The sequence below is a fragment of the Balaenoptera acutorostrata genome, chromosome 2 (genome assembly GCF_949987535.1).
Source record: "Balaenoptera acutorostrata chromosome 2, mBalAcu1.1, whole genome shotgun sequence".
Taxonomy (NCBI): Eukaryota; Metazoa; Chordata; class Mammalia; order Artiodactyla; family Balaenopteridae; genus Balaenoptera; species Balaenoptera acutorostrata.
In genome coordinates this window covers 103883287-104027465 of record NC_080065.1, presented here as the reverse complement: position 1 = coordinate 104027465, position 144179 = coordinate 103883287, and the positions used below count along the sequence as shown (strand labels likewise).

Here is a 144179-nt window from a genome sequence, read left to right as displayed (position 1 = left end):
GGTGTACACCTAAGAAGGAAGGAAGAAAATAGAGAACAAAATTATATAGTTCTAAAATTAAATGACTTTAAAATATAAATAATAGACGATAGACTCACACATGACCATCTAAGCAAATAATCTGAAATATTTTCCATTAGATATCACACATGGCTCTACTGATGTTCAAAGAGAGAAAATTTAACCAAATAGACTTAAATGAAATTAAACACATCTTTGTCTGTCTTTGATGATTCAAATGTACCCTGGAAGGACCTTACATATATAAATAAAAGTTGTTAACTTTGGACTGTCACAGTGGTGAAAGACTGTTTAGAATAGATCAGCTTAAGCAGATTGCATTATATAAACTGAAAAAATCCAACTCTGGGGAAATTTTTTAGAGTATTTAAAGTTTTGCCTTTTCATCTTTATTTTCATTTGAGAAAACTTTTTTTTCTGAAAACAATTGGCTCTGAAAAGTATCTTTTAATAAAGATTTTTAAAAACTTTTTTCTAAACCTCTAACCCATAAAAAAACTCACTGAATTACAATATGCTGCATTAATTTCCATCTATTGTTCATTTAAAACACAGTGGATTTTCTTAAACTAAACATACTGTGTAACCAGCACTGAGATCCAGAAATAGGTCATTACTATACTACAGTAGTATACGATCTGCAGTTGCTGAATCCATGGATGCAGAACTGTGTATAAGGAGGAACCACATAGAAGGAGGGCCAATTATAAGTTATACTCAGATCTTCAACTGTGTGGAGGGTTGTTCAACAACTCTCTCATTGTTCGAGGGTCAACTGTACATTGTGATTCAGCTTCTCCTTCTGCCAGATTCTGCCTTTCTCACATTCTTCCAGGTGAACTTCCTAAGAGCATTGTCCATTAACTTTCCCATTAAAAATCCCCATTTTCAGGAAACCCGATCTAAGATAGTACCAGCACAAATCCCAGAACATCCATATGGAGAACTATTAGGCTTGCTAAGGAATGAGGAAAACTATGTGCTGCCATTGCTGCAGGATTTGGCTAATATGTACCAATATACCATGAGGAGACAAGAGTAGATGCACAGGATTGTATATGTTGAGGATGCTGAATGAAGGGGAACAGAACAAAAAAGAAAGTTGGGGATGGGGGAGTTTATCAATATGGGTGATAGTCCTGTGAAATAGAATTTAACACTCTGGCATCTACAGTGGGAGATCATGCTATTCTCTCCTAGGATAGCTATTAGAAACATGTAAAAAAAAATAGTGACACAAAATAAATTAGGTAGGAATGTCGGAGTTATCAGGGCTGATGATGGAAAAAGGATTCCAAGATTCAGAAAGAGACGTAGGTAGGATATATTACATAAAGCTGGATAAACAGCTGACAGTATTTCATGTGAAGGCCTAGAGGACATGCCAGGTGACAGTACTAAGCAAGTAACTGGTGAAAGGGGAACAAAAATTGTTTAGGAGCTCAGGGATGGCTGTTCTCTCTAGGCTATGAATGACAGTAAAAGATGCTGTTTTAGGACTGGGAATCCTGATAGCAATTAATTTGATTGCATCTCAAAATAACAAAGAGGAGATGGTAGTGCTTAGCAATCAAAAGCAAGGTAAGTGCAATGATCACAACGAGCAACAAGATCTGTGTGGCAGATGAGGAAGCTTGACTCACAGTGAGATATAGAAATGGTTAACAGGATATGTTAGTCCTTACAGAAATCTGAATATGCAGCAAGCAAGCATTTTGCATAATATGTACAATCAAAATAAATAAAAATAAATGATAAGGAGGCAGAGGGAAGCTGCCCATTAAAAAGCTGCCCACAAGTTTTTCCCCCTAGATTCCAGATGTGATCTGATTCTCAGACCATGAACCCATTGACTGGAAGAGAGGCCTATGATGAAAGATCATTTTTCACTGTGACAAATGTATAACAGTAATTCCCCTGTACTTTACCTAGGTGACCCCTGAACTTTAATTCAGGTGCCTCAGCACTGGGAAAAGGGAAATGTCCAGATCATTCAAGGGTTGATGTAAACATGAACATAGTGAGGAAGAAATTCCGTATATTAAAAGGAACAAAATAGAATGTCTAGAACCCAAAATACGTTATGTGCAGATTAAACACCACAGAAAACATATCAGTGAGCTTAAAGACATAACAATAGAAATTATCCATACAGATATATTTACCTTTGGTGAAATATGGGATGGTACTAAGAACTCTAACAATAGTGTTACTAGAGTTCCAGGAAGGAGGTTTACAGGAATTGAATAAATAATGGCTAATATTTTCCAAATTTGTTCAAAATTATAAGGCTGCATGTCCTAGAAGCTCAAAAAATTCTAATCAAGAAAAAGAAAAGCAAAGGCACATAATTCAAATTTTATAAAATCATTGTTAAAGAGAAAATTTTAAAAGCAGTCAGAGAAAAGAGAGATTAAATGCAGGGGAATAACCATAAGAAAGTTGTTGACTTTTTATCGGAAACAATGCAAACCAGAATATTTTGGAACAACATCTTTAAAATGTTGAAAAAAGGTCTGTCAACCTAAAATTCTATATCCAGAAAAAATATTCTTCAGAAATGAAGCTAAAATAAAAATATGTTCAGGAAAAGAAAACCTTGGAGAACTCATCACCCAAAGATCTGCACAAGAAGAAAATTTATAGTAAATTTCTTCAGGCTGAAGAAAGAGTAAACCAGAGTTTTACTAAGAAATAAAAAATACTGTGAATAGTCACTATGTAGGTAAATTTTTTAAAAATTCCTTCATTTTTAAATTTCTTTAAAGTGTATTTTATTGTTTAAATTATAAAATAATATATTTGTGGGGTTTATGACATATGAAGATGTAGATTATTTGACAATAAAAGTATAAATAAGAGGAGGGCATAATAGAAATATACTGTTATACATTTCTTACATTAAAACTCAAGAGGCATAATATTACTTGAAGAAAGACTGTGATAAGATGCATATTGCAAACCCTAGAGCTCCTACTGCATAAACGTAAAAGTTATAGCTAGTAAGACCATGGTAAAGAAAAATTGAATATTGAAAATATTTAAATAGTCATAAAAAATGCAGGGACGGAGAGCAAAAAATATATGGGACACGTCCTCCTCAGCATCATGGCCACCCTCAGACCTCTCATGAAGCCAAAGATCAAAAAGAGAACCAACAAATCCATCCAGCACCAGTCAGACCGATATGTCATAATTAAGAACTGGCAGAAGCCCAGGGTCATGACAATAGGGTGTGCAGGAGATTCAGGGGCCAGATTTTGATGTCCAACTTTGGTTACTGGAACAACAAGAAAACAAAGCACTTGCTGACCAGTGACTTCTGAAAGTCTCTGTCCACAATGTCAAGGAGCTTGAAATGCTGCTGATCTGGAACATATATTACTGGGCTGTGATTTCTCACATCGTCTCCTCTAAGAACCACAGAGCCATTGTGGAAAGAGCAGCCTAGCCGGCTGTTCAGTCACCAATCCCAATGCCAGGCTGCACAGCGAAGAAAATGAAGAGGCAGCTTGTGTGCACATTGTATTCGTGTTAATAAAACCATAAAACTCAAAAAAGTATACGTATGGGACAAATTGAAAACAAATAGCTGGATGGTACACTTAGAAACAACCATGTAAATCATTAGATTAATTATAAATGCTCTAAACTTTCTTAAAAAAAGCCAAAGAATATTACACTGGATTTAAGAGCTAAATCCAATTTTATATCATCTGGAGGAAGTGCATTTTAAATATGGAGTTACAGATAGTCCAACAGTAAGAGAATGGGAAAATATACAGAGAAGTCCTCACAACCAGGAATATTGACAAAGATGAGAAGGGGAATTTCATAAAAATAAAAGTGTCAATTCTGAATCCCTGTGAACCTAGTACCAGAGATTCATAAATCTATGAAGCAAAAACTGCAAAAAATCTGCAAACAAAATGAGACAAATCCACATTATAGTTGAAATTTCTGCAGAAAATTACTAAGGATATAAAAGATGTGAATAAAATATCAACCAGCAGGACATACCTGAAATTTATAGAATAATTCACTGAACAATGGAACATACAAAGTCTTTTTAAAGAGCACATTCAACAGGGGGAACAAAAAATAAAATTAATTAATGAATAACTGAAAAAAAAGAAAGTGAACAGTTGTTTGGGACACCTTCCATCTGATTTCACATTAAATGGAGGCATATTGTGGAAATGAATCCTTAATGGTTATCCAGACTTTAAAAGTGCTCACATCAGTTATTAAAGCTAATAGGAACAATTTCAGTTTAAAAGCAGGACTTCCTGTCCACTTAATAGTACAGTAGTATTGACTACATTACTGGGAAATGCCCTATGTCTAATTTTCCATTCCTTAACTGGAGGAGAATATTGTCTCGAATGCAGATGCCTCAGATACCTTGTAATTTTATGTAACCAATTTCAATGGACTTTATGCCATTTTTAGCTTGTCACCTATGTGTGATTATCCCAGAAAACAATCTCTTTTCCCCCAAACTCACTATTTATGTACTTCTTATGTTTAAACTAATTACTGAACCTTAGTACTTCCCCATTGAAGAATGGGCTTATAAGTATACTGCCTCATGATTATATGATTTTTAGACTAGATGGTTTATTTGGTAGATTTCCTAGCATCATCTCCCTGGGCTCTAAGTTATTTAATACATTAATTTTGGGCAGTTCATCATGATGAACTGATGGTGTTAATTTTTTATTATAGCCTATTTAGTAGTTTTATCCTCTAAGATCACAAAGATTTTCTTTGATATTTTCTTAAACAAATTGTGGTATAGCCAAACCATAAAAAGAAACAAACTACTAGACACACAGCATTGACGAATCTCAAAAAATGTGCTGAGCTACCTAGGACACAAAAGAACACATACCATATGAACCCATGTATATACTATTACAGAAGAGGTAAACCTAATCTATAGTAATCTCTGGCCTAGGCAACAACTGATAACATATCAGTTGTTGCCTAGGCCAGAGGTGAGGGTGGGTAAAATGCAAATGGATACAAGGAAAATTTGGGGGGTGATGGAAATATTCTGTATCCTGATGGGGTTGATGATCATATGGGTGTATACATTTGACAAGCTCATCAAACTGCAAACTTAAAATAGGTGCTTTTTTATTGCATGTAAGTCACACTTCAATAAAGTTAATAAGGAAAACCAAACAGAAAACTATTGTGTAGGGAGAAGAATGGAAGCAGGGAGACTAGCTAAAGTGCTGTGAATAATCTGAGCAATGATGGTTGAAACAGTAGAAATGGAAAACAAGAAGATAAATTTAGGATATGTTTTGAAGGCAAATTTTACGTGATACGTGGATAATTTATATGTGTACATTTGGGAGTGGGGATTCTGATGGACAGTGAGAAATAAGGAAAAATCCCTGAAAGTTTGGCTTAAAAAATTGGATAGTGTTATTTATTCAGAACAGTTAATCTGAGAAAAGAGTTTGGTAATTGAGTTCTATGGAGAATCAAGAGTACTATTTTGGCTGTGTTAATTTTAAGATGCTTTTTAAAAAACCTGTGGACAAATATCCAGCAGGGTGTTGGGTATATGATTCTGGAGTTCTAGGGCATGTTTGAATCTTAAGGTACAGATGTGGAAGTGATAGCGGACAAGTTCTATTTAAAGCCATAGGCTTGAAAAAATGTCACCTAGAGAGCCCAGGACATTTAGTGGTGGAGGAGGAGAAAAGGACCAGCGAAGGAGACTGTGATGAAGCAGCTAACAATGCAGGCACTCAGTTACAAGCACATGGGATCCTAGACATTAAGAGATGAGAGAGTTTTGTGAAGAAAAGTGAGCAGTTATGTTGAAAGCAATGGAAAGGTCTGGTTAAGGAAAGAACGGTGACCACTGGATAAATTTGTGTGTGTGTGACCCTGACAAGATCTTTTTCTGGAATAGAAGGGGTGGAAACTTGATTGGACTGGATGTAGAAGATCATATTGACATGACTCTATATTTGTCAAGAAAACGTACAATGAATTGGGAAGGAATGGAAGAGTGGTGGGAAGATGATTCAGGTCAAAGTCATGGGAGGTTTTATTTGATTTGATTTGAAAAAAACCAGTATTAGTGCTTGTTTGTATGCTGATGGTAATATTCCATCAAGAACTGAGAATTGGTTGAAGCAGGAGAGGGGGTGTTTGAGGAAAGTCTTTGTGAAAACATGGGATGCAAACCCCAAGTGGAGGAATTCGTATTTAATACCATGCTTCATTTTGGGATACATAGCATTATGCTAAGAGAATGTATTGATGTCATTGTGCTCTATGCTTTAATACTCAATTTAGAACTAAAAAAGAAGACTTAGCAAAATAAGATTTGGTTCAAGTTAAGATTTGGTTAACATTCTGTGATTTCTTTTTTGGTTTGGAACACACAATTTTCCCAGTTTTGCCTATCCTTCAGGAATATCTTGCCTTCATTAGATAACTACTCTAAAGTTAAAATGAAAAGAGAGCATTTTCTAAAGGTTATACTATTTAAGGTTGTATTTATTGAAGGAAAAAAACTTCTAAACAGTTTTATCCTGTTGGAAAAAATAGTTTCACCTGAGCCACAAATGAGACTGGAAACAAAAGACAGAATCTGAGAATTTGTTTGCAGGGTCTTCTGTTCAAAAGAATACCGTCCTTGAAAAACCTGCAGCCATAGTAACAGCCATTCCCAGTCCTGTGATCTACAGAGCATAGAACCCTGTTAGGTGTCACAAAATTATACACCATTGCACGCCAGTCACTAGTGAAAGGTTGAATTTTTTTTTTCTTTTTTGGTTGCTTTGGGTCTTGGTTGCTGTGTGCAGGCTTTTTCTAGTTGTGGCAAGCGGGGGCTACTCTTTGTTGCAGTGCGCGGGCTTCTCATTGTGGTGGCTTCTCTTGTTGCGGAGCACAGGTTCTAAGTGCACAGCCCTCAGTAGTTGCAGCACATGGGCTCAGGAGTTGTGGCTTGTGGGCTCTAGAGAGCAGGCTCAGTAGTTATGGCACATGGGCTTAGTTGCTCCGAGACATGGGGCATCTTCCCGGACCAGGGATTGAACCTGTGTCCCTTGCATCGGCAGGCGGACTCAACCACTGGGCCACCAGGGAAGTCCGAAATGTTGACTTTTTATTGTCAGTTCTTGAACAGCCACTAATAATCATTCGGAGCTAAAGACACTCTTCATCTAATGTGGTGAATGGAGCTAATGAAATACTTAAGGGCCAGAGCAAGAAGTGAGGAAAAAAGCTGTGACTTTAAAATCCCCAGAAACAAAGGATGTCTTACAAATGAGAAGAAAACTTGAGACTGTGAAAGCCTGAGGTCGGGTCTCAGGAAAAAAGAAAGTGAAAAAAGCAGATTATTTTCCCAAATACTGGCATTTAAGCTGCTAGTACTTCCACGGGGGTGACCACCAAGATCGTGAGAGGATCTCCTACTCTTGCTGGTAGATCTGCGGAGCTTGGGCTATCCCCTCACTCCTTCTCCTACCTCCTTCAAACATAGATAATAACACTAAAACAGGTGTATCAGCGAGGATCCTTTAGGTGCAAGTCACTGAATAAATGAAAAGTGGCTTCAACAGCGAGAATAATTCGCTACCTCCCATAACAGGAAGTCCCAAGGTCGGCGCTATCAGAGTTGGTTACCTCCTCAGCTCCATGATGTGAGGGCTCCTGGTCACTCTCTCTGGGAGTCTCTTGACTTTCCCCTTTTGGGCACAAAAAGAATACAAGTAGGTCCTAACATAGAGGCCTCACGTGGCAGTGTCAAAGGCAGGAACAAGCGAGTCCCTATTTTATTTCTCCTTTTTTAATTATGAGGAAAACAATCCCAGAGGCCTCTCACTAGACTTTCCTCTTTGTCTTGTTTTTCTAATACTTGACCATGTGTAACAAATCACTGATAAGGGAAATGAAATTATAATGGCTGGCATAGACTGATGAGCATCTACCCCTGGGGGTAGGGAAGCCCCTTAAAGATACACAAAAAACTAGTTCCTAAATAGAGCTGGCTTTCTGCCAGCAGAGCAGAAAGGATAACTGTGACCGCTGAGAAGAGAGGGCAATGCATGCGCAGTGATGAGCAGAGTGGCTGGTGCCCAAATGCATTTAGTAAATATTAGCTGCTATTGTTGTCCTATCAAGCCGCTCTTCTGGGAAACACAATAGAAGACCCCAGCCTCAGACCCCAGCCTCACACCCCAGACTACGTATTCTGACCTCCATCCAATCTTTCATCAAATAGTACAGTTAACCCCTTAGCTGTAGCTTTACTTTCTTTCCTTGACTGTAAATCCTTTTCCCTTGTCGTCCTGTTTGTCTCAAAAAGTGGTAGCTAATGAGTTGTCTGCCTCCAGCCTCATCGATTTTCAAAAATTTTGCATATTGTAGCCAAACTGATCTTTCTTTTTTAAACTTTTTTTTTAAAATTTATTTATTTATTTTTATTTTTGACTGTGTTGGGTCTTCGTTTCTGTGCGAGGGCTTTCTCTAGTTGCGGCAAGCGGGGGCCACTCTTCATCGCGGTGCGCGGGCCTCTCACTATCGCAGCCTCACTTGTTGCGGAGCACAGGCTCCAGACGCGCAGGCTCAGTAACTGTGGCTCACGGGCCCAGTTGCTCCGCGGCATGTGAGATCTTCCCAGACCAGGGCTCGAACCCGTGTCCCCTGCAGTGGCAGGCAGACTCTCAACCACTGCGCCACCAGGGAAGCCCCAAACTGATCTTTCTAAAGGCAGAACTAATCATGTCACCATCTTCCTTAAGAGCTTATCACAGTTCCTCATTGCATTACATCTGAAGGTTGACCTCTTCAGGATCATGTCCATGTAGTTGTTCTTCAGTGCAGGTGGAGGGAGGCTCTCTGTCCTTCAGCTCTGCCGTATGGAACATGCAGTCCCCTTGGTGCAGGAGGAGAGAAACAGAAGACTCCCAAGTAGGGTCTCCATTGTCCACAAAGAGTGGGGTGCCCAGCCCATCTGTAAGGGGCTGAGAAGCACCATCTGGCATTCACCCGGAAGGGGAGGAGGACATACTTTTAGGGAACACTATTGTAATAGATCCAGAGATGTGCCTCCCGGATCCCCCTTCAAGGAAGGGCTTGCTGCCCAATTTCAGAGAACTTGTCTGTCTCAGTGGCTGAGAGCTGCCTTGTCTGAGGTCACGACTTTCCTGGGGTAGCCCACTTGTAACTGAGTGAGGCAGAGGGATAAAGACATGGCCGTTTTGGCCCATGCATATAACTCCGAGAGGCACTGCTCACTTGAGGACTCCCTGCTGGGGTGGCCAGGGCTTCCTTGTGCTTGCTTCACAGTTGACTTCTTCCTCTTCTCTATCCTGTTTCACCATTTCTTTCATAGGTTTTGATCCTTTATGAACATCTTGTACCGCATACTCTACATGGTATCTGCTTCTGGAAATTACAACCTGCAACAACTAGTAATTTCTAGCAGAAAGTCCTTTAACCCTCAACTCTCTTTTCTGCCTCAATGATCATTATCTAAGTTGATAATTTTTCACTCCAGATTTATAGAAATACAGTTACCTGAATGCATCACCAAAATTTTGCAGATAAAATACAATTTATTAAGTAATTACATGCTGCCAAGTGCTTTTTAAAAAATAAGTTTATTTATTTTATTTATTTACTTTTGGTTGTGTTGGGTCTTCGTTGCTGCGCGCGGGCTTTCTCTAGTTGCGGAGAGCGGGGGCTAATGTTCATTGTGGTGTGCGGGCTTTTCATTGTGGTGGCTTCTCTTGTTGCAGAGCACGGGTTGTAGGTGCGTAGGCTTCTGTAGTTGTGGTGCATGGGCTCAGCAGTTGTGGCACATGGGCTCTAGAGTGCAGGCTCAGTAGTTGTGGCACACAGGCTTAGTTGCTCCGTGGCATGTGGTATCTTCCCAGACCAGGTATCGAACCCATGTCCCCTGCACTGGCAGGCGGATTCTTAACCATTGTGCCACAAGGGCGGTCCCCAAGTACTCTTTTTTGTTTTGTTTTTCTATTTTACTCTCTCATTCTCTCTAAGGCTCCCTATGAGTAGATAGATGCGTAGAAGAAAAGTCATCTGCCCAGACCCAATAGTTATTAAACCAGGGAGTTCAGACTCTGATCCTCCTTTGCCCTTTATAACTTTACAGCCTGTTTCCTTTATAACTAGTTTAAACCACCACTGCCTGGAGCACCCTTTCCCTCTTCCCTTTGAGGGGCTCACTGCTACTCACTCAGCTCAGCATCAGTAAATCCAAAAAACTTCCAAAGTTGTCCCCTATCCCGGCATGCACTGTCATGCTGTGTTGCGCCGATAGCTAGTACCCAAACATTTATCCCCATCTTGGTACTTATCAATACTGTATGATAGTCGTCGTTGCCTGTCTAGCATCTCTAATGGCTGACTAGTGCCTGGTGCATCCTTCTTTACCTACTTCTCAAAAGGATTTTTAGTGATTTAGTGTCAGCACATCGTAGGTATTGAAAAGTGTTTACTGAGTGAATTTAATAATGCTCTTTTTTTTCTCTAGCTTTGCACGAACTCTATCATCCTAGGAGATTCAGTTAAAAGAGGAAAAAATACTGCCATTCTAGAATGTATGCAACAAACATCTGTGAGTCTAAAGGAATTTGGCTCATTAATGTTTCTTTTCCAGTTCTGATAGTTGACTATGCTCGTGGCTGACTACACAGTGTGACGTAGCGCCGATAACTTGGGAAGGGCAGAGGTGTCTAGTGAATGGAGAACTCTTCCTAGACAGAACTATTTTCTGTTCATTTTTTTTCCCCACAAATCCACGTTCAACATCTATGACATGCAAGACCCCTTCAGGGATGACTATCTCAGTCAGTTTAGATAATCACATTCAAGATGTATGTGTGTAACAGGAATTATGATATGAGTATTCACATTCTGGTTCTCTTCCCTGCCCCCCAATACTATCCCCATTAATTTTATTTGCAATTAAGCAAGATGAGGGGAGAAATATTCTGAGCAAAATGTTTTATTGTCTGATAACAAATGAAAATTATGCAAGTGGAAAAAAACTGAACCACTCTACAAAAGAACCATGTTGGGAGACTATAATATCCTTCATGGAACAGTACTTTATTAAAAGCCAGAAAAAATCTTTTATCAATGGTTGCATCCAAAAATCTGCCATTAATCTATGACAGTGATGCCAAGGAGAGTATCATCTTCCAGGTACAAAGTTCATTTACTTAACTGAATAAAAAGAGAGTATTTTATAGCATTTTTATTTCACTCCTCATTGCTATGTGCTTTTTTTTTTTTTTTTTTTTTTTAATTTTTTTTTATTTATTTTTATTTTATGGCTGTGTTGGGTCTTCGTTTCTGTGTGAGGGCTTTCTCTAGTTGCGGCAAGTGGGGGCCACTCTTCATCGCGGTGCGCGGGCCTCTCACTATCGCGGCCTCTCTTGTTGAGGAGCACAGGCTCCAGACGCACAGGCTCAGTAATTGTGGCTCACGGGCCTAGTTGCTCCGCGGCATGTGGGATCTTCCCAGACCAGGGCTCGAACCCGTGTCCCCTGCATTGGCAGGCAGATTCTCAACCACTGCGCCACCAGGGAAGCCCACTATGTGCTTTAAATAAGACAATTGCCCTTATTTTTCATAGAAAAATAAAAAAACACATGTACATTGTCTATGCAATTTAAAATAAAAATATGTACATATTTTATTGACTTCATTTTAATTATTATTAAATAGACAAATATAAAGACATAACATGAGAACCCACTTTGTCTTGCACAATATTTAATAACTATGTCCTATAAATGGGTGTGACCAAGAGAGTTCCACGTTGTGACAAGGTGGGCAAGGTGAAGATTACAAATAACATTTAGTCAATTGTGGGCCTGCAGAAACCAGTGCTCAGGTGAATGTCAAAGTCAGGCCACGTTTCCCAGCTGTGACGACAGCCTTTCTACTCCAGTTTTGGACACTCTTCACATTTTTAAAAGTACACCCACCAGGTCCCCCTCGCTCCCTCCTGAATTTTCTCCTTCCCTTTTTTCTTTGTGTCTTTCTACCTTTCCTTCCATCTGGCTTTCCCTCCAATTCTCTCTCCTTTCTTCAAACGAGTAGCCAGCACCTGCTCTGAGTTCAGCCACATTCTGACCCGGAGGGATACAAAGATGAATAAGTCAGCCGATTATTGTTTCCAGGGGCTTTTATTTTTGCCTCTCTTCTCATTTTAGACTTAACATTTGCTTTCCCATCTATCACAACAGGGCTTCAAACTACTGAAGTTTCTGTAACTGTCTCCTTCCAAATCAAAAAGTTACTCCTTTCTTCTTCCATTGGATCACGTCAGAATATGTCCCACTTATGTGCAAGGGATGCTCATGGAATAAGGATGTCCCTCACAGACAAATTTTCATATTTTTAGCATCCTGGGTTGTGTTTATCCTTAAAGGATATATCTACCTGTAAGAATTGTGGGCTCTAGGTAAGACATATTTTTGAGGATGTAGGTCTTGAGAAAAGGATTTGTGAATGTTGTTCAGAGTTGAGCTCATGGAGAGAGAGGGTTTGGGAAGCAGTTAGTCCTCTGGTCCATTCCCAGCTTGGCCATTTACTAGTTATGTGAAGCTGAGACCCTCGGTTTTCTCATCAGAATTCAGTAATGGGAATTAAATCAGCTGCAATTTGTAAGGCGTTATAAATTAATGTCTGTGTTATAATTCTTAAGCTATTCCTACCCTAAACGTCTTCTCTTTATGTACGTGTGTAAAACCTCATTAATGAGGAGTTGGATCCTTAGAATATATTATTATTATTTCCAGTTGCTTCTCGTTTTTTGCCAGTGTGTATGGCTAAAAAGCAGTGTGATGTGGTTGAGTTGGCTGATTCTACCTCTGAAGACCTGATTGTGAGCCTTTCTTCCCAAATTCACATTGCAGTGTCATTAAATTGATAGCTTGAAATAGGTCATCTTGGGAAAATTTATAGCGTGGAAATTAACAAACACTACAAAAAAAGGCTCTGTTTTCTTCTGGAGGGAGAAAAAAAATTGTTAACCCTTTACTAGCACACCACTGCCAAGAGTCCAGGCAGAGACAGAGAAAATCCTCTTTTTTCTTTTCCCAAATAACAGAATAGGACACTACAAGTCCCGAGTTCCCATTTCCCTATGACTGTGCTTCTGCTAGGAGGGGAACATATTTCCGAATTCTCTCCAAACTCAACTCTACCTTCTGATCAAGGTGGCCTTAATGTTCTCTCCTGCCTTTTGTTTCCGGAGTTGAGTTCAATTTCTCTCCGTGATTGCAGTAGTCTTGACCCCTAAGCAATAGTCTTTTTTTTTTTTTTAATTAATTTTTAGTTTTGGCTGCATTGGGTCTTCATTGCTGCACACGGGCTTTCTCTAGTTGTGGCGAGCGGGGGCTACTCTTCACTGTGGTGCGTGGGCTTCTCACTGTGGTGGCTTCTCTTGTTGCGGAGCACGGGCTCTAGGTGCTTGGGCTTCAGTAGTTGTGGCACGTGGGCTCACTAGTTGTGGCTCATGCGCTCTAGAGCATAGGCTCAGTAATTGTGGCGCACAGGCTTAGTTGCTCCGCGGCATGTGGGATCTTCCCGGACCAGGGCTCGAACCTGTGTCCCCTGCATTGGCAGGTGGATTCTTAACCACTGCACCACCAGGCAAGTCCCTAAGCAATAGTCTTGAATGAAGTCTTCCTTGCCTATTTAACCCCATCAATGCAGTTTTTCTTTGACACTGTCCCAGTTTTTTGACACTGACAATTCCATTTTTTTTTTTGCAATATCAATCTCTATTCACACCCCTCTTAAAGCATGTACAATATTTCATGCTCCTAACATGAAGTGCCTCTGAGCTGTCAAATTCTTTGACCATTTATTAGATAGTCTGGCTTATTTTGTCTCTATGATAAAAAAAAAAAAGGACAGGTTGTCTGATATTTACAGAGAATCCCAGGTAAATTTTATTGGCATCATTTGAAAAGTACTTAGTGGATTCTTTTTTAAATATAAAAACTATTTTCAAAGACCAGATTGAAAAATAGAAAGTTGTTCCCTTTTAGTTCCCCAAACTTCTATCTGGTTCTGCAGGGTATTTCACACAGCTGTGCTTTATGAGAGGCAATGAATTGTATTTATTCAGCAGCTTCTCTGGGGCAGTGAACTCTGAGCTCTTGCTCATAATTAGCATAAGTAAGCAACACATTCCTGGTTGTCAGGCTCTTTTGAGCCTCCAAGTCACCCTCAAGGGAGGCATAACACACACCAGCCTAGAGTGCTTCCACCTATTTCAGCTCTGTGCTTGCTGCCCTACCGATCACTTTCAAATGCAAATATCTCCTTTACTATTTGAGGATTCATGCCTGCTTCTCCCTTTCTCATTAAATTATCCCTCCACCCACCCCACACCAAGGTGGGTCTCTGTGGATTGCAGACCAGTTGCCAAGAACCTTAAGAAGAACTGAAAACCTTTCACTTTCTACCCTGTGTCCTCTCCTTTTTTATTTGCTGTGGTCTCTGTAGCTGAGAACTATTTGTGGAGCAGCGCAGGCTAACAGCCAAGCCTTAGTGTGCTTCTTTCTTCAGGTTTCACCTAAGTAGATCTCAATATCATGCTGGCCTCGGGAATAGAGGCTCCTTAGAATACTTTGCTGCCTTCCCACCTGCCTTTAATGGTAACTAGAAATAGATTTAATGATCTCCAGGTGCATCTATCACCATCCTCAAACAATCTGGTTTTCAATTATTCAGCTTACTGTGGCCAGGGAACAGGACTCACCTTTCTTAGGGAACTGTAAGTTCTACTTCCTATTTCCTCTCCATTTGGGCTCTTTACTGCCCTTCCTGTCCCCTGCCTGCCACCATCAAATCAGGAGAATCTTTGGCTGTCATGGTGTCATGGTAGGAAGTCTATCTCTAACTCTCTGTCTTCAAATCTATTCAGACTCAGGATTTTGCCTTTAGAATCCCAAATGGCTTCTTTTTGCTATAAAATTATTTTCTTTATGAATGTCTCACAGTTTAGGTGCGTGAATGGTGAAAAGGCCACGGTCTTACCAAAAAAAAAAAAAAAAAAGACTAAAAGAGGAGAACTTCTGCTGATATTTCAAAATATTGTGCCACCACATAAATACCATGCTGACTGCAGAAGGCATTTTAGTGTAGATGCTGTCTTTTAGTATCTTTAAGCAGAAACCCACTTAAAAGATATAAAAGCCCAAGCTCTACTTTTTATGTTCCTTAACCTCAAATAAAAGGGAAGTTGATTTGGGCAGAGATTATACATAACAAATACAAAACTCACTTTCCTACCCATAGATGAGTTCCATTTAAAATAAATATTTTTTATCAAATCATCCCATTGTACACTTGAAATATCTTAGTTTTATTTCTCAATTATACCTCAGTAATGCTAAAAACTAGAATAATTTTTTTTCAGGAGCACTTTTGTATTGGTGACTGTAAATTATGATTTAAATCTGGTACAGTCACTGGTAAGTGTTGCTTGAAATGCAGGCAGGGGATAAGCAAGCACTTCACAGAGTTTACAAAATGCAAGTAGGATACTACCACAAAGTCACAGTTGTCTTTCACAATGTGTATTAATATTTGCCTGCTGAAAATTCCATGCATTTTGCCTGTTAATGAAGACCTTTTAAGTTAAAATTCCCTTTCTGAACAGGAATACTGTCCCTATATACTATATATATACACACACACACACTAATATTACACTACTATTATTATACTATTATATATAATTATATATACTATTATATTTATGTGGTTTTATAGACATAATAGATTTACTATTAAACTAGTTATTTACTATTAAGCTATTTAGCTATCACAATTAGGCAAGTTTTCAGAGATTCTTTCCAAATGTGTGCTTCTTTCCACAATACCCATTATAAATATTTCAACAAGGAAAAGAATATGAAATGTTTGCAGACTTCTTGTCCGCAACACATTTTTGTTCAGCAATAATGACTTCAAGGTGTTTCTATTCAAAACTAAAGCTTTGCAGGAAGTTGAAGAGGAAGCCCTTACTCCTTGCCCCTTCATTTCTTTGTATCCTGAAATTTGTGACTCAGTGCAATGAAAATAATCAGAATGAAACCTTGCCCAGAGGGAAGTCCTCTCAAATGCTGGCGGGGTTCCACTGCCCTCCTCCAGCATCATCCCTCATTTTCTTTGGAATATTGTAAATTTTAAGACCTGCTAGTAGAATCTATATCAAATATGTTTTATTGGGAAAGAGATTTTGAGGTGGAATAAAAGCATATTTTCTTAACCCTTTCATATTCTGATCGATTTACTTTAATCTGGATTAACTAAAATCCCTGAAGACCCTAAGAAATTACATGAGATTTCACCTCAGAGAACATTCTCCTATGTTAAACTACATTGCAATTAGGAAGCCAGGAATGGAGTTTGAGCTCAGTACTCTTGAAGCTGAGAAAAGAAGTTTATTTGCCTTTACACAATTTTCATTCTTTTTGTGGCTTTTCTTAAGTCTCACTCAGGGCAAGATTCTCTATTGCTAATAAGCATTCCCAGTAATTTAGGGCACTGACCTCCTGTTTTCCCAAATAATATTTGTTGGTGCAAATCAAATCTGTTTTTCTCTTATGTTTTTCCCCCCACATTTGCAGGGGCCTATATTGATGTATTTAATTTTGAAAAGTGTTATGGGATACCTTAAAAGAGAGTCAGTCCTTCTCATGCCGAGAAGTTAAACCTAAGATACATATTGTTGAGTTTTAAAGGTATGTTGGGTGTAGTTTGAATCAAAATATAGGCCATGTGGCACATTTGAAATGCACCTTATGCCCTTGGGAGTGCCCCAGAGAGAGGGGTAGTCATCTTCCAGAGCAGATGGAATGTTGTGATTAGAGACCCCAGTGACTGTTAATGGTAGGTGGCATGGCATATATATCATGACATTTGGATAGTAAAAACAGATGTTTCTAATAAAATTCTCAGATCAAAGCTCTAAAAGCAGACACTCTAATTTGAATAACTTTGTAGCATGTTTCTGGGTGACGAGTAGCAGAAAGTCATTTTGCAATAGTTAACAGTTTTCCTGAGCTACAATCATCAGGCTCCCTACTGATCAATAAAAACATGCCAGGTTCTTTGAGGTTAAGTTACTTGGGTAAGTTACTTAAGTTCCCTCAGCATGAATTTGTTTATTCGTTACATGTACACAGGACCTGGCTCTGTAAGCACATGGTAATCACCTGATTTTCAACAAATGAGTGCACACCTACCTTATTAATAGGTAGGTATTTAAAAGATTAAATGAGATAAAATAATATCAAGTAAGCAAAAGTTTCATCACGCACTTGGCATGCATTAAACACTAACCACTTGAGCGTCTTTATCCCTTTTTCACAAAGTGTCTTCACATCGAATACCTTATTTAGACCAGACAATTTCTAGTTTTTATTTAGGGTACATGTTACCTTCATTTTCAAACAAAAGACTGAGATTCAGACAAACTAATTGGCTTTCCAATGTCCATGTGGCCAGTGCATATCTGAGCCTGGAGTAAATATTCAGATAGTCAAGGTTCTGTTTCAGGGCCTAACTTCCAGCCCTGCCACTACTATCCATCTGCTTCCACTTTGGGGTCTGGTTTTCTCCTCTATAAATTGAAGGAGTTGACGTTGTTGGGTGTGGCATCAACTAATATATGGCACGATCCACCACATAATCTCAGTATCCCACAGCAACATGCATTTACCTAGATCACAAATCCATAGGTCACCTGAGGGTCTCCTGTTCTAGGCTGGGTACATCCCTGGCTGGCTCAGCCCTGTAGGTCTCTAATCCTCCTCCTCAGCTAGCCCAGGCTTACTCTCCTGCTCTGACAGATGTGAAAGAGAGCAGGCACAATAGCACAAACAGTTTTCTGTTAACAGTCCATTAACCCAGGCAGATCATGTGGCAAACCCGAAAGCAAGGGGTAGGGAAGTATCTTCTGTCTCTTTCCTGGGAGAAGGTACTGCCAGGTGGTATGTGAAGGATGTGGATAAGGGCAGGGTAAAGAATTGAGGACATTAATGCCATGTATTTCAACTGCTAAGATTGCTTTTAGCTCCAGCACGTTGTGATTTTCTTCCAATTTACATTTGGTTGGCAGAGTCTCTTTTCCTTATTTCTTTTCTTAATGTTTTTCTTTTTTAAAAAAGTGTTATTTTTTAAAATGAATTCTTATTGGAGTATATTTGCTTTACAATGTTGTGTTAGTTTCTGCTGTACAGCAAAGTGAATCAGTTATGCGTATACATATATCCCCTCTTTTTAAGATTTCCTTCCTGTTTAGGTCACCACAGAGCACTGAGTAGAGTTCCCTAGTGCTATAGTGCTATACAGTAGGCTCTCATTAGTTATCTATTTTGTACACAGCAGTGTATATATGTCAGTCCTAATCTCCAGTTCATCCCACCCCCCCCAAACCCCTTGGTATCCATAAGTTTGTTCTCCACATCTCTGTCTCTATTTCTGCTTTGCAAATAAGTTCATCTGTACCACTTTTCTAGATTCTTCATATAAGAGATATTATATGATATTTTTCTCTTTCTGACTTACCCCACTCTGTATGACGGACTCTAGGTCTATCCACGTCTCTGCAAATGGCACTATTTCATTCCTTTTTATGGCTGAGTAATATTCCAATGTATATATGTACCACATCTTCTTTAACCCATTCCTCTGTTGATGGACATTTAGGTGGCTTCCATGACCTGGCTATTGTAAATAGTGCTGCAGTGAACATTGGGGTGCATGTGTCTTTTTGAATTATGGTTTTCCTTGGGTATATGCCCAGTAGTGGGATTGCTGGGTCATATGGTAATTCTGTTTTTAGTTTTTTGAGGAAACTCCATACTGTTCTCCATAGTGGCTGTACCAATTTACATTCCCACCAACAGTGCAAGAAGGTTCCCTTTTCTCCACATCCTCTCCAGCATTCATTGTTTATAGATTTTTTGACGATGGCCATTCTGACCAGTGTGAGGTGATACCCCATAACTTCTTCACACTCTTTTCAGATCAAAATCCCTATATTCTGCATCTAGGAAGGACTAATTATTTCCTTCTTTTCTGTTGAAACAAAAAAACCTGCATCTGTGTGAACCCTGAAAGCATATTCACGATGAAGAAAATATAGTGCTCCAACCTCCTATGAGATTGTCCTTTAATATTGCCGTCTGGAACAATATGTTCAGGGAACAGCAAGATCAACATATAAAAAAAAACACAGAATGGCAAACTGACATGAGTTTTCTGCCCTTCAGTGAATTCCTGTTTGCCCTAGGCAACTTGAAAAACATTGACACTAATGATTAGAGAAATGCAAATTGTAATGTTTTTGTGTGTATGTCCATCATTGATATTGACCTATAATTTCCTTTTTTGGTGATATCTTTGTCTGGTTTTGGTATCAGGGTGATGGTGGCCTCGTAGAATGAGTTTGGGAGTGTTCCTCCCTCTGCAATTTTTTGGAAGAGTTTGCGAAAGATAGGAGTTAGCTCTTCTCTAAATGTTTGATAGAATTCACCTGTGAAGCCATCTGGTCCTGAACTTTGGTTTGTTGGAAGATTTTTAATTACAGTTTCAATGTCATTACTTGTGATTTGTCTGTTTATATTTTCTAATTCTTCCTGGTTCAGTCTTGGAAAGTTGTACCTTTCCAAGAATTTGTCCATTTCTTCCAGGTTGTCAATTTTATTGGCATATAGTTGCGTGTAGTAGTCTCTTTTGATCCTTTGTATTTCTGTGGTGTCAGTTGTAATTTTTCCTTTTTCATTTCTAATTTTATTGATTTGAGTCCTCTCTCTTTTTTTCTTGATGAGTCTGGCTAAAGGTTTATCAATTTTGTTTATTTTCTCAAAGAACCAGCTCTTAGTTTTACTGACCTTATTTATTTATTGCTATTGTTTTCTTAATTTCTATTTAGTTTATTTCTGCTCTGATCTGTATGATTTCTTTCCTCCTACTAATTTTGGGGCTTTTTTTTTTGGTTCTTCTTTCTCTAGTTGCTTTAGGTGTAAGGTTAGATTGTTTATTTGAGATTTTTCTAGTTTCTTGAGGTGAGATTGAATTGCTATAAACTTCCCTTTTAGAACTGCTTGTGCTGAGTCCCATAGGTTTTTGGTCATCGTGTTTTTGTTGTCATTTGTTTCTAGGTATTTTTTGATTTCCTCTTTGATTTCTTCAGGGATCTCTTGGTTATTTAGTAACATGCTGTTCAGCTATCATGTGTTTGTGTTTTTTACGGTTTTTTTCCTGTAATTGATTTCTAATCTCATAGCGTTTTGGTCAGAAAAGATGCTTGATACGATTTCAATTTTCTTAAATTTACTGAGCCTTGATTTGTGACCCAAGATGTGATCTGTCCTGGAGAATGTTCCCTGTGCACTTGAGAAGAAAGTGTATTCTGCCACTTCTGGGTGGAATGTCCTATAAATATCAATTAAATCTATCTGGTCTATTGTGTCATTTACAGCTTGTGTTTCCTTATTTATTTTCTGTCTGGATGATCTGTCCATTGGTGTAAGTGGCGTGTTAAAGTCCCCCACTATTATTATTATTATTTTTAAAATATTTATTTATTTATTTTCGGCTGCATTGGGTCTAGTTGTGGCATGCGGGATCTTTGTTGTGGTGCACGGGCTTCTCTCTAGTTGTGGTGCAGGGCTCCAGAGCATGTGGGCTCAGTAGTTGCGGCACGCAGTCTCTCTAGTTGTGGCACATGGGCTCCAGAGTGTATGGGCTCTGTAGTTGCGGCACATGGGCTTAGTTGCCCCACAACATGTGGGATCTTAGTTCCCTGACCAGGGATCGAACCTGCGTCCCCTGCATTGGAAGGCAGATTCTTAACTACTGGACCACCAGGGAAGTTCCCCCTCAAGTATTATTGTGTTACTGTTGATTTCTGCCTTTATGGCTGTTAGCATTTGCCTTATGTATTGAGGTACTTCTATGTTGGCTACATAAATATTTACAATTATTATTTCTTCCTCTTGGATTGATCCCTTGATCATTATGTAGTATCCTTCTTTGTCTCTTGTAACAGTCTTTATTTTAAAGTCTATTTTATCTGATATGAGCATTGCTACTCCAGCTTTCTTTTGATTTCCATTTGAATGGAATATCTTTTTCCATCCCCTCACTTTCAGTCTGTATGTGTCTCTGGGTCTGAAGTGGGTCTCTTGTAGACAGTGTATATACAGGTCTTGTTTTTGTATCCATTCAGCCAGTCTGTGTCTTTTGTTTGGAGCATTTAATCCATTTGCACTCAAGGTAATTATTGATATATGTGTTCCTATTACCATCTTCTTAATTGTTTTGGGTTTGTTTTTGTGGGTTTTTTTCTTCTCTTGTGCTTCCCACCTAGTTCCTTTAGCATTTGTTGTAAAGCTAGTTTGGTTGTGTTGAATTCTCTTAGCTTTTGCATGTCTGTAAAGCTTTGGATTTCTCCATCGAATCTGAAAGAGATCCTTGCTGGGTAGAGTAATCTTGGTTGTTGGCTTTTCCTTTTCATCACCTTAAATGTATCATGCCACTGCCTTCTGGCCTGCAGAGTTTCTGCTGAAAAATCAGCTGATAACCTTATGGGGATTCCCTTGTAGGTTATTTGTTGCTTTTCCCTTGCTGCATTTAATATTTTTTCTTTGAATTTAATTTTTGTTAGTTTGATTAATATGTTTCTTCATGTGTTTCTCCTTGGGTTTATCCTGTATGGGACTCTCTGTGCTTCCTGGACTTGGGTGGTTATTTCCTTTCCCATGTTAGGGAAGTTTTCAACTATAATCTCTTCAAATATTTTCTCAGACCCTTTCTCTTTCTCTTCTTCTTCTGGGACCCCTATAATTTAAATGTTGGTTCATTTAATGTTGTCCCAGAGGTCTCTGAGACTGTCCTCATTTCTTTTCATTCTTTTTTCTTTATTTTGCTCCTCAGCAGTTATTTCCACCATTCTATCTTCCAGCTCACTTATTTGTTCTTCTGTTTCAGTTATTCTGCTACTGATTCTTTCTAGTGTATTTTTCATTTCAGTTATTGTGTTGTTCATCACTGTTTGTTCTTTAGTTCTTCTAGGTCCTTGTTAAACATTTCTTGTATTTTCTCAATCCATGCCTCCATTCTATTTCTGAGATTTTGGATCATCTTTACTACTATTACTCTGAATTCTTTTTCAGGTAGGTTGCCTATTTCCTCTTCATTTATTTGGTCTTTTAGGTTTTTACCTTGCTCCTTCTTCTGTAACATATTTTTTTGTCATCTCACATTTTTGATGGGTGGGGCTGTGTTCCTGTCTTACTGGTTGTTTGGCCTGAGGCGTCCAACACTGGAGTTCGCAGTCCAACGCTGACAGTTGTGTAGAGCCAGGTCTTGGTGCCAGAATGAGGACCTCTGGGAGTCCTCACACCAATTAATATTCCCTGGGGTCTGAAGTTCTTTGTTAGTCCAGCTGTTTGGACTCCGCACTCCCACCACAGGATCTCAGGCCTAACCCTTGTCCTGGGAACCAAGATCCTGCAAGCTGCAGGGTGCAGCAAAAAAAAAAAAAAAAAAAAAAGAAGGCAACAAACTAAAAGGAGCAGAAGAGTAACAAAGAATAAAAAATAAAATAAAGTTAGAAAAATAAAAAATATATTAGAAAAAATAATAATATGAATGAAACAACAACAAGAAGGCAAAACAGAACCACAGCAGCAAAAAAAAAAAAAAAAAGCCAGAAAAGGCCTTTGGGGGTTAGATGGGGGGGCGGGGCTTAGGCAGGGGCAGCTGGGCCTAGGCTCAGTGTGGCTGGAGGGGGCCCTGGAGGATGGAGGCTCAGGCCCGGGACCCCAGCAGGCTTGCCGGGGCCCGAGCAGGTCGGGAAAATGCTGGCTGCATTCCCCTCTGATTCCCTGATCCCCGAAGTTCTCTCCCCGTCCCCACTGATCCCTTCACCATGAGTGGGCCCCTCCGAACATGGGAACCCCTCCCCTCCCCCAGCTGCCCCTTGGGGTTCTGGTTCTCTCTCGCCTCTACTTCTGCTCCCCCCTCCCTCCCATGCCCCCAGGACATGCGTGACTGGAGGGGGCCCCAGAGGGTGGAGGTTCAGGCCTGGGACCCCAGCAGGCTTGCTGGGGCCCGAGCAAGTGGGGGAAATGCTGGCCACATTCCCCTCTGATCCCCCAAAGGTATCTCCCTGTCCCCGCTGATCCCCTAGTGGTGAGTGGGCCCCTCTGGGCGTTGGAACCCCTCCCCTCCCCCAGCCGCCCCTCAGGAGCACCAGTCCCATCCTGCCTCCACTTTTGCTTCCCTCTTCCCAACCCCCTACGTCCTACCTGGTTGTGCAGGGGTTCCTCCCGTCCCCTTAGGTGTCCAAGGTCCCCCACCAGAGCCTGGTAGGTGCCCTAATTGTGAGGAGATGTGAACTCTGCATCCTCCTACTCTGCCAGCTTGACTTCACCTCCCCCCCATCCCTAGAATAAAGCTCCTTGGCATGGGTCTTGGTAGTAATTTTTTGAATATGATACTTAAAGCACAAGCAACAAAATCAAAAATAAACAAGTGGGACTACATCAAACTAAAAAGCTTCTGCACAGCAAAAGAAACAATCAACAAAGTGAAAAGAGAACCTATGGAATGGGAAAAATATATGAAACCCTATAACTGATTAGAGATTAATATCCAAAATATATAAAGAACTTACACAAATCAGCAGCAAAAAAACCAAACAGTGAAAAAATGGGCAAAGAACCTGCACAGACATTTCTTCAAAGAAGATATAAGAAAGACCAACAGGCACATGGAAAAAATGCTCAACATTACTAGTAACTAAGGAAATGCATTAAAACTGCAATGAGACATCACCTCGCACTTGTTAGAATGGCTATTATAAAAAAGACAAGAGATAACAAATGCTGGTATGGATGAGGAGAAAGGGTTTGGTGGGATTGTAAATTGGTACAGCCACTGCAAAACAATATGGAGGATCCTCAAAAAATTAAAAATAGATTACCATATTACCCAGCAATTCTAATACTTCTGGGAATATATACAAAGAAAATGAACACTCTAACTCAAAAGATATCTGCCCTCCCATATTCATAGCAACATTATTTACAATAGCCAAGAGATGGAAACAACCTAAGTGTACATTGATAGATAAAATGAGTAAAGAAGTTGTGGTATCTATACACAAAATGGAATATTATTCAGTCAGAAAAATGAGGAAATTCTACTATTTCTGACAATGTATGGACCTTAAAGGCATTATGCTAAGTGAAATAAATCAGACAGAGAATGACAAATACTGTGTCATCTCACTTATATGTGGAATCTAAAAAAAAAAATTCAAACTCATAGAAAAAGAGATCAGACTTGTGGTTACCAGAGGCTGAGGGTGGGGGGAAGGGCAACTGGAGGAAGGTGGTTAAAGGTACAAACTTCTAGTTATTAGATAAATAAATATTAGGGATGTAATGTACAACTTGATGACTACAGCTAGCACTGCTGTGTGTTGTATAGGTAAGTTGTTAAGAGAGTAAACCCTGAGAGTTCTCGTAACAAGGAGAAACATTTTTTTCCTTTTTGCTTATTTTTTCTTTTTATTGTATCTATATGTGAGCTGAGCCTATTGTGGTAATTGCTTCACAGTATATGCAAATCAAAAAATCAAACCATCCTGCTGTAGACCATAAAGTTATACTATGATGTATGTCAATTATTTCTCAATAATTGGAAAACTGGAAAAAATAGAGAAATAAAAAACCAAACATAAATTAAACTTTTGTTCATTTGAACATTTTCTTTCTGGCTACCTAGAAGATTTCATCTTTTCTTCAATATTCTGTAATTTTACCATTATGTAGTCAGGTTTAGTTTTGTTTGTATTTATCTTACCTGAATATTCTAAAGTTAGATGCTTTATATATTTTTCATCAGTTTTGGTTAATTGTCAGTCATTATTTACTCAAATATTGCTTTTTCTTCATGTTCTCTCTTCTCTACTTTGGAATTCTTACACATCTCTTTGACCTTTAAGTTTTTCCAGTATTTCATGTTTTTATTTTTTCCATGTGCTTATTTCACGTATTTTATCTGACCTATCTCAGGTCACTAATTCTATCATGTGTAATTTGATAGTAAATTCATTTTTGAAATTCTTAATCTAGTCATTATATTTTTATTATTATTTTAAAAAATCCATTAGATCATTTAAAATTTTCCATTCATGGCTTAAATTTTCAATCATTTTTTATTACCTTGAACGAAATAAGAATAATTATTTTGAAATCTATTATCTGGAAGCCCTTGGTGTCTGTTTTATAACCTTTGTTTTCTCCTGGATTTTGTTCACATTGTCTTGTTTCTTCAAATGCCTGGCCATTTAAAACTATATGCTGGAATATATATGTGTGTGTATATATATATATATATATATACACACACACACACATACACATGCACACATATGAATGTATATATATATATTCATATGTATATTATTTTATATATAATATATTCTAGAGTATATTTAAATATGTATATTCAGCATATGTTAAATATATATGTATATGTGAAAGATAATTTAAAGTTTTTAATATAGTATAATATGCATAATATTCATATTATCTAGCATAATATATAATACGCTAGACTTTATATAACACCAGCTGACATTTTTTAAACAATTTTTAAAAATTGAAGTATAGTTAATTTACAATGTTGTGTTAGTTTCAGATGTACAGCAAAGTGATTCAGTTATACATATGTATATATATCTATTCTTTTTCAGATTCTTTTCCATTATAGGTTGTTACAAGATATTGAATATAGTTCCATGTGCTATACAGTAGGTCCTCATTGTGTATCTATTTTATATATAGTATTGTGTATATGTTAATCCCAACCGCCTAATTTATCTTCCCCCCATGCCCCCTGCTATCCCGTTTGGTAACCATAAGTTTGCTTTCTATGTCTGTGAGTCTATTTCTGTTTTGTAAGTAAGTTCATTGTATCATTTTTTTAGATTCCACATATAAGTCATATCATATGATAATTGTCTTTCTCTGACTGACTTACTTCACTTAATATGATATTCTCTAGGTCCATCCATGTTGCTGCAAATGGCATTATTTCATTCCTTTTTTGGTTCAGTAATATTCCATTGTATATATATATATATATATATATATATATATATATATATATATATACACCATACCTTCTTTATCCAGTTATCCATTGATGGACATTTGGGTTGTTTCCATGTCTTAGCTATTGTAAATAGTCCTGCTGTGAACATTGGGGTACATGTATATTTTTGAATTAGAGTTTTCTTCAGATATATGCCCAGGAGTAGGATTGCAGGATCATATGGTAACTCAACTTTTATTTTTTTAAGGAATCTCTCTACTGTTTTCCACAGTGGCTGTACCAGTTTACATTCCCACCAACAGTGTAGGAGGGTTCCTTTTTCTCCACACCCACTCCAGTATTTATTATTTGTAGACTTTTTAATGATGGCCATTCTGACCGGTGTAAGGTGATACCTCATTGTAGTTTTGATTTGCATTTCCCTAATAATTATCAATATTGAGCATCTTTTCATGTGCCTGTTGGCCATCTGTATGTCATCTTTGGAGAAATATGTATTTGGGTCTTCTTCCCATTTTTTGTTTGGGTTGTTTGTTTTTTTGATATTCAGCTGTATGAGCTGCTTATATATTTTGGAAATGACTCCTGTGTCAGTAGCATCCTTTGCAAATGTTTTCTCCCAGTCTGTAGGCTGTCTTTTCGTTTTGTTTATGGTTTCCTTTGTGTGCAAAAACTTTTAAGTTTAATTTGTTTATTTCTGTTTTTGTTTCCATTACTCTAGGAGACAGATCCAAAAAAGTATTGCTGCGATTTATGTCAAAGAGTGTTCTGCCTATGTTTTCCTCTAGGAGTTTTATAGTATCCAGTCTTTCATTTAGGTCTTTGATCCATTTTGAGTTTATTTTTGTATATGGTGTCAGAGAATGTTCTAATTTCATTCTTTTACATGACCAGTTTTCCCAGTACCACTGACTGAAGAGACTGTCTTTTCTCCAATGTGTATTCTTGCCTCCTTTGTCATAGATTAATTGACCATAAATGCATGGGTTTATTTCTGGGCTTTCTAGCCTGTTCCATTGATCTCTATGTCTGCTTTTGTGCCTGTACCTTATTGTTTTGATTACTGTAGCTTTGTAGTGTGGTCTGAGGTCAGGGAGGATGATTCCTCCAGCTCCATTCTTTCTCAGGATTGTTTTGGCTCTTCGGGGTCTTTCGTGTCTCCGTACAAATTGTGAAATGTTTTGTTCTAGTTCTGTGAAAAAATGCCATTGGTAATTTGATAGGGATTGCATTGAACCTATAGATTGTCTTGGGTAGTATGGTCATTTAACAATATTGATTCGTCCAATCCAAGAACAGAGTATATCTTTCCATCTGTTTGTGGGGTCTTTAATTTCTTTCATCAGCATCTTATAGTTTTCAGAGTACAGGTCTTTTGTCTCCTTAGGTTTATTCCTCTGTATTTCTTTTGGATGTGATGGTAAATGGGATTGTTTCCTTAATTTCTCTTTCTGATATTTTGTTGTCAGTGTATAGAAATGCAACAGATTTCAGTGTATTTGTTCTGTGTCCAGCAACTTTACCAAATTCATTGATGAGCTCTAGTAGTTTTCTGGCAGTGTCTTTAGGATGTTCTACATATAGCATCATCCCATCTGCAAACAGTGACAGTTTTACTTCTTCTTTTCCAATTTGGATTCCTTTTATTTCTTTTTCTTCTCTGATTGCTGTGGCTAGGACTTCCAAAACTATGTTCAATAAAAGTGGTGAGAATGGTCATACTTGTCTTCTTCCTGATCTTAGAGGAAATGCTTTCAGCTTTTCACCATTGAGTATGATGTTAGCTGTGGGTTTGTCATATATGACCTTTATTATGTTGAGGTATGTTCCCTTTTTTCTCCCTTTCTGAAGTGTTTTTATCATGAATGGATGTTGAATTTTATCAAAAGATTTTTCTGCTTTTATGCTTTTCTGAGATGATCATATGGTTTTTATTCTCCAATTTGTTAATGTGTTGTATCACATTGATTGATTTGAGGATATTGAAAAATCCTTGCATCCCTGGAATAAATCCCACTTGATCATAGTTTATGATTGACAGTTTTATATCCAACTGAATTATCATTTGATACTGAGGGTGAAATGAAGATATTTTCAAGTAAAATAGGAAGAGTTTATCAACAGTAATCTCTGTTGGTGCTGCATTGTGTTCCCTCAAAATTCTTCTGTTGAAACCCTGACCCCTAGGACCAGAAAATGTGAGTGTATTTAGAGATAGGGCCTTTAAAATGAAGATTAAGTCAAAATGAGGCTGTTAGAGTGGGCCCTAATCCAATCTAACTGGTGTCATGTAAGAAGAGGAAATTTGGATGTACAAAGGGACACCAGGGTATCTGCTGCAAGAAAAGACCATGTGAAGACACAGTGAAAGGCAGCCATCTGCAGTCATTAGGAGAGGCCTCAAAAGAAACCAAACCAATCGACACCTTGATCTTAAACTTCCAACCTCTCCAACTGTGAGAAAATAAATTGCAGTTTTTAAGCCAGTAGTCTGTGGTATTTGTTATGGCAGCCCTAGCAAGCTAATGAAGATTCTTATAAGAAGTACTAATACTTTAACTCCTAAATATTTTCAAATCGCATCACACATATAAAATATTCCTGCAGTATTCTGACAGAAGTACACAGGGGTTGGGGCGCTGAACAACACGGGGGTTGAACAACCCCTTGAACAGCACAGGGGTTGGGGCGCTGACCCTCTGTGCAGTTGAAAGTCCTCATATAATTTATAGTTGGTCCTTCATATCCATGGTGCCACACCATGGATTCAACCAACCTCAGATCTTGTAGTACTGTAGCATTTACTATTGAAAAAAAATTCACCCATAAGTGGTCCTGCACAGTTCAAACTCATGTTGTTCAAGGGTCAACTCTAGATAAGAATGGTCACAGGCCAGAGATCAGCCAGGGGGTTCTAGCCATTCTGTTCTCCACAGCCACACTAAGGGTTAAGGTTATCAATATTGCATGCACATCTGTAACCCATTCATGACACCTCATCTGGGAAGCTCTTTTCTAAAGGATAAACTTCAGGAAGAAGTAAAATGATCTCATAAGGAATGTCTGACATTCATGGAGGAAGTTTCTTTCTGTATATCAACTGAACCCCAGGCAGAATTTCAGGATGGCTATTAAAACAATTTTTTTTTATAAACAGAAGGACACTAACTGATGACTTCTCAGAGAGCTGAGCCCCAATCTTCTTTATCACCTTTACCTTCCAGGTATGTTTTCCTGCTTCTGCACTTGGATTCCAGTAAGTTGTGAGGATAGGTCTGTGAGTATAGCCCCATTCTCTGCTTTGGGTTTCTCTCTGGAAATACACAGATTTTTGTTTGATCCTAGCTTTATAATTCTCTTTTTGTATTTATCATCACTATGTCTTTTTTTAATTTATTATTTTTAAAAATTTATTTTATTTTTGGCTGCGTTGGGTCTTCATTGCTGCACGTGGGCTTTCTCTAGTTGCGGTGAGCAGGGGCTACTCTTTGTTGCAATGCACGGGCTTCTCATTGTGGTGGCTTCTCTTGTTGTGGAACACGGGCTCTAGGTGCCAGGGCTTCAGTAGTTGCGGCACGTGGGCTCAGTAGTTGTGGCTTGTGGCTCGTGGGCTCTAGAGCACCGGATCAGTAGTTGTGGCGCACGGGCCTAGTTACTCCACATCCTGTGGGATCTTCCCGGACCAGGGCTTGAACCCGTGTCTCCTGCATTGGCATGCAGATTCTTAACCACTGCGCCACTAGGGAAGCCCATATCATCACTATGTCTTTTGGACAGAGATAGTATATTGAGAGTGTGAACAAATGGAGACTTAATCGGAAACCAAGCATAGCCATTATTCAAAAAGTTTCAGATTCCTCTTCGCCTACGATATTGACTTATGAGATACAACATGAGGATTCATATGTTCAATTCAGTTGTGTTAAAGTGCATGACAATACCCAAAATGAAATTTCACGCTTGAAAATTGGACACCACTGAAGCTATTTAGTAACTATTTAGAAAGCATTATTTTCACCTTGGAAAATAAACATTAAAGTTTATTTATTCTAGTAAAATTATGTTTCCAAAAATGTTACTTCTGAGGCTTAGTTTATCTTAGTATAAACTAGTTGTTCTCTTTCAGGGGTTATCCCCACCCCACCCCAACTGAGGACATTTGGCAATGTCTGGAGGCAATTTTGATTTTTGTGACTTGGGGGTGGGTGCTACTGGCATCTAGTGGGTAGAGGTCAGGGATGTTTCTAGACATCTTACAATGCACTGAACAACCCCACATAACAAAAAAATTATTGACCCCAAATTTCAATAGTGTCAAAATTGAGAAAACCTACATCATTTGACTGTACTCACCATACAAAAGCAAAAATCATTTAGGAGCACCTGTTGACACTTTTTTGTCCCCTGAGATTCTGTTACCAAGGCTGTTGCCCCAGAATCATACCCCTGCCCCTCCCTCGAATGGAAACCAGTTGTTCTTATCTAAGTTCAGGAGGAAGCTGCAAAGAGAAAAGCAAGGACTGGTTAGAACAACTAGACCCAAGATGACAGAAGATTTGACTTCCAGTAGACCTTGACCCTCATTATACGCTCATTGTAATACGTTAGCATGCTAAAGGGCCCATCCACCGGCACCATGACAGGTGACGATCGCCTTGACAACAACTGGAAAAGCCCATACAAGGACTGAAAAAGAGTGTTGCATCAGTTCTGTGTCCAAACCACAACCCTGTTCTCAGATAAGACGTGAGTATGCCTCCCACTCTTTCCAATTCCCTCCCTTTTACCTCGGCCCTCCTAAACATATGGTGTCTCTGTCCCAATTGGGTTGTGAAGTTGATTTGCGAACTAAATTTGCGCTTCTCCATTCTTTGGCCATTAATGAAAGCTTGTGCTGTTCCAGTCTCAGCATAGGTTTCATTATTGGCTGTGCGAATCTGCGCGGAAAAAGAACCTCCCTGGGTGTCGGCGCCTGGCTAGGACTTTAGTGAGGGTCCAGTTGACCAGTTTGGTAACAGTTCCATTTAGGAGGTCAGCCTGGGGTCCCAGGACTCTGCATTTTTCCAGGTGGTTTCCATCCAAGAGGTCCAAGGATTACATTCTAAGAAATCTTTTTTACCCCTTGCTATTTCTGAAAGCTACTTAAGGATAGGGGCTGCATCCTCACCTAAATCCAGAAAACGCTTGTTGAGTGAATGACAAAACGATGGATGAAAGTATGAATGAAGTTAGGGGAGTCAATCATTTTACTACACAGGTCCCAGCAGCTCCCGTTACTTACGGCCGCAGAACGGGCCCTTTCAAGCCAAGCCTCTTGGGCAGGCTCTCGCCGCGACTGGAGGCATGCTGGATTACATTTCCCAGAGTTCCAAGGGATCGCTGCGCAGGCGCACTTGGAAAACTCCGGCATCTCTCTCCTCCGCAGAAACTGGCAGGTCGTTGCCGTCCTGCCCCAGCCTGTCCTCCTGTCCTCCTTGTCCCGCAGTCTGAACTCCAGTAGTTCTGCTAGTGTATGTGTGTCGCTGCAGGCTGGACTTATGGCCTCGCCGTTGAGGTTCGACGGGCGGGTGGTACTGGTCACCGGCGCGGGGGGAGGTGAGTACGCGAAGGCTAGAGGGCCGGCGTCCTCCAGCGGTCCGGGATCCGCACGCAGCTGTAGCTGCGATCTCAGCATCTGGGCTGCGGGCAGCGGTGGCGGGGCGGCTTGGGGAGCGAGCGACTGGACTCGGTGGGGTTGAGGGTGGGAGGACGGACAACGATTGTTCTCCGGGCGCCTAATCGGCTGAGGATGGTGAGGAGGGGCTGGCCAGCCTTGAGTGGGGAGCCAGAAACTCCTGGTGCAGCCCACTTCTCCACCCGCCCCCAACCCTGTGGGAGCTTCTCAAGGCTTCAGGTCTTGAGAGGAGAGAGGCCCGGCTCGGCTGCGGGTTGCAAAACTAGGTAAAATTCATCCCGACGCCCGTCTGTGCGTATCGATTGCGACTCTTCCTGTTAATAGACTCCCTAGGCCTCTGTCAAGTGTTTTAAACGTGGCGGGAAAGCCGTCTGGTGGCTGGAATCACCCCCGCAGTAGTAGAGATGTCAGCCCCTTGCCTTTGAAAAGTCAATCATCTTTCCCTCTGTCAGGTGATTTTAAGTTCTTGAGAGGACCTTCTTTAAAAAAAGGCATCTGATAAGAGTCCTCCTTTTTGGACTTTGTGTGTTTATCAAGCGGATTGCAAACTCCAATGCCTGCAGGACTCAGGCAGGTGATAGAGGAATAAAATGAGAGTGGGGTGGGGGCAGTAGGAACTGGAGAGCAGAGGCCTTTCAGAAGTGGGCCAGATCTTCCTGTATTTCAGAAGCCAAGTGGAGATTGGTTATGTGAAATAACCCTATTTTTATTTCTATTTATTTATTTATGGCTGCATCAGGTCTTTGTTGCGGTGCGCAGGCCTCTCATTGCGGTGGCTTCTCTTGTCGCAGAGCCGGGCTCTAGGCGCGCAGGTTTACTTGCTCCACGGCATGTGGGATCTTCCCGGACCAGGGCTCGAACCCGTGTCCCCTGCATTGGCAGGCGGATTCTTAACCACTGCACCACCAGGGAAGTCTCCAAATAACCCTATTTTTAAAGGACAAAATTTAAGACAAACCACTCATACCCACACGGATGCTTTGCAGTGAGGTTTTACACTATTTCCCACCTGTCCATGATCTCTGTAATCTCCAAGTGCAGGGATGTTGACCTTACGGGCCTTTGATTACCCACTGGTAGTGCCTTATACCTAGAATGGACCTAATGCAGAATTAATATGAATTATATATTAGAAGTCACAAACAGTGGAATTCTGACAGTTAATTCATACGTATTTTCACGTCTCCATTTATAAAATGGATTCACATGCTTCCTTTCAGAAAATATCTTTAGTATTAATTGGTGGCCAAATGTTTTCTATCCGTAGCTATATTTATTCTAAAATGATTATGTTTTTGGGAAAACATTTTGTTTACACTTTGCTTTTGATGGAAATAATTAAGTAAAGCACTCATGTTTTAAACCTCTTTTGACAGTGAGTGATTCACAGTATGAAATACATTTTATACCAGGACCTGGTATACACACACACACACACACACACACACACACACACACACGCACCATATTTGAAACAAGCTCATGACACGGTACATAGTAAATGCAGTGCACTTTGAACGTTTCTATTCTGTTTCATTAAGTAAATGCAGGTTACAACCCACTAAATTGATTTTGTGAAGTATTAATGGGTTGTGACTAGACAGTTCTGAATTTAGCACCTCCTGTTCATGAACTGATTCATATTTTAAAGAGCCTGGATTATGATACAATTACTAGCCATTAGATTTGAATACTGATCTGGGGCAGATATAATTTTGTGGTAAAGTTGAGACTGTCATTAGGTCTACACTGGGCCATCATTATGAAAGAGAGATTGAGATCTAATTCCAGTCCTCTCATGAAGACTGTTGTCCTTGAGGTCTTGGGGTTCTCATTTAAGGATACATATCTGTAGAATTGAGGCACTGCTAAACATCCCAGGAGGGTGTCCGTGAATGCCTGCCAGGCCTGTGTCTGGGAATTAGTCTGACTCCAACCCACGCATGTTCTAGAGATGAATAGAAATATCTTTGCACTATTCAGGTGCTGTTGTTTAGCTTGGAATATTGAATAGTTTAATGGGAGACCTGGAAGGAGAGGTTTAGAATTGTCTAGGATTAAGGGAAACAATTTTGCCGTGATGGGTGGTATAACGGGAATTCGTATTTATTAGCTGATTGTAGTAGTTGCTGGGGATGTAGTTGTGAGAGTGGTGGAGGTGGGCCGTGGAAGAAGGGAGTCTGGCCATTGTGAATTTGAGATGGTTATAAAATAGCAAGCTGTAGCTCTGGAGATAGTGAGAAGTGTGTGAGTAGTTGGAGATTCTGGAGTCAGGAGAGGTTTCGAAGTCATTTGACTTCCTTTGATTGGTAAAGCTAGAAGGTGAAATAGTCCAGGAAGCTAATCTCAGAGGCTCTGTCAGCTTGAAGCAGAGAGAAGTCTAACCCACTGAAGAGAGCACTGAACAAGCACTGTGAGAAAAGAATGAACTGATATTTGACAGTGCTAAAGAAGTTAAGGTCAGAAGAGAAATGGGGGAGAGAGGACGGTTGACAATGAACTTCGGTGTGGGAGAAAGTTAAGACAGGATTTAAAAGAGGATTAAGAGAAAATAGAGGCTCTTGGCTTTACCTTTTTGTGCATTTTGACTGTAAAGATGTGCTGGGCATTGTGGGAAATGTAAAAGAACGACATAATCTCAACCTACAAGGACCTTCTAGTTTAGTTGGGGAGACAAAGACACATAAAGTATTTAAATAATGTTTATGTAAGCACAGATATAAAAACGTTGGAGGACACTTAACGAACCTGTTAATGGACGAGTGGTATTACAGGGAAACAGGGAGGAGAATGTCACTTTTAACTTTATATACAGATTTGTGTACAGTTTGCATGGGCCTTTATGGTAAAAGTAGATTACTGACATATCTTTTCAGAGAATTGTATAGCTTGGTTTTGAGATAATTCTCTGATTAACTTAGATCAATCTCTACGAGAGACATACCCCATTCCTTTCATCTGATGATTTTCTACTTTGTTACCTTTTTTTTTTTTTTTTGCGTTCTGGTTATGAGTATTTGATTTCTCTGAAAACCTCATGTTTCGAGCAAGTGCTTCAGCCTAGATCTGATAAAATATGAGGAGACTTGAGTTATTATATTGGGTGGGTTCTCTCTCATCCATTCAGAGTGGATTAAATTTTAAAATAAATTATTTGGTGATCTTTTAGTTTTGGAAAACTTTATAGTTTGGGTCCTTTTTAGAAGAGCCTGATAATTTAGCCATCTCAATATTTGTTTACTTGTTTATCAGTTAATTCAAATTAAATTTAAACTACCAATTAAATTTCTCAATTACATTTAAAAAAACGTGTGCACGGGGCGTCAGGGGCACGAGGCGGTGCCGGCCTGGCGCGGGGCTGCGGCGGCCGCGTGGACCGGCGCCCGGGGCGGCAGAGCGGGGGCGGGGCCGTGGTTCCGGAGCGCAGCCCCGCCGGCCGGGCCGAGGCGCTGGGGCGCCGGGGACGCGTGGTGGGCGCAGGGCAGGGGCGCCGTCCCGGGCAGAGGCTGCCGGAGCGCCGCAGGCCTGGAAGTCCGCGCGGGTCGCCTGGAGACGACGCCTCAGCCAGGCCCTGCTCGAGCCCGCCCCGCGCCCAGGCGCACTTGGCCGCCCGGTGCCCAGGGCGCGCTGGGCCTCAAACCATGCCGGTGTCTGACCAGGCGTTTGTCACGCTGGCTACCAATGACGTCTACTGCCAGGGGGCCTTGGTGCTGGGGCAATCATTGCGGGACCACAGGGCCACCAGGAGGCTGGTGGTGCTGGTCACCCCTCAGGTGTCCAACCTGCTCAGGGAAATTCAGATGATCCACATTGACACCAGAAGAAGTGAAACCCTTCTGCTGACCAGTAACAATGGGAGACATGGAGAATGTTATCAAAGGCTTATCTGGGGGGAAGGACCTGGGCCTGGGCAATTGTAAGGGATGTTCTGTAAAACTGGGCACAATAAATTTCCATGCAAAAAGGAAAAAAGCAAAAAAACAAAAAAACGTGTGCATGTTAAAATAATTTAAACAATGCAGAAGTAAGCTTTCCACCCCTTGTTGCTAGTTACATAATTCTGTTCCCCAGAGGTAACCACTAATTGCCAGTCTCTTATATAGTCTTCCTGAGATATTCTCTGCCTATACAATTTATATGGGCACGTATCCATTTTTGGATGTATAAATTTACACCTCATACCTTTGAGTCTGAATTAAATATTTCCTGTGTGTGGTGATTATGTAGTCAAGGTTCAGAGCAGGATATAGAAACCACTAGATATTTGAAACAAGAAAGGCCTTAATTTAAGCAGTTGGGTTTTAGGCAGTTCCTCTTGGAATTCCTTATGGAACAGTATAAAACTGGCCCATTAGGGGAGCCACTACCTCTGAGGCTACCATTGGAACTGCCACAGCCCAAATAGCCACTGGCCCCAGGGATCTAGAGAATGGAAGCTGCCATCCAGAAATTAGGGAGCTAGATCTAGAAGCTGCCACTATACCTGCTTAATACCTAGGAAGCCTCAAGAAATCAGCTTCTTAACCAACAGTAACATCCAAAAGTCACAGTAAGGTGGCTTCTGCCTCATTCCCTCCTTCCACATTTCATGCAAATGCGTTTAATGGTGGAACCCAATTCACATCTAGCGTCCATCCTAGAAGCTAGGTAGAATGATAGGAAATGGTAGGTAGAATAGGTGGAAAATACAGTTTTAAGCTTTCCAACCCCTGAAAGTAGAAGTAGGTGAAGTAGAGGCTGAGAGTACCAATGAAAGCTCTACCTTTGTAATGTAATTAATTGCTCACCAGTTACTTTGCAATAGGGATTGAGTTGAGTGGACCAGAAAAATTATGCTAACATTTGCTCAACCTTCTGATTTTTTTCTTTTGTTTTCAATAGGATTGGGCCGAGCCTATGCCCTGGCTTTTGCAGAAAGAGGTGCATCAGTTGTTGGTAAGTTGATACATTTTTCTTTTCATTCAGTAGCTAGGAACTAAAATACAGTCTTCACAAGCCAGAGGCCTTTGTATTCACATCAAATAATTTGTTAAGGTCAAATTTCATCACTAATTTTTTCTTGTGCCAGCAAAATTTTTTCCCCATTGAGGCTAACTTTGTAACTTACTTTTTAAAGTAAACTAGTTTCACAGAATTTGCAACTTAATAGAACTGAGAACGATGAGCGGACATTCATTATATAAAAGGAAATTCTTGAATTTGGTCTATTGTGGGCTGTAATTTTTCGATGTAGAAGACTGGTGCAAGATGAATCCTTGTAAGTGTAAATATATTGATAAGGTAAGAAATAAGTGCATTTTCATAACTAAATGTTTGGAATCAGGGAATCCAAAGTATTTTCTTTTTAATCTCTGTCATAAAAATTTTTCAAATGGAAGCTTTTATAACAGTTAAAAAGTTTTTAAATTAAAGGGGCACTTGCATGAGTTTTATTATGGGGGGATCAGTTGGAAGATGGTGTATTGAAGAATACACCAAAAGTGGGAGGTTTTAGTAATCTTAGTGGTTTGCCTGATGTACTTGGCAGTTGGTATGGACCTAGGAGTGGATTTGTCTACAGTCAAGTCTTTGTGGGGAATATCTAAATGAATGCCAGGTAGGTACATAGGGCAGATGTATGGCCCAATATTTATTAATATCTTTCCTGGGCTAAAATTGTTGGCCCACATTATTGTCCTCCCAATCCCAATTTTCCTACATCTTTTTTTTTTTGTTTTGTTTTTTGTTTTTCACACACACACAGTGTATTTTATTTTTACAAGAGATAAATAGACTGACACGAAGCATTGTACATGGATGACCACAACAAAAGCAACAATGATTGCAATTACCAAACCTGAAACACACTCATACTGTCATAATATTGACATTCAGTCCAGTAATCCTCCACTGTAACAGCTCCTTTACTTTGCAGTGAAAATTGATTTGTATATTCTTTGCCTCTGAGTCCTTGTGGGATTTTTTTTTAAATTCAGACAGAAAGTCACAAAAATTATACTCATCCTCATGAGTTCACTCAGTCCCATGTAATTAAATTTTTTTTTTCATCTTGATCTTTTGTTAGCACTTTTTTGAGTTCATCAGTTTTTCATTAGGGTGCTGAAAATGCTTATTCATTCAGTTCAGCAGTACAGTCAGTTACCAGAAACCTGTACTTGTCAGAGTCTTTTCCATGAATTTCTTGAAGATGAAACCCTTTAATAGGAACATATTTGCAAAAGCATCAGAGTACACCCAGAACTGTCTGTAAATGAGAAAAGACTTAAAAATGACCACAGTTAAAGATTTGATGAAAGTTCATAATAATGCAGTTGACAAGAAAATTAGTTATTTCTGAGATATACATTTTAAAGTAATAACTAGGATTATTACTTATAACATTATACCAGAACATATAAGATTTTTAGAAATTTCATGTAATGTCTGAAACATTTATATTAACATATTTCCATACATATTTCCATACAAATACAAATATAAGATTTTTAGAAATTTCATGTAATGTCTGAAACATTTATATTAACATATTTCCATACAAATAACCCAATGAAAGTTTAGTATTAGTTGTTTTGTTTGTTTGTTTTTTTATACTGCAGGTTCTTATTAGGCATCAATTTTATACACATCTGTGTATACATGTCAATCCCAATCGCCCAATTCAGCACACCACCATCCCCACCCCACCGCAGTTTTCCTCCCTTGGTGTCCATATGTCCATTCTCTACATCTGTGTCTCAACTTCTGCCCTGCAAACCGGCTCATCTGTACCATTTTTCTAGGTTCCACATACATGCATTAATATACGATATTTGTTTTTCTCTTTCTGACTTACTTCACTCTGTATGACAGTCTCTAGATCCATCCACGTCTCAACAAATGACTCAATTTCGTTCCTTTTTATGGCTGAGTAATATTCCATTGTATATATGTACCACAACTTCTTTATCCATTCGTCTCTTGATGGGCATTTAGGTTGCTTCCATGACCTGGCTATTGTAAATAGTGCTGCAATGAACATTCGGGTGCATGTGTCTTTTTGAATTATGGTTTTCTCTGGGTGTATGCTCAGTAGTGGGATTGCTGGGTCATATGGTAATTCTATTTTTAGATTTTTAAGGAACCTCCATATTGTTTTCCATAGTGACTGTATCAATTTACATTCCCACCAACATTGCAAGAGGGTTCCCTTTTCTCCACACCCTCTCCAGCATTTGTTGTTTGTAGATTTTCTGATGATGCCCATTCTAACAGGAGTGAGGTGATACCTCATTGTAGTTTTGATTTGCATTTCTCTAATAATTAGCGATGTTGAGCATCTTTTCATGTGCTTCGTGGCCGTCTGTATGTCTTCTTTGGAGAAATGTCTATTTAGGTCTTCTGCCCATTTTTGGATTGGGGTGTTTGTTTCTTTAATATTGAGCTGAATGAGCTGTTTATATATTTTGCAGATTAATCCTTTGTCCGTTGATTCGTTTGCAAATATTTTCTCCCATTCCGAGGGTTGTCTTTTCGTCTTGTTTACGGTTTCCTTTGCTGTGCAAAAGCTTTGAAGTTTCATTAGGTCCCATTTGTTTATTTTTGTTTTTATTTCCATTACTCTAGGAGGTGGATCGAAAAAGATCTTGCTGTGATTTATGTCAAAGAGTGTTCTTCCTATGTTTTCCTCTAAGAGTTTTATAGTGTGCGGTCTTACATTTAGGTCTCGAATCCATTTTGAGTTCATTTTTGTGTATGGTGTTAGGCAGTGTTGTAATTTCATTCTTTTACATGTAGCTGTCCAGTTTTCCCAGCACCACTTATTGAAGAGACTGTCTTTTCTCCATTGTATATCTTTGCCTCCTTTGTCATAGATTAGTTGGCCATAGGTGCGTGGGTTAATCTCTGGGCTTTTCTATCTTGTTCCATTGATCTATGTTTCTGTTTTTGTGCCAGTACCATATTGTCTTGATTACTGTAGCTTTGTAGTATAGTCTGAAGTCAGGGAGTCTGATTCCTCCAGCTCCATTTTTTTCCCTCAAGACTGCTTTGGCTATTCGGGGTCTTTTGTGACTCCATACAAATTTTAAGATGATTTGTTCTAGCTCCGTAAAAAATGCCATTGGTAATTTAATAGGGATTGCATTGAACCTGTATATTGCTTTGGGTAGTATACTCATTTTCACAATGTTGATTCTTCCAATCCAAGAACATGGTATATCTCTCCATCTGTTGGTATCATCTTTAATTTCTTTCATCAGTGTCTTATAGTTTTCTGCATACAGGTCTTTTGTCTCCCTAGGTAGGTTTATTCCTAGGTATTTTATTCTTTTTGTTGCAATGGTAAATGGGAGTGTTTCCATAATTTCTCTTGCAGATTTTTCATCATTACTGTATAGGAATGCAGGAGATTTCTGTGCATTCATTTTGTATCCTGCAACTTTACTATATTCATTAATTAGCTCTAGCAGTTTTCTGGTGGCAGTTTTAGGATTCTCTATGTATAGTATCATGTCATCCGCAAACAGTGACAGTTTTACTTCTTCTTTTCCAATTTGTATTCCTTTTATTTCTTTTTCTTCTCTGATTGCCGTGGCTAGGACTTCCAGAACTATGTTGAATAATAGTGGTGAGAGTGGACATCCTTGTCTCGTTCCTGATCTTAGAGGAAATGCTTTCAGTTTTTCACCATTGAGAATGATGTTTGCTGTGGGTTTGTCATATATGGCCTTTATTATGTTGAGGTAGGTTCCCTCTATGCCCACTTTCTGGAGAGTTTTTATCATAACTGGGTGTTGAATTTTGTCAAAAGCTTTTTCTGCATCTATTGAGATGATCATATGGTTTTTATTCTTCAATTTGTTAATATGGTGTATCACATTGATTGATTTGCATATATTGAAGAATCCTTGCATCCCTGGGATAAATCCCACTTGATCGTGGTGTATGATCCTTTTAATGTGTTGTTGGATTCTGTTTGCTAGTATTTTGTTGAGGATTTTTGCATCTATATTCATCAGTGATATTGGTCTGTAATTTTCTTTTTTTGTAGTATATTTGTCTGGTTTTGGTATCAGGGTGATGGTGGCCTCATAGAATGAGTTTGGGAGTGTTCCTTCCTCTGCAATTTTTTGGAAGAGTTTGAGAAGGATAGAGTTTTCCTACATCTTATCAGGGAATACAGAGAGCCAAATTTCTCCCAATTTGTTTACGGAGATGTGTAATAAAAGACTGAACAAGCAGCCAGGTTTTCTAAACAAAGAAGACCTAAGCAGGATATTGAATATACTTTTCTTCCTCAGCATATATCTTTTTTTTTTTTTTTCATTCATGAGATATTTATTAAAATAACACATTTAGGGAAAAATATCAATACAATTGTATACATCATTACTGAAAACTGTATACCATCATACAAAAAAGGATTTTATATTGGGAAATCAATTCCTAATTTATGGCAAGTTTTACTTTCAGAAATAAAACCACAAAACAACACAATCTAATTCAATCTTAACGGCTGGCATGCTGAGCAAGGAATGTTCTTATTCTTTGTAGGAGCTCCTTCTTTACACTGTCAGGTACCAGGGCTCTGCCTTTTGGTGTGATTTCAGCCACCAAGTCATCAACAGTAACGTGTTCTAGTCCTTTTTCTTTAATTACCTTTACAGTGTGCCTTCAACTGATCCTTCCAGCCACATTCAATTAATTTAGCTCTCAGCAACTCTTTGAGGCCTTCTCTTTCTCCAGTTTCTATCAACTTTTGGTTAATTGCTGCTCTCATCTGCGCATCTTTGTTCATCTTGCTAACCACACTCTTCGGCTGCTCGGACCTAGCATATATCTTTATGGAAGGGACACAGCGACTTTGGATGTTCCTTGTTTAAGGTCATAGCCACTGGCTGTTAATCCAGTCTACTTCTTGGGGCAAGGACAAATTTTGATATTGTGGTATTTGGTCAGGGCGTGTATAGTTCAGGCCTTTTTTGCCAGGTTTTCCCCAAAATATTTCATGTCAGGGCTTAAAGGCACATGTTGTTACTTTTTTTTTTTTCTTAAAAAAAAAATATTGTTATTTATTTATTAATACTTAAAACTTTTTATTTATTTACATCTTTTCCACTCAGTTCCGTAAGTGCAAGTATCTCATTTTATCTTTTGTATCTCCTAAAGTTCTGAGAATGTTGCCTTTTGTAAAGAAGGGACTTTGTTCATTCCTTCCTTTATTGTTTGCTGTAGCCCTTTTCTGGGGGTGGGGCTGGCTGGGGAGTGGTTGGTGTGTCTTTGAGATTGGTTGAATAAATTTCTGCTTTTTTTGTTGTGACTAAGTTATGATCTTAGTTTATAAACTTGTTTTGTAAAACCTTTTGCAGCAGTATGTGTTTATGTGGATCAGTTTTCCTGTATTTATTTATTACCTTTGAATTTGTTGAACTCAGATTGGAGTTTTTCAGTTCTAAGAAAAAGGTAAACAGGGACAGTGTATCTGTTTATTTTGTCATTGCCTCAGGGATGGTATCGCAGCAAGTGCTTGTGAGAGTCCAAAAAGGCAGAAAATTAGTGTTTTGGGAAAAATATTTACCAAACTAGGCTGGAGAGCCAGATTTAGTTTAGTTTAGTTTCTGTGAAAATGTAGAACTTTTCACTGATATTTTCTACCACTTTTTAGCCTGTGACCTAGCTGTGAACTTTCTGGGCTACCAATGGGTTTTGTTCTTCCCTAACCACCACTACCCTCTGCTTTAACTTTTTTAAAACACAGATGCCCTGAGTCCAGGTTGTATCATGTGCACTAACATTTCTCCTGTGTTAATTTTGTTCTGCTCAGCATATTTTTACCTGAGTAAGCAAAAAATAGTAAAGAGGAGTAAGCAAACCTAGGATTTATGACATCAGAGTATCTTGTTTGTGGAAAAATTACTAATCAGTTAATCCTATGACTAGCTCAGAGGCCAGTAAGAAGTAAGACCTTAAGAAATGGAGTACCTTGTTTCTCATATAAGTCAACTTTTGCTAGGTTATGCTGAGTTAACAGACAAATCTCAATGGTTTATAATAATAAAGGATAATTTCAGGACTTCCCTGGTGGTGCAGAGGTTAAGAATCCACCTGCCAATGCAGGGGTTACAGGTTCGAGCCCTGGTCCGGGAAGATCCCACATGCCACGGAGCAACTGAGCCCGTGTGCCACAACTACTGAGCCTACGCTCTAGAGCCCACGAGCCACAACTACTGAGCCCGTGTGCCACAACTACTGAAGCCCATGTGCCTAGAGTCCGTGCTCCGCAACAAGAGAAGCCACTGCAATGAGAAGCCCACACACCTCAACGAAGAGTAGCCCCCGCTCGCCGCAACTAGAGAAAGCCCACGCACAGGAAGGAAGACCCAACACAGCCAAAAATAAAAATAAATAAAATAAATAAATTCATAAAAAAAAAAAAAGGGTAATTTCATACCTACCTGACCTTTCAGCTTCTGGTCAGCTGTGTCTCTGCTTTTGTGTCGTACTAATTTCAGGATCCCAGCTGAAGGAGCAACTTTCATCATGGCTGTTCTTCCAGCAGAGGGAAAATAAAAATGGATCCCCTTGGTGTCTCATAAAGCTTCTGTTTAGAAGTGGCATGTCATTTCTACTCACCTTTCATTGGCCAAAGGAAATCACCTGGCCAAGCCCAAAGTTAAGGGTATCACTTAAGATATTCTCTTCATGTAAATATGATTGCTATGTTTTATATTCCGTAATATAAAGCATTATGGGAGATTTAAATCTGGGTATAAGAACTGCTAAGCCTGTGGCTGATAATTACAACAAGGGACATTTGGTTTCGTACACGTTACATCTTTCAAGAAATGTTCGCACATGTCTGAAGGAAATGTTGGGAATGGAATAGGTTTGAGATTTCCTCAGTAGGTGAGCTGTATCGAGTTCTCTGAATATTAAGTTTTGTCTTGAGGGTGTGAACACAAAGAAGATGGAAGTGTTCCAGCAAGGAGAACCTCTTTTTGGACAGTAAGAAAGGCAGAATGCTTTCTATTCTTGAACTGGAGGAGTAGCATTTTTTGGGTAATTGAAACTGCAATCTTTTGAAGTAAGATCGACATGATTTCTTTTCTGTACTGCAGTTGCATAATAACTGGTAAAGATGAGTTACAAGTTCCTGTGGTCTGATGCCAGAGCCTGTGTTTTTAACCGCTGTGTGATCCTGATAGCCAGAAGGTGAACTGCAGTGGGGAAAGTGAATTGTCTTTGAAGTTAGGTCAGGCTATAAATCCTGTTTCTGCTGTCTAATTACATGACCTCTGAATATTAGTAGCCACCTTACCTAATAACTTCCAGGATTATGGTGGGGATTAAATGACATCAAGAATTAAAACCTTTGGGGCTTCCCTGGTGGCGCAGTGGTTGAGAATCTGCCTGCTAATGCAGGGGACACGGGTTCGAGCCCTGGTCTGGGAAGATCCCACATGCCACGGAGCAGCTGGGCCCGTGAGCCACAATTGCTGAGCCTGCGCGTCTGGAGCCTGTGCCCCGCGACGGGAGGGGCCGCGATAGAGAAAGGCCCGCGCACCGCGATGAAGAGCGGTCCCCGCACCGCGATGAAGAGTGGCCCCCGCTTGCCGCAACTGGAGAAAGCCCTCGCACGAACCGAAGACCCAACACAGCCAAAAATAAATAAATAAATAAATAAGAAAATCCTTTAAAAAAAAAAAAAAAAAAAAAGCTATAAAAAAAAAGAATTAAAACCTTTTGTAGAGGGGGTAAAAAGCGAATAATAGTGACTGCCTACCGTGTGCTGGGCACTGTGCTCAAGATTATGTCAAAGTGAGCTTAGGGGGCATCCCAGGCTGGCGTGAAGTCGTCTAGGGGAACAAAGTGAGAGATGAGAGATCACAGGAGGTCAGGTCATGTAGGACCATTTAGTTCAGAGTAAGGACTGGCTTTTACCCTGATTGAGATGGGAAGCCATTGGAGAGCGTGGAGGAGCAACATGACCTCATTTAAGGTTTAAGTGGATCATTCTGAGTGCTGTGTGAGGAATAGGTTCTAGGGGAGCAGGCGTGGAAGTGGAGAAGTACGTTGGGCATATTGGGGTCTATTATCCTATTAACAATTCTTGTCCACACTTGTGATTTTTTGTTAAAAAAAAGAAGAGGAAGCAGAGAGATCTGTCAGGTTATTGCAGTAATCTACATAAGAGATGGGGGTGATTCAGACAGGTGGTAGGGATGGAGGTGGTGCAAAGAAGTTAAATTCTGGATATATTTTGAAGGTAGGTATGGCAGGATTTGCTTATTTGCTGATGTGGGTTGAAAGGGAGAGAGAAGGATAAAGTGGTGGTTTACCGAGATAGGAAAGACTGGAGGAGGGCCGGATTCGCAGAGAGGGGACATTCCCAGTAGACTTTCAGATGGGGATAGTAGGTAGGCAGTGGGATGTAGGACTCTGTAGTTGGGGGGACAGGTTGAAGCTGTGTAAATCTGTTTTCAGTTTCTAGGTGGTATTCAAAGCCAGGAGACTGGATTAGATTACCCAGGTGGTGAGTGCATATAAACAGGAGATAGGGTCCCAGGACTGAACTCTGGAGGGGACTCAGTCTCTCATTTTCAGTTTCTTCTCCCTTTAAGGAGACCTTTGATGCCTTCTTGTTGTTGAGACAGATTAAGTCCCTTAAATTAAAGAGCCCTAATTTAAGACGTTGCTTTCTAAACTGTCACAACATTTTGGAGGTCTTCAAATATTTAGATACATTTATGGCCATTCTGGAAAAGACTCTGATGAACTAGGGTGATTGTATCTTTCTACCAAACGTGAAAATAGTATGGCAGCTCTGTGTTTTCCGCCTTTTCTTTGGCTGTCAAGAAGCTTGAGGGTAAACCTGACACTGTCCCCAAATAGAGTAACTACCATTAGCATATGGTTTGAGTAGGCTTCTCTTTCTCTGATGTAACGTTTTCTTAATTTTTCCATTTTTTAATAGCCCTTGCACATTTAAGCAACCTTAAATACTTTTTGGTAGCAGTCAGGACATGAACAGAATACAGGAAGAAATCCCCATTGGGCCCACAGCTCTAAAATCAATGAAATGATTCTTAATGCTATTGTTTGCTATCGGAAACTTTATCAAAATAGGAGGAAAGGCATCAAGCATAGAAAACAGAAATGTCTGGAAGAACATCCAAGAGATGGTTAATAGCAGTTACCTCTGGGGTAAGACACGGATTAAAACGACTTTTTGAATCTGCAGGGTTTGAATTTCTTGAAAGCATTAAAAAAAAAAAAAAAAAGTAAATAACCTCTCCAAAAAATAAGTACACTTGTAGTATAATATTGCCCGTGTCATCTTTTTATATGCTTCTCAGATTACTCATTGTAAAGGATGTCACTCACAGAATCAATACATATGCAAGTTATTTTGATTTTGTAAATTTGGAAGCACCATTTTACTTTGGAAATAAAAGTCGTTTATAGATATGTCATTGGTAGTGGATATGACTCAGCTGGTGTCAAACCCTTGGATTGAATAAATATATGAACACGAATATGTGTAAGCACAGTGATAAAGCACTCTTCAAATACAAAGCATTATAACATTATTACTCTTGATAATTAAGTGGCAAGTTAGAAACTGCTATATAAGCAATTTCCCGCACTGAGCTACAGCAAAAAGGACGAACTACTTATAGTAAAGTGAAACAGTAAAGTGAGGGCAGACTTTAAGGGATCTTGAAAGTTAGGCAGTGAATAATTAGGGTTCCACTGCAGATTTTGAGCAAGGGGATGACGTAGTATAAAGGCTGCCTTTGGGCCATTACCCAGCAACAGTCTGCTGATTGCCTGGAAAGATTAAGATTGGAGGCAGAAGACCACCGGGAAGGCAACTGTAGTAATCTGGGCATGAAATTATAGAATAGGAAAGAAATGGCAGTAAACGATTCCTCGAAAGAACTGGAAACTCCTCAGTGCACAAACTGTCTACCTTGCGAGCTTAAAGCACCTAGCACAGTGCTGGATACAGAGTGGGAACAGAGTGAACATTTGAAGAATCATAATGAAATTGATGTCAAGCCTTGATGGCTCAGTGACATGTGCTGTTCAGAAATGGGAGAAAGGAAAGAGTACCTGGGAAATAACTCACCCAGCAAACTGATGTTGAGAAGATGGGACAGTTTGAGGAAGATGATAATCAATTTGCTTTGCTTTTTTTTTTTTTTTCCTATCAAACTATAAGTGACGTATATTCCCTCAGCTGGTTTAGCAGCCCTGATATCAGGAGACCCAAAGCATGTTTCTTGCTCTAGTCTTTGGAGCCAATAGTCAGGGCTGAAGGATAGCAAGAAAGAACAAGAAAACCAACTTCTGAGAGCAAAGTCCTGTACACAAATAGGATTGCTAAAGACAAATCCAGATTTCTCAATCTGGTTTATGTAACAAAACACTGGCAAACAATGTATGTAATGCTCATCAAATAATATTAATGCTCCAATGTTACCTCTGTTTCTCTTTCAACATTTCAATAAAGGAACTTATGATCTGCAACACATATAAAGAATTAAAATCTTTTATAAGTAAGGGACACGTACACATCTGTAAGAAAGAAAAACACCCCAAATGAAACGTGATTTAAGCAGGCAAAACAATAAGAAGTATAAATGACCAATAAGCCCATGAAAATAATGTTACCTTACTAGTGCTCAAAGAAATGTAAATTAAATAATGAGCTACAACTTGTAATCATTTAATTGTTATACTGAAAAGAATGATGATGTCCAGTGTTGGGAGGATATGGGGAAACAGGCCTTGTCACAAACATGGTTCTGTTTTCAGGCTTGGATAGCTGATAACTTGATACTTTGTATTTAGGTATCCATTTACCTATTAATAGAGTACTTTTACAGGCTCCAAGTGTGTTTTAGAATTCTCTGGATTCTTATATCCCTGCTCTAGTGGTTAGCATATTGCAGGTATTTAGTAAAATCTTGGGGTGGATTTTTAGTAAAAAACCTTATGTAGTCTTTAGTAGACTATCCAAGTCATTGATTTATTTAAAATGACAGAAATAGGAAAAAGATTTTACATCTTAAAAAAAAAAACAAAACTCTTCAGAGCTATAAACTGGATTTTATATGGAGGATTTACAAATATATCACTTTGGGGGATATTTTGATGGTTTTAGCTGAAAAGACTCTGTCCTTAACTATCATAATCTTAACCATTTTTACTCCCTAATTTAAAGCTATTTGTTTGACTGGGGTGGCTGATTTACTGTTCCTTCTATATTCTCCCCAAGCACATGTGATTTTTTTTTTTTTTTTTTTTTTAGTGGAAATAATTAGGATAAAAGAAACTTGTTTACAGCATTAGAGGAGCAGAGTGGTATTGTGGTAGGTCCAGGTTCTAGTCTGAATTTTGCCATTTCATACAGCCTTGGAGCCTGGACAAGCTTTGGAGCCTGGAACAAGTTACATAACCTTTCCTAAACTTTGCTCTTCTGCGAAAATAGGAACAACTGTTCCTGCCAAACTCCTAAAAAGCTGTATGGAGATCAAATGCAGCAATGTACATAGATGGGTCTTTGAAAATGTAAAGTATATACATACCAGTATAAGGCGGTAATGGTATTTTAAAATATTATTGTGATTAGAATTTTAGTCATATATTTAAGCTGAACAGTGTCACATAGTGTGGATACATTTCTCTTTGTATACAATCTGTGAACATTGTTGCTATCCAAGCCCTTCAGCGTGTAACCAGTGCTTTTCTAGTTAAGCCTGAAATCCCTGTGATTTAGCTCTGGTGATAGTGGGATAACTGAGTGGGGTCAGTGTTAAGTTTGTACTCTCTAAGGTAGAGACTTGTCTTGAATAAATCTATTCTGAAACTGTTTCACTGCACATCATTGATCTCAATAATTATTTATACAGTCTTCAGTTCTTACCTTTGCTTGCACTTGGTTGCACTTTGAACAGTTTCCACTTGGGGGTAGTGTTTCATTTCACAATTGAACAATTCTTTCTTTACTTAAGTATGGCCTTTGCCAGTTTGCTCTTGAACTTTCCCTTGCTTAGTTAAAAAGGGTCTTAATAGACTGTTAGCCGCATGTTTTAAAATCTTGATTTTTAAAAACTGTTTCCTGTCATTTGAGTAATTGTACAGAAATGAATAATTAATAGGAATTTAGTCTTGAGAAGCTTAACACTTTTTTTTTTAATCTCTGAGGGATAATGTAAGCCTTTTCCCCATTATTTTGTGTCTTTGCGGCATTTTTTATTTGCAGTAAGGCTGTTAAGACTATATTGTTAGAAAAAATATATCCCAGTCCACATTTTGAAAAACTCATTTCCTTTAAGAGTAAAAGCACATTAGGCTAGCTTTGCTTGGTACCATCCCTGTATCTCCCTTTACCACCCAACCCCACTTGCAGCCCTCACTCCAGCCCCCACCAAAAGAGAACCATTGTTGAAAAGAAAAAAAGATCTTGTGGGTTTTTCTTTTTTCCCCAGGTATGGTAATTATCCATTTGGTAATATTAAGAGACTTTAAATTTTAGTATATACCTCTATGCCATTTATTAATTAGTAATTTTTAAATTGTTATATTCTGCACAGTGTGCAATAACCCTACAAAAATGATCACTTTGCAATGCAAATTAATTCTTTATCCCAGGTATTTGTTTGAAATTCTGTTTTTTCCAAGTTATTTGGCATTGATCTATATATCTTTTCATTTGTTTTTGCATGTTATTTTGTAAATAATTAAATTATTGTATAAATTACCTTCGTTATCATATTATTTAGTTATGTTGGCTTTTATAAACTTTATGATGCAATTAGTGCATTAGTGTAGTTACCACATACTTAACTTTCAGTAGATTATAAACTCTGAGGATAGGCACCATTCTTATACATCTGTAGATTTCTGTAGATTTCCTTGCAAATAGTAAATGTGCAATTAATGTTTGTATCTATATAATTGGATATAGGGAGATGTTATGTGGTAAGTGTGGTCAGTTGTTAAACATATAAATTACATATATGCTATAAATTAATGACTGAACACATATTAGTTGTGTATGTAATTTTTGACCTCTTTCAATAAATAGTTTTTATTTCTTTTTTTGGTAGACCATGACACACTATGTTTTATAAAAATTCACGTGTGCTTCTCCAAGAGTTTAATATTGTGCTTGTTCTTTTTTTTTTTTTTTTTTATAAATTTATTTATTTATTTATTTTTGGCTGTGTTGGGTCTTCGTTTCTGTGCGAGGGCTTTCTCCAGTTGCGGCGAGCGGGGGCCACTCTTCATCGCGGTGCGCGGGCCTGTCACTGTCACGGCCTCTCATTGCGGAACACAGGCTCCAGACGCGCAGGCTCAGTAGCTGTGGCTCACGGGCCCAGTTGCTCCACGGCATGTGGGATCTTCCCGGACCAGGGTTCGAACCCGTGTCCCCTGCATTGGCAGGCAGATTCTCAACCACTGTGCCACCAGGGAAGCCCCGTGCTTGTTCTTTATCACCATTCCTGTAAACAAAGACCTTCTTGACGTGGAGAAGATATTTCACATTGTGTATTTAACCTTTCTTTCTTTCTTTCTTTCTTTTTAATTATGGTAAGAACATTTAATATGAACATTTAACAAATTTTTAAGTGTACAATACAGTATTATGCACTGCAGGCACTATGTTGTATGGCAGATAAGATCTATAGAACTTATTCATCTTGCATTATTGAAACTTTATGCCCACCGATTAGCAACTCCCCATTTTCTCCTCCCCCTAATCTTTGCAACCACCATTCTACTCTCTGATTCTATGAGTTTGACTATTTTAGGTACTTTGATGTAAGTGGAATCATGCAGCATTTGGCCTTCTGTGACTGGGTTACCATATTATCTTCAAAGCTCATCCATGTCATTACATATTGCAAAATTTCCTTCTTTTTTTAAAGGCTGAATAAATACATTGTATTTATGTACCACATTTTCTTTATCCATTTTTATCTGTCAGTTGATATTTAGATTATTTCTACATCTTGGCTATTGTGAATAGTGCTGCATTGAACATTTGGAGTGCTGTTGTCTCTTTGGTTCCTGATTTCAATTCTTTTGAATAAATACCTGGAATTGGGATTGCTGGATCTTGTGGCAGTTCTAGTTGTAATTTTTTGAAGAATGTCCATACTGTTTTCCTGTGTATTTAATCTTAAAAGTGATCTTTAGGTTTTTTTCTTTTCTTTCTTTTTGCTAAAAGTGGGTTGAATCATGGTCTTTTTCTTTCTAAAAAAGGAGAAGCATTGCACAGTTAAAAATTTCATGACATGAACCTGTGTTTAAATATTTTTCTGCTTCATATCTATATATATATATATATATTTTCATATCTATATTTAAAAACAAAGAGGCATGTTTTGAAAGTACGTATCTCATGGTGTGTTCAGTAAGATGGGAATATAGTAGTAGGGAATTAGGAAGTTGACTGAAGAAATACACTAATAATATAATTTCATTTCCAACTCATATTTTTAAGGTCTAGAACTGAATTCTTATTTGTTTATTTTTGCATTGCAGTGAATGATCTAGGAGGGGACTTCATGGGAGTTGGTAAAGGCTCCTTAGCTGCTGATAAGGTTGTTGAAGAAATAAGAAGGAAAGGCGGAAGAGCAGTGGCCAACTATGGTACAATATTTGAGAGAACTATACTGCTTGTTTTATATTTCCTCCACTGATGCTGTTTCTCATGTTAATAAGTATTGAGCAAATATCTTGGCATTCCAGTATAATTATGAAATTAGATTTTACCTAAGTCTGCCAAAGATGTTTAGTGACGTATTTTTTAAACTTTTGATGTAGATTATTTCATGAGTCTAACTTTTATTCAGTTGTCTATTTAATATTTTTAATAATGAGCGCATGATATAATCAGTACATTACTGTAGATGTGAATATGAATATGGTCTTTTCTTAAAAGACCTGCCTTAGCTAAAAGGTCTTATGTATTTCTACAGAGTAACATTAAATTCTTCGTTTTAAAATTGCTTTTAAAAAACCTTTCTTAAAGTAATATAGTGTAAGAAGTGAAGTGCCCCCTTTCTGCACCCAGCCTTCATATTACATTCTGCACAGGTGATCATTGCTGTATGCAACTTTCTTATCTCTATGAAAACGTAAGAGTCAAAGTTAGGCATTAGAAATAAAGACAGCAAATACAACCTTTATGTTTGATGTATTGATTCTAATAGTATTTGTAAGGAATCCTCTTGAGTAGATTTACTTTAAAAAGCTAGTGCTTACTGACTTTTCTGCAAATTAGATTGTTTTTATGGACCAGGGAGAAAATTAGATTGCCAGTGACTTTATTCTGAAATTTTAGAGGAAAGGAAATAGGATATGATTTGTTTTGAGAGTTCAAGGGAATAATGAGACAGACATTTTAGTATCTTATTTCCACATTGAGAGTCTAGAAAAATGTTTTCAACTTAAAAAAATTTCTGGGGTTTTAAAACCTATTTTGTAAAGATAAAGATTTCAGACTCTCTTCCCTGCCCCTCAGTTTTGATATTCAACCTGTATCAATCAGGATTCAGTCAAGAAAACAGAAGCCCCTCTCGGTTTTCCAAGTGTGAAGGGTTTTATACAAAGAATTAGAGACTTACCATTGGAAGGTCTGGGCAGGTGCATGTCAGGGAAACTGTCGATGACCATCGCAGCTTGTGGCAGGTGGTTTTCAAGAGCTCACCTGGATGTGCTGTCAGTCTCACATCTGCCGCCTGCTCACAAGATTGCCTGCGTTTACAGTCTCTTCCTACTTTTCCTCCCTTTAAGCGAGTATCTCCTTTTGGCAGATCTAACTCAGGAGCTTATGGGTCCCAGGGAAGGGACCTGGCTCCCGCTGTGATTGCAGAGGAAGTAGAAAGAGGCAATGGTGATGTTGAGTTGACAGCTGACCATTTGACACACAGCTCTGGGGATATGAGCCCTTCTCCTGGGCTGATTAGCAGAAAATCACAAATCCGTAATATTTCATTGAGCTTTTCTTTTTGTAGTTAGTATTACAAAAACAGTAGGTTTGTTTTCCAAATGTAGTGATACAGAATTGAACATGCTTTTTCAAATTAAACACGCTTCTCCTTCCCTCCCTCTGAAAGTCTCATTTGCATCCTTAAGGGGAAGTGCTTATGTGGCTATTTAAAATTCAACAGAAATGAAATAAAATAGATTATTCCATTTGTCGTACTAGCCACACTTCAGGAGCCACATGTGGTTTGTGGTTACCATGTTAGTGCAGAAATAGAGCATTTCCATCCTCACAGAAAGTTCTGTTGGACCATGGTGTCTTGGATATTATTTGTCAAATACTTCTCATTTACCCCCTCTCTCTTTTTTTTTTTTTTGGTAGGTTAAAGGATTGCCTTAGGGACTAAATTTCTTTTGTAACATGTATCATTTATATTTTAGTTTGTTACGTGCCTGCAATATAAATGCATTTTCCTTGGAAATGAGTTCTGTTGAATGAATAGTATCTGTCATGTGCTCTGAGCCACAGAATTTAGAAGTCCTTTGTAAGGGATATTACTGAAGTTTTGTCCTAATTTCCCTTTCCCTCAGATTCAGTGGACGCAGGAGAGAAGGTTGTGAAGACAGCACTGGATGCTTTTGGAAGAATAGGTAATGTTTCTTTGCATTTATGGTACTAACAGAGCAGCTTCTACCTTTCTAATGAAATATTTTTTATTTCACTTTTGTTTATTAAAAACTCTTTTTTGGTAATCAAATTTTTAGATTTGTTTTAAATTTTAATTTTTTTACATACCCTAATCTTATTCCACAAAGGGCTTGAGGTGACAGTTTTTATGCATGTATGTGTTGAGTTTGTTTTATATTTTTTTGTACTTTAAGAGCCTTTAAAAAAACTTGTAAGTATTCTCTAAGTTTCCTTTTTATAATAATTTAATCATACCCCAAATATATTTAGAAAATAAAAAATAAATCAGTATTTTGGCAATAGAGGAGCCAGTGGAATATTTTAGATAATTATAATGATTCAGATGAAAATGATTCAGTATCTTGCAAATTAATTAAGATGAATTATATAAAATAAAAATCTTCACTTTTAAGAAGCATTTCAAGCATTTCAAATATATTGTTTAATTTTCCTGACTTAGTCCCATACATTGTTAGTAAAAGGTTATTGAATTACTAGAGGGAAACTACTGCAGATAAGCCCAACGTGTTTATAATCTGAAAAATGTTAATTTTTGTAGTTTGAATGTGTTTCCCCCCCCCCCTTTTTTTGGTCTAGCATATATATTTTTCTAGCTATATTTGGTTGAGCTTGTGAGAGACATGTTCACATAGTGTCTGACACAGGGATAGAGACCACAAAGTTCTGAAGTCATAAGGTGAAAATAGCCACAAGATGGTGGTTGAACCTTAAGAAACAATCCCTTCTATTTTATAGTGAGAATGCAATTATGTATGAAGACAGGCCATCAGTTTCTCACTCTAATGGTTTCCTTTCTGGGCTTTTGACTTTTGAGTGGCAAGGAAAAATCTTTTAAACTTTTAACTTTCCCTATGAATTTTGAAGTTAATTGAGGGATGGTTTACGATTACCACTGAATTCTAAGAACCTAAGAGTTGTGTGACTGCTAATTCTGTAAATAAGCTCACAGAAATTTGGCAGGAGGTAGAGGTGGAAACATTTAGGTATGCAGACTTGAGAGGAAAGAACTGCTATAATGGGGTACTTATTGTGCTTTTGTGAATCCGATTTTTTTTTACTATAGGTATAAAATTGTGTTCTGCTAGCACTTGTTACCTATTATATCTACTTTTCCATGGGCAGGGGGGAGGCAGGGAACGCTTTTGAAAGAAATGTGTTGTAAGCAAAGGCAAATTAATATGCTTGCTTTTATATTTGTGACTTGAATATTTTTATATTGTAGATGTTGTGATCAAAAATGCTGGGTGAGTATTTCTTTTTAAATTTCCAATAAAGTAATGTACATGCAAACTTTTTTTAAGTGTTGACTTTCTCTTCTCAACATATATAATATCAGTTTTTTAGAATTTTGAGGGACCGTTCCTTTGGTAGAATAAGTGATGAAGACTGGGGTAAGTTATTTTAAATATACGTTCTCTGGAACATACTTATCCATTTAGCCTTCTAATATTTGATACATTTCCACACTTAAGGAAAAACTTGCTTCTACCTATTTTTGCTTCTGCTAATATAACTGATGATGAGTAAGCTTTACAACTGAAAATGAACAGTTGGAAGAAAAGGCTTTTGTGACTTCGTTCGTTTCCCTTTTTCTCTTTGAGAGATTGTCAGCGTTTTCTTGCAGTATTAGTTGTTTCTAACAGCCTTTTGCATGCTTGTCTGGCTGTGTGATTCTTATTTCAAGAGCAAGAGTAGGCTGTGGAAGAGAGTCTGAGGCACTAAAAACGATGGAGATCTGAGAACTGGGTGGGAAAAACCTAGATATAATTTTGAAACTTCTAATAAGTAGGAAAATTTTCCATTAGGAATGTCATGTTGGAAAGATTGAGTTTAGATGATGAACAGTCACAGTTATAAAATTTTTTTATCCTGTTTGCTCTTTTTTGCCCTTACTTTCATTGGCTATCAGAACTAAAACAAGCATTGGTGGCTGCGACGGTGGCAGGCATGGTAACTGAGATGAATTACATCATTGTTTATAGAGTGTGTTTCTGGGAAATATTGCCAGAAGTTCTTTTGGAAGAAGGAAGATATCTTTCTGACTTAGAATTAAGCAAAGACGGCTTTTAGCTTCCAATTCCCTTGTAATAACTGGAGAAAAAAAGGAGCTGAGAAAGATAGAATTTGTTGGCAGAGGGGACTTAAGTGGGTGCTTTGCTTTGAGCTCTGATGGGGCTGGAGTGTGTCCTCTTCTGGTTTCATCAGAGTAAGATTAAATCTGGAATTGTTTGTTTATCTGCATCATCCTCCAAGTTGTCTGTTCATTAGATTGACATTTCAGAAAGCAGGCTTCTCTGTCTCTCTTTTTCCCTCTTTCCCTCCCCCTCTTTCCTACACCTCCACGCCCCGACCCCCAGCTCTCTCTAACTCATTTGCAAATCCTGTTAAAAATAGGGATTTAGGGATATACTGAACATTTTATAAACATTTCTTGATGAAGAACTGAGTGGTTTTTGATTATGCTTTAACTAACGTTTGTTTTGAGTCCCAATTATGTATGTAAAATTCTTGGTTATTTGTATTATGAATTTTTATATAAAATAGGCAAAAATTAAAGATGGCATTGCACTTAGATATGCATAGGCATCGTATTTAGGTGGCATTATATTTGTGATAAAGTTAGATATATTAGATAATAATCTAATCATAAATTATAGGCAAAATAGGTATGAATTATTGATTGGTTATGTAACTGGAACTAAAGCAAAAATGATTACTCAGAGTGCAATGTGACAATAGCTGATTTTGAATGCTAGGTATAAAATGAACATCTTTGTATAAGTAAGTCTTTGCTTATGTTGATTCTGAGATAGGTCTGTCTAAATTTGACAATATTCATGATAAAAATGTCTTGTTTTAGATATCATCCAGAGAGTTCATTTGCGGGGCTCATTCCTGGTGACCCGGGCAGCGTGGGATCACATGAAGAAACAGAAATTTGGAAGGTAGAGTTGTATGTGGCTGTCAAGGGGGTTTGGAGATGCCGTGTGTGGGTTCTTATGTCCAGAGGAAAAGAATTGCTTTGACGTTGAAAAATACACCTTCAGATATGCACAGGCTTTTTAAACGTAGTTTTGGAAGATGCCTCCCCGTTACATTGGTGTCAGTCATAGATTAGCGAGGTGGACAACTTAGTATTTCTTTTCACCTCCTACTTTTCATTATTAATGATTCTCCTGCTATTCTCTGATATTTTAGCAGTACAAACATTGAGGATTCAGCAGTACTTTATTCTCTAACCAAAATATCATTTTTTGTGCCCAGTGACCAACTGGGGAGAGATGAGTGGCTGTTTTCTACTGGCTGACACTGGTCAGACATGAGTTAGTCTTTGTAAACTAGGAACGGTAAGACTCTTATAGTTGCGTCTGTGTGACTCAGACGTGGCAGACCTAGTAAGTGGCCCCATGCTCTCTAACATAAAAGTTATTCCTGTTAACTCAGGGTTCACACACATCTACTAGAAGTAAATTGCGTGTGATATCTGTTCTTATTGGAGAGTTCTAGTATATCTTGATACTAGCAGTTTCTGAAAGTCAATGATAGGATTTACTTGTTCTACTAAGTAGAGTAAGTGAGATTAGGTCAGATTATGAGATGGTATTATTTAATATGAGGCATTTAATATTATCCAGAAAGGGAAAGGAGCAAAGTTCTGAGGACTAAAGAATTAGAACTTCATGATCTAATATTTCTTACTAAAATTTTAACTTGTAAATTGGCAGTTTATTTTATGTTTATAAATACTTATTGTTTTCAGTACATAATGAATATACATTCTTACACTTGAATTCATTTGATCCTGACCAGGGATTCTTTCTAAAACAATAAAATCTCACAGTTGAATTTTGAGAGATTACTTTTATTATTTATATTAATTTAGATATATGAATCATGACTTTAAGAACCTAATGGCAGTATACAGAGTTGCTTTTGACAGGTATAATAGTAATGAAAAAAAAAATGCTTAGAGTTGCAACATTATCAAAATATAGAAAAGTTGATGTTGAGAGATTGATTTTCCTTTTAGGATCATCATGACTTCATCGGCTTCAGGAATATATGGCAACTTTGGCCAGGCAAATTATTGTGCTTCAAAGCTGGGTCTTCTGGGCCTTTCAAATTGTCTTGCAGTTGAAGGCGAGAAAAGCAACATTCATTGTAACACTATTGCCCCTACTGCTGGATCACGGTTGACCCAGAACATTTTGCCTGATGGTAAGTAGTTTAGTTTTTTTTTAATGCTGTTCCACACATACCTGTGTGGCGTGAGCTTTGTAAAAGTATTTAATTTTTTGAGTAGCTAAAAAAATTTCCTTACAATTTAAAAAAGCATAATGTGTAGTTTATGTTCATTATAGAAAATTTAGGAAAGCACAAACAAACAAAATGTGACCCATAATTCTACCACACTCAGCTAAACTTTTTCTCTTTGTGTAGGTAGACATACATACATTTTTTCTTTACAGAATGAGGTAATACCATTCTTACTGGTTTATAATAATAATTATTTAAAACAATTAATAGATTGTTTTTTAGGGCAGTTTTAGGTTTATAGAAGAATTGAGCAGGTAGTAAAGAGAGTGCCCATATACTCCTCCTCCCACACAGTTTTACATCAGTGTGCTACATTTATTACAGTTGATGAACCAGTATTGATCAATGTTTATTTATTTATTTATTTATTTATTTGGCTGCACCGGGTCGTTGAGGCATGTGGGATCTTTCGTTGTGGTGCGTGGGCTTTTCTCAAGTTGTGGCACGTGGGTGTTCTCTCTCTAGTTGCGGCGCATGGGCTTCAGGGTGCGTGGGCTCTATATTTTGTGGCACGCTGGCTCTCTTGTTGAGGCACGTGAGCTCGGTAGTTGTGGCACCCGGGCTTAGTTGACCCTCGGCATGTGGGATCGTAGTTCCCTGACCAGGGATCGAACCCGCATCCCTGCATTGGAAGGCAGATTCTTTATCACTGGACCACCAGAGAAGTCCCTGATTGATTATCATTAACTATAGTTAATAGTTTACTTTAGGGCTCACTCTTTAGGTTGTATGATTTTATGCGTTTTCACAAATGCATGATGTTACGTACCCACGATTCTAGATCATACAGAATGGTTTCACTCTAAAAATCCCCTGTGTTCCATCTCTTCATCCTCTCCTCTTTTTCCCAAATGACTGGGAGGATTGAAGCTCATTTCTTTTTATCACTACATAATATTACATGGTATGTAGGTGCCACAATTTGTTTTTTCATTCACCTATCGTGGAACATTTTGATTGTTTCCAGTTTTTGACAGTTGTGAGTGAAGCTGCTATAAACATTCATGTGCAGGTTTCTGTGTGGACGTAAGTTTTCAACTCATTTGGGTAAATATTAAAGAGGATAATTGCTGGATTGTATGGTAAGAGTGTCTTTAGCTTTGTAAAAATTTCCAAACTGTCTTCAAAAATGGCTCTATCGTTTTTCATTCCTACTAGCAGTCAGTGAGAGTTCTTGTTGCTCCACATCTTTGCCAGCATTTATTATTGTTAGTCTTTTGCATTTTAGTTCTTTTAATAGGTGTATAGGGTATTTCATTGTTTTAATTTGCAGTTCCCTAATGACTTATGATGTTGTGCATTTTTTTCCTGTGCTTATTTGCCATTTATTTGTCTTCCTTGGTGATGTGTCTGTTCTTATTTTTTGCTTATTTTTAAATTGGGTTCTTTGTTTTCTTCTTCTTTTTTTTGGGGGGGGGTTCTTTGTTTTCTTGTTGTTGAGTTTTAAGAGTTCCATGAATATTTTGGAAACAAGTTCTTTATCAGATATGTGTTTTGCAAATATTTTTTCTCAGTCTTTAGCTTGTTTTTTAATTCTCTTTAGTCTCTTTCACTTTTGAAGGATAATTTCACTGGGTACAGAATTCTGGGTTGGTAATTTTTTTCTTTCAACACCTGAAATCTTTCACTCCACTCTTCTTTTGCTTACATGGTTTCTGAAGGAAAGTCTGACATAATTCTTTCCTTGTTTCTTTATGCATAAGGTATTTTTTCCCCCTCTGTGTTCCTCCAAGATTTTCTCCTTGTTTTTTCCGCAGTTTGAATATAGTATGCATAATAATAGGTGTAGATATTTGGCAATATTCTACTTGATGTCTTCTGAGCTTCCTGGATCTGCGGTTGGTATCTGTGATTAACTTTGGAAAATTCTCAGCCATCACTGCTTAAAATATTTCTTCTGTTGTTTTCTTTTTTTCTTCTACTTCTGGTATTCCCATTATGTGCCTGTTCTATCTTTTTATTTTAATTAATTAATCGATTAATTTATTTGATTGGGCCGGGTCTTAGTTGCAGCAGGTGGGCCCCTTTAGTTGCAGCTTGCAGGCTCCTTAGTTGTAGCTTGCAAGCTCCTTAGTTGCAGCACGTGGGCTCCTTAGTTGTGGCATGCAAACTCTTAGTTGCGGGATCTAGTTCCCAGGCCAGGGATTGAACCCGGGCCTCCTGCATTGGGAGCGTGGAGTCTTAACCGCTGCGCCACCAGGGAAGTCTCAATGTATCTTTTGTAATTATACCACAGTTCTTGGATATTCTATTCCCTTTTATCTTTTTGTCCTTTTTTCTCTTTGCATTTCATTTCAGTTTGGGAAGTTTCTATTGACATATATTCAAATCAAGCTTACTGATTTTTCTTTTTTCATTTCAAAATGTTATATTGTTTTTGTTTTTTAGCATTTCCTTTTGATTTTTTTAGCATTTCCTTCTGTCTGCTTACAGTAGTCATCTGTTCTTGTAAGTTGTCCACTTTTCTCCATTAGAGCCCTTAGCATGTTAATCACAGTTATTTTAAACTCCTAGTTTGAAAATTCCAAAATCTCTGCTATATTTCAAGCTGGTTCTGAGGCTTGCTTTGTCTCCTCAGCCTGTACTTTTCTTGTCTTTTAGCATGCCTTGAAATTTTTGTTGAAAACTGAACATGATGTATTGGGGTAGTAGAAAGTGTGGTATACAGAGCTTTATTGTGAGGTTTCATGTTTATCTGGCTAGGAGTTAGGTTGCGTTTATTGGTTGCTGTAGCTGTTGGTGTCAGAGGCTACAGTTTCCTCTTTGTCGTTGTTTTTGTGTCCCCTGTTGTCTTTGGGTTTCCCTAGGTACTCTTTGTGTTTGCAGCTCTCTCAGTTGTAATCCACTGTTGTTATACTGGAGGCCTGTTGAAGTGGCTGTAAATTATGGCGAGGGGAAGTGTTCTATAATCTTATGATTAAATCCGCAAGTTTTTTAGCAGGTCAAAGTCTCTGGACTCTGAGCTTCAGTAGAGTTTTTTAGCCTTTTTTTTTTTTCTCCCCTTATTTGAGACAGGAAGGCTAGAGGAGTTCCACTAGTCTAATTGCTCTTCCCTTAGGTCAAATAAGGCTCTGGTAGCTTCCCTTGAGGATAGGCCTTTGTTAAGGAGAACAGAATGCTCTGGGCATATTTCAAAATGATTTTGTCTTATTGATTTATTTATTTTGTTACCCTCTCCCTTTTTCTCTGTAACATTTCAAAGCAAATCTTAGATGTTGCATTTCACCTAATAAATACTTGGAAATGTGTCTCTAACAGATATGGACATTATAACCACAATGCCAATATCACACCAAATAAAATAATTCATTACCATTGTCTAATACCAAATTTATATGGAAACTTCCTCGTTATCTAAAAAATATCGTTTTAGAGTTAGTTTATTCCACAATGGTCTAAACAAGGTTCACAGTCGTTTTGTTACTGTATCTCTTAAGTTTTATTTAACATATAATAGTTCATTCTCCTTTTTGAAAAAGTGCCAATTATTTGTTGAAGAAACCGCGAGTTCATTTGTCCTGAAGACTATTCCTCATTCTTGATTTGGATTGCCTTTGCACTTTTGTGGAAAATCAGTTGACCATGTATGTATGTGTGGGTCTATTTCTGGATTGTTTGTTCTGTTGTATTGATCTCTGGGCCTGTCCTTTTACCAATACCATGATGTTTTGATTACTATATTTTTATAGTAAGTCTTGAAATCAGGTAATGTGAGTCTTCCAACTTTGTTCTTTGAAAACATGAAATATAAAGTTGTAAATTTAAAAATTTAAATGTATGATTGAGAGCCAATGCTTATTTATTTAGTTATATAAGAAATAGAATACTTGACTGGTGGAAAACTGTATGGTTTTTGATACTCCTGGTTTTAACATATATCTAAAAAGAAAATATCTGTAATACTTTAAAAGTAGTTTCTGTGAAACAGTACAAAACAATTGATGAGTGAAATTACTTTAGAATTAGCTGCTTCATGGCATACAAATGCTTATTCACAGTACCATTTTACTTTCCACGTTTGAGCTAACATTCATTTTAGAACTTGGGATTTGTAATACCAAGTATGTACTTGCTAGCTTTTCCTAAGAGCTGTGCCTAACCAGTTTGCTTTAGTGTAGAATAGCTATTTGTACCTGAGATCTAATTTTTTTTTTCCTTTTCTTTTGTCAACAGGGCCATTTAAAAAAGTCCCTTATTTTAAAAAAAACTTGATACTCTCATATCTTATTGAAGGAATTCTTGTTAAAGAACTGGATTATTTAAGTATAATGCTACATATATGCACAACAGTGTAGGTTACTGGCAAGAAGTAAAGCATCAAAATGTAATGCATAGTCATGAACTCACTGCTCAACCCAAGAATTGGAACATTACTTGCATCTAACTTTATACCTTCTATTCTGTTCCTCTGCTTCATGCCAAGAGGTAACCACTATTTAGAATTTTATGCGTATCATTTCTGTGCTAGACTCCTACCTTAGTCACTTTTTGCCATTGGCTGTAGACTTTCTTGGGGAAGCAGCAAGTTTCCAAGAAAATATTGAAAACTTGAGCTTTTAAATTTGCTTTCCTTTGGGAATGTAGCTTCCATTAATTTTGACCTCTAGAGATGTTAGGTCACTGTTTAATGTAGTATCTTTTATGCCCACCAAACCCTAGTGAAAGATGTTTGGAGAATAAGATCTACTTTAGGCAAATAATTTAATCTTTCTGGACCTGCTTTCTCTTCTGTAAAGGAAGAGAGTTGTTACAGATCATTTTTAAAAGCCCTTCAGATTCTGAATTCCTGTTATTTTAAATTTTGGTATTTATTACTTTTTTATAGTTTAGAAAAAGCCGAAAATTTATTTTGCCTCAGCATTTTTCCTCTTTTCCTCTGAAATATTAACTTACAGGCTGTCAAAGGAATTATTTGTTAAAGAACCAGGTGTTATGGGTAATGTGCGGAGACATTTGCAATTTCATTTCCCCCTTTGAAATATATTTGAAAAATGGAAAGTCATGTATGTGACTTACATGTTTCTTACATGAAATGAAACATAATCTTAGGATGAATACCCATGAACTAACTTCCCAAGCTGTATTAGTTATTTACTGCTGTGTAATAAATTACTTCAAATTTTGTGGATTAAAACAACAAGTATATATTATCTCACAGTTTCTGGGGTCAGGAATACTGTAAAGTGAAAGGTTCTTAGAGCTGCTCTTTAATTTACAGGGACTGTAAATGTCATCTTTGTCACTTTAAAATATAAAACTGTATTTTGTCCCTTCACAGTTAAAATTTACATTTATTTGATTCTTTAAAGATTATAAGATGTATTTACAAATCGTGTCTCCTTTGAGCCTTGCAACAACTTAGTAGAATAGGCAGGTAACGCATTTTAATTACCATCTTACAGATGCAGACACACGTCCAAGAGAGTTGAGCACTGTGCTCAATGCCCTAAATTGCCTACATGGCAGGGCCAGCAGTAAAATCTAGGTGTTCATGCTCCTTGTGTAGTACCTTTCTGCTCTGTTAAGTTGCTCACAGAAGGTATGCAACAGGAAAATATTTCTTACACTTTGTGACTCATCAGTCACGGTTGCAAGGTCCATTTTACATCATCTTACTGCCATTACAGTTGTCAAGGCTGTTTTGTAGTTTTCTAGCTTCTGGGAGAGCAAAATAGTTTTGGGAATGAATGGTATCTAAGTTCATTATGCTATGTATGCCTTTGCTCACCAGTCTTTGCCAAGGCAGCTTTAACTTGTCTTCTAAACAGTACGTTACCCATCTTGGAAGGGGATATCTGATGCCTTCTGTGTTAGAAACCTGAATGTCTCCATTGGGATGAAAAGATTCTTCTGAAAGCCTTGGATGTTAATACTAATTATTTATGTATATCTAATTTTTTTCTTATTTATTTAAAAAGTCTCTGAACCTATAATTTTATAAGTGAGGAATTTTCAGAAAGTAAAATGATTGATTGAATATGTATATATTCTTATTGATAGTTTTTTTTTTTTTTTTTTTGGCTATTTATTTCAGATCTTCTGGAAGCTCTGAAGCCAGATTACGTGGCACCCCTGGTCCTTTGGCTTTGCCATGAGAGTTGTGAGGAAAATGGTGGCTTGTTTGAGGTATTCTGCACCTTTGCACTTTCTCCCAAAGCAATATTTGTGTAATTAAATATAAAAAATCATTCAAAAATCAGTATTTTCCAGTTGTTCACATTTGTAAAAATCTGCATCAATTGGTATCACTTGTATATTTTTTAATATTATGTATGTGTTACAGTTAAGGAACAAGTATGACTAATGTCCTTTTTTGAGAAAGTAACAGCAACTTTGTAAATTGTTCTTCCCTAGTTCTTCATTTCTGATATTCTTGTCAAATGAAAATGTGACTGGCTGGTTTGATGTGTTTAGTCAGATACAGAAAGTCTCATTTGGTTAGAGATGCTGAGTAGTAAAGTGAAGGGACAGAGGTGGTGGTTTAAAGTCAGCCAGGCCAGGTTTTGATTTCTTGCTCTGGTAATTGCTGGCTCGCTGGAATATTGTACAGATTAACCTCCCTGAGTTTTAGTTTTCTTGGGGTTTTGTTGTGAGAACTGGAGATCATATTTTTAAACTCTTAGCCTACCTAGCAGTCACCCCTCAATTTTAACTATTATATCAGTATAGCAGGAATTCAGTCTGGGTATGATAGATCAGTAAACACAACTTACTATTTGTATTAACTTTAAAAATAAACTTTGCTATGTTTCCCTATTGCAAAGCTTTACATGTTTGCTATAAAAATAAAAACCACACATAATCCTACCATCCAGTGAGGTTCAGTTTTCACTCTATAATCAAAGTCCCTTTAGATTTCCTTATGCTGTTTTATATATTTTTTGGTCCTCATTTGAGTTTGATCTCTTTTTTCTTTTCTAGCATAAACTGTTATATTTTAGACCACCCCCCTTTATTTGATTCTCTGTGGTAATATAATAATAAACCTGTTGCATGCAGAATACATGACATCCAAAGATATTTCTTGGTAGCAAAATTACCTGGCTCAGTTTGAAGTGAATGATATATTAGCCTGATTTATTTGAATAAAAAGCTGTTTAGTAAATGAAAAACAGTCTACACCTGTCTATGCAGAGATAGGCACCTCTGCTTTCTTAATCACAGTCGTTGATTGTGAATTGTGGAAAATTAGAGGTGGAAAGAACTTTACAACTCTAGATTTAGAGAAGAGAAATTTAATAATATCAAGCCATGTGGAGCTCCAAATTTGGTCTGCCTGTCTTTTATCTCATTAAGGAATTAAACAAAAATTCTTTGTCTTTTACATTTATATTTGTTATTAATTCTGTGACCAAAAATAATATATGCTTTTTGTAGAAAACTTCAAATATATAGGGGAGTTTATAGAGGAAAATAAAAATCACCCACATTACCACTATCGAGAGATAACTCCTGTTAATATTTTTATGGATATTCTTTTCCAGTCTTTTATTAGATGTGCATTTTACACGAGTAGTCTTTTTATTTTAGGTATACAATTTACACACATACCCAGACATGCACAGATAACTAGGATAATGCTGTAGATGAAGTTTTGTATGTTGTTCTTTTATTTTACTATACTGTGAACAGTTTTAGTAAGGGACATTTGCTGTGTGAGATTGAGTGCAAAATACAGTAAGAGCGGTGTGTAATATCCTGACTTAAACCTTGAATGTAAATTGACACTTTGTTTGCCAAGTTTTGATAGATATCTAGAGTGGCAGATAGAGATTTTTTGGATCGACTGGAGCTGTCGTTTCTAGCACCTGCGAGGAGTTTGCAGCTTGTTGCTTCACTCCCCAAATATGATAAAAGATGATATTTTTCTTGCCTGTTATCAGTACCACTGCCACTTTAACTACTCTGACAGCATCAAGGCCGATTGTCCTGTTAATATACGTAAAGGAATGAGTGATTTTTAAAAAGCCATACCCTTGAGCGTAGAGCCACTGAGAAGTGTGCTGTCTGCTGGTACAGTTTCTTCTGTTATATGCATGTGGAACACTGTAGTTGTGGTGTTTGAAGATATGACAAACAGATTTTCTTACATCAGACATTTTCTTCTGAGGATTTCCTTGAATGGCTTCTAGAAAAAATACCATCTTTCTGTACGGTGATTAATGTATTTGGTCATTTGCCATATTTCTATATAAAGGTGTTTCATTAAAATGAGTATATGTAGTTCATTAAGTCAAATCCTGGCTTTATTTTTCTTGGCTTTTTATTTTTTTTGATTCATTAAGTCTTTCTAGAAGGACATGTATTTCAAGTGATGTGCTGGGCAAATTTGGTATTTATATTGTTTAACCTTCATGGTTACTTCATGAAGAGTGTATTATTATCCTGATTTTATATAAGGGGAATCTTGAGTTTAGGGAAGTCAAATTATTTGACCAGGAATCAGACAGCTAGTCTGTAGAAGAACTGGTATCGCACCTTGGTTTCTGTGCAAAGGCATGCTTTTCTACTACATGCATTTCTGCTATATCGTGTTGCTTTATTTTTCTACTCTGATAACATGAATAGTGCAAAGTCATGCCGGCCAACGGAGTTTTGTAGAGCTGCATTATTTTCATCCATTGTCATCTAGCATTCGGATACTCGTAAAAAGATAGCTGCCTGTTTTGTTAATTTCATAAAAATTCTATTAGTAATTTCACATTAGATGGTATAACTTCTTCCTCCTCTTTTTGGTAGGTTGGAGCAGGATGGATTGGAAAATGTAAGTCCCTTTTGGTTTTTGGTTTGCCATACATTATTTCCATATCTTTAAACCTGCATATCCAGGTAGAGCTGGGTAAAGACCTTGTCAAATGCCGAACCATTGGATTTAGTGCACGCATAATCAAACTCAAACATTGTTATAGCAACAGGTCTTCTAAAACATGGAAGTTGTCCTGCAGGCCTGTGGTATTTTCAAGGATCTTTTCAGTTTTTTTCCTATTAGCAGTGCTTATTCAATACTTGTCCTGTCCTATTCAGAACTGGCTGTTTTTTCAGACAGCACAGTCTCTCTCTATATTGATATTTGTCTTCCCATGTCTCCGGCACCCCACATGCTTGTTCAGCAGAGTAGTGAGTGGGAGGGAGGGCGTTTTTTGAAGATGGGAAGAGCTCTGTCCTAGGCAAGTTCTCCAATTCTCTCAGTGATTCTTTTCTTCCTTGGAGCATGAGACATCAGAAGGAGACAGTGGGGAATCACACTGGACAGCTTTCTAGAAGAGAAATTGCAGCTGATCTATAGAAATTATTCTCCTTCAGCCCAACAGTAAATTCATCTGGCTTAAGTCCTCTTTTCCCCCAGTTCTTAAACCTTGTGAGCTCCAGATTGGATAATTACTTTATGGTGTTTAAAAAAAATTGTGAACATTCCAATATCCCAATTCAAGTTTTCAGTTGGATGCTGGTATCAAAATTAATTGAATTATTTAAAAGGCTGCCATTACTGGATGACATTGTTACAACATATTGTAGAATATTATTAATGACTGTTCTCTAAGTTATGAAGTAACTTATTCAAACATTTTTAAGTGTCTTATGACATCTTTTAAGAAAGGAAGATCAGTTGTTGCAATAAAAGCTGTATATGGGACATTATCAATAAGAAACCTCTAGAAGCTTCTGTCATTCCCCAGGACAAATCTTCAATTTAGTAATCATCAAAGTCTGACCATTCTGTTTAAATAAGGTTCTGTTTATTCCTCAGGCTTTTTAAAAAAGACACAATGTTAAAAATTATCTTCATGGAACTTACGCAGCAATGATGATTTTTGTGAATCTGGGCAATCTAGTTGACTTCCCATGGACAAGGAGGAAGAGCAAAGGGAGGAAACGGGAGAACTATGTGGGGTTGTCTGATATATTAATTTGATTATCTGGAGTCTTTGGCCTGTTATCACCACTAGTTTTCAGTTTGCTATTCAACAAAGCTCTACTCTGTTCTGTTACCTTAAAGTGTATTATCTAAGTGATCTGTGGTGATGAAGACAGTCTTTTGGTGTGCTTATATATAATTTAACTTTCTGATTCAGCATTTCATCCTACCTTTAGTAGTATCTAGCATAGTCAGAGGAGGGAGAGGTTTTCCCTTCAGCTTCAAATATTAGAAAAAGAAATTTGACATCCTAATGGGTTTGTTATTCTTTTAAAAAAAAATTTGTAGTAAAAATCTTTAGAAGTTAGAATCTTTTTTCCAAATTCCATTTTTCTTGAAGTTAAAAAAAAAAATTCAGGGGACTCATGAATTCTGCTTTCTGTCTCGCTCTTAAACTGTGTGTTCAGTATCTTAGTTTTGTTTCTATAACCAGTACGATGGGAGCGGACCCTTGGAGCCATTGTAAGACAGAGGACTCAGCCAATGACTCCTGAGGCGGTGAAGGCTAACTGGACGAAGATCTGTGACTTTGATAATGCCACCAAGCCTCAGAGAATTCAAGGTAAAGAGTCCCAAGTCAGTTCGGTCCTGGTTGGGTAATCAGAGGCAACAAATCATTCTCTTCTCTTATGGAATTGTCTTCTTAATTGTGATAACTTAGATGCTCAAATCATCTACAGTACATTTTCTGCTCCAGTAGGTATTAGAACTCTCCAATTTAAGATATGTATGTTACTCCCACTGTCAGTTTTTCAGTTTTCTTTTTTTTTTTTTTTTTAAAGGATTTTCTTATTTATTTATTTATTTATTTATTTTTTTGGCTGTGTTGGGTCTTCGGTTCGTGCGAGGGCTTTCTCCAGTTGCGGCAAGCGGGGGCCACTCTTCATCGCGGTGCGGGGACCGCTCTTCATCGCGGTGCGCGGGCCCTTCCCTATCGCGGCCCCTCCCGTCGCGGGGCACAGGCTCCAGACGCGCAGGCTCAGCAATTGTGGCTCACGGGCTCAGCTGCTCCGCGGCATGTGGGATCCTCCCAGACCAGGGCTCGAACCCGCGTCCCCTGCATCAGCAGGCAGATTCTCAACCACTGCGCCACCAGGGAAGCCCCAGTTTTCTTATGATCCTGATTTTTTGGTATATGTGTGATGGAGAGGATGGTAGGAGGTGTTTACCCATTTGTGCTCAATGCATCTATTCCCCATCTGGTGGTTGGTTTCAAAGTCTTGCCTTATCTAATCACATGCTCCTTATCTGACCTGATTTTTCTTTATTTCCCTAAAAGTTTATTTAAGTCTTATATTATTTAGGCTTAGGTCTTTTCTCTCTAGTGAATAGATTTTGCTTTGTTTTAGCACTTTGTCTTTGCTACTGTTTCTCTGCCTTTCTAAGATGCCTCTTATTCCTTTTATCACCTCTGCTAATCTCGGTGCTTCTTTAGAAAAACTCAAGCCCCAGATGTTCAACAAAACCTCCCCAGATATTCTGGGCTTCATTGATCTCTTTCTTAGCTGAACTCTTACAACTTGAGCGTCTAATCATGACTGCTTTCCACTGCTTTTGTTTCATAAGTGTGTGGTTTCTTAGCTGCATAGTAAGTTCCTTTGGAGGCAGAGAATGTATCTTGTATGTCCTTTTGTATTTGGTGCTAGTATAGTGCTGAACTCATAGAAAGGATTTAGTAAATGCTTGTTACCTTGAATTATTGAATCATCTATGATATGCCACAGGAAGAGATGGCCAATAAAAGTCACATTATTTTTTCTAGTATAACTCACATATGTATATAGTATATGAAATTTAAAGGACCTTTCTGGGAAGGATCATGAATCAGGATTATTTTACAGAAAAATCTTTTTTTTTCCCTCCTAGTATTATATTTAATGTTTGATAGAAGAATATATCTGAAAAATGACTGTTCTTTTTTTTTTTTTTTAATCCCAATGTTACTTTCCTGTCTGCTGGTACACTCACTGAAATTTTCATTGTACTTTTCTCAATCAGAGGATAACATGATTGTTATGTCATTAGCGGTAGCATTTTCTGTATTCTTTTTTTAGATATTTGAGATAAATTTAGTCTCCGAATAGCAGTCACCTATCAATGAAAATTAGGAAAAGGAAAAAGGAAGAAATATCTTAAAAACTCTTTTCTGAGGTCAGAATTCCATTTCATTACCTTAAAAGTATTAGACTAATGTAAAGAAAAAGCTAACAATGATTATATAGTTATAAATGAAAAGATACCCTTAGTATTTGAAGTACAGTTAGAAAAAAAATCTTACACTTTCTGTAGAATCACGACTTTCCAAGCACCCATTTTATCATTCTCATTTTACAGATGATGGAACTAAATCCCAGAAAAGCTGAGTAAGTGGCCCAAGCTTTCTCAGTGTTTGAGCCAAGAGTTAACTCCGGTGGTCTGTCTTTGAGTGCAGTACCACCAGCCTGTACCGAGGTTACTTTCAGTTAAATAGCCTCCCATCTAGGCAGCAGCCTAAATGGGGTGTTAAGAGGAGGATTGGTAGGCAAGAAACCTACCTAGTGTCACCAGGAATGGCAGAGAGCCCTGGTCATCTCACATTCTGTAGTTTAGTTATAGTTTTTGTCTGAGTTTAGAAGGAGGCCCGTATATCTAAGGTTTGTTAGAAAGGTCCCAGAGCTTTTGGAACCTTATGGCATATGTGGATACTCCGTGAATCTCTTTTATTAACCTTTTAGACCCCAGAATAGCAGCTTCTGAATTCTGTCCGTAGTCACTGGTCGTAACGGTGGTTTTCTCTGGAAGAATTTTCAGTAATATTTTCTGAGCAGTTACCTGTACAGAGACCTGGGGGGTAATCTTGACATTGTTACATCCTGGAGGAGGGGTGATGGTGGGGAGAGAAGGAAAATTAGTTGTCCCTCCACCAGATGGAAATTGCACATCTGTGGACAAGGATCTGACTTTACAGAGTTGTAAAATCACTCAAAGACTTTGCAAAGCTCAGAGCCTCTTTGGAATCATAACGTGGGGAGAGTATGTTGGAAACACCCAGTTATCTTTCGTCTATTCAGAGCCTTTCATGATTTTTTCCTGCAATAGCCTGACATCATGCAGTCAGTTCATGAATGCCCGCGAAGGTTCTGCAGCAGGCTTGCTGGATGTTATAGGAATGATCGTCTAAAGCATTGTAGCTTTTCTTAGTCACGTCTGTAACAAAAGCTTTTTTTTTTTTTTTTTTGGAAATAGCTTACATTTATTTGGATTTCACCAGGAGAATATTAGCTCTTTAGGATATTTGAAAGATGATGCTTTTATGATCTTTATGTAATAGGTTTACCAAAGCACTTTGTCTTATTTAAATTCCAGTGATCCTAAAGAGAAAATTCAATTCGTTCATCCTTACTTATCCTGAAGTTGATGGACTTGAATCATTCATGATTTAAATTTTTTTCAGTAGAAATGAAATATAGTTCAACTATATAGGAAAAATCTGGAAGTTTGTCCTGTGGGTCACTATTTAAATAGCACTGTAAAATAACTGGCTAGATATTTCACATATGCAAATGCTCTTCCCACACCATAGTGGGACTGATTTTTCTTTTAATTAATTTTTATTGGAGTATAGTTGATTTACAATGTTGTGTTAGTTCCTGCTGTATAGCAAAGTGAATCCATTATACGTATACATATAGCCACTGTTTTTTAGATTCTTTTCCCATATAGGTCATTATAGAGTATTGAGTAGAGTTCCCTGTGCTCTACAGTAGGTTCTTATTAGTTATCTATTTTATATATAGTAGTGTGTATATGTCAATCCCAGTCTCCCAATTTATCCCTCCCTGTCTCCCTCTCACTTGGTAACCATAAGTATGTTTTCTACATCTATAACTCTGTTTCTGTTATGTAAATAAGTTCATTTGTACCATTTTTTTAGATTCTACATATAAGTGATATCATAGATATTTGTCTTTCTCCTTCTGACTTAACTTCACTCAGTATGACAATCTCTAGGTCCATCCATGTCACTGCAAATGGCATTATTTCATTCTTTTTTTATGGCTGAGTAATATTCTGTTGTATATATGTAGCACATCTTTATCCATTCGTCTGTTGATGGAAAAAAGCATTATTATTGTTATTTATTCCTTTTTTTAGAATCAATTGGCGGTATAATTGAAGCTCTAAATAAAATAGATTCAGATGGAGGAGTTTCGGCAAATCACACCAGTAATGTGACATCAACAGCTACATCGGGATTTGTAAGTGGAAGAGAAAGCCTAACGCTTTGCCTTCTCTGGAGACTTTTTCTTTTCTTTCCTTTTTTCTTTTTTCTTTTCTTTTATGCAAAAAATGCTTTTCCAAGCTATTAATTTATTGTTAAATAGGAAAGGTGAGTGACCATAAAATTTTATAGAACATGTACTGAATGTTTATAAAATTTGAATGAACATAAAGCTAAAATATTAAATGTAACTTTTACTTTCTCTTCTTCAGTGTAATAAACAAGTGTTTTTTTTGTTTTTTGGAGCATTTTTGATAATCGTCCTTCAGTCACTTTCTGACTCTTTAGAGAAGGATATTTAACTTAGTGCCTCTTTTGAGTCATTTCTTTTAAGGAAAAGCATTGATAGGTTGTATTTTGGAAATATTTCAACATGGCTGCAAGTAAAAAGTCTCCCATTGTGTCAGAAATTCTAATAGAGCTGTGGTTATAGCTCTTGTGAAGTTTGCTGATTAACTATCTCCAGTATTTTTTTTTTAAAAAATTTATAGTGCATAAATAATAAAAAATAAGTCATTTGACATATTCAGTTGTGGTGTTTTGTGACTCAGGGGAGACATAGTGATGAAATAAACAATCTAATTGTAACCCTGAGTATATGATCAGTTTATAAATGTGATTTTACTTTAGAGCAGGGGTTGGCAAACTTTTTTGGTAAAGGGCCAGATGGTAAATATTTTAGGCTTTATGGACCACGTACTGTTTCTGACACATAATCTTCTTTTTCTTTTTTTAGACCACTCTTAAAAAAATGTAAAAACCATTCTTAATTCTCTGCTGTTGTTTGCTGACTCTTGCTTTAGAATGAAAGTGATCAAAAATTGGACATGATTCTTTTATAACCTAACATATGCTTCACGAATTAGTTAGGCATGTCATCACTAAATAGAAAAATACAATATCCAATTAGATAAAGGACAGTCCTGGGTAGGAGCTTACAGTAAAATCTAATTATAACCAAAACCATTATGAGGGAGTCTGATTTACAAGCATTAAGCAGTGTTTTGCTCATCTGTTTATACTGACTTTTATAAAATAGATCTTATAGAGCCATTCATTATCCCTGTTTATAATAAGTTTTTTATTTTTTGTAATTTTGAGTAGCTAACAGTCACTGTATTAATAGGCTTTTCCATCATCAGAGACAGGAAAGTTGAAAATGAGATGTACTATCTGTTAGCAAGAAACAGGCAAGAAAAAAGTACTTATTTGTAAATGAGGTCTTTTTCCATACTTTATAATTGATTTTATTTAAAAAATGTAGTGAAACAATTATGATACCCTATCATATTTACTAAAATGATATTCTATTCACAAAGCTAAGTATGTAGCAGTTAATAGTTTTGAAAAGTCAGAAATTTAAAGATTTGACAAGAATATCAGTGAAAAAAATAACTTTCTGCAATTGTTCCATAGGCTGGAGCTATTGGCCATAAACTTCCTCCATTTTCTTCTTATACGGAACTGGACACTATTATGGACACTATCTATCAAGGAACCGAAAGATTTGAAATTTATTTATGAAGGGAGTTCTGATTTCTCCTGTTTGCCTACCTTTGGAGTTATTCTAGCTCAGAAATCTATAATGGGTGGAGGATTAGCAGAGATTCCTGGGCTCTCAGTCAACTTGGCAAAGGTATGCATAATAAGAAACCTTTATTTTGCTCTTCTTCTCTTTCTTTAAATATGATTGGTAAATGTCACATGCTGTGTGTGTGTGTGTGTGTGTGTGTATGGTGTCTTAATACAATAGTTTATAGTGGTGGATTCAAGGATAAAGGTTTAGCATGTCTTTTGATTTTTCTTAAAAAGAAAAAAAGGGTAGAGAGTTAGTTGAAAAGGCAAGCAAAAAGAAGACAACAATAATTATGTACAGTCCATAACCCTGGCATAATGTTATTAATTCTCTCTCTGCCATTACATGCTATTTGACCAAGGGTAAATAACTTCTCTAAGCTTCAGTTTCCTTATGTATAAAGTGGGTATGATAATCCTCACCTGACGATAGTGATGAAGGAGCAAGAGTGAAGAATATTTGAAGCAGAGAGAACAGGTGTAAAAGGCCCCGAGGCAGGTGCATACTTACCTTGTTTTTGGAACAGCAAGGGGGTTGATACAGCTATAGAATGAGCAAGGGGACAGTGGTAGGAGAAGAGGGCCTTGTAGTCATCGTAAGAATTTCAGCTCACACTCTGATTAACATGGGAGGCCATTTGTAGTGGTTTGAACTGAGGAGTGGTATGATCTGGCTATGTTCACTCACAGGCTCATTTTTGCTCCTCTGTGGAGAATAGATTTATGGGAGCCAAGCATGGAAGCAGGGAAACCAGTTTGGAGTTGATTATGGTAATTCCAGCACTAGTCTGGATATGCATGGACAGAAAGAGGAGTCAAGGAGGAAGGTTTTTGGTCTGGTTAACTGGGAAGATATATATGCATATATACCCATATATTTAGAATTAATTATGTACAATGTATTTAACATGTATAGTAGTTACATATGATATATTACTATGTATAATAAAATAGATATGTACAGTTACTTTAAGGTGGGGATGATCAGGAGTTGGTTTTGGACAGATTTGAGATGCCTATTCTACATTCAAGTGGAGATATACAGTGGGCAGTTAAATATGTGAGTTTAGAGTTTGCGGGGGAGGCCCTACTGGGATTGGTAGCATTTAAGTGAGATTTAAAGACATGAGGCTGGGTGAAATCACCCATGTGTGAATGTAAGTAGAGAAAAGCCTGAGTTTGGTGAGAGGTGAGAGGTGGAAGAGATGAGGAGGAGTGAGCAAGAGAGACTGGGAAGGAGTGGCTGGTGAGGTATGAGGCGTATCAGGAGAGTGTGGTATTTGAGAAGCAAAGTGAATAAATGGTTTCAAGAAGGGAGGAGCAAACAATTGTGAGAAGGCTTTGGGGTTATTTTATTTCTTGAAGTGAGGGTCAGGCCATGAGTCCAGTTGATAACTGTTGAATCGTAGACTTTTGAACTGATTTCTGTGATTTTGACTGATTGGAGAACCCATTTACTGGAGGATCGATTAGCTCATTGCTGCTCTGAGTCTATGAGAATCTACGGTTATTTTATTAAAGTATTCGATGAAGTTGGGAGGGAGGCAAGGAATAGATGCCAGGCAGTTTGTTGTTTTAGTCACTCTCCCATGGTATTTGTTGCATACAGTTCTTCTGTTTGGGTAATGTCAGTACAAACAATTAAAGTAAATGTTTCAGAATTCTTCCTCAGAGTTGGAAGGAGTTGGAAATCATGAATAGTGTTCAAAATCTGTCACTAGGGATGATAGCCGTCTTGGGATTTGAATCCCAGTCTTCCTAACCTTGAGCTTCCAGGTCGTATGATAGTGAGGCAGTCCTTCATTTGTCCTCCCATCACTACCCTCACCCCTTTTCTTTTTCCCTTCTGGGTTCTGAGGAAGACTGGGAATTAAACTGTCCCATAGCAGTTGAGTGTGGTCATTCAGATATATGGGTCAGGTTTTGTTTTTACTGTCCTATTGTATTCCTACATATATTTTTATATTCTTGCTTTGATACATTGAGGTTAAGTGGCTTTGAAGTTGCACAGGGTCTTTAGTATTTACTCTTACACTAAGGAAATGTTGACATTGGCAGTGGTTTTACTTGAATGTGGTTGTAAGATTTATATTAATATTTTGGTTATGTCATTTGTATTTGGCAGGTGTGACCTGAAATTACTTTACTAGTACTGACCTATTTGTTCATTTTTATTCAATAGATATTTATTGGATACCTGCTGTGTTCCAGGCACAGTGACGAGCACTGGAAATGCGCCTAGTTTAGTGTCTCCATTGGCAAATAATCCACAGTTATCAGTCAACAAAAATTATGAATGTCAAGAAAGAACACAAATGTATATTTTCTATTCTAGAGAGCTGACAGTATTTAGATTGGGGGACTGATTATTTCTGAATCATATAATTAAGAAGTGGGAGCCAAATTGAGACAGATAATTTGGGAGAAGTAGTCATGTGAACGTGTGGAGAGTGAAATGCCACTTGTGATTAGCGGTATCCACAGAAGAAGCTGTGGAAAAAGAAAGTCTACTAATAAAATTTTGCTTACCCTAACGTAGGTTCTTCATGGGGAGCAGTAGTTGGAGTTATATAAACCACTTCCCAGAGCAGGTGAGTTCTTGATCGTTTTATTTTCTGACTAACCTTCCAAACTGTGTCAATGTGTTAAACTGGCATAGAGCAACCTAAATAAACTATATTATAAGTTATTCATGTGCATGTCAGCCATTAGAGTAGATTGATGTTAACTAGTACCTATTTTGGTTGCCTTAAACTTTGTCCTATTTGAATAGTCTTATTTAATAAATTACTTCAAAATACTAAACATCTGGTCAACAGTTGAAAGGAGCATATTCTGTGTGTGTCCTAAACTTAGTGATTGTGTATAATCAGTTATGATTCCCATGAATATGATTCTTCATTCTTTTCTCAGGTATTTGTGTTGGTACTGTTTTTCATAACGCAAACAATGTTAAAAGATACAGAATGTCTTGTAATTAACTTTTTTCTATTTTCTTTTAGAGTAAGTAAAACCAAGGCTGTCTTAATAATCAGTTTATTTTTCTCAATAATATCTTACTTGTTCAGTAAATCTTCTCATTATCTTTTCACTTTACTTTGATGTGTTTGTTTTATGTTGCTACTCTGATGTCAGAATATTAATTATATACTGACCATGTAAGGTGGTAAAATTAAAAAAAAGTCTTTTTCATTTCACATTATATAATGTAGAGGTCAGCAAATAGCTAGAATTGTACTTTAATTTTTTTTGAGATTTTAATTAAAAAAAAAATTCGTATTGCTTAATGCTGAATAGTTATGTTTCAGTGTTAGTGTTACTTGTTTCTGGTTGTTTTTGTAGTTCTTCCCTGTTTTTTTCTTCTTCTTTTAGTTTTTCCTTTGTGGTTTCATGCTTTTCTTTTGCTTGTGTTCCTTTCTCTTTTGTTTTTGGGTATCTGTTGTAGATTTTTGATTTGTGGTTACCATGGGGCTCATAGATGTTGATCTATGACTGTGTTTATTTGTTTTAAACCAGGTAGTCCCTTAAGTTCAAACACATTTTAAAAGCTCTACATTTTTTACTCGCTTCCCCCATACTTTGTGTTTTTCGTTTTTTTTTAATTAATTAATTTTTATGGCTGTGTTGGGTCTTCGTTTCTGTGCAAGGGCCTTCTCTAGTTGTGGCAAGCAGGGGCCACTCTTGATCGCGGTGTGCAGGCCTCTCACTATCGCGGCCTCTCTTGTTGCGGAGCACAGGCTCCAGACGCGAAGGCGCAGTAATTGTGGCTCACGGGCCCAGCTGCTCCGCGGCATGTGGGATCTTCCCAGACCAGGGCTCAAACCCGTGTCCCCTGCATTGGCAGGCAGATTCTCAACCACTGCGCCACCAGGGAAGCCCCCATACTTTGTGTTTTTCATGTCATAGTTTACATCTTCATGTTTATCCCTTTACTGATTATTGTAGTTATACTTGATTTTACAATTTTTTTTGTTTTAGTCTTTGTACTAGCTTATTTAAGTGGTTGAGCCTCAGCCTTCCCTATATATTTGCCTTTACTAATGGGATTTTTTCTTTTCTATAGATACTTAATTCTTGTTACAGCTTTTTCTTTTCCACTTAGAGAAGACCCTTTAACATTTCTTTTAGGGTTGCTTTAGTATTGATGCTTATCCAAGAAGTTCTTTATCTCCCCTTCAATTCTGAAGGATAATCTTGCTGGGCAGAGTATCCTAAGTTGTAGGTTTTTCCCTTTCAGCACTTTAAATATACCATGCCACTCCCTTCTGGCCTGCAAAGTTTCTGCAGAACAATCAGCTGATAGCCTTATGGGCATTCCCTTGTATATGCTCTTTTTTTTTCTTTTGCTGCCTCTAGAATTCTCTTTAAGTTTTGCCATTTTTATTATGATATGTCTTGGTGCAGGTCTGTTTGGATTCATCTTGTTTGGGACCCTCTGTGTTTCCTGTACCTGGCTGTTTCCTTCTTCAGACTTGGGAAATTTTCAGCCATAATTTTCATTAAATATATTTTTACCCCCTTCTCCCTTTCTTCTCCTTCTGGGACCCCTATAATGGAAAGTTGGTATGCATGATGTTACCCCAAAGATCCTTTAAAATGTTCTCATCTTTTTTCTTTTTGCTGTTCTGATTGGGTGATTTCCATTTTCTATCTTCCAGATCACTTATGTGTTCTTCTGTATCACCTAGTGTGCTGTTAATTCCTTTTAGTGTGTTTTTCTTTTCAGTTGTTGTATTCTTCAGTTCTGATTGGTTCTTTTTAGAATTTTCTAGCTCCTTGTTAAAACTGTCACTGTAGTCAGCTATTCTTTTCCATAATTCAGTTAGCATTCTTATTACTAATGCTTTGAATTCTTTATCTGGTAAATTGTTTATTTCTATTTCATTAGTTGTTTTTTTCAGGAGTTTTCTCTTGCTCTTTCAGTGGAAACAGATTCCTCTGTCTTTTCATTTTGCTTATCTATTTCTTTATCTATTGAAATTTGGTGAAATAGTTACCTATGGTGGTCTTGAAGGGGTGTTCTTTTGTGGGCATGTCCCTATACAGTCTGCATGTGCCCAGTGGCATTGATGGGAGAGCTGGATTTGATGTGAGCACAACTTATGTCTTTTCTCAAGGTGTGCTGGCAGCTGTCATCTTGGTAGGGGGTGGGGCTGGAGATGGAGGGGTAGGGCCAAGCCAGATGTTAGGTAGAGCTTCCCCTCTGCTTAGTGGCTGTTACCCCACTATTTGGTGCGGGGGCAGGTCCCAAGTTGCTGGAGCAGAAGCCCTGAGGGTCGGGTCTGAGCTGGCTAAGTTTCCTTTAAGTGTGTGCTTCCCCCCCCTCCCAGAACTGGCACCCTTACTCCAGAGGGGAGCAGTGGTGGAGCAAGAGGGGCAGGTGTGGGTAATCAGTGACGGTCAGAGCATGGTTTTGTTTTGTTTGTTTGTTTGTTTTAACATCTTTATTGGAGTATAATTGCTTTACAATGGTGTGTTAGTTTCTGCTTTATAACAAAGTGAATCAGTTATACATATACATATGTTCCCATATCTCTTCCCTCTTGCATCTCCCTCCCTCCCACTCTCCCTATCCCACCCCTCTAGGTGGTCACAAAACACAGAGCTTATCTCCCCGTGCTATGCGGTTACTTCCCACTAGCTATGTATTTTACGTTTGGTAGTGTATATATGTCCATGCCACTCTCTCACTTTGTCACATCTTACCCTTCCCCCTCCCCATATCCTCAAGTCCATTCTTTAGTAGGTCTGTGTCTTTATTCCCCTCTTGCCACTAGGTTCTTCATGACCCTTTTTTTTCCCCCTTAGATTCCATATATATGTGTTAGCATACTGTATTTGTTTTTCTCTTTCTGACTTACTTCACTCTGTATGACAGACTCTAACTCCATCCACCTCACTACAAATAACTCCATTTCGTTTTTTTTTATGGCTGAGTAATATTACCGGAGCATGGGTTTCGTTTGGCATGGCCACCATCAGAGATCTGGGGCCCCTGTGCAGCCACCAGTAGTGGCTGCCCCCTTGCTGCTCAGTTGCCACGTAGGGTTTCAACCTCCTCAGTGTCTCATGGCTGAGCCTTTTCCTCAATCATGGCAGCCCAGAGTGTGAAGCTGCGACACGAGGCTCATGGTGCTGGCGTGTTCTCTCAGCTCAGGCTGGGGACCAGGGCAGTCGTAGGAAACCAGTCAGCTACCCAAGTGGTTTCAGTCTGCCCTCTCTGCCCTGCCTTGGGGGCACGTAAGTGTTCACCTGCTCCCGGAGTCCAGGCTTCCCACAGCCCTCCTGTTAATCCCACTGGCCCTCCAACCAGCCAAGGGGACTCGTGTTCCCCTTGTTGGACACCAGGGCTGGGGCACCCAATACGTGGCTTGAACTGCTCACTCCCCAGGGAAGGTCTCTTCCTGTGTAATCTCCTTTTTCCTCTGAGTCCCCTCTCAGGGACACAGGTCCTGACCTGATCGCTTTTCTTCCCTTTCTACCCAATTACCGGTGGGTCTTTCTTATAGTCTTGGTTGTACAGGTCTTTCTGTTAGTCTGCACTTAGTTTTCGGTGAGAATTGTTCCACATGTAGATGTATTTTTGATGTGTTTGTTGGTGGGGAGGTGAGTTCCGTGTCCTCCTGCTCCACCATCTCAGTTTGAGTCTTCAGTTTAGTGTCACAGCCTAAGTTTTCACACAGCCCTTTTTTTAATCTGAGGCAGTGTGCAGTGTGTGGTCAAGTGAAGAAGTTTGGCTTTTATTTTAAAGACAATAGATAACCACTGAAGGACCGAAAGGAGAGAATTATATGATCAAAAGTGGATTTTAGAAAGCATCAACTCTGGCTCATGTTTGTAATGCTTGGATTTTAAGGGAATGAGATAGAGAGAAGGAGATTTTCTAAGAGACTGTTGTAATAATCTAGGTTAGAGACCATGGTTGATTGAATAGGATTGTGAGCATGAGGATGGATGTATGTGGAGAAATTATAGAGATATGTAGGGAGTGGGCTTGGTGTTTGATTGGATGTGGAGTTGATCACCTGAGGAGATCATCAGCAATTTGACAATTATTTTTTGATTACTTCCTAACTTCTAGGCTTTCTGCTAGGGTTGTGAATAAATGGAGAATGGAAACAAATCTGGACTCTGCCCTCATGGAGCATATAACCTAGTTGGTGGGGAGGGCAGCCAGTAATCAAAAAGCCACACAAATAAATGTACACTTGCAACTATATGTGATAAACATTACAGATGAAACATACGTGATACCATTAGAACTTCAAATAGAAGGATTTGGCATAATCAGGTTGGTAATCAGGTTGACTTTGGGAAAAAATAACTTCAGACGTAATAGGAGAGCATGTTTTAAAGTTGGTCAGAGTGGACGTGCAGGTACCTAGTTAGAAGTCTGTTGTGGTAGTTCAAATGAAATGATGGTAGCTTAGGCTAAGGTGGTGGTGGAGAGATGGAGAGAAGTGGGAGAAGCAGAGAGAGATTTAGGAGGTGAAAGTGACAGCAATCTAGTTATCCTTAGCGTTTCTTTTACCATCTTTCACACCCAGGCAGGTACCAAGTTCTTTGATTCTCTCCCTTCAATACATTTAGAATCCTATTTCTGTCCCCCTCACTTCGACCACCATCATCTCTCACTTTCTAAGTGTTCTCTCTTCCTCCATTCTTTTTTTAAAGAGATTGGAGTTTATTTATTTATTTATTTTTGGCTGTGTTGGGTCTTCGTTTCTGTGCAAGGGCTTTCTCTAGTTGCGGCAAGCGGGGGCCACCCTTCATTGCGGTGCGCGGGCCTCTCATTATCGTGGCCTCTTGTGGAGCACAGGCTCCAGACGTGCAGGCTCAGTAGTTGTGGCTCACGGGCCTAGTTGCTCCGTGGCATGTGGGATCTTCCCAGACCAGGGCTCGAACCCGTGTCCCCTGCATTAGCAGGCAGATTCTCAACCACTGCGCCACCAGGGAAGCCCTCTGCCTCCATTCTTGCTCCCTTCAGGTCTGCTCATCTCACTGCAGCCAGAATATTATTTCCAAAATGCAAGTGTATTTGTCACTTCCCTGTTAAAAACCCCAGATGGCTGTTCATAGACTTCAGGACGAAGTCAGAAACTTTTCATATAATTTAGCTCCTCCCAGTCTCTGCATACTCAAGTCTTGCCACATACTTAGACACTATTTTATGAGACAAGGGTCATGCTGAAGTTTCTGGCTTGGCAGTTGGGTGGATAGTACCATTCATTCGTATAGGGAACAAAAGAGAAAAACAGGTTGGAGAAAAATATTATGAGTTCACTCCCAAATAATTGTTAATCCATCAAGACATTACCAGTTAAATAATGGAACAGTCCCTAAAAGAACAGAGTAGTTAGAAAGAAACACTGTCTAACTGAAGCCCATAGAGATTTGAGAAGGAATGGGGTAGATGGTGTTGGCTGTATGCTTAACAAGTGTTCATTGAATGATTGAAAATTGTTACTTTTTACAACCTAATTTATCAGAATTATTGATGTTTCAAATTTGGTGACTCAGGTATTCTGATTGCTTTTAATGTTCATGATTCAACATTATATTGAAAATTATTCTAAATCATGATTTTTTAGCTTTGCTGAACTTACAGTGGAAGTTATGTTAATTTCTCTCATGTCTTCATATAACTTATGGTCTTTAAAACAGTCTCCTTATTTATTTATGTATTATTTATTTATTTACTTTCCATTTTTAGGAAAATTAAAATGTGAAGCAATTGTTGCTGACGTCCTGGATAAAGGATCCAGTTTAATAATTCTTATGGATGGTAACTCATTTCTAGTTCTTATAATAATATTGTTAGATTCATAGGCTTTGTATGTAACATAATACTTTATCACAGAAGTTGATTAATAAGTTTCTATTTATCTTCCAATTGTGAGAAAGCAAGATTAGTGTTCTAAAAATTCATAAGCTTTTTTAGAAAATAAGGGAGGAGGGGGTGGAGTAGATTGGGGTAGAGGTCCAGAGAGTGAGACATTTCAGGAGATTTGTAACAACATAACCAAAGCACAGAGGTGAGAAATGTGGCTGGTATAGCAAACATAGAGGAGAATTATGCTTCCTAGAGTATGTTTTTTGGCAGGAATGAATACATAGACTGCCCTCAGTTGATAAATTAGGCTATGTTGTAGATACTCTTTTCTGTGTTAGCTCTTTGGAACTTCAAACGTATTTGACCCCTGAATCATTCTTATAAATGGTAGTTAGGTTCTTAACCTTGCACATTCAAACCTATTGAACTTATAATGGGGTTTAAACACCATAGCCACATTTTATTTGCAGTGGAAAAAAAGATGATAGTAGTTTAATGAATGTTGAAATACTAGTAACTAAACATAAGCCAAAGATACATTGCTTAGAATTTATTTGTTTTAAAGTTTAAGCACAATAGAAATAGATAAACATTATAAAAAATTTTGGAAATAGCAGTGGAAAGTTTTTGTCTGGTATTTGGAATATAGGCTTTATCATTTTTGTTCTAAATACATAGGAGGTTATACTGAATATGTTGTTTTGGAACTTGCCTTGTTTTTACTTAATAATATATTGAGAACATTTTTAATGCTCTTAAATATTTTTCTACTACATTGTTTTTGTTAACTCATAGTTTACAAAGTAAACTATGTATTTCATCATAGACACATAGAACATGTGTCTGTTCTCTCTCTTTCCCTCTTCCTCCTTACCCCTCTTCTTTCTTTTTTAAGGTTTTGGTATTTTCTTACCATTCCAAATATTGGCTAACATTTGGCTGGAACTCTCCTGGTTTTCTTTTAGTCTTCTCACCATTCTACCAAATGTCTACCACAAAAAAGTTTTGCAGTAACCTTAGCTTTAATTTTTACTATTCTTTCTTGATCTACTCCATTTATTTAGCTATAGCTTGGTAATGGGTAATAATGTATTAGAAGTTGTAGATAAAATATAGATGAAATTAGATATCCAATTTTCTGTGTAATAAGGATAAAAGTCTTATTTTAAATGCAAATCACCATGACTTCCCTTATTTTTTGTTATAATTATATTTTTCCTTATTATACAATTCAAAATCATATTCCTAGTTTTATAGTGCTGGTGATTTAGGTGATGCTCAAACTGTCACCAGGAAAGTAGTCAGTAGAAAGAGGGACAGCTGTCTTTCATTCATTACTTGCTTACTTATTCACTAACTTGCTCAGTCACATCGTTTGTTCATTGATTTACTAATTAATTTAATACATATTTATTACGTGCCTTTTCTGTCCCAGTTACTATTCTAATTGCTGGGAATATGATGGTGAGCAAAAAAGCCATGATCCTGCCCTCCTGAAGCTTATACCTTCATTCTCACTTATTTCTTCTTTTACATTCCAGGCTCTATTGAGGACTTCAGCAGAATGTTTGAAAATTTGGGAGTGTGGTTATCTGTATTTTATTTTAATTTTTTAATTTTATTGAATTATTGAATTTTAGTGGATTTACAATGTTGTGTTAAATTCTGCTGTACAGCAAAGTGATTTAGTTATACATATATACATTCTTTTTCATATTCTTTTCCATTATGGCTTATCACAGGATATTGAATATAGTTCCCTGTGCAATACAGTAGGACCTTGTTGTTTATCCATCCTATATATAATAGTTTCCATCTGCTAATCCCAAACTCCCAATCCATCCCTCCACCACCTTCCCTTCCCTTCCCCTAGGCAACCACAAGTCTGTTCTCTATATCTCTGAGTCCGTTTCTGTTTCGTAGATATGTTCATTTGTGTCATATTTTAGATTCCACATATAAGTGATATCATATGGTATTTGTCTGTCTCTTTCTGACTTCTCTTGGTATGATAATCTCTAGGTGCATCCATGTTGCTGCAGATGGCATTATTTCAGTCTTTTTTATGGCTGAGTAATATTCCAGTGTGTGTGTGTTTGTGTATCACATCTTCTTTATCCATTCATCTGTTGATGGACTTTTAGGTTGTTTCCATGTCTTGGCTATTGTAAATAGTGTTGCTATGAACATAGGGGTGCATGCATCTTTTTGAATTATAGTTTTGTCTGGATATATGCCTAGGAGTGGGATTGCTGGATCATATGGCAATTCTATTTTTCGTTTTTTGAGGAACCTCCATACTGTTTTCCATAGTGGCTGCACCAATTTACATTCCTACCAACAGTGTAGGAGGGTTCCCTTTTCTCCACACCCTCTCCAGCATTTGTTATTTGTAGACTTTTTAATGATGGTCATTCTGACCAGTGTGAGGTGGTACCTCGTTGTAGTTTTGATTTGCATTTCTCTAATAATTAGCGATGATGAGCATCTTTTCATGTGTGTTAGTCTGCATTTTATAGTGGAATTGTTTGAAAGGTTTGAGAAGGAGAGAATTGAAATATGAAAGGCAGTTGGGGCACTTTAAGAAGAGGTGAGATGAACTGCTGTTTCATAGTCCAGAAAGGATTTGTCAAGATCCTCTTCTCTCTGCCTTCCAGAGACTGGTAGTGAATGATTAAAATGAGTGCTCTGTATCCCAAACTTGGGTGTCTTTAAATTGCAAAGCCTTTTAGTAATTGGATTTTGTTTCTGAAACTTTTAAAAGGATTGTTGATCACATATTGTGTAACTAGTTATGTCTTTTGGTAATAACCTCTTTTTTTTTTTCATTTGCTTTTCAGTCTACTCTTATTCTGGGGAGGAACTTATATGTTATAATCAGTTCTCCATCTTTGTTGTTGGCGCTGGAGGCTTTGGTGGAAAACGGACATCAGACAAAGCTAAGGTAGGCTATGACTTCATAAGTGAGATACATGTGTCGTTAAGGATCCTTATCTGTATTTTGAACTTACCATATGTGTAATTTCATAGAGTAGGATTTCAGTAATCCACACTTCTTTGAATCAGAATGTGTTCCTTGGATTTGAAATGCTGTTTATAGTTGTATATTTTAATATATAACATATGTTATATATAGAAAAGTCTGGCTGATGTAAGTGTAATGTAGGTGAGGTAACTGTGGGAATATCTTTACTTTCTTATGCAAACTTTGCCTGCATCCAAAACTCTTTAGAAAAACCTAACACTTACAAGTGATCCTTGTATAAATGCAAATTATCATTCATTAAATGACTTGAGCATTTCTCTTGTATAAAACAATTCTAGTTACTCTTTAGTTCTCAAATTCTATCCAAAAACATATTTTTTTCCTAAAAATATTTTGTAAATTGGATTTTACATCAATTTAACCTAGCTTTTACCTCTGCCCTCAGTTCCCAGAATAGGACTGCACTGTCTTCCTAGGAGGAGCAGCTCACTCATTTTTCCTATTACCCCCACCCCGGCTCCCCGGCCCCAGCTTGTGTTGCAGAAGCTCAATTCCAGGTAAAAGTGGCTGAGAGTTACGGGGCTGTCTTCCTCCACCCTGCCCCCACTTGTAGGGTGGAGACTGTGTTCCACCGTGGCAGGCTGAGAACACTAGGGCCCTGATAACTCTTGCCCAGGCTGCTCATAGCGTGGGGGTCCCCTGCTGCTAGAGGCAAGCTGAGAAGACCAGAAGCTCCGACCTCTGCCTAGGACTCTTCTTGTAAAGTGAGGATGTCACTTGGAGAGAAGTGGGCCACTATCCTTGCCCTCATGTCCGTGGCAGTGGTGCAGAGGTTTTGCCTGGGGGGCAAGGCAGGCTGTAATGATAGAGAGCTCTGAAGCCCTTCCCATGGAAACTGACTCATTTTGGTACCAAGTATTTGGAAGCTCAAAAGTAAGGATGGTTTCAAAAACAAGGTTACTTTAGTGATAATCAAGAGGAGGCTGGTAGCTCCATGAAAGCAGTAAACTAAACTAGTCCAACTAGAAGTTTGCCAGAGAGAACCATGGAAAGAGACAGCTAAGAAGAGTCGTCATGGGATCATAACAAACCTCAAAGACTGGCCTCAAAGACTACACCTCCAAAAAGGCCTCACTTCAATTGGATCAGACTGTGGAACAATTTATGCCCCAGGGCACTGTTGAAAATAATAGAACAGTCAGTCATCTGGCAATTTGTGAAGCCGAACAGCTGGGCAGACAGTTTAACAGAGAGATCAGGGAGAGACGGTCACAGAGAGCCCTGCTAGAACCACTGTCATCCCAGGCTGACTGTGCTCGCCCAAGGCTGTACCCTCTGAGGAGCAACATCAGAGTCTGCACACTGTGGGGGAAATATACTTAACTAAAATCGTCTAGCCAAGTCACTAAACAAATGAACAAGTTAACAATAACAACAAGCCCTGGAAGGGGAAAGGGGTCTCAGTATCCAGAGTTGCTGCAATATATTATCTAAAGTATCCAGTTATCAACAAAAAATTACAAGATCTGAAAGAAATAAAAGAGTATGACCCATAGATAGGAAAAAAACAAAACAAAACAGAACAGGCAACAGAGATTGCTTTGGAGATGACTTAATAGGAAAAGACTTCAAAGCATTTATTGTAAATATAGTCAAAGAACTAAAGGAAACCATGCTTAAAGAAGTAAAGTGTGTAAAGAAGTAAAGTATGAGGACAATGTCTCATCAAATAGAGAAAAATTGGGGAATTCCCTGGTGGTCCAGTGGTTAGCATTCCGCACTTCCACTGCAGGGAGCATGGGTTCAGTCCCTGGTCGGGGAACTAAGATCCTGCAAGCTGCGTGGTGTGGCTCAAAAAAAAAAAAAAAAAGAGAAAGAAATCAATAAATAGAAATTATATAAAAAAAGAACCAAATAGAAGTAGTTCTGGAACTGAAAGTACAATAACTGAAATGAAGAATTTACTAGAGGGTCTCAACAGTAGATTTGAAGTGGCAGAATTAAAATCAAAAAGCTTGAAGATCGATCAATCTATCTAAGTCTGAAGAACAGAAAGAAAAAAGGTGAAGAAAAAGAATGAAGAGGCTCAGAGAAATGTGAAATACCATTAAGTACACCAGCTTTTACGTAATGGGCATACCAGAAAGAGAGGAGAGAGAAAGAAGCAGAAAAAATAATTGAAGAAACAATGGCATTGATGAAAAACGTTGATCTACACATCCAAGAAGCTCAACTGCTCCAATTAGGATATAAATGCAAAGAGGAAGATCTAGACAGACGTTTCTCCAAAGAAGACATACAGATGGCCAAAAAGCACATGAAAACATGCTCAACATCACTAATTATTAGAGAAATGCAAATCAAAACTACAATGAGATATCACCTCACACTGGTCAGAATGGCCATCATCACAAAATCTACAAACAGTAAATGCTGGAGAGGGTGTGGAGAAAAGGGAACCCTTTTGCACTGTTGGTGGGAATGTAAATTGATACAGCCACTACGGAGAACAGTATGGAGGTTCCTTAAGAAATGAAAAGTAGAGTTAGCATATGATCCAGCAATCCCACTACTGGGCATACATCTGGAGAAAACCACTCACCCCAATGTTCATAGCAGCACTGTTCACAATAGCAAGGACATGGAGGCAACCTAAATGTCCATCAGCAGAGGAATGGGGGCTTCCCTGGTGGTGCAGTGGTTAAGAATCTGCCTGCCAATTCAGGGGACACAGGTTCAAGTCCCAGTCCGGGAAGATCCCACATGCCGTGGAGCAGCTAAGCCCGTGCGGCACAACTACTGAGTCTGTGCTGTAGCACCCACGAGCCGCAACTACTGAGCCCGCGTGCTACAACTACTGAAGCCTGTGCGCCTAGAGCCTGTGCTCCGCAAGAAGAAAAGACACCGCAATGAGAAGCCTGCGCACTGCAATGAAGAGAGCCCCCGCTCACTGCAACTAGAGAAAGCTTGCACACAGCAACAAAGATCCAACACAGCCAAAGTAAATAAATAAATTTATTACAAAATAAAAAGATTTATGCACTTAAAAAAAAAAAGAGGAATGGATAAAAAGAAGTGGTACATATATACAATGGAATATTACTCAGCCATAAAGAAGAATGAAATAATGCCATTTGCAGGAACATGGATGGACCTAGAGACTGCCATACTGAGTGAAGTAAGTCAGATAAAGACAAATATCATATGATATCACTTATATGCAGAATCTGAAAAAAAAAACGTACAAATGAACTTCTTTACAAAACAGAAATAGAGTCACGGATGTAGAAAACAAACTTATAGTTACCAGGGGGCAAATGGTGGGGGAGTGATAATTTGGGAGATTGGGATTGACATATACATACTACTATATATAAAATAGATAACTAATAAGGACTTAACTGTATAGCACAGGGCACTCTACTCAATACTCTGTAAGGACCTATATGGGAAAAGAATCTAAAAAAGAGTGGAGATATAGATATAGATATAGATATGTATAACTGATTCACTTTGCTGTACACCTGAAATTAACACAACATTGTAAATCAACTATACTCCAATAAAAATTAAAAAGAAAATAAATGCAAAGAGATCCACACCCTTAGTAAAGTGCATTTAAAGATTAAATCAATATAGATGGGAATTGTTGGTCTAATTCTTACAGTTATTGTCATCTTTTGCATTGGGGAAAGAGTCTTTACCATTTTCTCCTTTGTGGCTTCCCTGGTGGCGCGGTGGTTGAGAGTCTGCCTGCCAATGCAGGGGACACGGGTTCGAGCCCTGGTCTGGGAAGATCCCACATGCCGCGGAGCAACTAGGCCCACGAGCCACAATTACTGAGCCTGCGCGTCTGGAGCCTGTGCTCCGCAACAAGAGAGGCCGCGATAATGAGAGGCCCGCGCACCGCGATGAAGAGTGGCCCCCAGTTGCCACAACTAGAGAAAGCCCTCGCACAGAAACGAAGACCCAACACAGCCATAAATAAATAAGTAAGTAAATAAATTAAAAAAACAAAACTACTTGAATCACTGAACATTGCATGTATTCTCATAAACCAGATATTTGGGCCTGGGTGGTGAATCAGAGAGCAGAGACAGGCACTGAAGGGTGTCTTCAACCATGAGACAGGAACCCACTTCTGTGTGAATCGGTATCTGGGAGCACTCCTCTGGAAAGTCAGCCTGGGACAGCACAGGAGAAGTAAGCTGCTCCCGGTTCTATTTTCTTCATCTCTACAGAGAGATCTGCAGGTTTTGGGCCTGCCTTTGGCCAGAAGAAAGTCTCTGGATTATTAGAAGAGGTGAGAGTGTGGGGGGAATAGAAACAGCAAAAGTTCTGTTTTCTCCAAAATGCTAGAGCCTAGCCCTAAACATACTGAATGAGATGTTTTTGTGGCTCTTTACTCCCTCTTGTGGCGACGTGGTGCCCCTGTTTTCTAACTATCGTGGACCTTCATGTTTCCACCTGAGGCAGAAATCACCAAATTGTTTAACATATTCAGGTTGGATGTAACTATCCAATACGGCAAAGAGCAGAGGTTCCATGCTACATTTGGACACATCTCTCAGAGAGTTAAGGGATTCATCTGTTAAAAGTTGTAAATAAGCATGTAGATCCACTGTTCCCACCGAGAGATGGTTTCACAAATACTTTTTCCCCAAATGTTGGACTAGTATGGGGATTTTAGAATCTGCAGATGAGAAAAAGCACCAGATGTCACCCTTCCATTCCACTTGAGGGTAAATAGTATAAAGTTTCCCTACAAAAAAAATGTAGAATCTGAATTCATATATCCATTCCAGTGATATTTTATCAATCTGTATATAACATGATATCACATATATACGTATTTTACTGTGAGCGTTAATAAATATTCTTTATTATAAATTTTGCACATTGCACTTTAACATGACATCCAAACATTTCTCAAGTGGATGCCTACTTTGTAAAACCGTCTATTCAGCTCATTGTCGTTTCTGTACAGAAGTATAAGTAAATATATGTGATATAACATGTGCAGTAATCCTGGAATTATTTTATTTATCAGATATTTTGGCCTCTATTCTATACTCCACTCTGCAGTACAGGGAGCAGTGGGATAAATGGCACAGTGTAATTGGGAGGTCTCTCTCTTGTTTAAAAACTGGAATGGAATGGGCAGCTGTACAAGAGAATGTGCCAGAAGTAGATTCTATTTTTGTAGTAAAACGAGCTGGCAGCACATTTTATAGTGCTGTGCATTGCTTTGGGATCTTTCTCAAAAAGCAAAAAGAGCATCCATTTGTGTTGCTCAGTAGTCTTAGTACTCTGGTAAATTACGCTACAATGAAACGAGAGTAGACTCTTTCCAGGCACAGCCTCTATAAAGGGCATCCTTTCACTGATGTGGCTGGTTGGGCATGGTCAAGGTAGCTGTAAACACTCGTCTTCCCTGGTGTGGTAGGCAAGCTCCAAGATAGCTTCTGTGATCCTCCCTCCCCCATCTTGATATTCACACCCTTGTGTAATCTCTCCCTTTTGAGTGCGGGCTGGATTTATTGATTTGCTTCCAATGAACTGCATTCCACAGCAGTAATGGGATGTTATTTCTAAGATTAGGTTACAAAAAGACTGTGGCGTGCCAAAACTTGGAAGTAACCAAGATGTCCTTCAGCAGATGGAATGGTAAATAAACTGTGGTACATCCAGACTATGGAATATTATTTAGTGCTAAAAAGAAGTGAGCTATCAAGCCATGAAAAGACATGGAGGAAACTTAAGTGCATGTTCTAAGTGAGAGAAACCAATCTGAAAAGACTCCCCACTGTATAATTCCTACTATATGACATTCTGGAAAGGACAAAAAAGAAAAAAAAAATGAAGACAGTAAAAAGATCTGTGGTTGCCAGGGGTTAGGAAGAGGGAGGGATGAACAGGCAGAGCACAGAGGATTTTTAAGGCAGTGACACTATTCTGTATGGTACAATAATGGAGGATACATGTCATTATACATTTGTCAAAACCAATAAAATGTACAATACCTAAACGTGGACTTTGGGTGATAATGTTGTGTCAATATAGGCTCATCTTGTAACAAATTTACCACTTTGGCGGGGGATGTCCACGGTGTGCGTAGTTGTACATGTGTCAGGGAAGGGGTTATATAAGAACCCTCTGTACTTTTTGCTCTATTTTGTTGTGAACCTAAAACTGCTCTAAAAAATGAAGTCTATTAAAAAAAAAAAGAGGCTATGGCTTCTGTCTAGGTGCCTTCTCTCGCTCTCTCATTTGCTCACTCTGAGGGAGGACAACTGCCAAGTTGTGAGGAGCTTTCTGGAGAGGCCCACGTGGCGAGGAACTCATGTCTCCAGCCAATAGCCAGCAAAGACCGGAGGCTTGCCCGTGGCCACAGGAGTGGGCTCAGAGTGGAGCCACCCCCAAATGGGCCTTGAGATGACTGATGCCAGTCGACACCTTGATTACAGCCTTGTGAGAGACATTTTGAGAAACTCTGAGTTGGAGGTACCCTGTTAAACCAGGCCCAGCTTTATGACTCATAGAAACTGAAGTAATAAACAAATGTTTGTGATTTTAAACTGTCTAGGTTTTGTAGTAATTTGTTGTGTAATGACAGATAACGAATAAACTTGTTAAGCCACCTGTCATATACAAATGTTGAAGAGATTCTTTAATACTGAGAATTAGATGGAAAGTACTGAACCTATGGTTCACGCCAGGGACTCTACCCACGGGTAAGCATAAATATATCCAACCACCTGTGACTACAGGTGACTACAGTTATAGTCTCTGTGTTGTTCTAGAGTAAACCTTCAGTTCCTCTGCATAAAAGGAAGAAAATTAAATTTTACTGAGCATTTACTACTTACTAGGCACTTAAATGATATCTTTTAGGAGGAGATTATGGGCAGTTAAAAAATTTATCCAAGTCTATGAAGATAGAAAGAGAAGAAGATGGGATTAAAATCGAGGTGTCGGACCTCCCTGGTGGCACAGTGGTTAAGAATCCACCTGCCAGTGCAGGGGACATGGGTTCGATTCCCTGGTCCGGGAAGATCCCACAGGCTGCAGAGCAACTGAGCCCGTGCACCACAACTACTGAAGCCCGCGCACCTAGAGCCCCTGCTCTGCAACAAGAGAAGCCACCGCAATCAGAAGCCCAGGCACTGCAGCGAAGAGTAGCCCCTGCTCGCCACAACTAGAGAAAGCCTGCACGCAGCAACGAAGACCCAACGCAGCCAAAAACAAACAAATGAAATAAATAAATAATAAATAAATAAATTCATTAAAAAAAAAAATCGAGGTGTCACTTCCAAGTAAAAATAACTTGTATCACTCTTTCCAGAACTTTTCCTTGCATTTTCTCATTCTATATTTTCCACTAATCTGTGTTAAATCATTAGGCTTTCCTCACAGTCTACAGTCATAGTGGGGTATTTTATACACATTTTTCTCAGTAACTGATAGAACAAGCAGGCAAAATATCAGTAAGGATATAAAAAGCTTGAATAATATGATCTGCAAACTTAACCTAATAGCCATGTATAGAAGCCTGAGCCCCAGACTGCAAATTACACATTCTTTTCAAATATACATGGAATCTTTTCTAAAATTGAATCAAATTTTACTAAAATTGGGTCATAAAGCCAACCTCAATATGTTTAAAAGGATTGAAATCAGAGTATGTTCTCTGATAATAAGGCATTCAGCTCAAAATCAACAACAAAAAGATTACTAGGAAATCCCCATATATTTGATATGAAGAAATATACCTGTAAATAACTCATGCATCCAGAAAGAAATGATCATGGAAATTAGAGAACATTTTAAGCTGGAAAATCTCAAAGTTTTCTAGGAGTAAAAAGTTTTCTAGGAGGAAAAGAGAAGCAAGGTTGTGGATTCTAATGATGAGTCATGGTGTCTAAGCAAGACAGAGAGGAAGACAGAAAGAGGCTCTGGGTGTCCAGAGAGACACGGAGGGACACGTTGGAAGTTGCCATGATAGGGAAGGATTCTGCAGCGGGAGTACTTGAGCTGGAAAGGTTTGGATGTGAGATTGCCAAAGTGGTAACTGGTAACGAACGTGTCCAGGGTGTGACTATAGCAAAAAGTTGCCAAAGTTGACTGGATAAAAAAGTCACTGGAAGCCAGGGCATTAAGCAACTAGGAAGCAGGGCATTGGCTGGATCATGCACAGGGCTTCTAAAGTCTCCAAGCAGAATGAAAGGAGCTGAGGTGAAGAGTCACGTAGCAGGAAATAAGCCATGTGATGAGTGAGAGGTTGTGAACAGGAAGGAGGAAGATTGAAAGCAATGAGATGTGAAAGTGGGTAGTAAATCCCAAGTGGCTCAACTGTCATGGGAGTAGGTGTCCAGGATAATCCGGGTTACTCTTAAAGCACATTTCATCAGGTATATTCTACAAAGAAAGACAAAACTGGCAATAGCTCACTGTATACTAAAACTGGCTGTAGCTCCCTATATACTAAAACTGGTTTTCATAGTTTAGACGATGCATAGAATTATCAATTGCTTCCCACTGGGAGAAACCAGCCAAGTTCTTACTCTTTTTTTTTTTTTAACCCTTTTAAATAATTCAAGTATAGTTAATTTACAATGTTGTGTTTCAGGTGTATAGCAAAGTGATTCAGTTATACATATCTATCTATTTTTCAAATTCTTTTCCATCATAGATTATTACAGGATATTGAATATACTTTCCTGTGCTATACAGTAGGTCCTTGTTATTTATCTATTTTATATACAGTAGCGTGTATCTGTTCATCTCAACTCCTAATTTATCCCCCCACCCACTTTGGTAACCATAAGTTTTGTTTTCTATGTCTGTGAGTCTCTTTCTATTTTGTAAACAAGTTCATTTATCAAGTTCTTACTCCCTATTTGGGTTTTCTCAGCCTCACAATCAGCTTTACTTACTGTGCCTCTTTTCAGTCTTACCAACTTCTCCCTAAGAGGTTTTGCTCACTGCACGATACACACGACTGCTTGCGGTTTCTCTAAGGGAGATACACATCCTGTAATTCAGGTTTGTGTCTGAAGCAGAGTTCACAAGCTCCACAGATATTGTGCTTAATTCAGAGTGATGCAGCTGCTTGTAACTGAGAGGGTTTTAAGCTACACAACATATGGGATTTTATGGAGCTTAAATTGTTTTTAGAAGTTATTCATTTGTATAATTACACAAGTAGCTTTTCAGGTAAAAAACAGAAAAAGCCAAAGTCCCCTTGATCATTGCCATGGTCCCAAATCATGCCCAGAACTAACTACTTAATCAGGTGATATGTTCTCCTGGGCTTTTCTCTACGCATTTACATTCTTATAAGTGCACAGAGGGGAATATGTAGTTTTGCACAACGGATCATTTTACTCCCCCGCTTCTGACACGCTCTGCATTATAACTAGAATAAAATCCATACTTTCCACTGTGGCCTCCAAGATTCCACACAATCCTGTCCCTGCCTCCCTCTGTGACCTCCTCTTGTGCCAGGAGGTGTGACGGTGTTCTCCCCACAGGGCCTTTGCATGTGCTGTTCATGCTGCTTGGAGAGTTCCGTCACAATCCTTGCTTGACCGTTTCTTCTCAACTTTCAAGTCTCAGCTCAAAATTCATCTGCTCATAAGCCTTTCCTGGATGCCCTCTCTAAATTAGTACTTCCCTCCTCTGTCTCAACTTTCTATCTCTTTTGAATCCTGTTACCTTGTTTCAGGCAACAGAGTTCTACCACTGGGGTTTGAATCCTCTCTTTACTCCATGCTAGCTAAATTACTTCACCTTTTTGCGCTTTAGGTTTCCCATCTAAAACTGAGGATAATTATGCACTTACTTTTTAGGGTGTTATGAGTTAATATTTGTAAACCATGAACAAGTTGCCTAGAACGTAATGCGCTCTGTTTGATAAATTGATACAATTTTTCCTTAGCACTTGCAATGAGAGGAAATCATTTCTTCCTTTGCTGTTTATCCTCTCCCTTCTCCAGAATGTAAGATCTGTAAGTGCAGGGACCTTGTCCATTCTGTTCTTAGGCCAAGAAGAGTGCCTGACTCATAGCACCCTTAATAAGTAAAGGCTGAATGCATGAATATTCAGATCTTACCTCCTGCATAGGGTTCTGAGTGCACAAGAGGTAAGTTTTTTTGTTTTTTGTTTTTTTTAACTTCTGGCTGCATCTCACTGCATGTGGGATCTTAGTTCCCTGACCAGGGATTGATCCCGTGCCCCTTGCAGTGAAAGTGCGGAATCTCAACCACTGGACAGCCAGGCAAGTACCAAGAGATAAGTTTAAAATGGAAAACATGGTCCTGCTTTTATTAAAAACTTAACTTTAATACACTGTCCACCACTTAGTGCTATCACCATATCTTGCCCTGTTATACTAGAAATGGACGTAACTCCTCTAACCTCCAAAGTAGGCCTAACCCAGCTGCAATACTCTCTTGTGTCTTACTTTTCCAAAGAGCACAGCAGAGCAAAGACTGCTAACATATCCTGCCCACTGTCCGCAGCACATGGTGGGATGTAGCTCCAGGACCTTGCTTCAGATGTGCAAGATCACCCATCCATTAAACCATTGATGTTTCTATTGCTGAAAAAACAAACAAACAAAAAACAAAGAGCACCGCATACAGAAGGTCAGTGTAGTAGCAGCCTCACTGCTAGAAAAACACTAGCAGCAGTTATCATAAGCAAAAATGACATTCCCAGATTCCAGCACAATCCAGACCTGTACTGCAGTTGCCAGCCAATTTATTTAGGATTATCTGCGGGATGGAGGAAAGAGAAAAGTTCTTGTTTAAGCCTGTCAGGTTACTAGTCATACTGTGCTGGTTGGCCAGGGTCTGTGAACCTAAACTCTACTGGGAAAAATCTTCTGTAGAGAGGTTAGTTGTGCTTTCATGCGCTCCTCTTGCAGAAACCCAAGCTTTCTCCAGCTGTGCTGTAGCTACTGTCACCACCAAGATGGTGGGTGCTTCAGAGGTCCAGTAAGGCCACATGGACATAAACTTTCCTACTCTGAAAGATGCATTTAAAAACGATTTTTTTCCTGCAGATATTTTCTTGCTGCATTAGGTCCAAACTGGGTCATCTATCCAAGGCTAAGAAACAAGATAAAAGAGAAAAAAAATTAGCAAAAAATCCATTAGATTGCTACCTACTAAACTGAGCTTGAGGAAAAGCCAGGTCTGAGGTGTTTCGTTCCTGGTGCTATCAATGGATCTTTTTTTTGAAATTGAAGTACAGTTGATTTACAATGTTGTGTTAGTTTCAGGTGTACAGCAAAGTGATTCAGTTATACAGACACATATATCTATTTTTTTTAGATTCTTTTCCCTTATAAGTTATTAGAAAATATTGAGTATAGTTCTCTGTGCTATACAGTAGGTCCTTGTTGGTTATCTATTTTATATTTAGTAGTGTGTATGGGATAAATTAATGAGTCTTAAGTTCATGCAAATTACAGCTGCCTTTACAGTATAGGGTCCCCTAGAGAACATCTTGTGATTCCAGGAAAAAAAATTCTATCTCCGTCCAAGGTTTGATTCTGACTTATGCAGTATGAGTTCCTGGAAAGCCTGTGTTGGTTCCCAAATGAATCCATTTTCGTATTAAACTTGGCTACTGTGGTCTATATGTGCTCAATCACCCTGCACAGCTGCAATCTCAAACCAGCTGCAGCTCAGTGACAGCTGACAGAATTACTATGAGAGCCAGTGAGTGAGGTCGGGGGCTCTGCAGCCAGGAACCACGCCCCAATCATGCCACAGGTGGTCTAGTGAAGACACCGTTCTCCTTGCAGCTGGATACTAGACGCCACCACTCACCTTTAACTGGTACCTTTGTTTTTTTTTTTTTTTTAAACATTTTTTTTTTTTTTTTTTGTAGCTACTTTATTTTTATTTATTTATTTATTTTTGGCTGTGTTGGGTCTTCGGTTCGTGCGAGGGCTTTCTCTAGTTGCGGCAAGTGGGGGCCACTCTTCATCGCGGTGCGGGGACCGCTCTTCATCGCGGTGCGCGGGCCTTTCACTATCGCGGCCCCTCCCGTTGCGGGGCACAGGCTCCAGACGCGCAGGCTCAGCAGTTGTGGCTCACGGGCCCAGCTGCTCCGTGGCATGTGGGATCTTCCCAGACCAGGGCTCGAACCCGTGTCCCCTGCATTGGCAGGCAGATTCTCAACCACTGCGCCACCAGGGAAGCCCTAACTGGTACCTTTAAGTCTCTTCTTCTGGCTCCCCCCACAAGAATGAGGACATGAGAACAAGCTAAGAGCATTAGAGAACAGTGTACACGAATAAAGCAACCCTCTTTGGCAGTGTATCATACACCTCACTCTGTGACTAGCCAGAGCCCAGCTGTGAGTCTGGGAAGTGGTGTATTAGCTTCCCAGCAATGGCTGAGAAAGCCTTCATTCTCGCTCTTGTGGGCCTGTGGCTGAGCACACCTCATGGACGGCACAGTTGGGTTGATTTTGCATTGACATTTCTGAAAGTAAGAATAACGCACACAACCTTTTTTTTCTTTTATTCTTTTTGCAGTTTTTTTTTTTTTTTTTTGTAAACAGAAGAACGGGATTATTGGAAAGACTACAACGCAAGACTGAAGCAAATACCCCTCATGAAGATCTTGGTACTTGTGCCAGGTGGAGCTTGGCGACGGAGCCGATACTCAGCTTGCTAGGCTCCCTCGTGAGATTTCGTTTGAAGAAGTTTGGCGCTGCTCAGTCGCCGTAGCTACACCCTTCGCGGAAGCGACCGGGAGCGTGGAGACCGCAGTTTACTAAGTTGTCTCACTGGCTTACCGTTGATGGCCATGCCCAAGGCTCACTTTTACATCTTGATTCGAGTCTGCATTCCGAATGCCCGCGGACTTCCTTGTGCCCAGTAAGTAAAGAAGCTCGCCGTTGGCCTGGTGCTAGGATAGCGTCACGGGTACACGCGCCTTTGTAGGGAGCAGGGGGCGGGGTGACAGGGGCACCAACCCTCCGGGAGAAGAGGGCCCCGCCTCCAGGCCACGCACCCCCCTGGTTGGAGGCAGCGCGGGGGCGGAGCGAGGTCCTGGCTCAAAGCCTAGGAGTGACCTTTCTTATTACAAGGGCTTTCTTATCTTTCAGCGCCCTGGAGGCTAGCCTTTCCGGGTTTCGGTGAGCCCCAGAATTAAGGGGTACAACGTCAAAAGGCAGATGTGGACAAAGGGCTAAGAGTGCAAGGGGCTGGTGTAGGGGCGAGCTTTCAGTGACGGGACTGCGTTGGAGATTTAGGCTTGAGTTACAGAGAGACTTTTCTTGCTCTGCCTGAGAGTTGAAACCAAACTTTCAGAGTTGTAGAACCATAGCTGTCTGTTTGGCATCTCCAGCCATAGCTTCACTTCGCTTACTGTAAGCAGTTTGCCCAAAATTGAAATCGTGTTCCCTCCAAAAGCTGATCTTCTCCCACTATTCCTTATTTTGATGAATGGCCCACCATAACCTAGATTCTCAAGCCAGAAATATGGGGGTTATTTCTGTCGTTCTTCTCGTAAATCCTATTAATCAAAAAGACCTATTGACTCCATTTCCAAAAATAGGTAACTATTAAGAACCTACTGTATAGCATAGGGACCTCTACTCGATACTCTGTAATGCCCTATATGGGAAAAGACTCTAAAAAAGAGTGGATATATGTATATGTATAACTGATTCACTTTGCTGTACAGCAGAAACTACACAACATTGTAAATCAACTATATGCCAATAAAAGTTAATTTAAAAAAAAATCTCCAAATTACCCTCTCTTCAACATTTCCTCTGCATTACTTCTGGTCTCAATTTTTCCCAATAGGTTTCTATCTGTTACCCCTGCCCACCTACAATCAATTCTCAATTATGGGGCAGAGTGATCTTTCCATGATGTAAACATTTCTCTGGAGTAATCCTGCTTAAAATATTTTAAGCACAAAATTCAAACACCTAAATGTGCTCTGACTCTGCTTGCTCTCGTGCCCATACCCTGTCTCCAATCTAGCTAGTACTTCTGTTGCCTGAAGAGTATTCAGTATAGTTCCCTGTGCTATACAGTAGAACCTTGTTGTTTATCCATTTTATATATAATAGTTTACATCTACTAACCCCAAACTCCCAATCCATCCCTCCCCACCCTCCTCCCTCTTTGCAACCACAAGTCTGCTCTATGTCTGTGGGTCTGTTTCTGTTTTGTTGATAGGTTCATTTGTGTCATATTTTAGATTCCACATATAAGTGATATCATATGGTATTTGTCTTTTTCTTTCTGACTTACTTCACCTAGTATGAGAATCTCTAAGTCCATCAACGTAGGAAGCAACAAAATTAAGAACCATTAAAAGATACTGCCTATGGGCAACTTGTGTGTCAACATACGTTAATGGGTGTTTTTTATGTGCATGTGCTTAGTTTGCTCTGCTGAACCTCTTTGTACTTACACTTTTTCTTATCAGTTCCACAGGAAAGAGAAAAGCTGGAATAGAAATTCAAAACAATAAGAAAATCATACATGGGTTGCTTTGTCTGTTAGTGCATAGACTCACTTTGGCTTGAGGAAACGTTTTGAAATTGATTTTAGAAAAGATTATTAAAGAGGTCTTTAATAATGCACTTAATATTTGCAATGTCTACAGCACATAGCTCATTGTTTACTTTTTCTAATTTTCATCATCCTGATTTAATAAAAGAAAACTATTAGGCTACTGGTTCATTTATGTTAGTTCATTAGCTATAACTTAACATTTGCAAACATTTCTGTTAACCTCAGAAATTAGAATTTAAACTTGATGTGATGCAGTATTAATGTTTCTTAATTTTTGTTGAGAAGAGAAAAAGAACTGCTTATCTATAGACGATGTTGAAAGGTTTGTGATTTTCCTGTGTCATTTTATGTATTTTATTTTTGCTATTTCCTGATTATCTTTTTCAATGCTTCTCGTTTTATTTTGTTGTGAATCATTTCATGGGAGAAGGCATAGATTTTTACCAAAATTTGTTTCCAGGAACTTGACTTTTATCAATGAAACATTTAAAAAAAACTTTTATTTCAGTTGTTTTTGCTTTTTGTTTGTTTGCTTTGTTTAGTTTTTCGTTTGCTGGACAAACACTAAGTAATTTTATATGCACTAAAAAGTAACTTCAACAATGACTCTCTGTATAGTTTGACAACTTCTCTGATTTAAGGAGAAGAGCTATGATGGTGTGACTCTGGAATGTCACATATAAATGTGGGTAAGTTCAGACACAAACGTATTCCAAATACCTCCTCTCAGAGGATCATTACTTCTTCAACCTCCACTCCCCAGGAAGCTACTTAACGTGTTACAGGAGTGATGCTGGCCTCTTAAGTCCGATAGATTTTAGCTCAGATAGTGGCTCTGATGCCCATATTAGGGTAATTGCAGGAACATGTTTCTTTGTTATAGGAATATGGTATGTTAATAACTTATTTGGTTGGGTGGTGGGATATAAACAGAAAACCCCACATGGCTTCTACATACAGTTTCTTTTCTTTTGGAGAGATGGTATAGAGTAAATATTAACACTTCAAATGAGACAGATCTGTTTTACTTTTTACTAATTCCATTATTCCCTCAAATTGTTTCACTTCCCTGAACTTAAGTTTCTTACTTAAAATATGTGGGAAAGGTAAACACTGAATACTCTGGCTATAATATTCTTCTTTCTGACACAGCAGCTTTCCTAGGCAAATATCAATTGCATTCAACAAATAGACGATAGTATTTGTTAGGCAGGTTTTACAGCAGTACTGAGAAGTAACAAATCTAACATTTGTTTTAATTTTTTTAATGTTTTTTTATTGTGGTAAAGTCACGTAGTATAAAACATACTATTTTAACCCTATTTAACCATACAGTTCAGTGGCACTAAGTACATTCACATTGTTGTGCAGCTCTCACCATCATCCACTCCTGAATTTTTCACCTGCCTAAACTGAAACTCTGTCCCCATTAAACACTAACTCCCCATTCCCCCTCCCCCACCCCCCCACCTCCCGGCCCCTGGTATCTACCAATGTACTTTCTGACTCTATGAAGTTGACTATTCTAGGTACCTTGTGTAAGTGGAATCAAACAGTATTTGTCTGCACCTAATGTATATTGGAATGCATTTTTAAGGTTAACTTAATATATGTCCTGCAAACAGATTGTACCTTCTTTCCGCCCCCACCCCCCTGTGCTATACAGTAGGCCCTCACCAGCCATCTACTTCATTCATAGTAGTGTACATATGTCAATCCCAATCTCCCAATCCATCCCACTCCCCTCTCCCCACTTGGTGTCCATACGTTTGTTCTCTACATCTGTGTCTCTATTTCTGCTTTGCAAATAGGTTCATCTGTCCCATTTTTCTATATTCCACATATATATGTTAACATATGATATTTGTTTTTTTCTTTCCGACTTACCCCACTCTGCATGACAGTCTCTAGGTCCATCCACATCTCTGCAAATGGCACAGTTTTGTTCCTTTTTATGGCTGAGTAATATTCCATTGTCTATATTTACCACATCTTCTTTATCCATTCCTCTGTTGATGGACATTTAGGTTGCTTCCATGTCGTGGCTATTGTAAATAGTGCTGCAATGAACATTGGGGTGCATGTATCTTTTGGAATTATGGTTTTCTTTGGGTATATGCCCAGGAGAGGGATTGCTGGTTCATATGGTAGTTCTATTTTTAGTTTTTTAAGGCACCTCCATACTGTTCTCCATAGTGGCTGTATCAATTTACATTCCCACCAACAGTGTAGGAGAGTTCCCTTTTCTCCACACCCTCTCCAGCATTAATTGTTTGTAGATTTTTTGATGATGGCCATTCTGACTGGTGTGAGGTGATACGTCATTTTGGTTTTGATTTGCATTTCTCTAATAATTAGTGATGTTGAGCATCTTTTCATGTGTTTGTTGGCCATCTGTATGTCTTCTTTGGAGAAATGTCTATTTAAGTCTTCTGCCCATTTTTTGATTGGGTTGTTTGTTGTTTTGATTTTGAGCTGCATGAGCTGTTTGTATATTTTGGAGATTAATCCCTTGTCAGTTGCTTTGTTTACAAATATTTTCTGCCATTCTGAGGGTTGTCTTTTTGTCTTGTTTATGGTTTCCTTTGCTGTGCAAAAGCTTTTAAGTTTAATTAGGTCCCATTTCTTTATTTTTATTTTCATTACTGTAGGAGGTGGGTCAGAAAACATCTGTGATTTATGTCAGAGTGTTCTGCCTATGTTTTCCTGTAAGCGTTTTATAGTGTCCGGCCTTACATTTAGGTCTTTAATCCATTTTGAGTTTTTTTGTGTGTATGGTGTTAGGGAGTGTTCTAATTTCATTCTTTTACATGTAGCTGTCCAGTTTTCCCAGCACCACTTGTTGAAGAGATTGTCTTTTCTCCATTGTATATTCTTGCCTCCTTTTTCACAGATAAGGTGACCATAAGTGCGTGGGTTTATCTCTGGGCTTTCTATCCTGTTCCACTGATGTATATTTCTGTTTTTGTGCCAGTACCATACTGTCTTGATTACTGTAGCTTTATACTATAGTCTGAAGTCAGGGAGCCTGATTCCTCCAGCTCCGTTTCTTTTCTTTTTTTTTTTTTTTTAATGAGGATCTTGAATCAGATGTGTATGTTTGATTGATTGATTGATTGATTGATTTTGGCTGTGTTGGGTCTTCGTTTCTGTGCGAGGGCTTTCTCCAGTTGTGGCAAGCGAGGGCCACTCTTCATCGCGATGCGCGGGCCTCTCTCGTTGCGGAGCACAGGCTCCAGACGCGCAGGCTCAGCAGTTGTGGCTCACGGGCCCAGCCGCTCTGCGGCATGTGGGATCTTCCCAGGCCAGGGCTCGAACCCGTGTCCCCTGCATTAGCAGGCAGATTCTCAACCACTGCGCCACCAGGGAAGCCCAGCTCCGTTTCTTCTTTTTCAAGATTGCTTTGGCTATTCAGGGTCTTTTGTGTTTCCATACAAATTGTAAAATTTTTTGTTCTAATTCTGTGAAAAATGCCACTGGTAATTTGATAGGGATTGCATTGAATCTGTAGATTGCTTTTAGTAGTATAGTTATTATCACAATATTGATTCTTCCAATCCAAGAACATGGTATATCTCTCCTTCTGTTTGTGTCATTTTTGATTTCTTTCATCAGTATCTTATAGTTTTCTGAGTACAGGTCTTTTGCCTCCTTAGGTATTTATTCCTGGGTATTTTATTCTTTTTGTCGCAATGGTAAATGGGATTGTTTCCTTAATTTCTCTTTCTGATCTTTCATTGCTAGTGTATAGGAATTTCACATCAGGAAGTGTTTTAATATAGTCACTATGAAAAACAGTTTGGAGGTTCCTCAAGTAATTAAAAATAGAACTGCCATATGATCCAGCAATTCCATTTCTGGGTGTATATCCAAAGAGAACAAAATCATTATGTTGAAGAGACATCTGCAGTGTCATGGTCATTGCAGCATTATTTCATAATCAAGACATGGAAACAACCTAAGTGTTGACAGCTAAATGGATAAACAAATTTTGATACACACACATACACATCAGAATATTATTCAGCCATGAATAATTGAACTTTGAATTCATGAGTATTTCATGAAGAATTGAACTTCTTTCAATTGATATGTCTGTGAGTTTCATTTATATTGTTGTACGTGGATTTTGATTTTTATTCTCATTGTTACATACTACGATTATGGACATATACCACAGTTTATTTATCCCTTCTAGTGCTGATAAGCATTAATAGTGTAGTTGGCAGTTTTGGCCTATTATAAACAGTGATGTTATAAACATTCTAGTTCCTATACTTTTGTAATCCATCTATGTATTAGGTGTACACCTAAGAAGGAAGGAAGAAAATAGAGAACAAAATTATATAGTTCTAAAATTAAATGACTTTAAAATATAAATAATAGACGATAGACTCACACATGACCATCTACTTAAGCAAATAATCTGAAATATTTTCCATTAGATATCACACATGGCTCTACTGATGTTCAAAGAGAGAAAATTTAACCAAATAGACTTAAATGAAATTAAACACATCTTTGTCTGTCTTTGATGATTCAAATGTACCCTGGAAGGACCTTACATATATAAATAAAAGTTGTTAACTTTGGACTGTCACAGTGGTGAAAGACTGTTTAGAATAGATCAGCTTAAGCAGATTGCATTATATAAACTGAAAAAATCCAACTCTGGGGAAATTTTTTAGAGTATTTAAAGTTTTGTCTTTTCATCTTTATTTTCATTTAAGAAAACTTTTTTTTCTGAAAATAATTGGCTCTGAAAAGTATCTTTTTTTTTTTTTTTTTAATGGCTGTGTTGGGTCTTCGTTTCTGTGCGAGGGCTTTCTCTAGTTGTGGCAAGCGGGGGCCACTCTTCATGTCAGTGCGCGGGCCTCTCACTCTTGCAGCCTCTGTTATTGCGGAGCACAGGCTCCAGACGCGCAGGCTCAGTAATTGTGGCTCACGGGCCCAGTTGCTCCGCGGCATGTGGGATCTTCCCAGACCAGGGCTCGAATCCGTGTCCCCTGCATTGGCAGGCAGATTCTCAACCACTGCGCCACCAGGGAAGCCCTGAAAAGTATCTTTTAATAAAGATTTTTAAAAACTTTTTTCTAAACCTCTAACCCATAAAAAAAACTCACTGAATTACAATATGCTGCATTAATTTCCATCTATTGTTAATTTAAAACTCAGTGGATTTTCTTACACTAAACATACTGTGTAACCAGCACTGAGATCCAGAAATAGGTCATTACTGTACTACAGTACTATACGATCTGCAGTTGCTGAATCCATGGATGCAGAACTGTGTATAAGGAGGAACCACATAGAGGGAGGGCCAATTATAGGTTATACTCAGATCTTCAACTGTGTGCAGGGTTGTTCAACAACTCTCTCATTGTTCGAGGGTCAACTGTACATTGTGATTCAGCTTCTCCTTCTGCCAGATTCTGCCTTTCTCACATTCTTCCAGGTGAACTTCCTAAGAGCATTGTCCATTAACTTTCCCATTAAAAAGCCCCATTTTCAGGAAACCCGATCTAAGATAGTACCAGCACAAATCCCAGAACATCCATATGGAGAACTATTAGGCTTGCTAAGGAATGAGGAAAACCATGTGCTGCCGTTGCTGCAGGATTTGACTAATATGTACCAATATAGCATGAGGAGACAAGAGTAGATGCACCCGATTGTATATGTTGAGGATGCTGAATGAAGGGGAACAGAACAAAAAAGAAAGTTGGGGATGGGGGAGTTTATCAATATGGGAGATAGTCCTGTGAAATAGAATTTAACACTCTGGCATCTACAGTGGGAGATCATGCTATTCTCTCCTAGGATAGCTATTAGAAACATGTAAAAAAAAAATAGTGACACAAAATAAATTAGGTAGGAATGTCTGAGTTATCAGGGCTGATGATGGAAAAAGGATTCCAAGATTCAGAAAGAGAGGTAGGTAGGATATATTACATAAAGCTGGATAAACAGCTGACAGTATTTCATGCGAAGGCCTAGAGGACATGCCAGGTGACAGTACTAAGCAAGTAACTGGTGAAAGGGGAACAAAAATTGTTTAGGAGCTCAGGGATGGCTGTTCTCTCTAGGCTATGAATGACAGTAAAAGATGCTGTTTTAGGACTGGGAATCCTGATAGCAATTAATTTGATTGCATCTCAAAATAACAAAGAGGAGATGGTAGTGCTTAGCAATCAAAAGCAAGGTAAGTGCAATGATCACAACGAGCAACAAGATCTGTGTGGCAGATGAGGAAGCTTGACTCACAGTGAGATATAGAAATGGTTAACAGGATATGTTAGTCCTTACAGAAATATGAATATGCAGCAAGCAAGCATTTTGCATAATATGTACAATCAAAATAAATAAAAATAAATGATAAGGAGGCAGAGGGAATCTGCCCATTAAAAAGCTGCCCACAATTTTTTCCCCCTAGATTCCAGATGTGATCTGATTCTCAGACCATGAACCCATTGACTGGAAGAGAGGCCTATGATGAAAGATCATTTTTCACTGTGACAAATGTATAACAGTAATTCCCCTGTACTTTACCTAGGTGACCCCTGAACTTTAATTCAGGTGCCTCAGCCCTGGGAAAAGGGAAATGTCCAGATCATTCAAGGGTTGATGTAAACATGAACATAGTGAGGAAGAAATTCCATATATTAAAAGGAACAAAATAGAATGTCTAGAACCCAAAATACGTTATGTGCAGATTAAACACCACAGAAAAAATATCAGTGAGCTTAAGGACATAACAATAGAAATTATCCATACAGATATATTTACCTTTGGTGAAATATGGGATGGTACTAAGAACTCTAACAATAGTGTTACTAGAGTTCCAGGAAGGAGGTTTACAGGAATTGAATAAATAATGGCTAATACTTTCGAAATGTGTTCAAAATTATAAGGCTACATGTCCTAGAAGCTCAAAAAATTCTAATCAAGAAAAAGAAAAGCAAAGGCACATAATTCAAATTTTATAAAATCATTGTTAAAGAGAAAATTTTAAAAGCAGCCAGAGAAAAGAGAGATTAAATGCAGGGGAATAACCATAAGAAAGTTGTAGACTTTTTATCAGAAACAATGCAAACCAGAATATTTTGGAACAACATCTTTAAAATGTTGAAAAAAAGTCTGTCAACCTAAAATTCTATATCCAGAAAAAATATTCTTCAGAAATGAAGCTAAAATAAAAATATGTTCAGGAAAAGAAAAACTTGGAGAATTCATCACCCAAAGATGTGCACAAGAAGAAAATTTATAGTAAATTTCTTCAGGCTGAAGAAAGAGTAAACTAGAGTTTTACTAAGAAATAAAAAATACTGTGAATAGTCACTATGTAGGTAAATTTTTAAAAAATTCCTTCATTTAAAAATTTCTTTAAAGTGTATTTTATTGTTTAAATTATAAAATAATAATATATTTGTGGGGTTTATGACATATGAAGATGTAGATTATTTGACAATAAAAGTATAAATAAGAGGAGGGCATAATAGAAATATACTGTTATACATTTCTTACATTAAAACTCAAGAGGCATAACATTACTTGAAGAAAGACTGTGATAAGATGCATATTGCAAACCCTAGAGCTCCTACTGCATAAACGTAAAAGTTATAACTAGTAAGACCATGGTAAAGAAAAATTGAATATTGAAAATATTTAAACAGTCATAAAGAATGCAGGGACGGAGAACAAAAAATATATGGGACACGTCCTCCTCAGCATCATGGCCACCCTCAGACCTCTCATGAAGCCAAAGATCAAAAAGAGAACCAACAAATCCATCCAGCACCAGTCAGACCGATATGTCATAATTAAGCAGAACTGGCAGAAGCCCAGGGGCATGACAGTAGGGTGCGCAGGAGATTCAGGGGCCAGATTTTGATGTCCAACTTTGGTTACTGGAACAACAAGAAAACAAAGCACTTGCTGACCAGTGACTTCTGAAAGTCTCTGTCCACAGTGTCAAGGAGCTTGAAATGCTGCTGATGTGGAACACATATTACTGGGCTGTGATTTCTCACATCGTCTCCTCTAAGAACCACAGAGCCATTGTGGAAAGAGCAGCCTAGCCGGCTGTCAATCACCAATCCCAATGCCAGGCTGCACAGCGAAGAAAATGAAGAGGCAGCTTGTGTGCACATTGTATTCGTGTTAATAAAACCATAAAACTCAAAAAAGTATACATATGGGACAAATTGAAAACAAATAGCTGGATGGTACACTTAGAAACAACCATGTAAATCATTAGATTAATTATAAATGCTCTAAACTTTCTTTAAAAAAGCCAAAGAATATTACACTGGATTTAAGAGCTAAATCCAATTTTATATCATCTGGAGGAAGTGCATTTTAAATATGGAGTTACAGATAGTCCAACAGTAAGAGAATGGGAAAATATACAGAGAAGTCCTCACAACCAGGAATATTGACAAAGATGAGAAGGGGAATTTCATAAAAATAAAAGTGTCAATTCTGAATCCCTGTGAACCTAGTACCAGAGATTCATAAATCTATGAAGCAAAAACTGCAAAAAATCTGCAAACAAAATGAGACAAATCCACATTATAGTTGAAATTTCTGCAGAAAATTACTAAGGATATAAAAGATGTGAATAAAATATCAACCAGCAGGACATACCTGAAATTTATAGAATAATTCACTGAACAATGGAACATACAAAGTCTTTTTAAAGAGCACATTCAACAGGTGGAACAAAAAATAAAATTAATTAATGAATAACTGAAAAAAAAGAAACTGAACAGTTGTTTGGGACACCTTCCATCTGATTTCACATTAAATGGAGGCATATTGTGGAAATGAATCCTTAATGGCTATCCAGACTTTAAAAGTGCTCACATCAGTTATTAAAGCTAATAGGAACAATTTCAGTTTAAAAGCAGGACTTCCTGTCCACTTAATACTACAGTAGTATTGACTACATTACTTGGAAATGCCCTATGTCTAATTTTCCATACCTTAACTGGAGGAGAATATTGTCTCGAATGCAGATGCCTCAGATACCTTGTAATTTTATGTAACCAATTTCAATGGACTTTATGCCATTTTTAGCTTGTCACCTATGTGTGATTATCCCAGAAAACAATCTCTTTTCCCCCAAACTCACTATTTATGTACTTCTTATGTTTAATTACTGAACCTTAGTACTTCCCCATTGAAGAATGGGCTTATAAGTATACTTCCTCATGATTATATGATTTTTAGACTAGATGGTTTATTTGGTAGATTTCCTAGCATCATCTCCCTGGGCTCTAAGTTATTTAATACATTAATTTTGGGCAGTTCATCATGATGAACTGATGGTGTTAATTTTTTATTATAGCCTATTTAGTACTTTCATCCTCTAAGATCACAAAGATTTTCTTTGATATTTTCTTAAACAAATTGTGGTATAGCCAAACCATAAAAAGAAACAAACTACTAGACACACAGCATTGACGAATCTCAAAAAATGTGCTGAGCTACCTAGGACACAAAAGAACACATACCATATGAACCCATGTATATACTATTACAGAAGAGGTAAACCTAATCTATAGTAATCTCTGGCCTAGGCAACAACTGATAACATATCAGTTGTTGCCTAGGCCAGAGGTGAGGGTGGGTAAAATGCAAATGGATACAAGGAAAATTTGGGGGGTGATGGAAATATTCTGTATCCTGATGGGGTTGATGATCATATGGGTGTATACATTTGACAAGCTCATCAAACTGCAAACTTAAAATAGGTGCTTTTTTATTGCATGTAAGTCACACTTCAATAAAGTTAATAAGGAAAACCAAACAGAAAACTATTGTGTAGGGAGAAGAATGGAAGCAGGGAGACTAGCTAAAGTGCTGTGAATAATCTGAGCAATGATGGTTGAAACAGTAGAAATGGAAAACAAGAAGATAAATTTAGGATATGTTTTGAAGGCAAATTTTACGTGATACGTGGATAATTTATATGTGTACATTTGGGAGTGGGGATTCTGATGGACAGTGAGAAATAAGGAAAAATCCCTGAAAGTTTGGCTTAAAAAATTGGATAGTGTTATTTATTCAGAACAGTTAATCTGAGAAAAGAGTTTGGTAATTGAGTTCTATGGAGAATCAAGAGTACTATTTTGGCTGTGTTAATTTTAAGATGCTTTTTAAAAAACCTGTGGACAAATATCCAGCAGGGTGTTGGGTATATGATTCTGGAGTTCTAGGGCATGTTTGAATCTTAAGGTACAGATGTGGAAGTGATAGCGGACAAGTTCTATTTAAAGCCATAGGCTTGAAAACATGTCACCTAGAGAGCCCAGGACATTTAGTGGTGGAGGAGGAGAAAAGGACCAGCGAAGGAGACTGTGATGAAGCAGCTAACAATGCAGGCACTCAGTTACAAGCACATGGGGTCCTAGACATTAAGAGATGAGAGAGTTTTGTGAAGAAAAGTGAGCAGTTATGTTGAAAGCAATGGAAAGGTCTGGTTAAGGAAAGAACGGTGACCACTGGATAAATTTGTGTGTGTGTGACCCTGACAAGATCTTTTTCTGGAATAGAAGGGGTGGAAACTTGATTGGACTGGATGTAGAAGATCATATTGACATGACTCTATATTTGTCAAGAAAACGTACAATGAATTGGGAAGGAATGGAAGAGTGGTGGGAAGATGATTCAGGTCAAAGTCATGGGAGGTTTTATTTGATTTGATTTGAAAAAAACCAGTATTAGTGCTTGTTTGTATGCTGATGGTAATATTCCATCAAGAACTGAGAATTGGTTGAAGCAGGAGAGGGGGTGTTTGAGGAAAGTCTTTGAGAAAACATGGGATGCAAACCCCAAGTGGAGGAATTCGTATTTAATACCATGCTTCATTTTGGGATACATAGCATTATGCTAAGAGAATGTATTGATGTCATTGCGCTCTATGCTTTAATACTCAATTTAGAACTAAAAAAGAAGACTTAGCAAAATAAGATTTGGTTCAAGTTAAGATTTGGTTAACATTCTGTGATTTCTTTTTTGGTTTGGAACACACAATTTTCCCAGTTTTGCCTATCCTTCAGGAATATCTTGCCTTCATTAGATAACTACTCTAAAGTTAAAATGAAAAGAGAGCATTTTCTAAAGGTTATACTATTTAAGGTTGTATTTATTGAAGGAAAAAAACTTCTAAACAGTTTTATCCTGATGGAAAAAATAGTTTCACCTGAGCCACAAATGAGACTGGAAACAAAAGACAGAATCTGAGAATTTGTTTGCAGGGTCTTCTGTTCAAAAGAATACCGTCCTTGAAAAATCTGCAGCCATAGTAACAGCCATTCCCAGTCCTGTGATCTACAGAGCATAGAACCCTGTTAGGTGTCACAAAATTATACACCATTGCACGCCAGTCACTAGTGAAAGGTTGAATTTTTTTTTTTTTTTCTTTTTTGGTTGCTTTGGGTCTTGGTTGCTGTGTGCAGGCTTTTTCTAGTTGTGGCGAGCGGGGGCTACTCTTTGTTGCAGTGCGCGGGCTTCTCATTGTGGTGGCTTCTCTTGTTGCGGAGCACAGGTTCTAAGTGCACAGCCCTCAGTAATTGCAGCACATGGGCTCAGGAGTTGTGGCTCGTGGGCTCTAGAGAGCAGGCTCAGTAGTTATGGCGCATGGGCTTAGTTGCTCTGAGACATGGGGCATCTTCCCGGACCAGGGATTGAACCTGTGTCCCTTGCATTGGCAGGCGGACTCAACCACTGGGCCACCAGGGAAGTCCGAAATGTTGACTTTTTATTGTCAGTTCTTGAACAGCCACTAATAATCATTCGGAGCTAAAGACACTCTTCATCTAATGTGGTGAATGGAGCTAATGAAATACTTAAGGGCCAGAGCAAGAAGTGAGGAAAAAAGCTGTGACTTTAAAATCCCCAGAAACAAAGGATGTCTTACAAATGAGAAGAAAACTTGAGACTGTGAAAGCCTGAGGTCGGGTCTCAGGAAAAAAGAAAGTGAAAAAAGCAGATTATTTTCCCAAATACTGGCATTTAAGCTGCTAGTACTTCCACGGGGGTGACCACCAAGGTCGTGAGAGGATCTCCTACTCCTGCTGGTAGATCTGCGGATCTTGGGCTATCCCCTCACTCCTTCTCCTACCTCCTTCAAACATAGATAATAACACTAAAACAGGTGTATCAGCGAGGATCCTTTAGGTGCAAGTCACTGAATAAATGAAAAGTGGCTTCAACAGCGAGAATAATTCGCTACCTCGCATAACAGGAAGTCCCAAGGTCGGCGCTATCAGAGTTGGTTACCTCCTCAGCTCCATGATTTGAGGGCTCCTGGTCACTCTCTCTGGGAGTCTCTTGACTTTCCCCTTTGGGGCACAAAAAGAATACAAGTAGGTCCTAACATAGAGGCCTCACGTGGCAGTGTCAAAGGCAGGAACAAGCAAGTCCCTATTTTATTTCTCCTTTTTTAATTATGAGGAAAACAATCCCAGAGGCCTCTCACTAGACTTTCCTCTTTGTCTTGTTTTTCTAATACTTGACCATGTGTAACAAATCACTGATAAGGGAAATGAAATTATAATGGCTGGCATAGACTGATGAGCATCTACCCCTGGGGGTAGGGAAGCCCCTTAAAGATACACAAAAAACTAGTTCCTAACTAGAGCTGGCTTTCTGCCAGCAGAGCAGAAAGGATAACTGTGACCGCTGAGAAGAGAGGGCAATGCATGCGCAGTGATGAGCAGAGTGGCTGGTGCCCAAATGCATTTAGTAAATATTAGCTGCTATTGTTGTCCTATCAAGCCGCTCTTCTGGGAAACACAATAGAAGACCCCAGCCTCACACCCCAGACGATGTATTCTGACCTCCATCCAATCTGTCATCAAATAGTACAGTTAAGCCCTTAGCTGTAGCTTTACTTTCTTTCCTTGACTGTAAATCCTTTTCCCTTGTCGTCCTGTTTGTCTCAAAAAGTGGTAGCTAATGAGTTGTCTGCCTCCAGCCTCATCGATTTTCAAAATTTTTGCATATTGTAGCCAAACTGATCTGTCTTTTTTAAACTTTTTTTTTAAATTTATTTATTTATTTTTATTTTTGACTGTGTTGGGTCTTCGTTTCTGTGCGAGGGCTTTCTCTAGTTGCGGCAAGTGGGGGCCACTCTTCATCGCGGTGCGCGGGCCTCTCACTATCGCAGCCTCTCTTGTTGCGGAGCACAGGCTCCAGACGCGCAGGCTCAGTAACTGTGGCTCACGGGCCCAGTTGCTCCGCGGCATGTGAGATCTTCCCAGACCAGGGCTCGAACCCGTGTCCCCTGCAGTGGCAGGCAGATTCTCAACCACTGCGCCACCAGGGAAGCCCCAAACTGATCTTTCTAAAGGCAGATCTAATCATGTCACCATCTTCCTTAAGAGCTTATCACAGTTCCTCATTGCATTACATCTGAAGGTTGACCTCTTCAGGATCATGTCCATGTAGTTGTTCTTCAGTGCAGGTGGAGGGAGGCTCTCTGTCCTTCAGCTCTGCCGTATGGAACATGCAGTCCCCTTGGTGCAGGAGGAGAGAAACAGAAGACTCCCAAGTAGGGTCTCCATTGTCCACAAAGAGTGGGGTGCCCAGCCCATCTGTAAGGGGCTGAGAAGCACCATCTGGCATTCACCCGGAAGGGGAGGAGGACATACTTCTAGGGAACACTATTGTAATAGATCCAGAGATGTGCCTCCCGGATCCCCCTTCAAGGAAGGGCTTGCTGCCCAATTTCAGAGAACTTGTCTGTCTCAGTGGCTGAGAGCTGCCTTGTCTGAGGTCACGACTTTCCTGGGGTAGCCCACTTGTAACTGAGTGAGGCAGAGGGATAAAGACATGGCCGTTTTGGCCCATGCACATAACTCCGAGAGGCACTGCTCACTTGAGGACTCCCTGCTGGGGTGGCCAGGGCTTCCTTGTGCTTGCTTCACAGTTGACTTCTTCCTCTTCTCTATCCTGTTTCACCATTTCTTTCATATGTTTTGATCCTTTATGAACATCTTGTACCCCATACTCTACATGGTATCTGCTTCTGGAAATTACAACCTGCAACAACTAGTAATTTCTAGCAGAAAGTCCTTTAACCCTCAACTCTCTTTTCTGCCTCAATGATCATTATCTAAGTTGATAATTTTTCACTCCAGATTTATAGAAATACAGTTACCTGAATGCATCACCAAAATTTTGCAGATAAAATACAATTTATTAAGTAATTACATGCTGCCAAGTGCTTTTAAAAAAATAAGTTTATTTATTTTATTTATTTACTTTTGGTTGTGTTGGGTCTTCGTTGCTGCGCGCGGGCTTTCTCTAGTTGCGGAGAGCGGGGGCTACTGTTCATTGTGGTGTGCGGGCTTTTCATTGTGGTGGCTTCTCTTGTTGCAGAGCACGGGTTGTAGGTGCGTAGGCTTCAGTAGTTGTGGTGCATGGGCTCAGCAGTTGTGGCACGTGGGCTCTAGAGTGCAGGCTCAGTAGTTGTGGCACACAGGCTTAGTTGCTCCGTGGCATGTGGTATCTTCCCAGACCAGGTATCGAACCCATGTCCCCTGCACTGGCAGGCGGATTCTTAACCATTGTGCCACAAGGGCAGTCCCCAAGTACTCTTTTTTGTTTTGTTTTTCTTTTTTACTCTCTCATTCTCTCTAAGGCTCCCTATGAGTAGATAGATGCGTAGAAGAAAAGTCATCTGCCCAGACCCAATAGTTATTAAACCAGGGAGTTCAGACTCTGATCCTCCTTTGCCCTTTATAACTTTACAGCCTGTTTCCTTTATAACTAGTTTAAACCACCACTGCCTGGAGCACCCTTTCCCTCTTCCCTTTGAGGGGCTCACTGCTACTCACTCAGCTCAGCATCAGTAAATCCAAAAAACTTCCAAAGTTGTCCCCTATCCCTGCATGCACTGTCATGCTGTGTTGCGCCGATAGCTAGTACCCAAACATTTATCCCCATCTTGGTACTTATCAATACTGTATGATAGTCGTCGTTGCCTGTCTAGCATCTCTAATGGCTGACTAGTGCCTGGTGCATCCTTCTTTACCTACTTCTCAAAAGGATTTTTAGTGATTTAGTGTCAGCACATCGTAGGTATTGAAAAGTGTTTACTGAGTGAATTTAATAATGCTCTTTTTTTTCTCTAGCTTTGCACTAACTCTATCATCCTAGGAGATTCAGTTAAAAGAGGAAAAAATACTGCCATTCTAGAATGTATGCAACAAACATCTGTGAGTCTAAAGGAATTTGGCTCATTAATGTTTCTTTTCCAGTTCTGATAGTTGACTATGCTCGTGGCTGACTACACAGTGTGACGTAGCGCCGATAACTTGGGAAGGGCAGAGGTGTCTAGTGAATGGAGAACTCTTCCTAGACAGAACTATTTTCTGTTCATTTTTTTTCCCCACAAATCCACGTTCAACATCTATGACATGCAAGACCCCTTCAGGGATGACTATCTCAGTCAGTTTAGATAATCACATTCAAGATGTATGTGTGTAACAGGAATTATGATATGAGTATTCACATTCTGGTTCTCTTCCCTGCCCCCCAATATTATCCCCATTAATTTTATTTGCAATTAAGCAAGATGAGGGGAGAAATATTCTGAGCAAAATGTTTTATTGTCTGATAACAAATGAAAATTATGCAAGTGGAAAAAAACTGAACCACTCTACAAAAGAACCATGTTGGGAGACTATAATATCCTTCATGGAACAGTACTTTATTAAAAGCCAGAAAAAATCTTTTATCAATGGTTGCATCCAAAAATCTGCCATTAATCTATGACAGTGATGCCAAGGAGAGTATCATCTTCCAGGTAGAAAGTTCATTTACTTAACTGAATAAAAAGAGAGTATTTTATAGCATTTTTATTTCACTCCTCATTGCTATGTGCTTTAGATAAGACAATTGCCCTTATTTTTCATAGAAAAATAAAAAAACACATGTACATTGTCTATGCAATTTAAAATAAAAATATGTACATATTTTATTGACTTCATTTTAATTATTATTAAATAGACAAATATAAAGACATAACATGAGAACCCACTTTGTCTTGCACAATATTTAATAACTATGTCCTATAAATGGGTGTGACCAAGAGAGTTCCACGTTGTGACAAGGTGGGCAAGGTGAAGATTACAAATAACATTTAGTCAATTGTGGGCCTGCAGAAACCAGTGCTCAGGTGAATGTCAAAGTCAGGCCACGTTTCCCAGCTGTGACGACAGCCTTTCTACTCCAGTTTTGGACACTCTTCACATTTTTAAAAGTACACCCACCAGGTCCCCCTCGCTCCCTCCTGAATTTTCTCCTTCCCTTTTTTCTTTGTGTCTTTCTACCTTTCCTTCCATCTGGCTTTCCCTCCAATTCTCTCTCCTTTCTTCAAACGAGTAGCCAGCACCTGCTCTGAGTTCAGCCACATTCTGACCCGGAGGGATACAAAGATGAATAAGTCAGCCGATTATTGTTTCCAGGGGCTTTTATTTTTGCCTCTCTTCTCATTTTAGACTTAACATTTGCTTTCCCATCTATCACAACAGGGCTTCAAACTACTGAAGTTTCTGTAACTGTCTCCTTCCAAATCAAAAAGTTACTCCTTTCTTCTTCCATTGGATCACGTCAGAATATGTCCCACTTATGTGCAAGGGATGCTCATGGAATAAGGATGTCCCTCACAGACAAATTTTCATATTTTTAGCATCCTGGGTTGTGTTTATCCTTAAAGGATATATCTACCTGTAAGAATTGTGGGCTCTAGGTAAGACATATTTTTGAGGATGTAGGTCTTGAGAAAAGGATTTGTGAATGTTGTTCAGAGTTGAGCTCATGGAGAGAGAGGGTTTGGGAAGCAGTTAGTCCTCTGGTCCATTCCCAGCTTGGCCATTTACTAGTTATGTGAAGCTGAGACCCTCGGTTTTCTCATCAGAATTCAGTAATGGGAATTAAATCAGCTGCAATTTGTAAGGCGTTATAAATTAATGTCTGTGTTATAATTCTTAAGCTATTCCTACCCTAAACGTCTTCTCTTTATGTACGTGTGTAAAACCTCATTAATGAGGAGTTGGATCCTTAGAATATATTATTATTATTTCCAGTTGCTTCTCGTTTTTTGCCAGTGTGTATGGCTAAAAAGCAGTGTGATGTGGTTGAGTTGGCTGATTCTACCTCTGAAGACCTGATTGTGAGCCTTTCTTCCCAAATTCACATTGCAGTGTCATTAAATTGATAGCTTGAAATAGGTCATCTTGGGAAAATTTATAGCGTGGAAATTAACAAACACTACAAAAAAAGGCTCTGTTTTCTTCTGGAGGGAGAAAAAAAATTGTTAACCCTTTACTAGCACACCACTGCCAAGAGTCCAGGCAGAGACAGAGAAAATCCTCTTTTTTCTTTTCCCAAATAACAGAATAGGACACTACAAGTCCCGAGTTCCCATTTCCCTATGACTGTGCTTCTGCTAGGAGGGGAACATATTTCCGAATTCTCTCCAAACTCAACTCTACCTTCTGATCAAGGTGGCCTTAATGTTCTCTCCTGCCTTTTGTTTCCGGAGTTGAGTTCAATTTCTCTCCGTGATTGCAGTAGTCTTGACCCCTAAGCAATAGTCTTTTTTTTTTTTTTAATTAATTTTTAGTTTTGGCTGCATTGGGTCTTCATTGCTGCACACGGGCTTTCTCTAGTTGTGGCGAGCGGGGGCTACTCTTCACTGTGGTGCGTGGGCTTCTCACTGTGGTGGCTTCTCTTGTTGCGGAGCACGGGCTCTAGGTGCTTGGGCTTCAGTAGTTGTGGCACGTGGGCTCACTAGTTGTGGCTCATGCGCTCTAGAGCATAGGCTCAGTAATTGTGGCGCACAGGCTTAGTTGCTCCGCGGCATGTGGGATCTTCCCGGACCAGGGCTCGAACCTGTGTCCCCTGCATTGGCAGGTGGATTCTTAACCACTGCACCACCAGGCAAGTCCCTAAGCAATAGTCTTGAATGAAGTCTTCCTTGCCTATTTAACCCCATCAATGCAGTTTTTCTTTGACACTGTCCCAGTTTTTTGACACTGACAATTCCATTTTTTTTTTTGCAATATCAATCTCTATTCACACCCCTCTTAAAGCATGTACAATATTTCATGCTCCTAACATGAAGTGCCTCTGAGCTGTCAAATTCTTTGACCATTTATTAGATAGTCTGGCTTATTTTGTCTCTATGATAAAAAAAAAAAAGGACAGGTTGTCTGATATTTACAGAGAATCCCAGGTAAATTTTATTGGCATCATTTGAAAAGTACTTAGTGGATTCTTTTTTAAATATAAAAACTATTTTCAAAGACCAGATTGAAAAATAGAAAGTTGTTCCCTTTTAGTTCCCCAAACTTCTATCTGGTTCTGCAGGGTATTTCACACAGCTGTGCTTTATGAGAGGCAATGAATTGTATTTATTCAGCAGCTTCTCTGGGGCAGTGAACTCTGAGCTCTTGCTCATAATTAGCATAAGTAAGCAACACATTCCTGGTTGTCAGGCTCTTTTGAGCCTCCAAGTCACCCTCAAGGGAGGCATAACACACACCAGCCTAGAGTGCTTCCACCTATTTCAGCTCTGTGCTTGCTGCCCTACCGATCACTTTCAAATGCAAATATCTCCTTTACTATTTGAGGATTCATGCCTGCTTCTCCCTTTCTCATTAAATTATCCCTCCACCCACCCCACACCAAGGTGGGTCTCTGTGGATTGCAGACCAGTTGCCAAGAACCTTAAGAAGAACTGAAAACCTTTCACTTTCTACCCTGTGTCCTCTCCTTTTTTATTTGCTGTGGTCTCTGTAGCTGAGAACTATTTGTGGAGCAGCGCAGGCTAACAGCCAAGCCTTAGTGTGCTTCTTTCTTCAGGTTTCACCTAAGTAGATCTCAATATCATGCTGGCCTCGGGAATAGAGGCTCCTTAGAATACTTTGCTGCCTTCCCACCTGCCTTTAATGGTAACTAGAAATAGATTTAATGATCTCCAGGTGCATCTATCACCATCCTCAAACAATCTGGTTTTCAATTATTCAGCTTACTGTGGCCAGGGAACAGGACTCACCTTTCTTAGGGAACTGTAAGTTCTACTTCCTATTTCCTCTCCATTTGGGCTCTTTACTGCCCTTCCTGTCCCCTGCCTGCCACCATCAAATCAGGAGAATCTTTGGCTGTCATGGTGTCATGGTAGGAAGTCTATCTCTAACTCTCTGTCTTCAAATCTATTCAGACTCAGGATTTTGCCTTTAGAATCCCAAATGGCTTCTTTTTGCTATAAAATTATTTTCTTTATGAATGTCTCACAGTTTAGGTGCGTGAATGGTGAAAAGGCCACGGTCTTACCAAAAAAAAAAAAAAAAAAGACTAAAAGAGGAGAACTTCTGCTGATATTTCAAAATATTGTGCCACCACATAAATACCATGCTGACTGCAGAAGGCATTTTAGTGTAGATGCTGTCTTTTAGTATCTTTAAGCAGAAACCCACTTAAAAGATATAAAAGCCCAAGCTCTACTTTTTATGTTCCTTAACCTCAAATAAAAGGGAAGTTGATTTGGGCAGAGATTATACATAACAAATACAAAACTCACTTTCCTACCCATAGATGAGTTCCATTTAAAATAAATATTTTTTATCAAATCATCCCATTGTACACTTGAAATATCTTAGTTTTATTTCTCAATTATACCTCAGTAATGCTAAAAACTAGAATAATTTTTTTTCAGGAGCACTTTTGTATTGGTGACTGTAAATTATGATTTAAATCTGGTACAGTCACTGGTAAGTGTTGCTTGAAATGCAGGCAGGGGATAAGCAAGCACTTCACAGAGTTTACAAAATGCAAGTAGGATACTACCACAAAGTCACAGTTGTCTTTCACAATGTGTATTAATATTTGCCTGCTGAAAATTCCATGCATTTTGCCTGTTAATGAAGACCTTTTAAGTTAAAATTCCCTTTCTGAACAGGAATACTGTCCCTATATACTATATATATACACACACACACACTAATATTACACTACTATTATTATACTATTATATATAATTATATATACTATTATATTTATGTGGTTTTATAGACATAATAGATTTACTATTAAACTAGTTATTTACTATTAAGCTATTTAGCTATCACAATTAGGCAAGTTTTCAGAGATTCTTTCCAAATGTGTGCTTCTTTCCACAATACCCATTATAAATATTTCAACAAGGAAAAGAATATGAAATGTTTGCAGACTTCTTGTCCGCAACACATTTTTGTTCAGCAATAATGACTTCAAGGTGTTTCTATTCAAAACTAAAGCTTTGCAGGAAGTTGAAGAGGAAGCCCTTACTCCTTGCCCCTTCATTTCTTTGTGTCCTGAAATTTGTGACTCAGTGCAATGAAAATAATCAGAATGAAACCTTGCCCAGAGGGAAGTCCTCTCAAATGCTGGCGGGGTTCCACTGCCCTCCTCCAGCATCATCCCTCATTTTCTTTGGAATATTGTAAATTTTAAGACCTGCTAGTAGAATCTATATCAAATATGTTTTATTGGGAAAGAGATTTTGAGGTGGAATAAAAGCATATTTTCTTAACCCTTTCATATTCTGATCGATTTACTTTAATCTGGATTAACTAAAATCCCTGAAGACCCTAAGAAATTACATGAGATTTCACCTCAGAGAACATTCTCCTATGTTAAACTACATTGCAATTAGGAAGCCAGGAATGGAGTTTGAGCTCAGTACTCTTGAAGCTGAGAAAAGAAGTTTATTTGCCTTTACACAATTTTCATTCTTTTTGTGGCTTTTCTTAAGTCTCACTCAGGGCAAGATTCTCTATTGCTAATAAGCATTCCCAGTAATTTAGGGCACTGACCTCCTGTTTTCCCAAATAATATTTGTTGGTGCAAATCAAATCTGTTTTTCTCTTATGTTTTTCCCCCCACATTTGCAGGGGCCTATATTGATGTATTTAATTTTGAAAAGTGTTATGGGATACCTTAAAAGAGAGTCAGTCCTTCTCATGCCGAGAAGTTAAACCTAAGATACATATTGTTGAGTTTTAAAGGTATGTTGGGTGTAGTTTGAATCAAAATATAGGCCATGTGGCACATTTGAAATGCACCTTATGCCCTTGGGAGTGCCCCAGAGAGAGGGGTAGTCATCTTCCAGAGCAGATGGAATGTTGTGATTAGAGACCCCAGTGACTGTTAATGGTAGGTGGCATGGCATATATATCATGACATTTGGATAGTAAAAACAGATGTTTCTAATAAAATTCTCAGATCAAAGCTCTAAAAGCAGACACTCTAATTTGAATAACTTTGTAGCATGTTTCTGGGTGACGAGTAGCAGAAAGTCATTTTGCAATAGTTAACAGTTTTCCTGAGCTACAATCATCAGGCTCCCTACTGATCAATAAAAACATGCCAGGTTCTTTGAGGTTAAGTTACTTGGGTAAGTTACTTAAGTTCCCTCAGCATGAATTTGTTTATTCGTTACATGTACACAGGACCTGGCTCTGTAAGCACATGGTAATCACCTGATTTTCAACAAATGAGTGCACACCTACCTTATTAATAGGTAGGTATTTAAAAGATTAAATGAGATAAAATAATATCAAGTAAGCAAAAGTTTCATCACGCACTTGGCATGCATTAAACACTAACCACTTGAGCGTCTTTATCCCTTTTTCACAAAGTGTCTTCACATCGAATACCTTATTTAGACCAGACAATTTCTAGTTTTTATTTAGGGTACATGTTACCTTCATTTTCAAACAAAAGACTGAGATTCAGACAAACTAATTGGCTTTCCAATGTCCATGTGGCCAGTGCATATCTGAGCCTGGAGTAAATATTCAGATAGTCAAGGTTCTGTTTCAGGGCCTAACTTCCAGCCCTGCCACTACTATCCATCTGCTTCCACTTTGGGGTCTGGTGTTCTCCTCTATAAATTGAAGGAGTTGACGTTGTTGGGTGTGGCATCAACTAATATATGGCACGATCCACCACATAGTCTCAGTATCCCACAGCAACATGCATTTACCTAGATCACAAATCCATAGGTCACCTGAGGGTCCCCTGTTCTAGGCTGGGTACATCCCTGGCTGGCTCAGCCCTGTAGGTCTCTAATCCTCCTCCTCAGCTAGCCCAGGCTTACTCTCCTGCTCTGACAGATGTGAAAGAGAGCAGGCACAATAGCACAAACAGTTTTCTGTTAACAGTCCATTAACCCAGGCAGATCATGTGGCAAACCCGAAAGCAAGGGGTAGGGAAGTATCTTCTGTCTCTTTCCTGGGAGAAGGTACTTCCAGGTGGTATGTGAAGGATGTGGATAAGGGCAGGGTAAAGAATTGAGGACATTAATGCCATGTATTTCAACTGCTAAGATTGCTTTTAGCTCCAGCACGTTGTGATTTTCTTCCAATTTACATTTGGTTGGCAGAGTCTCTTTTCCTTATTTCTTTTCTTAATGTTTTTCTTTTTTAAAAAAGTGTTATTTTTTAAAATGAATTCTTATTGGAGTATATTTGCTTTACAATGTTGTGTTAGTTTCTGCTGTACAGCAAAGTGAATCAGTTATGCGTATACATATATCCCCTCTTTTTAAGATTTCCTTCCTGTTTAGGTCACCACAGAGCACTGAGTAGAGTTCCCTAGTGCTATAGTGCTATACAGTAGGCTCTCATTAGTTATCTGTTTTGTACACAGTAGTGTATATATGTCAGTCCTAATCTCCAGTTCATCCCACCCCCCCCAAACCCCTTGGTATCCATAAGTTTGTTCTCCACATCTCTGTCTCTATTTCTGCTTTGCAAATAAGTTCATCTGTACCACTTTTCTAGATTCTTCATATAAGAGATATTATACGATATTGTTCTCTTTCTGACTTACCCCACTCTGTATGACGGACTCTAGGTCTATCCACGTCTCTGCAAATGGCACTATTTCATTCCTTTTTATGGCTGAGTAATATTCCAATGTATATATGTACCACATCTTCTTTAACCCATTCCTCTGTTGATGGACATTTAGGTGGCTTCCATGACCTGGCTATTGTAAATAGTGCTGCAGTGAACATTGGGGTGCATGCGTCTTTTTGAATTATGGTTTTCCTTGGGTATATGTCCAGTAGTGGGATTGCTGGGTCATATGGTAATTCTGTTTTTAGTTTTTTGAGGAAACTCCATACTGTCCTCCATAGTGGCTGTACCAATTTACATTCCCACCAACAGTGCAAGAAGGTTCCCTTTTCTCCACATCCTCTCCAGCATTCGTTGTTTATAGATTTTTTGACGATGGCCATTCTGACCAGTGTGAGGTGATACCCCATAACTTCTTCACACTCTTTTCAGATCAAAATCCCTATATTCTGCATGTAGGAAGGACTAATTATTTCCTTCTTTTCTGTTGAAACAAAAAAACCTGCATGTGTGTGAACCCTGAAAGCATATTCACGATGAAGAAAATATAGTGCTCCAACCTCCTATGAGATTGTCCTTTAATATTGCCTTCTGGAACAATATGTTCAGGGAACAGCAAGATCACCATATAAAAAAAACACAGAATGGCAAACTGACATGAGTTTTCTGCCCTTCAGTGAATTCCTGTTTGCCCTAGGCAACTTGAAAAACATTGACACTAATTATTAGAGAAGTGCAAATTGTAATGTTTTTGTGTCTATGTCCATCATTGATATTGACCTATAATTTCCTTTTTTGGTGATATCTTTGTCTGGTTTTTGTATCAGGGTGATGATGGCCTCGTAGAATGAGTTTGGGAGTGTTCCTCCCTCTGCAATTTTTTGGAAGAGTTTGCGAAGGATAGGAGTTAGCTCTTCTCTAAATGTTTGATAGAATTCACCTGTGAAGCCATCTGGTCCTGAACTTTTGTTTGTTGGAAGATTTTTAATTACAGTTTCAATGTCATTACTTGTGATTTGTCTGTTTATATTTTCTAATTCTTCCTGGTTCAGTCTTGGAAAGTTGTACCTTTCCAAGAATTTGTCCATTTCTTCCAGGTTGTCAATTTTATTGGCATAGAGTTGCTTGTGGTAGTCTCTTTTGATCCTTTGTATTTCTGTGGTGTCAGTTGTAATTTCTCCTTTTTCATTTCTAATTTTATTGATTTGAGTCCTCTCTCTTTTTTTCTTGATGAGTCTGGCTAAAGGTTTATCAATTTTGTTTATTTTCTCAAAGAACCAGCTCTTAGTTTTACTGACCTTATTTATTTATTGCTATTGTTTTCTTAATTTCTATTTAGTTTATTTCTGCTCTGATCTGTATGATTTCTTTCCTCCTACTAATTTTGGGGCTTTTTTTTTTTGTTCTTCTTTCTCTAGTTGCTTTAGGTGTAAGGTTAGATTGTTTATTTGAGATTTTTCTAGTTTCTTGAGGTGAGATTGAATTGCTATAAACTTCCCTTTTAGAACTGCTTTTGCTGAGTCCCATAGGTTTTTGGTCAATGTGTTTTTGTTGTCATTTGTTTCTAGGTATTTTTTGATTTCCTCTTTGATTTCTTCAGGGATCTCTTGGTTATTTAGTAACATGCTGTTCAGCTATCATGTGTTTGTGTTTTTTACAGTTTTTTTCCTGTAATTGATTTCTAATCTCATAGCGTTGTGGTCAGAAAAGATGCTTGATACGATTTCAATTTTCTTAAATTTACTGAGCCTTGATTTGTGACCCAAGATGTGATCTGTCCTGGAGAATGTTCCCTGTGCACTTGAGAAGAAAGTGTATTCTGCCCCTTCTGGGTGGAATGTCCTATAAATATCAATTAAATCTATCTGGTCTATTGTGTCATTTAAAGCTTGTGTTTCCTTATTTACTTTCTGTCTGGATGATCTGTCCATTGGTGTAAGTGGCGTGTTAATGTCCCCCACTATTATTATTATTATTTTTAAAATATTTATTTATTTATTTTTGGCTGCATTGGGTCTTAGTTGTGGCATGCGGGATCTTTGTTGCGGTGCACGGGCTTCTCTCTAGTTGTGGTGCAGGGCTCCAGAGCATGTGGGCTCAGTAGTTGCGGCACGCAGTCTCTCTAGCTGTGGCACATGGGCTCCAGAGTGTATGGGCTCTGTAGTTGCGGCACATGGGCTTAGTTGCCCCACAACATGTGGGATCTTAGTTCCCTGACCAGGGATCAAACCTGCGTCCCCTGCATTGGAAGGCAGATTCTTAACCACTGGACCACCAGGGAAGTTCCCCCCCAGCTATTATTGTGTTACTGTTGATTTCTGCCTTTACGGCTGTTAGCATTTGCCTTATGTATTGAGGTACTTCTATGTTGGCTGCATAAATATTTACAATTATTATTTCTTCCTCTTGGATTGATCCCTTGATCATTATGTAGTATCCTTCTTTGTCTCTTGTAATAGTCTTTATTTTAAAGTCTATTTTATCTGATATGAGCATTGCTACTCCAGCTTTCTTTTGATTTCCATTTGCATGGAATATCTTTTTCCATCCCCTCACTTTCAGTCTGTATGTGTCTCTGGGTCTGAAGTGGGTCTCTTGTAGACAGCGTATATACAGGTCTTGTTTTTGTATCCATTCAGCCAGTCTGTGTCTTTTGTTTGGAGCATTTAATCTATTTGCACTCAAGGTAATTATTGATATATGTGTTCCTATTACCATTTTCTTAATTGTTTTGGGTTTGTTTTTGTGGGTTTTTTTCTTCTCTTGTGTTTCCCACCTAGAGAAGTTCCTTTAGCATTTGTTGTAAAGCTAGTTTGGTTGTGTTGAATTCTCTTAGCTTTTGCGTGTCTGTAAAGCTTTGGATTTCTCCATTGAATCTGAATGAGTTCCTTGCTGGGTAGAGTAATCTTGGTTGTTGGCTTTTCCTTTTCATCACCTTAAATGTATCATGCCACTGCCTTCTGGCCTGCAGAGTTTCTGCTGAAAAATCAACTGATAACCTTAGGGGGATTCCCTTGTAGGTTATTTGTTGCTTTTCCCTTGCTGCATGTAATATTTTTTCTTTGAATTTAATTTTTGTTATTTTGATTAATATGTGTCTTCGTGTGTTTCTCCTTGGGTTTATCCTGTATGGGACTCTCTGTGCTTCCTGGACTTGGGTGGATATTTCCTTTCCCATGTTAGGAAAGTTTTCAACTATAATCTCTTCAAATATTTTCTCAGGGGCTTCCCTGGTGGCGCAGTGGTTGAGAGTCTGCCTGCCAATGCAGGGGACACGGGTTCGAGCCCTGGTCTGGGAAGATCCCACATGCCGCGGAGCAACTGGGCCCGTGAGCCACAATTACTGAGCCTGCGCGTCTGGAGCCTGTGCTCCGCAACGAGAGAGGCCGCGATAGTGAGAGGCCCACGCACCGCGATGAGGAGGGGCCCTCGCTTGCCACAACTAGAGAAAGCCCTCGCACAGAAACAAAGACGCAACACAGCCATAAATAAATAAATAATTAATTAATTTAAAAAAAATTTTTCTCAGACCCTTTCTCTTTCTCTTCTTCTTCTGGGACCCCTATAATTTAAATGTTGGTTCATTTAATGTAGTCCCAGAGGTCTCTGAGACTGTCCTCATTTCTTTTCATTCTTTTTTCTTTATTTTGCCCCTCAGCAGTTATTTCCATCATTCTATCTTCCAGCTCACTTATTCATTCTTCTGTTTCAGTTATTCTGCTATTGATTCCTTCTAGTGTATTTTTCATTTCAGTTATTGTGTTGTTCATCACTGTTTGTTCTTTAGTTCTTCTAGGTCCTTGTTAAACATTTCTTATATTTTCTCAATCCATGCCTCCATTCTATTTCTGAGATTTTGGATCATCTTTACTACTATTACTCTGAATTCTTTTTCAGGTAGATTGCCTATTTCCTCTTCATTTATTTGGTCTTTTAGGTTTTTACCTTGCTTCTTCTTCTGTAACATATTTTTTTGTCATCTCACTTTTTTTGATGAGTGGGGCTGTGTTCCTGTCTTACTGGTTGTTTGGCCTGAGGCGTCCAACACTGGAGTTCACAGTCCAACGCTGAAAGTTGTGTGGAGCCAGGACTTGGTGCCAGAATGAGGACCTCTGGGAGTCCTCACACCAATTAATATTCCCTGGGGTCTGAAGTTCTTTGTTAGTCCAGCTGTTTGGACTCAGCACTCCCACCACAGGATCTCAGGCCTGACCCTTGTCCTGGGAACCAAGATCCTGCAAGCTGCAGGGTGCAGCAAAAAAAAAAAAAAAAAAAAAAAAGAAGGCAACAAACTAAAAGGAGCAGAACAGTAGCAAAGAATAAAAAATAAAATAAAGTTAGAAAAATAAAAAATATATTAGAAAAAATAATAATATAAATGAAACAACAACAAGAAGGCAAAACAGAACCACAACAGCAAAAAAAAAAAAAAAGAAAAAATGCCAGAAAAGGCCTTTGGGGGTTAGATGGGGGTGCGGGGCTTAGGCAGGGGCAGCTGGGCCTAGGCTCAGTGTGGCTGGAGGGGGCCCTGGAGGGTGGAGGTTCAGGCCCGGGACCCAGCAGGCTTGCCGGGGCCCGAGCAGGTCGGGAAAATGCTGGCTGCATTCCCCTCTGATTCCCTGATCCCCCAAAGTTCTCTCCCCATCCCCACTGATCCCTTCACCATGAGTGGGCCCCTCCGAGCATGGGAACCCCTCCCCTCCCCCAGCTGCCCCTTGGGGTACTGGTTCTCTCTCGCCTCTACTTCTGCTCCCCCCCTCCCTCACATGCCCCCAGGACATGCGTGACTGGAGGGGGCCCCAGAGGGTGGAGGTTCAGGCCTGGGACCCCAGCAGGCTTGCTGGGGCCCGAGCAAGTGGGGGAAATGCTGGCCACATTCCCCTCTGATCCCCCGAAGGTATCTCCCTGTCCCCGCTGATCCCTTAGTGGTGAGTGGGCCCCTCTGGGTGTTGGAACCCCTCCCCTCCCCCAGCCGCCCCTCAGGAGCACCAGTCCCATCCTGCCTCCACTTTTGCTTCCCTCTTCCCAACCCCCACGTCCTACCTGGTTGTGCAGGGGTTCCTCCCGTCCCCTTAGGTGTCCAAGGTCCCCCACCAGAGCCTGGTAGGTGCCCTAATTGTGAGAAGATGTGAACTCTGCATCCTCCTACTCTGCCATCTTGACTTCACCTCCCCCCCCATCCCTGGAATAAAGCTCCTTGACATGGGTCTTGGTAGTAATTTTTTGAATATGATACTTAAAGCACAAGCAACAAAATCAAAAATAAACAAGTGGGACTACATCAAACTAAAAAGCTTCTGCACAGCAAAAGAAACAATCAACGAAGTGAAAAGACAACCTATGGAATGGGAAAAATATATGAAACCCTATAACTGATTAGAGATTAATATCCAAAATATATAAAGAACTTACACAAATCAGCAGCAAAAAAACCAAACAATGAAAAAATGGGCAAAGAACCTGCGTAGACATTTCTTCAAAGAAGATATAAGAAAGACCAACAGGCACATGGAAAAAATGCTCAACATTACTAGTAACTAAGGAAATGCATTAAAACTGCAATGAGACATCACCTCGCACTTGTTAGAATGGCCGTTATAAAAAAGACAAGAGATAACAAATGCTGGTATGGATGAGGAGAATGGGTTTGGTGGGATTGTAAATTGGTACAGCCACTGCAAAACAATATGGAGGATCCTCAAAAAATTAAAAATGGATTACCATATTACGCAGCAATTCTAATACTTCTGGGAATATATACAAAGAAAATGAAAACTCTAACTCAAAAGATATCTGCCCTCCCATATTCATAGCAGCATTATTTACAATAGCCAAGAGATGGAAACAACCTAAGTGTACATTGATAGATAAAATGAGTAAAGAAGTTGTTGTATCTATACACAAAATGGAATATTATTCAGTCAGATAAATGAGGAAATTCTACTATTTCTGACAATGTATGGACCTTAAAGGCATTATGCTAAGTGAAATAAATCAGACAGAGAATGACAAATACTGTGTCATCTCACTTATATGTGGAATCTAAAAAAAAAAAGTCAAACTCATAGAAAAAGAGATCAGACTTGTGGTTACCAGAGGCTGAGCGTGGGGGGAAGGGCAATTGGAGGAAGGTGGTTAAAAGGTACAAACTTCTAGTTATTAGATAAATAAATATTAGGGATGTAATGTACAACTTGATGACTACAGCTAGCACTGCTGTGTGTTGTATAGGTAAGTTGTTAAGAGAGTAAACCCTGAGAGTTCTCGTAACAAGGAGAAACATTTTTTTCCTTTTTGCTTATTTTTTCTTTTTATTGTATCGATATGTGAGCTGAGCCTATTGTGGTAATTGCTTCACAGTATATGCAAATCAAAAAATCAAACCATCCTGCTGTAGACCATAAAGTTATATACTATGATGTTTGTCAATTATTTCTCAATAATTGGAAAACTGGAAAAAATAGAGAAATAAAAAACCAAACATAAATTAAACTTTTGTTCATTTGAACATTTTCTTTCTGGCTACCTAGAAGATTTCATCTTTTCGTCAATATTCTGTAATTTTACCATTATGTAGTCAGGTTTAGTTTTGTTTGTATTTATCTTACCTGAATATTCTAAAATTAGATGCTTTATATATTTTTCATCAGTTTTGGTTAATTGTCAGTCATTATTTACTCAAATATTGCTTTTTCTTCATGTTCTCTCTTCTCTACTTTGGAATTCTTACACATCTCTTTGACCTTTAAGTTTTTCCAGTATTTCATGTTTTTATTTTTTCCATGTGCTTATTTCACGTATTTTATCTGACCTATCTCAGGTCACTGATTCTATCATGTGTAATTTGATAGTAAATACATTTTTGAAATTCTTAATCTAGTCATTATATTTTTATTATTATTTTAAAAAATCCATTAGATCATTTAAAATTTTCCATTCATGGCTTAAATTTTCAATCATTTTTTATTACCTTGAACCAAATAAGAATAATTATTTTGAAATCTATTATCTGGAAGCCCTTGGTGTCTGTTTTATAACCTTTGATTTCTCCTGGATTTTGTTCACATTGTCTTGTTTCTTCAAATGCCTGGCCATTTAAAACTATATGCTGGAATATATATGTGTGTGTATATATATATATATATATACACACACACACACACATACACACACACATACACATGCACACATATATATTCATATGTATATTATTTTATATATAATATATTCTAGAGTATACTTAAATATGTATATTCAGCATATGTTAAATATATATGTATATGTGAAAGATAATTTAAAGTTTTTAATATAGTATAATATGCATAATATTCATATTATCTAGCATAATATATAATACGCTAGACTTTATATAACACCAGCTGACATTTTTTAAACAATTTTTAAAAATTGAAGTATAGTTAATTTACAATGTTGTGTTAGTTTCAGATGTACAGCAAAGTGATTCAGTTATACATATGTATATATATCTATTCTTTTTCAGATTCTTTTCCATTATAGGTTGTTACAAGATATTGAATATAGTTCCATGTGCTATACAGTAGGTCCTCATTGTGTATCTATTTTATATATAGTGTTGTGTATATGTTAATCCCAACCTCCTAATTTATCTTCCCCCCATGCCCCCTGCTATCCCGTTTGGTAACCATAAGTTTGCTTTCTATGTCTGTGAGTCTATTTCTGTTTTGTAAGTAAGTTCATTTGTATCATTTTTTTAGATTCCACATATAAGTCATATCATATGATAATTGTCTTTCTCTGACTGACTTACTTCACTTAATATGATATTCTCTAGGTCCATCCATGTTGCTGCAAATGGCATTATTTCATTCCTCTTTTGGTTGAGTAATATTCCATTGTATATATATATATACCACACCTTCTTTATCCAGTTATCCATTGATGGACATTTGGGTTGTTTCCATGTCTTAGCTATTGTAAATAGTCCTGCTGTGAACATTGGGGTACATGTATATTTTTGAATTAGAGTTTTCTTCAGATATATGCCCAGGAGTAGGATTGCAGGATCATATGGTAACTCAACTTTTATTTTTTTAAGGAATCTCTCTACTGTTTTCCACAGTGGCTGCACCAGTTTACATTCCCACCAACAGTGTAGGAGGGTTCCTTTTTCTCCACACCCACTCCAGTATTTATTATTTGTAGACTTTTTAATGATGGCCATTCTGACCGGTGTAAGGTGATACCTCATTGTAGTTTTGATTTGCATTTCCCTAATAATTATCAATATTGAGCATCTTTTCATATGCCTGTTGGCCATCTGTATGTCGTCTTTGGAGAAATATCTATTTGGGTCTTCTTCCCATTTTTTGTTTGGGTTGTTTGTTTTTTTGATATTGAGCTGTATGAGCTGCTTATATATTTTGGAAATGAATCCTGTGTCAGTAGCATCTTTTGCAAATGTTTTCTCCCAGTCTGTAGGCTGTCTTTTCGTTTTGTTTATGGTTTCCTTTGTTGTGCAAAAACTTTTAAGTGTAATTTGTTTATTTCTGTTTTTGTTTCCATTACTCTAGGAGACAGATCCAAAAAAGTATTGCTGCGATTTATGTCAAAGAGTGTTCTGCCTATGTTTTCCTCTAGGAGTTTTATAGTATCCAGTCTTTCATTTAGGTCTTTGATCCATTTTGAGTTTATTTTTGTATATGGTGTCAGAGAATGTTCTAATTTCATTCTTTTACATGACCGGTTTTCCCAGTACCACTTACTGAAGAGACTGTCTTTTCTCCAATGTGTATTCTTGCCTCCTTTGTCATAGATTAATTGACCATAAATGCATGGGTTTATTTCTGGGCTTTCTATCCTGTTCCATTGATCTGTATGTCTGTTTTTGTGCCAGTACCTTATTGTTTTGATTACTGTAGCTTTGTAGTGTGGTCTGAGGTCAGGGAGGATGATTCCTCCAACTCCATTCTTTCTCAGGATTGTTTTGGCTATTCGGGGTCTTTTGTGTCTCCGTACAAATTGTGAAATGTTTTGTTCTAGTTCTGTGAAAAAATGCCATTGGTAATTTGATAGGGATTGCATTGAACCTATAGATTGTCTTGGGTAGTATGGTCATTTTAACAATATTGATTCTTCCAATTCAAGAACAGAGTATATCTTTCCATCTGTTTGTGGGGTCTTTAATTTCTTTCATCAGCATCTTATAGTTTTCAGAATACAGGTCTTTTGTCTCCTTAGGTTTATTCCTCTGTATTTCTTTTTGATGTGATGGTAAATGGGATTGTTTCCTTAATTTCTCTTTCTGATATTTTGTTGTCAGTGTATAGAAATGCAACAGATTTCAGTGTATTTGTTCTGTGTCCAGCAACTTTACCAAATTCATTGATGAGCTCTAGTAGTTTTCTGGCAGTGTCTTTAGGATGTTCTACATATAGCATCATCCCATCTGCAAACAGTGACAGTTTTACTTCTTCTTTTCCAATTTGGATTCCTTTTATTTCTTTTTCTTCTCTGATTGCTGTAGCTAGGACTCCCAAAACTATGTTCAATAAAAATGGTGAGAATGGTCATACTTGTCTTCTTCCTGATCTTAGAGGAAATGCTTTCAGCTTTTCACCATTGAGTATGATGTTAGCTGTGGGTTTGTCATATATGACCTTTATTATGTTGAGGTATGTTCCCTTTTTTCTCCCTTTGTGAAGTGTTTTTTATCATGATTGGATGTTGAATTTTATCAAAAGATTTTTCTGCTTTTCTGAGATGATCATATAGTTTTTATTCTCCAATTTGTTAATGTGTTGTATCACATTGATTGATTTGAGGATATTGAAAAATCCTTGCATCCCTGGAATAAATCCCACTTGATCATAGTTTATGAGTGACAGTTTTATATACAACTGAATTATCATTTAATACTGAGGGTGAAATGAAGATATTTTCAAGTAAAATAGGAAGAGTTTATCAACAGTAATCTCTGTTGGTGCTGCATTGTGTTCCCTCAAAATTCTTCTGTTGAAACCCTGACCCCTAGGACCAGAAAATGTGAGTGTATTTAGAGATAGGGCCTTTAAAATGAAGATTAAGTTAAAATGAGGCTGTTAGAGTGGGCCCTAATCCAATCTAACTGGTGTCATGTAAGAAGAGGAAATTTGGACGTACAAAGGGACACCAGGGTATCTGCTGCAAGAAAAGACCATGTGAAGACACAGTGAAAGGCAGCCATCTGCAGTCATTAGGAGAGGCCTCAAAAGAAACCAAACCAATCGACACCTTGATCTTTTTTTTTTTTTTTTTTTTTTTAAATGTTAACTGTTTTTTTTTTTAAGAGCAGTTTATTTATTTATTTATTTATTTATTTATTTATTTATTCATGGCTGTGTTGGGTCTTCGTTTCTGTGCTAGGGCTTTCTCTAGCTGTGGCAAGTGGGGGCCACTCTTCATCGCGGTGCGCGGGCCTCTCACTATCGCGGCCTCTTTTGTTGCAGAGCACAGGCTCCAGACGCACAGGCTCAGTAGTTGTGGCTCACGGGCCTAGTTGCTCCACGGCATGTGGGATCTTCCCAGACCAGGGCTCGAACCCGTGTCCCCTGCATTGGTAGGCAGATTCTCAACCACTGCGCCATCAGGGAAGCCCGACACCTTGATCTTAAACTTCCAACCTCTCCAACTGTGAGAAAATAAATTGCGGTTTTTTAAGCCAGTAGTCTGTGGTGTTTGTTATGGCAGCCCTAGCAAGCTAATGAAGATTCTTATAAGAAGTACTAATACTTTAACTCCTAAATATTTTCAAATCGCATCACACATATAAAATATTCCTGCAGTATTCTGACAGAAGTACACAGGGGTTGGGGCGCTGAACAACACAGGGGTTGAACAACCCCTTGAACAGCACAGGGGTTGGGGCGCTGACCCTCTGTGCAGTTGAAAGTCCTCATATAATTTATAGTTGGTCCTTCATATCCATGGTGCCACACCATGGATTCAACCAACCTCAGATCTTGTAGTACTGTAGCATTTACTATTGAAAAAAAATTCACCCATAAGTGATCCTGCACAGTTCAAACTCATGTTGTTCAAGGGTCAACTCTAGATAAGAATGGTCCCAGGCCAGAGATCAGCCAGGGGGTTCTAGCCATTCTGTTCTCCACAGCCACACTAAGCGTTGAGGATATCAATATTTCATGCACATCTGTAACCCATTCATGACACCTCATCTGGGAAGCTCTTTTCTAAAGGATAAACTTCAGGAAGAAGTAAAATGATCTCATAAGGAATGTCTGACATTCATGGAGGAAGTTTCTTTCTGTATATCAACTGAACCCCAGGCAGAGTTTCAGGATGGCTATTAAAATTTTTTTTTTTTATAAACAGAAGGACACTAACTGATGACTTCTCAGAGAGCTGAGCCCCAATCTTCTTTATCACCTTTACCTTCCAGGTATATTTTCTTGCTTCTGCACTTCGATTCCAGTAAGTCGTGAGGATAGATCTGTGAGTATAGCCCCATTCTCTGCTTTGGGTTTCTCTCTAGAAATACAAAGATTTTTGTTTGATCCTAGCTTTATAATTCTCTTTTTGTATTTATCATCACTATGTCTTTTTTTAATTTATTATTTTTAAAAATTTATTTTATTTTTGGCTGCGTTGGGTCTTCATTGCTGCACGTGGGCTTTCTCTAGTTGTGGCGAGCGGGGGCTACTCTTTGTTGCAATGCACGGGCTTCTCATTGTGGTGTCTTCTCTTGTTGTGGAACACAGGCTGTAGGTGCCAGGGCTTCAGTAGTTGCGGCACGTGGGCTCAGTAGTTGTGGCTCGTGGGCTCTAGAGCGCAGGATCAGTAGTTGTGGCGCACGGGCCTAGTTACTCCACATCCTGTGGGATCTTCCCGGACCAGGGCTTGAACCCGTGTCCCCTGCATTGGCATGCAGATTCTTAACCACTGCGCCACTAGGGAAGCCCATATCATCACTATGTCTTTTGGACAGAGATAGTATATTGAGAGTGTGAACAAATGGAGACTTAATCGGAAACCAAGCATAGCCATTATTCAGAAAGTTTCAGATTCCTCTTTGCCTAAGATATTGACTTATGAGACACCACATGAGGATTCATATGTTCAACTCAGTTGTGTTAAAGTGCATGACAATACCCAAAATGAAACTTCACGCTTGAAAATTGGACACCACTGAAGCTATTTAGTAACTATTTAGAAAGCATTATTTTCACCTTGGAAAATAAACATTAAAGTTTATTTATTCTAGTAAAATTATGTTTCCAAAAATGTTACTTCTGAGGCTTAGTTTATCTTAGTATAAACTAGTTGTTCTCTTTCAGGGGTTATCCCCACCCCACCCCAACTGAGGACATTTGGCAATGTCTGGAGGCAATTTTGATTTTTGTGACTTGGGGGTGGGTGCTACTGGCATCTAGTGGGTAGAGGTCAGGGATGTTTCTAGACATCTTACAATGCACTGAACAACCCCACATAACAAAAAAATTATTGACCCCAAATTTCAATAGTGTCAAAATTGAGAAAACCTACATCATTTGACTGTACTCACCATACAAAAGCAAAAATCATTTAGGAGCACCTGTTGACACTTTTTTGTCCCCTGAGATTCTGTTACCAAGGCTGTTGCCCCAGAATCATACCCCTGCCCCTCCCTCGAATGGAAACCAGTTGTTCTTATCTAAGTTCAGGAGGAAGCTGCAAAGAGAAAAGCAAGGACTGGTTAGAACAACTAGACCCAAGATGACAGAAGATTTGACTTCCAGTAGACCTTGACCCTCATTATACGCTCATTGTAATACGTTAGCATGCTAAAGGGCCCATCCACCGGCACCATGACAGGTGACGATCGCCTTGACAACAACTGGAAAAGCCCATACAAGGACTGAAAAAGAGTGTTGCATCAGTTCTGTGTCCAAACCACAACCCTGTTCTCAGATAAGACGTGAGTATGCCTCCCACTCTTTCCAATTCCCTCCCTTTTACCTCGGCCCTCCTAAACATATGGTGTCTCTGTCCCAATTGGGTTGTGAAGTTGATTTGCGAACTAAATTTGCGCTTCTCCATTCTTTGGCCATTAATGAAAGCTTGTGCTGTTCCAGTCTCAGCATAGGTTTCATTATTGGCTGTGCGAATCTGCGCGGAAAAAGAACCTCCCTGGGTGTCGGCGCCTGGCTAGGACTTTAGTGAGGGTCCAGTTGACCAGTTTGGTAACAGTTCCATTTAGGAGGTCAGCCTGGGGTCCCAGGACTCTGCATTTTTCCAGGTGGTTTCCATCCAAGAGGTCCAAGGATTACATTCTAAGAAATCTTTTTTACCCCTTGCTATTTCTGAAAGCTACTTAAGGATAGGGGCTGCATCCTCGCCTAAATCCAGAAAACGCTTGTTGAGTGAATGACAAAACGATGGATGAAAGTATGAATGAAGTTAGGGGAGTCAATCATTTTACTACACAGGTCCCAGCAGCTCCCGTTACTTCCGGCCGCAGAACGGGCCCTTTCAAGCCAAGCCTCTTGGGCAGGCTCTCGCCGCGACTGGAGGCATGCTGGACTACATTTCCCAGAGTTCCAAGGGATCGCTGCGCAGGCGCACTTGGAAAACTCGGCGTCTCTCTCCTCCGCAGAAACAGGCAGGTCATTGCCGTCCTGCCCCAGCCTGTCCTCCTGTCCTCCTTGTCCCGCAGTCTGAACTCCAGTAGTTCTCCTCGTGTATGTGTGTCGCTGCAGGCTGGACTTATGGCCTCGCCGTTGAGGTTCGACGGGCGGGTGGTACTGGTCACCGGCGCGGGGGGAGGTGAGTACGCGAAGGCTAGAGGGCCGGCGTCCTCCAGCGGTCCGGGATCCGCACGCAGCTGTAGCTGCGACCTCAGCATCTGGGCTGCGGGCAGCGGTGGCGGGGCGGCTTGGGGAGCGAGCGACTGGACTCGGTGGGGTTGAGGGTGGGAGGACGGACAACGATTGTTCTCCGGGCGCCTAATCGGCTGAGGATGGTGAGGAGGGGCTGGCCAGCCTTGAGTGGGGAGCCAGAAACTCCTGGTGCAGCCCACTTCTCCACCCGCCCCCAACCCTGTGGGAGCTTCTCAAGGCTTCAGGTCTTGAGAGGAGAGAGGCCCGGCTCGGCTGCGGGTTGCAAAACTAGGTAAAATTCATCCCGACGCCCGTCTGTGCGTATCGATTGCGACTCTTCCTGTTAATAGACTCCCTAGGCCTCTGTCAAGTGTTTTAAACGTGGCGGAAAAGCCGTCTCGGGGCTGGAATCACCCCCGCAGTAGTAGAGATGTCAGCCCCTTGCCTTTGAAAAGTCAATCATCTTTCCCTCTGTCGGATGATTTTAAGTTCTTGAGAGGGCCTTCTTTAAAAAAAGGCATCTGATAAGAGTCCTCCTTTTTGGACTTTGTGTGTTTATCAAGCGGATTGCAAACTCCAATGCCTGCAGGACTCAGGCAGGCGATAGAGGAATAAAATGAGAGTGGGGTGGGGGCAGTAGGAACTGGAGAGCAGAGGCCTTTCTGAAGTGGGCCAGATCTTCCTGTATTTCAGAAGCCAAGTGGAGATTGGTTATGTGAAATAACCCTATTTTTATTTCTATTTATTTATTTATGGCTGCATCAGGTCTTTGTTGCGGTGCGCGGGCCTCTCATTGCGGTGGCTTCTCTTGTCGCAGAGCCGGGCTCTAGGCGCGCAGGTTTAGTTGCTCCACGGCATGTGGGATCTTCCCGGACCAGGGCTCGAACCCGTGTCCCCTGCATTGGCAGGCGGATTCTTAACCACCGCACCACCAGGGAAGTCCCCAAATAACCCTATTTTTAAAGGACAAAATTTAAGACAAAGCACTCATACCCACACGGATGCTTTCCAGTGAGGTTTTACACTATTTCCCACCTGTCCATGATCTCTGTAATCTCCAAGTGCAGGGATCTTGACCTAATGGGCCTTTGATTACCCACTGGTAGTGCCTTATACCTAGAATGGACCTAATGCAGAATTAATTTGAATTATATATTAAAAGTCACAAACAGTGGAATTCTGACAGTTAATTCATACGTATTTTCACGTCTCCATTTATAAAATGGATTCACATGCTTCCTTTCAGAAAATATCTTTAGTATTAATTGGTGGCCAAATGTTTTCTATCCGTAGCTATATTTATTCTAAAATGATTATGTTTTTGGGAAAACATTTTGTTTACACTTTGCTTTTGATGGAAATAATTAAGTAAAGCACTCATGTTTTAAACCTCTTTTGACAGTGAGTGATTCACAGTATGAAATACATTTTATACCAGGACCTGGTATACACACACACACACACACCATATTTGAAACAAGCTCATGACACGGTACATAGTAAATGCAGTGCACTTTGAACGTTTCTATTCTGTTTCATTAAGTAAATGCAGATTACAACCCACCAAATTGATTTTGTGAAGTATTAATGGGTTGTGACTAGACAGTTCTGAATTTAGCACCTCCTGTTCATGAACTGATCCGTATTTTAAAGAGCCTGGATTATGATACAATTACTAGCCATTAGATTTGAATACTGATCTGGGGCAGATATAATTTTGTGGTAAAGTTGAGACTGTCATTAGGTCTACACTGGGCCATCATTATGAAAGAGAGATTGAGATCTAATTCCAGTCCTCTCATGAAGACTGTTGTCCTTGAGGTCTTGGGGTTCTCATTTAAGGATACATATCTGTAGAATTGAGGCACTGCTAAACATCCCAGGAGGGTGTCCGTGAATGCCTGCCAGGCCTGTGTCTGGGAATTAGTCTGACTCCAACCCACGCATGTTCTAGAGATGAATAGAAATATCTTTGCACTATTCAGGTGCTGTTGTTTAGCTTGGAATATTGAATAGTTTAATGGGAGACCTGGAAGGAGAGGTTTAGAATTGTCTAGGATTAAGGGAAACAATTTTGCCGTGATGGGTGGTATAACGGGAATTCGTATTTATTAGCTGATTGTAGTAGTTGCTGGGGATGTAGTTGTGAGAGTGGTGGAGGTGGGCCGTGGAAGGAGGGAGTCTGGCCATTGTGAATTTGAGATGGTTATAAAATAGCAAGCTGTAGATCTGGAGATAGTGAGAAGTGTGTGAGTAGTTGGAGATTCTGGAGTCAGGAGAGGTTTCGAAGTCATTTGACTTCCTTTGATTGGTAAAGCTAGAAGGTGAAATAGTCCAGGAAGCTAATCTCAGAGGCTCTGTCAACTTGAAGCAGAGAGAAGTCTAACCCACTGAAGAGAGCACTGAACAAGCACTGTGAGAAAAGAATCAACTGATATTTGACAGTGCTAAAGAAGTTAAGGTCAGAAGAGAAATGGGGGAGAGAGGACGGTTGACAATGAACTTAGGTGTGGGAGAAAGTTAAGACAGGATTTAAAAGAGGATTAAGAGAAAATAGAGGCTCTTGGCTTTAACTTTTTGTGCAGTTTGACTGTAAAGATTTTCTGGGCATTGTGGGAAATGTAAAAGAACGACATAATCTCAACCTACAAGGACCTTCTAGTTTAGTTGGAGAGACAGACTAAGACACATAAAGTATTTAAATAATGTTTATGTAAGCACAGATATAAAAACGTTGGAGGACACTTAACGAACCTGTTAATGGACGAGTGGTATTACAGGGAAACAGGGAGGAGAATGTCACTTTTAACTTTATATACAGATTTGTGTACAGTTTGCATGGGCCTTTATGGTAAAAGTAGATTACTGACACATCTTTTCAGAGAATTGTATGCTTGGTTTTGAGATAATTCTCTGATTAACGTAGATCAATCTCTACGAGAGACATACCCCATTCCTTTCATCTGATGATTTTCTTTGTTACCATTTTTTTTTTTTTTTTGCGTTCTGGTTATGAGTATTTGATTTCTCTGAAAACCTCATGTTTAGAGCAAGTGCTTCAGCCTAGATCTGATAAAATATGAGGAGACTTGAGTTATTATATTGGGTGGGTTCTCTCTCATCCATTCAGAGTGGATTAAATTTTAAAATAAATTATTTGGTGATCTTTTAGTTTTGGAAAACTTTATAGTTTGGGTTCTTTTTAGAAGAGCCTGATAATTTAGCCATCTCAATATTTGTTTACATGTTTATCAATTAATTCAAATTAAATTTAAACTACCAATTAAATTTCTCAATTACATTTTAAAAAACGTGTGCACGGGGCGTCAGGGGCACGAGGCGGCGCCGGCCAGGCGCGGGGCTGCGGCGGCCGCGTGGACCGGCGCCCGGGGCGGCAGAGCGGGGGCGGGGCTGTGGTTCCGGAGCGCAGCCCCGCCGGCCGGGCCGAGGCGCTGGGGCGCCGGGGACGCGTGGTGGGCGCAGGGCAGGGGCGCCGGCCCGGGCAGAGGCTGCCGGAGCGCCGCAGGCCTGGAACTCCGCGCGGGTCGCCTGGAGACGACGCCTCCGCCAGGCCCTGCTCGAGGCCGCCCCCGCACCGAGGCGCACTTGGCCCCCCGGTGCCCACGGCGCCCTGGGCCTCAAACCATGCCGGTGTCTGACCAGGCGTTTGTCACGCTGGCTACCAATGACGTCTACTGCCAGGGGGCCTTGGTGCTGGGGCAATCATTGCGGGACCACAGGGCCACCAGGAGGCTGGTGGTGCTGGTCACCCCTCAGGTGTCCAACCTGCTCAGGGAAATTCAGATGATCCACATTGACACCAGAAGAAGTGAAACCCTTCTGCTGACCAGTAACAACGGGAGACATGGAGAATGTTATCAAAGGCTTATCTGGGGGGAAGGACCTGGGCCTGGGCAATTGTAAGGGATGTTCTGTAAAACTGGGCACAGTAAATTTCCATGCAAAAAGAAAAAAAACAAAAAAACAAAAAAACGTGTGCATGTTAAAATAATTTAAACAATGCAGAAGTAAGCTTTCCACTCCTTGTTGCTAGTTACACAATTCTGTTCCCCAGAGGTAACCACTAATTGCCAGTCTCTTATATAGTCTTCCTGAGATATTCTCTGCCTATAAAATTTATATGGGCACGTATCCATTTTTGGATGTATAAATTTACACCTCATACCTTTGAGTCTGAATTAAATATTTCCTGTGTGTGGTGATTATGTAGTCAAGGTTCAGAGCAGGATATAGAAACCACTAGATATTTGAAACAGGAAAGGACTTAATTTAAGCAGTTGGGTTTTAGGCAGTTCCTCTTGGAATTCCTTATGGAACAGTATAAAACTGGTCCATTAGGGGAGCCACTACCTCTGAGGCTACCATTGGAACTGCCACAGCCCAAATAGCCACTGGCCCCAGGGATCTAGAGAATGGAAGCCGCCATCCAGAAATTAGGGAGCTGGATCTAGAAGCTGCCACTATACCTGCTTAATACCTAGAAAGCCTCAAGAAATCAGCTTCTTAACCAACAGTAACATCCAAAAGTCACAGTAAGGTGGCTTCTGCCTCATTCCCTCCTTCCACATTTCATGCAAATGTGTTTAATGGTGGAACCCAATTCACATCTAGCATCCATCCTAGAGCTAGGTAGAATGATAGGAAATGGTTGGTAGAATAGGTGGAAAATACAGTTTGAAGCTTTCCAACCCCTGAAAGTAGAAGTAGGTGAAGTAGAGGCTGAGAGTACCAATGAAAGCTCTACCCTTGTAATGTAATTAATTGTTCACCAGTTACTTTGCAATAGGGATTGAGTTGAGTGGACCAGAAAAATTATGCTAACATTTGCTCAACCTTCTGATTTTTTTCTTTTGTTTTCAATAGGATTGGGCCGAGCCTATGCCCTGGCTTTTGCAGAAAGAGGTGCATCAGTTGTTGGTAAGTTGATACATTTTTCTTTTCATTCAGTAGCTGGGAACTAAAATACAGTCTTCACAAGCCAGAGGCCTTTGTATTCACATCAAATAATTTGTCAAGGTCAAATTTCATCACTAATTTTTTCTTCTGCCAGCAAAATTTTTTTCCCCATTGAGGCTAACTTTGTAACTTACTTTTTAAAGTGAACTAGTTTCACAGAATTTGCAACTTAATAGAACTGAGAAAGATGAGCTGACATTCATTATATAAAAGGAAATTCTTGAATTTGGTCTATTGTGGGCTGTAATTTTTCGATGTAGAAGACTGGTGCAAGATGAATCCTTGTAAGTGTAAATATATTGATAAGGTAAGAAATAAGTGCATTTTCATAACTAAATGTTTGGAATCAGGGAATCCAAAGTGTTTTCTTTTTAATCTCTTTCATAAAAATTTTTCAAATGGAAGCTTTTATAACAGTTAAAAAGTTTTTAAATTAAAGGGGCACTTGCATGAGTTTTATTATGGGGGGATCAGTTGGAAGATGGTGTATTGAAGAATACACCAAAAGTGGGAGGTTTTAGTAATCTCAGTGGTTTGCCTGATGTACTTGGCAGTTGGTATGGACCTAGGAGTGGATTTGTCTACAGCCAAGTCTTTGTGGGGAATATCTAAATGAGTGCCAGGTAGGTACATAGGGCAGATGTATGGCCCAATATTTATTAATATCTTTCCTGGGCTAAAATTGTTGGCCCACATCATTGTCCTCCCAATCCCAGTTTTCCTACATCTTATCAGGGAATACAGAGAGCCAAATTTATCCCAATTTGTTTACGGAGATGTGTAATAAAAGACTGAAGAAGCAGCCATGTTTTCTAAACAAAGAAGACCTAAGCAGGATATTGAATATACTTTGCTTCCTCAGCATATATCTTTTTTTTTTTTTCATTCATGAGATATTTAATAAAATAACACATTTCGGGAAAAATATCAATACAGTTGTATACATCATTACTGAAAACTGTATACCATCATACAAAAAAGGATTTTATTTTGGGAAATCAATTCCTAATTTATGGCAAGTTTTACTTTCAGAAATAAAACCACAAAACAGCACAATCTAATTCAATCTTAAAGGCTGGCATGCTGAGCAAGGAATGTTCTTATTCTTTGTAGGAGCTCCTTCTTTACACTGTCAGGTACCAGGGCTCTGCCTTTTGGTGTGATTTCAGCCACCAAGTCATCAACAGTAACTGTTCTAGTCCTTTTTCTTTAATTACCTTTACAGTGTGCCTTCAACTGATCCTTCCAGCCACATTCAATTAATTTAGCTCTCAGCAACTCTTTGAGGCCTTCTCTTTCTCCAGTTTCTATCAACTTTTGGTTAATTGCTGCTCTTATCTGCGCATCTTTGTTCATCTTGCTAACCACACTCTTCGGCTGCCCGGACCTAGCATATATCTTTATGAAAGGGACACAGCGACTTTGGATGTTCCTTGTTTAAGGTCATAGCCACTGTCTGTTAATCCAGTCTACTTCTTGGGGCAAGGACAAATTTTGTATTGTGGTATTTGGTCAGGGCATGTATAGTTCAGGCCTTTTTTGCCAGATTTTCCCCAAAATATTTCATGTCAGGGCCTAAAGGCACATGTTGTTACTTTTTTTTTTTCTTTAAAAAAAATATATTGTTATTTATTTATTAATACTTAAAACTTTTTATTTATTTACATCTTTTCCACTCAATTCGGTAAGTGCCAGTATCTCATTTTATCTTTTGTATCTCTTAAAGTTCCGAGAATGTTGCCTTTTGTAAAGAAGGGACTTTGTTCATTCCTTCCTTTATTGTTTGCTGTAGCCCTTTTCTGGGGGTGGGGCGGGCTGGGGAGTGGTTGGTGTGTCTTTGAGATTGGTTGAATAAATTTCTGCGCTTTTTTTTGTGACTAAGTTATAATCTTAGTTTATAAACTTGTTTTGTAAAACCTTTTGCAGCAGTATGTGTTTATGTGGATCAGTTTTCCTATATTTATTTATTACCTTTGAATTTGTTGAACTCAGATTGGAGTTTTTCAGTTCTAAGAAAAAGGTAAACAGGGACAGTGTATCTGTTTATTTTGTCATTGCCTCAGGGATGGTATCGCAGCAAGTGCTTGTGAGTGTCCAAAAAGGCAGAAAATTAGTGTTTTGGGAAAAATATTTACCAAACTAGGCTGGAGAGCCAGATTTAGTTTAGTTTAGTTTCTGTGAAAATGTAGAACTTTTCACTGATATTTTCTACCACTTTTTAGCCTGTGACCTAGCTGTGAACTTTCTGGGCTACCAATGGGTTTTGTTCTTCCCTAACCACCACTACCCTCTGCTTTAACTTTTTTAAAACACAGATGCCCTGAGTCCAGGTTGTATCATGTGCGCTAACATTTCTCCTGTGTTAATTTTGTTCTGCTCAGCATATTTTTACCTGAGTAAGCAAAACATAGTAAAGAGGAGTAAGCAAACCTAGGATTTATGACATC

General features: G+C 38.8%; 1 protein-coding gene, 1 long non-coding RNA gene and 4 pseudogenes across 2 annotated transcripts; 4 read left to right on the top strand and 2 right to left on the bottom strand.

Moving 5' to 3' along the window:
- Positions 1–3129: 3129 nt before the first annotated feature.
- LOC130707147 (60S ribosomal protein L32-like) lies at positions 3130–3570 on the top strand (annotated as a pseudogene).
- Positions 3571–41350: 37780 nt separating this feature from the next.
- Positions 41351–41662, bottom strand: LOC130707146 (transcription and mRNA export factor ENY2-like; annotated as a pseudogene).
- Positions 41663–49821: 8159 nt separating this feature from the next.
- LOC130707145 (peroxisomal multifunctional enzyme type 2-like) lies at positions 49822–70948 on the top strand. The gene is made up of 11 exons (XM_057540373.1): positions 49822–49831; positions 51374–51508; positions 53438–53497; positions 54778–54799; positions 54900–54946; positions 56416–56500; positions 57586–57773; positions 63907–63998; positions 66612–66636; positions 68222–68384; positions 70867–70948. The coding sequence occupies exons 1-11, from the start codon at positions 49822–49824 to the stop codon at positions 70946–70948; spliced, it is 909 nt and encodes a 302-aa protein (XP_057396356.1).
- An 11387-nt stretch (positions 70949–82335) lies between these two features.
- On the top strand, positions 82336–86004 carry LOC130707065 (uncharacterized). Its single transcript, XR_009007059.1, has 3 exons — positions 82336–82409; positions 85298–85401; positions 85889–86004. It is a non-coding gene; the product is annotated as an uncharacterized LOC130707065 (long non-coding RNA).
- A 21729-nt stretch (positions 86005–107733) lies between these two features.
- LOC130707144 (60S ribosomal protein L32-like) lies at positions 107734–108176 on the top strand (annotated as a pseudogene).
- Positions 108177–142721: 34545 nt separating this feature from the next.
- Positions 142722–143094, bottom strand: LOC130707423 (transcription and mRNA export factor ENY2-like; annotated as a pseudogene).
- Between the last annotated feature and the right edge of the window lie 1085 nt (positions 143095–144179).

Excerpts from the sequence above, each read along its gene's own strand:
- LOC130707145 (XM_057540373.1), top strand. Across the intron at positions 51,509-53,437 it reads AAGAGCAGTGGCCAACTATG|ATTCAGTGGACGCAGGAGAG; the intron begins GTACAATATTTG and ends CCTTTCCCTCAG. Across the intron at positions 68,385-70,866 it reads GTCAGTTCGGTCCTGGTTGG|CCTGACATCATGCAGTCAGT; the intron begins GTAATCAGAGGC and ends TTCCTGCAATAG.